At 43.9% G+C, this 144,179-nt stretch overlaps 2 protein-coding genes and 2 long non-coding RNA genes across 7 annotated transcripts; 2 read left to right on the top strand and 2 right to left on the bottom strand.

Annotated features, from left to right (window-relative positions):
- Positions 1–10,027: 10,027 nt before the first annotated feature.
- On the bottom strand, positions 10,028–11,589 carry LOC106571535 (uncharacterized). Its single transcript, XR_001320939.2, has 2 exons — positions 11,369–11,589; positions 10,028–10,168 (listed from the first exon to the last, which is right to left on the bottom strand). It is a non-coding gene; the product is annotated as an uncharacterized lncRNA (long non-coding RNA).
- LOC106571525 (NACHT, LRR and PYD domains-containing protein 3-like) lies at positions 10,326–23,076 on the top strand. Its single transcript, XM_045693624.1, is given in 10 exon segments — positions 10,326–10,536; positions 13,277–13,577; positions 13,973–14,008; positions 14,930–15,209; positions 15,211–16,662; positions 19,888–20,040; positions 20,122–20,300; positions 20,470–20,622; positions 20,715–20,752; positions 22,842–23,076. Coding segments are annotated over 8 exon segments (2,460 nt in total). The 5' UTR covers positions 10,326–10,533; the 3' UTR covers positions 20,526–20,622; positions 20,715–20,752; positions 22,842–23,076.
- A 366-nt stretch (positions 23,077–23,442) lies between these two features.
- Positions 23,443–25,550, top strand: LOC123726573 (uncharacterized). The gene is made up of 2 exons (XR_006758667.1): positions 23,443–24,050; positions 24,086–25,550. It is a non-coding gene; the product is annotated as an uncharacterized lncRNA (long non-coding RNA).
- A 9,777-nt stretch (positions 25,551–35,327) lies between these two features.
- On the bottom strand, positions 35,328–95,723 carry map3k1 (mitogen-activated protein kinase kinase kinase 1, E3 ubiquitin protein ligase). 4 transcript variants are annotated; one of them, XM_014144678.2, is made up of 20 exons: positions 95,192–95,723; positions 62,825–62,975; positions 60,924–61,142; positions 60,509–60,709; positions 57,566–57,682; positions 56,973–57,124; positions 54,798–54,922; positions 53,578–53,659; positions 50,270–50,438; positions 49,810–50,064; positions 47,558–47,679; positions 46,887–46,978; positions 46,445–46,637; positions 44,410–45,820; positions 41,961–42,113; positions 41,436–41,598; positions 40,802–40,933; positions 39,882–40,024; positions 38,753–38,884; positions 35,328–38,379 (listed from the first exon to the last, which is right to left on the bottom strand). In XM_014144678.2, exons 1-20 carry the CDS (start codon positions 95,680–95,682, stop codon positions 38,230–38,232), a joined length of 4,653 nt encoding a protein of 1,550 aa, XP_014000153.1. In that variant the 5' UTR covers positions 95,683–95,723; the 3' UTR covers positions 35,328–38,229. The 4 variants fall into 4 exon arrangements, with proteins under 4 accessions (XP_014000153.1, XP_014000160.1, XP_045549577.1 ...); XM_014144685.2 differs by having other exon boundaries at positions 54,798–54,919; XM_045693621.1 differs by lacking the exon at positions 95,192–95,723 and adding an exon at positions 84,126–84,298.
- Between the last annotated feature and the right edge of the window lie 48,456 nt (positions 95,724–144,179).

Here is a 144,179-nt window from a genome sequence, read left to right as displayed (position 1 = left end):
ACATATATACATTCAGATGGGTCATGTACATTCAAGGACATTTTTACATTGCTAGAGGGAAATGCGTCTCAACTACTGGCCTTGGGACTCCACTACATTCCTAAAGAAAATTTACTTTTTACTTCATGGAATGTCCATGATGTAAAAATACTTGAAAGTACTACTTAAGTCTTTTTTTTTGTATCTGTACTTTCTCCAATTTTTTTTTTTTTTACAACTTTTAATTTTACTTCACTACATTTCTAAAGAAAATAATGTATTTTTTTACTCCATACAGTTTCCCTGACACCCAAAAGTACTTTGAATGCTAAGCCGGACAGGAAAATGGTCCAATTCACACACTTATCAAGAGATCTTCCCTGGTCATCCCTACTGCCTCTGATCTAGTGGACTCACTAAACACATGCTTCGTTTGTATATTATGTCTGAGTGTTGGAGTGTTCCTACGGCTATTTCTTAAATAAATAAAAAAAAGAGAATCGTGCTGTCTGGTTTGCTTAATATAAGGAAGGTCAAATAATTTATACTTTTACCACTGATACTTAAGTATACTGCTCAAAAAAATAAAGGGAACACTTAAACAACACAATGTAACTCCAAGTCAATCACACTTCTGTGAAATCAAACTGTCCACTTAGGAAGCAACACTGATTGACAATACATTTCACATGTTGTTGTGCAAATGGGATAGACAACAGGTGGAAATGATAGGCAATTAGCAAGACACTCCCAATAAAGGAGTGGTTCTGCAGGTGGTAACCACAGACCACTTCTCAGTTCCTATGCTTCCTGGCTGATGTTTTGGTCACTTTTGAATGCTGGCGGTGCTTTCACTCTAGTGGTAGCATGAGACGGAGTCTACAACCCACACAAGTGGCTCAGGTAGTGCAGCTCATCCAGTATGGCACATCAATGCGAGCTGTGGCAAGAAGGTTTGCTGTGTCTGTCAGCGTAGTGTCCAGAGCATGGAGGCGCTACCAGGAGACAGGCCAGTACATCAGGAGATGTGGAGGAGGCCGTAGGAGGGCAACAACGCAGCAGCAGGACCGCTGCCTCTGCCTTTGTGCAAGGAGGAGCACTGCCAGAGCCCTGCAAAATGACCTCCAGCAGGCCACAAATGTGTCCGCATGTGTCTGTTCAAATGGTCAGAAACAGACTCCATGAGGGTAGTATGAGGGTCCGACGTCCACAGGTGGGGGTTGTGCTTACAGCCCAACACCGTGCAGGACGTTTGGCATTTGCTAGAGAACACCAAGATTGGCAAATTCGCCACTGGCGCCCTGTGCTCTTCACAGATGAAAGCAGGTTCACACTGAGCACATGTGACAGACGTGACAGTCTGGAGACGCCGTGGAGAACGTTCTGCTGCCTGCAACATCCTCCAGCATGACCGGTTTGGCGGTGGGTCAGTCATGGTGTGGGGTGGCATTTCTTTGGGGGGCCCCACAGCCCTCCATGTGCTCGCCAGAGGTAGCCTGACTGCCATTAGGTACCGAGATTAGATCCTCAGACCCCTAGTGAGACCATATGCTGGTGCGGTTGGCCCTGGGTTCCTCCTAATGCAAGACAATGCTAGACCTCATGTGGCTGGAGTGTGTCAGCAGTTCCTGCAAGAGGAAGGCATTGATGCTATGGACTGGCCCACCCGTTCCCCAGACCTGAATCCAATTGAGCACATCTGGGACATCATGTCTCGCTCCATCCACCAACGCCACGTTGCACCACAGACTGTCCAGGAGTTGGCGGATGCTTTAGTCCAGGTCTGGGAGGAGATCCCTCAGGAGACCATCCGCCACCTCATCAGGAGCATGCCCAGGCATTGTAGGGAGGTCATACAGGCACTTGGAGGCCACACACACTACTGAGCCTCATTTTGACTTGTTTTAAGGACATTACATCAAAGTTGAATCAGCCTGTAGTGTGGTTTTCCACTTTAATTTTGAGTGTGACTCCAAATCCAGACCTCCATGGGTTGATAAATTGGATTTCCATTGATTATTTTTGTGTGATTTTGTTGTCAGCACATTCAACTATGTAAAGATAAAAGTATTTAATAAGATTATTTCATTCATTCAGATCTAGGATGTGTTATTTTAGTGTTCCCTTTATTTTTTTGAGCAGTGTATATTTTAGCAATGACATTTAATTAGTATTTTACCCAAGACCCAACATTCACTTGGTGGCTTGAAGTATGAGTGCTGAACTAGGATCTGTTTAGCATTTCTGAGTAGAATGAATAACATTACTTTGACCCGGGGGACTGTTTCCAGTTCAGCATTCTTAGCCTGAGACATTTCATAAATGCGTACAGAGGAGTACTGTTCAACGATCAGCTTTGCCTAGATCATACTGAATCAGTTGTCTCTGGAATAAGATTTTATGGACAGGGGTGGGTTTGATCGTAGATCAGCACTCCTACTCAACACCAGTTGCTGTAACCTAACATTTTATAATCCATTTTCCCTTGCTGTCTAATGTCCTTCCGGAACCCCACCTCAACATTGTTCTGTCAAGGCAACAAAAGCAAGTTGGCATGCTCTTGCAAGGATTTTAACTCACAACCTCTCCTTTGGGAATTCACGACCATAACCACTACTACAACTATTTCTAAACTATCTTCAGGGGGACCAAGATCAAGAACACCTTTGAATGGTCTACAAAGCATTGTACATTTTTTACATTTTATTGTTGCATTGTTACTCCACAACATAATATGTTATCACAACTCTATTAAAAGGACATTCTATACAAGTTGTCACTTCATTCGTGCTATTTGATGGGAACTAGCCCCTACACACCTCAAGTTTGCTCTTTCAGGCCCACAAAGGCAAAAATAAAAATGTTGCTCCTCCGGGATTTGAACTCTCAAACCTTCCTGTCAGAGATCAACCACCATAACCACTAGTCTACCAGTCAGACAGAGTTAACATAGAGCATTTGGATGTATTGAGACTTTCCCCCTTTTCACACGCTATTATTACCTTACAACCTTATTCTAAAATCGATGACATTTTAATTTTCCCTCAATCTACACACAATACCCTATAATGACAAAGCAGAAATCGGGTTTATACATTTTAGCAAATTCATTCAATTTTTTTTTTTTTTAAGAAATACCTTATTTACATAAGTATTCAGACCCTTTGCTGTGAGAATCAAATTGAGCTCAGGTGCATCCTGTTTCCATTGATCATCCTTGAGATGTTTCTACAACTTGATTGGAGTCCACCTGTGGTAAATTCAATTGATTGGACATGATTTGGAAAGGCACACATCTGTCTATATAAGGTCCCACAGTTGACAGTGCATGTCAGAGCAAAAACCAAGCCAAATCAAATTTTATTTGTCACATGCGCCGAATACAACCGCTGTGGATCGACCTACCCCCGCCACACCAACCTCTCAGAATGCTCTCGATGGTGCCAGGGGCGAAAATCTGATATCAACTTTGGAGGGGACAATTACATTACATTTTCTCAAGAGCAATTCTTGAGGGGGACACCAAAAGTAGTGCTGTAACACATAGCCTACGTTGTAATATGGTAAATGTATATTGAGGAACCAAAGAAATAAGGTGTTTGCCGTACTCCTAACTACCGGTACCCAAAACTACACAACTAATCACAACAGCAATACCATTGCCTTTAACAAATCTTAGTTCAATCACCAGTTTAAGTTGAGAGTGGGGCTATCCATGGCATTTTCCAATTATGTTCCTATTTTACAAGTCAAAAAAATTGAGAACCTTTCATAATGTTGCCAAACAAAGACTCAACAAACTTACCTGAGACTCCCTGTCTCTGCCAGTCTGTCCCTGCATATCTGTCCCCAACTCTGCTGTCTGTGTGCCATCTGTTGCCTGCTCTGCCTAATGACGTCATTGTGAAACATTTCCATTAGAATTTCATTTCTTTCTTATGAACATTTTATCAACTCGTCTTTGAGATATTAGGCTACTAGGGTTCTTACTTTGCGTTTTGGTGTACTGAAAAATACTCTGATGTCCGTCTTTTTTCTGCCATTTTTCTACCTGGCTGGCTACACACACACAATATGTAGGTTATTTACAGTAGGAGATGGGCTTCTATCGTCTTATCTTCTATCATTCTATAAGGGCTTCGATCTAAAAGGTAGCTAGCAAATGTGAAACGGATTGCAGTGACAAGAGTTGACAGCTGTATGAGTTCACCATTTACACAACATATGCTGCAACCTTTTGTAATTTTAATCGTTTGTTTCATATTGGCTGGCTTCTAACAATAGCTGAATTTGCAAAGCTAGCGAGCACCAATTCAGTGGTGTTTGCTATAATCTTTGCTACCCGGGTTAACCTGTTATGGCTAGGGGGCAGTATTTTCACGGCTGGATAAAAAACGTACCCGATTTAATCTGGTTACTACTCCTGCCCAGTAACTAGAATATGCATATAATTATTGGCTTTGGATAGAAAACACTCCAAAGTTTCTAAAACTGTTTGAATGGTGTCTGTGAGTATAACAGAACTCAAATGGCAGGTCAAAACCTGAGAGATTCCTTTACAGGAAGTGGCCTGTCTGACCATTTCTTGAACTTCTTTGCCATCTCTATCTTTTACTAAGGATCTCTGCTCTAACGTGACACTTCCTACGTCTTCCATAGGCGCTCAGAGCCCGGGAAAAAACAGAATGTCGTCATCCCAGCCCCAGGCTGAAACACATTATCGCTTTTCTCAAGTGGCCGATCAAGGGACTGTGGGCTTAGGCGTGTGCCCTGGCCGCCCCCGTCTTTGTGATTTTTCCTCTGTTTGCCGAAAAGGAGATTCCCGGTCGGAATATTATCGCTTTTTTACGAGATAAATTGCATAAAAATTGATTTTAAACAGCGGTTGACATGCTTCGAAGTACGGTAATGGAATATTTAGAATTTTTTTGTCACGAATTGCGCCATGCGCACGACCCTGATTTTCCATTTCGGATAGTGTCTGGGACGCACGAACAAAACGCCGCTATTCGGATATAACGATGGATTATTTTGGACCAAACCAACATTTGTTATTGAAGTAGCAGTCCTGGGAGTGCATTCTGACGAAGACAACAAAAGGTAATCAAACTTTTATAATAGTAAATCTGATATTGGTGAGTGCTAAACTTGCCGGGTGTCTAAATAGCTAGCCCGTGATGGCTGGGCTATGTACTTAGAATATTGCAAAATGTGCTTTCACCAAAAAGCTATTTTAAAATCGGACATATCGAGTGCATAGAGGAGTTCTGTATCTATAATTCTTAAAATAATTGTTATGCTTTTTGTGAACGTTTATCGTGAGTAATTTAGTAAATTGTTAGCAAATTCCCCGGAAGTTTGCGGGGGGTATGCTAGTTCTGAACGTCACATGCTAATGTAAAAAGCTGTTTTTTGATATAAATATGAACTTGATTGAACAAAACATGCATGTATTGTATAACATAATGTCCTAGGTGTGTCATCTGATGAAGATCATCAAAGGTTAGTGCTGCATTTAGCTGTCTTCTGGGTTTTTGTAACATTATATGCTAGCTTGAAAAATGGGTGTCTGATTATTTCTGGCTTGGTACTCTGCTGACATAATCTAATGTTTTGCTTTCGCTGTAAAGCCTTTTTGAAATCGGACAGTGTGGTTAGATAAAGGAGAGTCTTGTCTTTAAAATGCTGTGAAATAGTCATATGTTTGAAAAATTTAAGTTTTTGTATTTTTGAGGAATTTGTAATTCGCGCCACGCCTATCATTGGATATTGGAGCAGATGTTCCGCTAGCGGAACGTCTAGATGTAAGAGGTTAAATAAAGGTGAAATAAAATATATAAATAAAAGTTCCCTTGCGACAATTTAGCTTTTGCAACGAGACCATTAAATATATTTAAAACAATGGTAGAAGAGAGTGTAGTTCTGTTCAGTTTATCGCTAACATTATCACAGGGACTTTGAAGCACTAACTTACATGCATGCTGATCTTGGAATAAATTGACGATAGCAAAGATTCCATCTTTGACGACGCCACATAAATGGAATAGGTACTAGCTAGCTTGATAGTTAATATTTGCGCGCTAGCTCTGCATATTCAGCTAGTGTGTGTGCGCGATTTACTGGATTAACCTCACGTCAGTTACGTGCATTGAGTGCCTTTCAGACAGTAGACACGACCCCTCTGTTACCTAGCAAGCTAAGGAACTGGCAGTGGATCAAACCATTGTGAGGCAAAGGGTGGGGGGGTCGCAATCTTTTTAAACTTAAAAACGCGCTATTAAGTGTCTATAATCAGCACAATTGCTTTCATTGCGTATTATTAATATTATTTAAATTACATAGTTATGTTTCAGTGATATATTGGGGGGGACAAATCATATTTTTCCCAGGATGGGGGGGTCGTGTCCCCCCCGTCCCCCCCGGGATTTCCGCCCCTGGATGGTGCAGCTGTAGAACTTTTTGAGGATCTGGGGACCCGTGCTAAATATTCTCCTGAGGGGGAAAGGTTTTGTCGTGCCCTCTTCACAACTGTGTTGGTGTGTTTAGACCATGATAGTTAGTTGGTGATGTGGACACCAAGGAACTTGAAACTCTCGACTTGCTCCACTTCAGCCCCATCGATGTTAATGGGGGCCTGTTTAGCCCTGCTTTTCCTACAGTCAGCCCCTATGTCTTGCTCACATTGAGGGAGAGGTTGTTGTCATCAGGCCAGGTAGCCCTGAGGCATGGTTCCAGGGCTCAGGTCCTCTGAGAGGGGAGGGAGAGAGAGAGAGAATTAGAGGGTGCATGAGATAGGAGAAATACTCCAGATATAACAGATTGTGTCAGAGGGCTAGGGTCAAACTATTGCAGCATAAATACTGGAGGCTGAGATACGAGGGGTAGGGAGACACTGTGGCCCCGTCCAATGATCCCCTCCGGACAGGGCCTATGATGTAGTAGACCCTATAAGAAAACATTGTTACTTTTTGCATTTATTATGCTTTAAGTCTTACAAATACACAAAAACAACACATTTCTCAATTTTGGTGGAAGTTGGCCCTTAGCTAACCACAACTTTCCTGTCAAAGACGTTCATGAACTACGACAGCTATAACTTCACGATCTGACAGTGTGGGGTAGAGAAATCCCAACTAACGGGTGAAAAATTAACCGGGTTTTTTCTGTGTATATGTAGAACTGTATACAAATACACTAATAATGCATCCAGTCTCAGGTTATTGGTGATACTTTCCATTCTGCCCTTTGACCCCTTGCAAAGGGCCTTAAATTTCCACATTCTGGTGACATCCTGACCAACTTTGTTCGCATTTCATTGTTTGATCTAGCATGTGACTATTTTTTCCCCAGCACCTGTCCCATGTTGGCTGACCTACTGTGCAGTTAAATGGAAAGGTGCTACATGATGTGGACATGACATGTGATTTGGGATGAGGGGAAATGTCAATCAATGACAATTGAAATTGCTCATTTATTCTGCACATCGCTATATTTATTCATGTAGACATACCTTGAATATGTGGGTGAAGCATTTCATTTGTAGTCTTTCTTAATTTGTCGTTTTGAAATATATTTAACATCATTTGCTGGGATGTCTGTAAGAAATCACTTATGATTATCATTATTTCAATTTAGTGTAATGACATCACTCACTTCTCCTGAAGGGTGCACATATTATGATTCACTATTCGCCATAAATGTAAAAGCATTAGATTAGCATATGCATGGGCCAAAAGGAGTTTCCAACATAATTGAAAGGGAGCACTTTGGGAGAACTGAGATTCGGTACAAATTACTGCGCAACTCCTTCCTCCCTCCTTGAAGTAATCACTGCTTAGACAGGAACGGGCAGGTGAAACCAAGGCCTCCACTACATGGTTTTAACCTGTCTAGTCATTTCTAAATCAGGGATTACTTCTAGGGAGGAAGAAAGGAGAGATGTATGTAAAAGATTGAGCGAGCCACTGTGGAAGCTGCACAACCCAATCCTGTTATTTGCATATAATATACTTTTGTCCTCTGACCTGTATGCTGTCTGTAACCATTCCACAGATATCTCGTACAGTGGAAACACTTGAGCCTCACTCCTACTCCAGGTAAATTCATTAGCATGAAGTTTGATTTATGAATTCAAGCTACCAATTAGTATTTGGTAGCATTGCCTTTAAATTGTTTAACTTGGGTCAAATGTTTCGGGTAGCCTTCAACAATAAGTTGGGTGAATTTTGGCCCATTCCTCCTGACAGAGCTGGTGTAACTGAGTCAGGTTTGTAGGCCTCCTTGCTCGCACACGCTTTTTCAGTTCTGCCCACAAATTTTCTATAGGATTGAGGTTAGGGCTTTGTGATGGCCACTCCAATACCTTGACTTTGTTGTCCTTAAGCCATTTTGCCACAACTTTGGAAGTATGCTTGGGGTCATTGTCCATTTGGAAGACCCATTTGCGACCAAGCTTTAACTTCCTGACTGATGTCTTGAGATGTTGCTTCAATATATCCATAATTTTCCTACCTCATGATGCCATCTATTTTGTGAAGTGCACCGGTCCCTCCTGCAGCAAAGCACCCCCACAACATGATGCTGCCACCCCCGGGCTTCACGGTTGGGATGATGTTCTTCGGCTTGCAAGCCTCCCCCCTTTTTCCTCCAAACATAATGATGGTCATTATGGCCAAACAGTTCTATTTTTGTTTCATCAGACCAGAGGACATTTCTCCCAAAAGTACAATCTTTGTCCCCATGTGCAGTTGCAAACCATAGTCTGGCTTTTTTATGGCGGTTTTGGAGCAGTGGCTTCTTCCTTGCTGAGCGGCCTTTCAGGTTATGTCGATATAGGACTCGTTTTACTGTGGATATAGATACTTTTGGACCTGTTTCCTCCAGCATCTTCACAAGGTCCTTTGCTGTTGTTCTGGGATTGATTTGCACTTTTCGCACCAAAGTACGTTCATCTCTAGGAGACAGAACGCGTCTCCTTCCTGAGCGGTATGACGGCTGCGTGGTCCCATGGTGTTTATACTTGCGTACTATTGTTTGTACAGATGAACGTGGTACCTTCAGGCCTTTGGAAATTGCTCCCAAGGATGGACCAGGTTTATGGAGGTCTACGATTTTTTTTTTCTGAGGTCTTGGCTGATTTCCCCATGATGTCAAGCAAAGGTAGGCCTTGAAATACATCCACAGGTACACCTCCAATTGACTCAAATTATGTCAATTAGCCTATCAGAAGCTTCTAAAGCCATGACATAATTTTCTGGAATTTTCCAAGCTGTTTAAAGGCACAGTCAACTTAGTGTATGTAAACTTCTGACCCACTGGAATTGTGATCAAGTGAATTATAAGTGAAATAATCTGTCTGTAAACAATTGTTGGAAAAATTACTTGTGTCATGCACAAAGTAGATATCCTAACCGACTTGCCAAAACTATAGTTTGTTAACCAGAAATTTGTGGAGTGGTTGAAAAACGAGTTTTAATGACTCCAACCTAAGTGTATGTAAACTTCCGACTTCAACTGTATATACATAAACTGTATGAAATTATTTGATATTGTAAGCCATGAAATGTAGATTAAATATTTGTGCAATGAAAACTGCAGAAAAATACAGTGTATATATATATAAAAATGGAATGTAGTGGAGTACTTTAAATACATTTTTGTTAAGTAATTTACACCACTGGACTTGAAAGGAACACCTCAATTACCTTGACTAACTGGTACCCCCTGTATATACCGTCGCTATTGTTATTTTACTGCTGCTCTTTAATTATTTGTTACTTTTATTTCTTATTTAACACATATTTTTCTTAAAATAAATTGTTAGTTAATGGCTTGTAAGTCAGCATTTCACTGTAATGTCTACACATGTAGTATTCGGCGCATGTGACAAATACAACTTGATTTGATTTGTTACACATGAAAACATGTTGTGAACCTGATTTGTTACACATGAAAACATGTTGTGAACCTGGTGTAACATTATTGAAACTGTGCTGACACCTGGTGGACATCAACAGGAACTACACCACCCACTATAAAACAGATGGGATGCTTTACCAACATTGCTCTTTTTTATTAGACACTAATATACATGTCCAATATACAGACATTTAAAAGTCGTAATGTAAAGCACAAACGACTGGAAAGTTCTTCAAAAGCAGCTGTAGTGAGTCAAGCATCTTGAGGTTACCTGAAATAGATTAAAGCATATATTTTCTAATTTATTTAACTAGGCAAGTTGAACTCAACAACATCGACACAGACAGAAGTGACCTGCTATATTTGGGAAACAGGATTAACACAGAGAGAACTTGGCAAAATACATTGTATGTTTTTGTAGGCTGGTATATACAGTATCATCGGTAACAATTGTGTAGAAGCCACCTAGCTAATAAAATACTGGGGCTGGCAGTCATTAGTTACATTTCAATCATAGCGATAGCCAAATTGAGGCGCAATAGAGTTCACCGGCGAATAGCGGAAATAATAACTAAACCAACGAACGAGAAATGGTGGAGGCTACCAGAATGACGAGAGACGTTTTTCCGAATAAACATGGTGAGTGAAAAACGTCTTTACATAGCCCACTCCCTACCCGGTATCTCGTTCTACCGCTATACGACTTTGTATGCGTTGTTCGTTGGCAACCTTGATATTTATCACGTTTTTGGAACGGATTCCTGCTTACAATCAGAAAACGAAAAAAGCTAGACAGTCAGGGAGAATCGGAAATGCTAAATAAGATGGAGGATTGTGATTGCGAAATGAAGGGTAGAGTCCTAGATAACATCAACTGTTAAACAATGGATAAAATACTTTTTAGTTGTTATGGTTAAAATGAGCAGAGCAGTATTCCACTCCTAGGGGACTTCAGTAGTGTGCTGAACCAATTTACACGTCCATTTCTAGTAACAAGACCCACCAGAACTAATAATACCACCTGATGCTTCAGATAGTGTGGGCAAGTGTTGTTACTGGTGTAGAGGTCTAGGCGGCACTGATCTCGGCACCTACAGCTATTTATACCGAACCCGCTGGCTTTCTGTCCGACTCACCTGCTACCGCAGGACCTGGACCCAAACCCAACCCGTCCCGCTACGTTTAGGCGCATGTGACGCAGCTCACTTGCCAGCAATTATGCGCCCCATAGGCAATATCAAAATGCACAGAAATAGGTTAAATTACCAGAGTCTCACATGGCCCTTTATTAGGCTTCCGGTATTACTAGACATAGTTTGAAGAGCGCAGAGTTGGACTTGAACTTTCTCTTCATTCAATCAATAACATTTATTTCTAAAGCCCTTTTAACATCAGATGTCACAACGTGCTATACAGAAACTCCAAACAGCAAGCAATGTACTCTCTTAAACTACTACGTTGTATAACCTACCTTTTAGGAGTGGGACGATTTTTCAGGCGGAGAAAAATATGGGTGTTAAATATTTATTTATAGCCAATGTAGTAAACTATAGTCTAATCCTATTTAGGAAAGACGAGTGCCTACTCTACTTCAGACCACTCTCACACGACATGTATGGCTACTGAACTGGAAGCAACAAGGACGACAGTCGACACTTTTAGGAGGACGGTTTCCAGGCAGAGACTAAATGGATAGTCAATGTTTATTGAATAATAAAATGTGCAAGGCTCGCTCACCATGGTAGCCTGTGCGCGCGTTTTCCTTTTCAATGATTATCCATTTTTTTATTGTACTTTGACTCACGTTGAGCGCCCTCCACTTCTTTCCATTATCAGTATTTATTTTTCAGACACTGTAGTAAACTATAGTCTAATCATATTTAAATGAATGTAAAGGTAACTGCCACGTTATTCCCCACATGCTTAGGTAGACTATTTCATTGAAAGCACAGGTATAGGCCACCAGGCGCACTTGCTCGGCCAGCTGGGAGAGTCAGCGACTGAAGCAGTGAATTGTGAGTGTTCATAATGCGACACTAGGTAGGCCTAGGCTAACGCACACAAAGCAGAAAGATGCCCGTTTCCCAATAATCTGCGGGACAACAAAAACCTTTTCACCCGTCTTCTCAGTCTGACCGCGCCGCAATGATCTCTGTCCGGACTCGCAGGTTTCAAATGGTTGTGAGAAGTCATAGTTGATGTACATTGTTATATCCATATTTGTAGTGCACAAATTAAACGTTTTTTTCTTATTCATGGAAACTCCGTTGACTAGGCTTGATTGAATAGGACCCTCAGTCTGAAGGCAAGTTGCTCCAGTAGTTCATAGTAAAGTCAATAATACTGATGAATGAAAATGTAACAATTTATTATGTTCAGAGTCAGCACATTGACAAAATCACAGGAGGAACAAGAAACTTCTCTCCAATTTTGGGTGATAAATGTTTATAAAACGAAATTCCATGGTTGAATTGCAGACACCTATCCAATCGTCTTAGGTTTCTACAAGTGCCTATAAGGGGCAGGAATAGGGCTGTAGGGGTTTATTTGAAAAGGGTAGATAACATAATATCACAACTGGTTTCTGCCTCCAGCAAAACTTCCTTGGCTCCATGTGATGTCATATTACAGTGGGGTTGCAGGAGCCTGTGTCTTGTAGAAAGGGAAGGAAGAGGAGGTGCTGTTATAGAATGTATGGTATGTGAGCAGGTGAACTTGAATAATATGCCCATGTTAATTAGTAACTAACGTCTAGTTATTGCAATATCACACTCTATTCTAGTAAACCAGTAACAGGACAGTCACCTCCAGACAGGAGCAGCAGACCTGAGTTAGTCATGAGACAGAAGATAACTTTCCAGACCAGTTCACCATGTCAGCAGCTGTGCAGGGGGTCAAAGACCAACAGTAAAGATCAAACCGGAATATTCAAGTTAATACACACTCGACCTTCAGAGTGGCTGTTCCCTAAGTGAAATATGCAATTACATGTTAAACGTGACAGTAGGATCTCGCTGCCTCATGCTTGCTCTGCACAACAATAATACCCATTGTAAAAAGCCCATCTGAACTATCTTGGCTTAACGATAAGAATCTTTCACCATTTTCCTACCTCCTCACTAGGCACAGATGTCAGTTCTACGTCTATTTTGGAGTAACATTTGTTTGAGATGTCAACGAACCGTGAAATCAACAAATGTCACTATGTCATTTAGGTTAGAAGTTGGATGAAAAAAAGACTAAATGCCCTTATGTTAACTTTTTGCAAATGTAATCCATTGTTCACATTGATTCAATGTCATCACATTGCTTTTTTTTTGGTTGAAATGATTTGGTAACAAACACACAGACAATATTGATTCAAACAGTTTTTGCCTAGTGGGTCATGTCTTCAACTGACCGATCAACAATGGCGACACCTGTCCCTGAGCAGCTGCTGGCCATTCTGGAGGACAACCTGTGTGAAAAAAAACTTCAGAAATTCAAATGGCACCTGGTCCAGGGTGTAAAAGGTTTCCCTCAACACATCCCAAAGGCCCGGCTGGACAAAGCCGACCACCAGGACACTGTGGATAAGATGGTGGAGACTTACGGCCTTGAGGGTGCAAAGAAGATCACACTGGAGGTCCTGAGGAAGATGAAGCTGATTTATCGCACTAATATGTGGACAGAACCAGCAGGTTAGATGATTTAAAAACATTTAAAGGGATAATAGTCATCATTATAATAGTCATATTTGTGTTAGTATTGAAATAGCTATGGTCTGGCTCTGGCCTGTTCAAGAACTACAAGTTATACCCATTAGCTTATGTCATGTTCATGACAATATTATGACGCTGTGATGACATACAGTTAATGTGTTTCAGAATGTATTGCCAAAATTCATGGTATCAATGTACGTACATTTTGTTTAATAAAGGTTTGGGGTTGGTGCTCCATTGTAGTTTTAGCACGGCTGTGATAGTCGACGGTACTACTCAGATAGCGCCTTTATATATGACCTCAGCACGTGCTTAAAGCCATGCTAAAACCACCATAAATCACACAGCCTCTCTCTCCCCTCTCTCTTTCTCAGGCCGGAGTGCTCCAGCAGTGGTTCAACAAGTCAGAGGTGAGCAATACAAATGAACACAATGGCTACATTTGACACGTGGCACGTCATATTCTGTTTGTAAAGTGGTTTTCTGGTTGAGAACCAGATAAACGTTGTCTTTTCTTTTCATGACAAAATCAAAACGTCCTAGGAAGAATAACACAAAGTTGCTACTTTCCACACAACAAGTACAAAACCTGACCAAAAGACGACATCATGATGTCAAACACATGCAGTTATCATGACCATTATATCAATAACTAGGAGCACCGTGCCCTGTGGGCAGTCTGTCATCTGATTAATGCAATTTCATCTGATGACTGTAACCATAAAAAAATATTTTAAAAATATGACTGAAATTACCACAGAATCTTTAACTCAATAACCCGTCTACTAATAAACTATGGTCAACTTCCTGTCTATTTGAAATGTAATGATTATTTTGCTTATGATCACTGTCACCCTATGTGTTGAGCTATTCAATTGTCATAGAAAATTATTTTGTTGCAAATGCAACTGTGACCATGTAAAGAATTGTTAGGCTACTCATACTCATACATGTTTTACCCATACTCCAGCAAGCTATCACAGGTGTGTAGAATCTGTAGAAAAGCTTTTCTTGTGCCGAGTTGCGGTAGCTCTGTAAAGTCCTGAAATCGGATCTTTGGGCTTCGTTTGAATGGCACATGGGAGTTACCACAGGTTATGTTGATGAGTCCTCCCTTTTACCTGGGCCTTTTCCCATATTGACCTAGAACATACAGGCTACACTACAGGCTTATCAGTTTTGATAATCTAGCCGAGGCTACTTATTAGCCTACTGTCTGGAATTTATCTTGCGTTGGTCTGCAAATGTGATAAAAAATGCATGTGTTTTATTATAGGCTAAAAGTGTAAAGAATAAACTGAATCTATCTTTGTTTCCCCTTGCAATTGAAGATGAACTGAAATCGTACCTAAAGAAGAAGTATGACCAAATATATGAGGGGACGTCAAAGAAAGGGGATTTCGTCTATCTAAACAAGATCTACACTGAGCTTTACGTGATAGATGGGGCCATGGGAGGGGTCAGTGGTGATCATGAGGTCAGATGTCTGGATTCCAGAACACCAGCCACAGGAGAGACCATTAAGCTCAGTGAAATATTCAAACCACAGCCTGATCAGAAGAAACGAATCAGAACAGTGCTTTCACTGGGCATCGCTGGCGTGGGAAAAACTGTCTGTTCAGAAGTTTATTCTCGACTGGACAGAAGGAAAAGAGAACCAGGATATTGACTTCATCATTCCACTTCCTTTTCGCCAAATCAATAAAATAAGAGAAGAAGACTGCAGTCTGATTGACCTGCTTCATCAGTTCTTCCCCTTCATGGAACCAATCGATACTCTGGAGGAAGGTTTTAAGGTTCTGTTCATCTTTGATGGTCTGGATGAGAGTCGACTCCCTCTGGCCCTTAATCATAATAAAGATGTGGCTAAAGATACAAAAACAGCACCGCTGGACGTCCTGATCACAAACCTCATCACAGGACAGCTCCTCCCTTCTGCTCTCATCTGGATCACCTCCCGACCTGCAGCAGCCAATCAGATTGATCGAAACTACATCCACCAGTGGACCGAGATACGAGGGTTCAATGACCCTCAGAAGGAGGAGTACTTCAGGAAGAGATTCTGTAATGATGACCAGGCCTACAGAATCATCAACCATATAAAGTCTTCAAGGAGCCTCCACATTATGTGTCACATACCAGTGTTTTGTTGGATTTCAGCCACTGTTCTGAATGATATCCTGGGTAAAACAAAGAGTGGAGAGATGCCAAAGACTCTGACTAAAATGTACGAACACTTCCTGCTCTGCCAGACTGATAAAATGACAGAACAGAAGTATCCCACAGGTAGTAAAAACGCTGTCCTTCAACTAGCAAATCTAGCATTCTGTCAACTGCAAAAAGGACAATTGATTTTCTATGAGAAAGACCTGCGAGAGAGTGGTATTGACATTGAGGTGGCTATAGTGTACTCCGGTGTGTGCACTGAAATATTTCTGGAGGAGGAGAAAGTGTTTAGCTTTGTGCATCTGAGTGTTCAGGAGTTCCTTGCAGCTCTGTATGCTTACCACTGTCACACAACAGACAACAACAATGTACTTCTCCCAAAGCTGACAAGGAAACATTCAATATATTGTTTTGGATGTATTCCACAGTCTTGGACATCTGTGTTTGACTTCCATAAGACGGCAATCGACAAAGCCTTAGAGAGCCAGAATGGACACTTGGACCTTTTTCTCCGCTTTCTGCTTGGTCTTTCACTGGAGTCCAATCAGAGACTCCTGAGTGGAATCCTACCAGAGACAAAGGACAGAGAGGACATTGAGAAAACAGTCAGCTACATCAAGGAGAAAATCCAAGAGGGCCATTCTCCAGAGAAGAGCATCAACCTGTTCCACTGTCTGAGTGAGCTGAAGGATGAGTCTCTGGTGCTGGAGATCCAGAGCTATCTGAGATCAGGGAGTCTGTCAGTGAATGACCTGTCACCTACACAGTGGTCAGCACTCACCTTTGTGTTAATGACATCTGAGGAAACACAAGAGGCATTTGACCTGAAGAAATACATCAGATCAGAGGAGGGTCTCCTGAAGCTGTTGGCAGTCATCACCTCCAGCAGGCGTGCTCTGTAAGTAGGCTCCTAAAGTTGAAGTTGGTCTTTGTATATCCCAGGGACACAAGTTCTATTTTGGTCTCCATAAAATCATCAAATCGTATTTGTCACATGCGCCGAATGCAACAGGTGTAGACCTTTATAGTGAATTGCTTACATACAAGCCCAACAATGCAGTTAAGGAAAAATAAGTGTTTAAGTAAATACATTTTTTTTTTAAAGTAACAAATAATTAAAGAGCAGCAGTAAAATAACAATAGCGAGGCTATATACAGGGGGTACCGGTACAGAGTCAATACAGTACATGTAGGTAGAGTTAGTGACATTTCCACATGATCTGCTCTTTCCAAAGTAGAATTGACAATATTTAAATGAATTGCACCATCCTTGCTAATTTCAAGTGCTTGCCACCAGACGAGTAATGAAATGGATGTGCCATTCAAAATGTAAAAATGTAAAGCAGACACCTCCATCAGGGAGAGTGATAGATCCGAGAGGGATACTACTACTTTATACAACGGGTGGGTCTAATCTTGCACTCTGATTGGTTAAAACCGCATTCCAGCCGGTGTCAGTTCCACAAGTTACCACCGGCTAAAGCTATGACGTTGAAATGCCTATTTACTCTGTTCCATCTCACTGTCTCATCAGCCCAGCCAGACAAGTATAAACTTCATCTCCCATTTCTTTTAGACTAGCAATTGTTTTTCAGTAGCGGAGATTTGTAAAAAACCTGCGGTCTGTCTCTCTGACATTTGCAACATTGTTTGAATATTGAAATTCGATCTCCAGCTGTCCCATAGTAATGAATGAGTCGGGGCGAGACAGACAGACAGACAGACAGACAGACAGACAGACAGCTTTTCTCAGGTAGCTGAAATCATGAATTGGCATCATTTTTATGGAAATGTCAATAGAAAACAGGTAAGACGAAACAAAATGCAGCTTGTTTGCAGTCTTTCCAGCTTCAGTTTGAAGTGATTGTGTTAGCTGTGTTGTTGGCTAGCTCCTCTTAACAGTGTCCTGATGAGAGCACACATTTTCTATGCCAGGTGAAATCGTGCATCATTAGCTCATTGTTATGGATGTATCCAAATAAATGTCTCAAGAAAACAGTTAAACAAATGCAAATGCAGCTTCTGTTGTTATTCTGGCTGCACTGTTTGACGTGACTGTATGTTAGCTGTAGTTGGCTAGCTAGCAAGCAAGGGATAAGAACATTACCAGCCAGTATGGCAATAGAACATTTAGAATGAACGGCTGGGTCGCGTCCATAGATACAGAACAAAAAGACTGAACGGCTGGGTCGCGTCCATAGATACAGAACAAAAAGACTGAACGACTGGGTCGCGTCCATAGATACAGAACATTTAGAATGAACGGCTGGGTCGCGTCCATAGATACAGAACATAAAGACTGAACGACTGGGTCGCGTCCATAGATACAGAACATAAAGACTGAACGGCTGGGTCGCATCCATAGATACAGAACATAAAGACTGAACGGCTGGGTCGCGTCCATAGATACAGAACATAAAGACTGAACGGCTGGGTCGCGTCCATAGATACAGAACATAAAGACTGAACGACTGGGTCGCGTCCATAGATACAGAACATAAAGACTGAACGACTGGGTCGCGTCCATAGATACAGAACATAAAGACTGAACGGCTGGGTCGCGTCCATAGATACAGAACATAAAGACTGAACGGCTGGGTCGCGTCCATAGATACAGAACATAAAGACTGAACGACTGGGTCGCGTCCATAGATACAGAACATAAAGACTGAACGACTGGGTCGCGTCCATAGATACAGAACATAAAGACTGAACGACTGGGTCGCGTCCATAGATACAGAACATAAAGACTGAACGACTGGGTCGCGTCTCTGGCGAACGACCAGCCGGCCTGGGTATCAACCCTGGGTTTTTGTGTCAGGACTATATCTCGTGGAAGGATGAAATAGTATAAAAAAATACATCAAAATAACGTTTTTCATGAAAATATGTTAATCATTATTTGAATATGTGGTAACACTCGTGCAAATATGTCCCCACAACACCGGCTTCTCTGGCATTATCACTTAAATACAAGACACCTCCATCAGAGAGGGATGGATCAGAGAGGGACGGATCAGAGAGGGACAGATCGGAGAGGGACGGATCGGAGAGGGACGGATCGGAGAGGGACGGATCGGAGAGGGATGGAGCGGAGAGGGATGGAGCGGAGAGGGATGGAGCGGAGAGAGATGGAGCGGAGAGGGATGGATCGGAGAGGGATGGATCGGAGAGGGATGGATCAGAGAGGGATAGAGCGGAGAGGGATGGATCGGAGAGGGATGGATCGGAGAGGGATGGATCGGAGAGGGATGGATCGGAGAGGGATAGAGCGGAGAGGGATGGATCAGAGAGGGATAGAGCGGAGAGGGATGGATCGGAGAGGGATGGATCGGAGAGGGATGGATCGGAGATGGATGGATCGGAGAGGGATGGATGGATGGATCGGAGAGGGATGGATGGATCGGAGAGGGATGGATGGATGGATCGGAGAGGGATGGATGGATCGGAGAGGGATGGATGGATCGGAGAGGGATACTACGACAATATAAGATGTTTTAAACACAATAGTTGATATTAGAGGAGCCAATACTGCCATGTGATTTGATGTATAGCATTGTTGAAATAAATGTTTCATTCTGCTTTAGCTTAAACGACAAGTGCAGTTAAAAATGTTATTTTCTTGTGTTTAATGTATATTTCCACAATATGAGGTAGTCACAATTTCACAGTATTATTCCAATGTTGATAATGCCCTTTTAATGTAAGAGCTGTTTGAAAAGACCACCTGAAATGTCAGCCTGTTTTGGTGGGATGGAGTTTTGGCCTGCATGGTGACATCACCAGGAGGTGAATTAGTTAATAGACCAATAAGAAAGAGTTCCAAACCTCTCTGCCAATAACAGCTCGTTGTCAGTTTTCCCCTCCCCACTCAGGCCACTCCCAGACAGTCCTAGCTAAATTCAAAATTCTTGCTTGAGAAATTGCTCTTGCTAAGAAGCTATTTTGGTTTATTTTTGACCGTTTTGATTGTTTTCAATCACAGTAAGGTACATAATTGTTACCCAGAAATTATTTGATAATGAGGTCAAAACTGCTGCATTGGACCTTTAATGCATACACTATGACAAAGAGTTATGCAATTTAACATGTGTGTCATTCTGTAAAAAACATTCTTCTCCAGACTAGATAGCTGTGAAATGTTGGCAAAAGCTATCGGCTCAAACTCCTCTTACATGAAAGAGCTGGACCTGAGTGACAATGACCTACAGGATTCAGGAGTGAAACTGCTCTCTGCTGGTCTGAGGAGTTCACTCTGTAAACTGGAGACACTAAGGTGAACAATTCTGGACTTGAATTGGGCTCTGTTTATTTGTTCAATTGCGCTTTCTTTGTTCATATTTGTATTTGATTTCAGACTGAATAGATGTAACCTCACAAAGAACTGCTGTGTAGCATTGGCCTCAGCTCTGACTCTGAGGCCAAACGCCTCACACCTAAGGAAGCTGGACCTGAGTGACAACAATCTACAAGACTCGGGTGTCCAGAAGCTTTCTGATAGACTGAATGATCCACAATGTAAACTGGAACACTGGGGTCAGTTGCTTTGGGTTATATGGGGCAATTTTCTAGGACCTTGTATAAAATGTCTGTAGCTATCATAATGTATGAGTGTTCTCAATGTAGGCTTGAATAAAACGTTATCTAGCCTTTGGTTTATACCTGTGAACTGAAGAAGAGTTGATGATAGCAACTGTTCCTACAGGTTGTCGTTCTGCGGAGTCACAGAGAAAGGCTGTGCTTATCTGGCTTCAGCTCTGAGGTCAAACCCCTCCCACCTGAAAGAGCTGGACCTGAGCTACAATCACCCAGGAGATTCAGGAGTGAAGCTGCTCTCTGCTGGACAACATACAGTCAGGTGGGTCACAACAATACATACTGTGAAATGGGTGATAAACACTAATACTACAAAATATTAATTATGTGCATTCTCTGCTCTTCTCTTACTAGTTTTCACCCTGGAGGAGAATACTGGTTCAGCGTTAGATGTAAGTGTGTTCGACTTTGCTCTCAGTCTGCATGTTAGCGCTGGATTAAAATTATACTAAAAAAAGAGTTCTGTACTTTGCCCTTAACAGCCTCAATTTATCAGGGCATGGACTGTACAAGGTGTCGAAACACGCTGGCCCATGTTGACTCAAATGCTTCCCAAGTTGTGTCAGTTGGCTCGATGTCCTTTGGGTGGTGGACCATTCTTGATACACACGGAAAACTATTGAGCGTGAAAAACCCAGCAGCGTTGCAGTTCTTGACACAAACCAATGCGCCTGGCACCTACTACCATACCCTGTTCAAAGACACTTAAATATTTTGTCTTGCCCATTCACCCTCTGAATGGCACACATACACAATCCATGTCTCAGGTGTCTCAAGGCTTAAAAATCCTTCTTTAACCTGTCTCCTCCCCTTCATCTACACTGATTGAAGTGGATTTAACAAGTGACATCAATAAGGGATCATAGCCGTCACCTGGATTCACCTGGTCAGTCTGTCATGGAAAGGGCAGGTGTCCTTAATGTTTTGTATACTCAGTGAACAGAAATATAAACACAACATGTAAAGTGTTGGTGCCATGTTTAATGAGCTGAAATGAAAGATCCCAGACATGTCCCATATGCACAAAAAGCTTATTTCTCCCAAATTTTGTGCACAAATTTGTTTACATCCCTGTTAGTGAGCATTTCTCCTTTGCCAAGATAATCCATCCAGTTGACAGGTGTGGCATATCAAGAAGTTGATTAAACAGCATGATCATTACACAGGTGCACCTTGTGCTGGCCACTCTAAAATGTGCAGTTTTGTTACACCACACAATGCCACAGATGTCTCAAGTTTTGAGGGAGCGTGCAATTGGCATGCTGACTGCAGGAATGTCCACCAGAGCTGTTGCCAGATAATTGAATGTTAATTTCTCTACAATAATTTGGCAATGCGTCCAAGCGGCCTCACATGATAATGCACGGCCCAATGTCTTAAGGATCTGTAAACAATTCCTGGAAGCTGTACATGTCCTAGTTCTTCCATGGCCTGCATACTCACCAGACATGTAACCTATTGGGCATGTTTGGGATGCTCTGGATTGACACGTACGACAGCATGTTACAGTTCCCGCCAATATCCAGCAACTTTGCACAGCCTTTGAAGAGGAGTGGGGCAACATTCCACAGGCCACAATCAACAGCCTGATCAACTCTATGCAAAGGAGATGTGTCGCGCTGCATGAGGCAAATGGTGGTCACACCAGATGCTGACTGGTTTTCTGATCCACGCCCCTACTTTTTTTTAAGGTATCGGTGACCAACAGATGCATATCTGTATTCCCACATGTGAAATCCATAGATTAGGGCCTAATGAATTTATTTCAATTGACTGATTTCCTTATATGAACTGTAACTCAGTAAAATTGTTGCGTTTTATATTTTTGTTCAGTATATATTAATGTTTCATCTTAAATGTCCATTTAGTTAGGCAATTTATGTTAATAATTCATAGGACAACAATCTCGTTTGATAAAATAGATATGCCTAATATTTATAATCTCAATTGGCTTGATTTAGTTACAAAATAATGAAGTGGACAGTTCTTTACTTTAAAGGTTACATTTCCCTAGCGCCATCCCTTGACTAAAACATGTGATGGGGCTACCGTTTTGTTGCTTTTCCAATCCCAGACTGTTGTTTTAACTGTGCGCTCCGTAACTCAAAAAACAACAAAATGGCTGTCTGGCATCTTTTTGAGGGGTTAACAGCTAAGGGATGCGGCTGGAGAAACCACTCTCAAATAGACCAGAGCTATGGAGTCCATGAGATCAAAATGATCATTTTAATTAACCGTGTTTTGAAGCTATCGTGTTTTTGTTTGATTTATTTTGTACAATTACTAATTATGGACTTAATAATTTTGTACAATTATTAAGTCCAAAAATGGATGTACCAATTCCAGATTGCCCCTTGAAGACTAATGATTAATATCCACTGTATCAGTATGCATTTTAATAGAGCACAGTTTAAATGACTTGCTTACACTTTACATCGTTATGTAAATATTGATAATTTTTTTCCTTCATTCCTCCATCAGATGTCTGTAACCTCACACTGGACCCGAACACAACATACAGAAATCTATCTTTGTCTGAGGAGAACAGGAAGGTGACATGGGTGACCAGGAAGCAGCCATACCCTGATCACCCTGAGAGATTTGACTACTATCAACAGGTGCTGTGTAGAGAGGGTCTAACTGGCCACTGCTACTGGGAGGTCGAGTGGAGTGGGAATAGGGTTGAAATAGGTATGACATATAAAGGAATCAGCAGAAGAGGACAGATAGATGACTGTGTTTTGGGACACAATGACAAATCCTGGTGTCTAGATTGTGATGGTAACCAATACACTGCCTGGCACAATGATGAGGACACTGCCATATCTGTCTCCTCTCACTCCAACAGAGTAGGAGTGTCTCTGATTTGGTCATACGGCAGTTTGACCTTCTATAGCATCTCTTCTTCTAACACTTTGACACACCTGCACACATTCTGTACCAAATTCACAGAGCCCCTCTACCCAGGGTTTTATATTACAAACAACTCTTCAGTGACTTTGTGTCATAGATACCGAATGAGAAGTTCCCAGGCTCAATTTCCACCGCATATAGGCAAGAGCCTGATACACTATGCAACAGAGTGAGACTTGAAAGGAGCGCACCTTAAAATCGAGGTGAGAGAGAGAACCTGCTACAGTTGTTTAGATAGGATTTAGAAAATTAAGATTCTGAGTTTATAAAATTGAAAACGATTTCTAAGATGCATACTTTCACATATCATTAAGTCCTGCATTCAGACACGAGTCCTGCATTCAGACACGAGCCCTGCATTCAGACATGAGTGCCAGAAATGTTCCAAAAAGCGGAATCAAAGCAGAATAGCAAAACTAAGGGCTTGTGGAATGGAATATCAGCTGCAGGATAGTAAAACTTGGGGCTTGTGGAATGGAATTTCAGCTGCAGGATAGTAAAACTTGGGGCTTGTGGAATGGAATATCAGCTGCAGGATAGTAAAACTTGGGGCTTGTGGAATGGAATATCAGCTGCAGGATAGTAAAACTTGGGGCTTGTGGAATGGAATAGAGCTGATCACAGGCTATGGGATCAAATGCAAGTTTAAATGAGCAGGACTTGTCCATACTACTCTCTCTATATGACGAATGATAATGTTAATCTCAGCCCACCCATAGCTGTCACTATTGATGAGGAAACACCAATCTAGGTGCTTTAAACCAAATACAGCATCTGGTCCTGATGGGGTTAAACCACAGGTGCTTTGTGAGGTCCTGATGGGGTTAAACCACAGGTGCTTTGTGAGGTCCTGATGGGGTTAAACCACAGGTGCTTTGTGAGGTCCTGATGGGGTTAAACCACAGGTGCTTTGTGAGGTCCTGATGGGGTTAAACCACAGGTGCTTTGTGAGGTCCTGATGGGGTTAAACCACAGGTGCTTTGTGAGGTCCTGATGGGGTTAAACCACAGGTGCTTTGTGAGGTCCTGATGGGGTTAAACCACAGGTGCTTTGTGAGGTCCTGATGGGGTTAAACCACAGGTGCTTTGTGAGGTCCTGATGGGGTTAAACCACAGGTGCTTTGTGAGGTCCTGATGGGGTTAAACCACAGGTGCTTTGTGAGGTACTTCATTACGCACATGTCTATGTTACTCATTATGGCAAATATCCCAGTGGGTGCAAAACACCACGCATAGTCATGAGAAGTGTCAGTCTGTAAAAAGGCAAATGCAGGGCAGCAATTCAGGCCAATAGCACTGACCTCAGTCACAGATCATGAAGTGTTTTGAGAAGGTTGTTCAGGAGCAAGTCTGTGCTTTCCAGGACCCTCTACAATATAGAGGAGAAAGATAGGGGTTGATGACCCTATGCCCTGTTTTTGTTTATCTATTTTAAACAATGTTTATTTTTTTTAACAACCATATTTAAGGTGTGACTACTTAAGGTGGACTGATGGTGTAATCGTTTATTGCTCTTTATTGTTTTATATGTATATTATTGATCCTTCTGAAGTGATGTATTGGACCTGTAAGATGGGACAGAGGTCCTCCACGATTAGCTAATGTATTGAAGGATGTATTGTACAGTCATTTGGTATTTTATTAGGATCGCCATTAGCTGTTGCAAAAGCTGCAGCTACTCTTCCTGGGGTCCAAACCAAACATGAAACATAACACAAGAACACCATTAGACAAGAACAGCTCAAGGACAGAACTACATACATTTTTAAAAAGGCACACATAGCCTACATATCAATGCATGCACACTTTTCCATTGATTCTATTGGATTTAGTCTATTCCAGTGAATCTTTTGTCTCTTATGAACATCATTATGAACTTGTTTCATCAGTCACTAGTACTCTGCTCGTTGTCTTTGCTGGTAACATCACATTTCTCCTCTGGGGATTAATTCATCTCTCGTTAACAGATGTTCCATTTCTACAATTAAGCAAGATTTTAGTTCTGGGTTAGGGATGAATGAATTTAACAGGACTGTGTCCATGTACATCTCAGATGCTATCTGGTGAGTGCAAGTTGATTACCTGTTTGTTGTGAATAAAAATGGCTGACCAAATGGAAGCGTTGAACTATCCAGGGATACTTAAATAGATTTAGCAATAGGAACACTTTTTTTGTATTACACGACACTTGATGTGACGTCACAGAGGACAAAACAAGCTATAAAAAAATGCTTTATTTCTTTTGTTTATCTGAAATAAATCATATTTAACAATGTAATCAAGTCTCAAGTAGTGATTTTCTACTGAAAGAAAATAAAGGCCTATAGATGCGGTAAAGAGGTCAATGGAACAGAGACCATGGGGGATAGAAGGATGACGGATTGGCACACACCAAACAAATCTGATCTAACAAGGTGGATATTCATCAAATCAGTCATGATTGGTGTATTTTAACAGGCCCAGAATGTGGTTACTAAAGTCAGATTTAGATATATCTGGCTGTTTTAGCTGCATAACATTTAGAAGTAGTCCGTTTTCAGGTTTAGAAGAAGTGACTGCTAAATGCTAACTCCTGTTCGTATAATTTAAGCTGGTAGCATAGCTAGCATACAGAAATCTGTGGTGGTAGATAAAGTCGTTTTTAACTAATGCAGTTGATTGGTGACTATGACATGAACATGTATTGGTTTTAACATCCATACAAGCGTTATACTCTGATTTTACCTCAACATATATATATATATATATATATATATATATATATATATATATATATGTGTATTTCACAGTATATTACACTAAATGTAGGATAATTTTGCTGGGGGGCAATCAGGAGATTCGGGATCTTTCCCCAACACGTTTCCATGGCATTTCCATTGTTTTGGTTGAGTTCCATTGACCTCTTTACTGCATCAATCAAATTGAATACTATCAAACAACTATGATGTAATAAAGAATGACATTTTGATAGAACATTACTTATGCCATAACAAATGAGGTTCCAGGAATTCCACGACATGGCATTATTTCATTCTGTGCTGCTGAGCTGATCTTTTCAAGTTTCAAGTTGTATTTATTACACTCATGTGGCCGTCACTACAAAGTGAGATCCATACAACATATTCATAGAAAAAAATAACAAATTTAAAAAATGCAAATCAATAATGTCCTGCATTCTTTAAAGTGACTCATTAATCAATGAGCAGAAATATGGGTTGATGACCTCATGTACCATTCTAGACTTTGGTATAGTCAGTGGGTTTTGGCTGCGGGAGTTCCTGCCTGACACTTTGATTCAGTCAGGGGGTTGCAAGTCTCTGAATTTAGATTTTAGGAGGCTGACAGCGAAGTCAGTACAGAGTTGTGTCCGTCTTCCATGAAGCCGGAGTAAGGTCAGGGTTTGAAGGTCCTCAGTATAACTGGAGTATCCTCCTAGGATGGTGAGGCATGCTATCTTCTGAAGACGCCCCAGGCCATCAGGCTGGCCCTGGGTTAGTGAGCTGTGCCAAGCAGGAGCGGCATGCTCCATCGTGGGGGTTAAGTAGCTGGTGTAAGTGCTCAAACGGTCTTCCTGTGCAACATGGAACCTTTTAAGGCAGCGAAGGAGAAAACGTTTTCTGTTGCACTTCGTCCTTCTGTACCATTACCCCTAAAATCTTTACACTATCACACACTTTGAGATCCCGGAAGTCCAGAAGTCAGTGGTGATTTGAGCTACAGCTTACAAGAAACGGGACACGGATATGGACACATACAAGAAATCCCGCTACGACCTCCAACGAGACATCAAACATGCAAAAGGACAATATGAAAGGAAGGTGGAATCCGACTCCAACGCTCGTCGTATGTAGCAGGGCTTGCAGATAATAAAGGATTACAAAGGGAAACCCAGTCGTGAGTTGCCCAGCAATGCAGAACTCTAGAATGAGCTAAATGAATGGCTTTTATGCTCGCTTTGATGAATATACCACCGTGCCTTGCGTAAAAGCCCTTGTTTTCCGCATGACTGTGTGATCTCGCTATCCGTGGCCGATGTGAGCGAAACATTAGAAACAGGTTAACAATCACAAGGCTGCCGGGCCATCCGTAATACCAGGCTGTGTTCTCAGAGCATGCACAGATCAGCTGGCAAGTGTCTTCACTGACATGTTCCTTGTCCCAGTCTGTTTCAAGTTGACCACTATTGTCCCTGTTAACAGGAGCTTCAAGGTAACATTCCTAAATGACTATCGCTCTGTAGCACTCACATCTGTAATTATGAAGTGCTTTGAAAGGCTGGTCATGACATTCCAACATCATCATCAAGTTCGCTGACGACATTACGGTGGTAGGCCTGATCACCGACGGCGATGAGACAGCCTATAGCGAGGAGGTCAGAGATATAGCAGTGTGGTGCCAAGACAACAACCTCTCCAACGTCAGTAAGACCAAGTAGCTGATCATGGACTATAGGAGAAAGAGGGGAGAGCACGCACCCATCCACATCAACGGGGCTGTAGTGGAGCGGGTCGAGACCTTCAAGTTATTTGGCGCCCACATCACGAAGGACTTAAGATGGTCCACACACACCCACAGTCGTGAAAATGGCACGGCAGCGCCTCTTCCCCCTTGGGAGGCTGAAAAGATTTGGCATGGGCCATCAGATCCTCAAAAGGTTCTACAGCTGCACCATCGAGAGCATCTTGACTGGCTGCATCACTGCTTGGTTTGGCAAATGCACCACTCTCGAACGCAAAGCGCTACAGAGGGTGGTGAGGACAGCCCAGCACATCAATGGGGCCGAGCTCCCTGCCATCCAGGACCTCTATATCAGGCGGTGTCAGAGGAAGGGCCGAAAAATTGCCAAAGATTCCAGCAATAGACTGTTCACTCTGCTACCGTCCGGCAAATGGTACCGGAGCGTCGGCTCTCGGACCAACAGGCTCAGAGACAGCTTCTACCCCCAAGCCATATGACTGCTAAATAGCCAGACTGCTATATAGTCAATTAATGGTACCCTATGCACACTCAGACTATATATACACACCATATACACACTCACACACTACATTGACACTCCCACACATATTCACATAAACTACATACTCACATACACACACATACCAACAACAGAAATGTACGAACACACTTTTACATTAATAAATTGCTGCTTATTATTATCTATTCTGATGCCTAGTCACTTTACCCCGCCTTCATGTACATATCTAACTCAAATACTCCGTACCTCTGCACATTGATCTGGTACTGGTACTCCCTGTATATATAGCTGCACATTGATCTGGTACTGGTACTCCCTGTATATAGCTGCACATTGATCTGGTACTCCCTGTATATAGCTGCATATTGATCTGGTACTCCCTGTATATAGCTCCACATTGATCTGGTACTCCCTGTATATAGCTGCACATTGATCTGGTACTCCCTGTATATAGCTGCACATTGATCTGGTACTCCCTGTATATAGCTGCATATTGATCTGGTACTCCCTGTATATAGCTCCACATTGATCTGGTACTCCCTGTATATAGCTGCACATTGATCTGGTACTCCCTGTATATAGCTGCATATTGATCTGGTACTCCCTGTATATAGCTGCACATTGATCTGGTACTGGTACTCCCTGTATATAGCTCCACATTGATCTGGTACTCCCTGTATATAGCTGCACATTGATCTGGTACTCCCTGTATATAGCTGCACATTGATCTGGTACTCCCTGTATATAGCTGCACATTGATCTGGTACTCCCTGTATATAGCTGCACATTGATCTGGTACTCCCTGTATATAGCTCCACATTGATCTGGTACTCCCTGTATATAGCTCCACATTGATCTGGTACTGGTACTCCCTGTATATAGCTCCACATTGATCTGGTACTCCCTGTATATAGCTCCACATTGATCTGGTACTCCCTGTATATAGCTGCACATTGATCTGGTACTGGTACTCCCTGTATATAGCTCCACATTGATCTGGTACTGGTACTCCCTGTATATAGCTGCATATTGATCTGGTACTGGTACTCCCTGTATATAGCTCCACATTGATCTGGTACTGGTACTCCCTGTATATAGCTGCATATTGATCTGGTACTGGTACTCCCTGTATATAGCTTCACATTGATCTGGTACTGGTACACCCTGTATATACAGTGCATTCGGAAAGTATTCAGACCCCTGGACTTTCTCCACATTTTGTTACGTTACAGCCTTATTCTAAAATAGATTAAATAGTTATTTTTCCCTCATCAGTCTACACACAATACACATAATGACAAAGAAAAAACACATTTTTGGCAACTGTATTAAAAATTTAAAATTTAAATATCACATTTACATTAGTGTTCAGACCCTTTACTCAGTACTTTATTGAAGCACCTTTGCCAGCGATTACAGCCTTGAGTCTTCTTGTGTTTGACGCTACAAGCTTGGCACACCTGTATTTGGGGAGTTTCTCCCATTCTTCTCTGCAGATCCTCTCAAGCTCTGTCAGGTTGGATGGGGAGCGTCGCTGCACAGCTATTTTCAGTTCTCTCCAGAGATGTTAGATCGGGTTCAAGTCCGGGCTCTGGCTGGGCCACTCAAGGACATTCAGAGACTTGTCCCGAAGCCACACCTGCGTTGTTTTGGCCGCTTAGGGTTGTTGTCCTGTTGGAAGGTGAACCTTGACCCCAATCTGAGGTCCTGAGCACTATGGAGCAGGTTTTCATCAAGGATCTCTCTGTACTTTGCTCCGTTTATCTTTCCCTCGATCAAGACTAGCCTCCCTCCAGACGTGACGCTTGGCATTCAGGCCAAATAGTTGAATCTTCGTTTCACCAGAACAGAGAATCTTGTTTCTCATGGTCTGAGAGTCCTTTAGGTGCCTTTTGGCAAACTCAAAGCGGACTGTCATGTGCCTTTTACCGAGGAGTGGCTTCCTTCTGGCCACTCTACCATAAAGGCCTGATTTGTGGAGTGCTGCAGAGATGGTTGTCCTTCTGGAAGGTTCTGCCATCTACACAGAGGAACTCTGGAGCTCTGTCAGAGTGACCATCGGGTTCTTGGTCACATCCCTGACCAAGGCCCTTCTCCCCCGATTGCTCAGTTTGGCCAGCCAGACAGCTTTAGGAAGAGTCTTGGTGGTTCCAAACTTCTTCCATTTAAAAATGATGGAGGCCACTGTGTTCTTGGGGACCTTCAATGATGCAGACATTTTTTGGTACCCTTCCCCAGATCTGTGCCTTGAAACAATCCTGTCTCGGTGCTCTACAGACAATTTCTTCGACCTCGTGGCTTTTTTTTGCTCTGATATTCACATTCACTGTCAACTGTGGGACCTTATATAGACAGGTGTGTGTCTTTCCAAATCATGTCCAATCAATTGAATTTACCACAGGTGGACTCCAATCAAGTTGTAAAAACATCTCAAGGATGATCAATGGAAACTGGATGCACCTGAGATTCATTTTGAGTCTCATAGCAAAGGGTCTGAATACTTACGTAAATACATTTGCAAAAACAAATGTTTTAACTTTTCGCTTTGTCACATTTCAGCCTCAGCAATCTACACACAATACTCCATAATGACAAAGCAAAAACAGTTTAGAAATTTTTGCAAATGTATTAAATAAAAAAACAGAAATACCTTATTTACATAAGTATTCAGATCCTTTGCTATGAGATTTGCAATTGAGCTCAGGTGCATCATGTGTGGAGATGGGAGAACCTTCCAGAAGGATAACCAGGGTCTGGGAGACTAGTCAGGATAGAGAGAAAGATGAACAGAACAAAGTACAAAGAGATCCTTAATGAAAACCTGATCCAGGTTCACCTTTCAAAATGACAACGACCCTAAGCACACAGCCAAGACAACGCAGGAGTGGCATCGGTACAACTCCTTGAGTTTCCCAGGCAGAGCCCGGACTTGAATCCGATCGAACATCTCTGGAGAGACCTGAAAATAGCTGTGCAGCAACGCTCCCCATCCAACCTGACAGAGCTTGAGAGGATCTGCAGAGAAGAATGGGAGAAACTCCCCAAATACAGGTGTGCCAAGCTTGTAGCGTCATACCCAAGATGACTTGAGGCTGTAATCGCTGCCAAAGGTGCTTCAACAAAGTACTGAGAAAAGGGTCTGAATACGAATACTTATGTAAATATGATTTCAGTTTATTTTTTATGAACTACCAAACATTTCTAAAACCTATTTTTGCTTTCTCAATATGGGGTGTTGTGTAGATTGAAACAATCCTGTCTCGGTGCTCCCCCCCCCCCCCCTCCTCCCTCTCTGCTGATGACTTCGTCAACCATTTTGAAAAGAAGGTTGACGACATCCGATCCTCGTTTGCTAAGTCAAACGACACCGCTGGTCCTGCTCACATTGCCCTACCCTGTGCTCTGACCTCTTTCTCCCCTCTCTCTCCAGATGAAATCTCGCGTCTTGTGACGGCTGGCCGCCCAACAACCTGCCCGCTTGACCCTATCCCCTCCTCTCTTCTCCAGACCATTTCCGGAGACCTTCTCCCCTACCTCACCTCGCTCATCAACTCATCCTTGACCGCTGGCTACGTCCCTTCCGTCTTCAAGAGAGCGAGAGTTGCACCCCTTCTGAAAAAACCTACACTCGATCCCTCCGAAGTCAACAACTACAGACCAGTATCCCTTCTTTCTTTTCTCTCCAAAACTCTTGAACGTGCCGTCCTTGGCCAGCTCTCTTGCTATCTCTCTCAGAATGACCTTCTCGATCCAAATCAGTCAGGTTTCAAGGCTGGTCATTCAACTGAGACTGCTCTTCTCTGTGTCACGGAGGCTCTCCGCACTGCTAAAGCTAACTCTCTCTCCTCTGCTCTCATCCTCCTAGACCTATCTGCTGCCTTTGATACGGTGAACCATCAGATCCTCCTCTCCACCCTCTCCGAGTTGGGCATCTCCGGCGCGGCCCATGCTTGGATTGCGTCCTACCTGACCGGTCGCTCCTACCAGGTGGCGTGGCGAGAATCTGTCTCCGCACCACGTGCTCTCACCACTGGTGTCCCCCAGGGCTCTGTTCTAGGCCCTCTCCTATTCTCGCTATACACCAAGTCACTTGGCTCTGTCATATCCTCACATGGTCTCTCCTATCATTGCTATGTAGACGACACACAATTCATCTTCTCCTTTCCCCCTTCTGATAACCAGGTGGCGAATCGCATCTCTGCATGTCTGGCAGACATATCAGTGTGGATGACGGATCACCACCTCAAGCTGAACCTCGGCAAGACGGAGCTGCTCTTCCTCCCGGGGAAGGACTGCCCGTTCCATGATCTCGCCATCACGGTTGACAACTCCCTTGTGTCCTCCTCCCAGAGTGCTAAGAACCTTGGCGTGACCCTGGACAACACCCTGTCGTTCTCTACTAACATCAAGGCGGTGACCCGATCTTGTAGGTTCATGCTCTACAACATTCGCAGAGTACGACCCTGCCTCACACAGGAAGTGGCGCAGGTCCTAATCCAGGCACTTGTCATCTCCCGTCTGGATTACTGCAACTCGCTGTTGGCTGGGCTCCCTGCCTGTGCCATTAAACCCCTACAACTCATCCAGAACGCCGCAGCCCGTCTGGTGTTCAACCTTCCCAAGTTCTCTCACGTCACCCCGCTCCTCCGCTCTCTCCACTGGCTTCCTGTTGAAGCTCGCATCCGCTACAAGACCATGGTGCTTGCCTATGGAGCTGTGAGGGGAACGGCACCTCCGTACCTTCAGGCTCTGATCAGGCCCTACACCCAAACAAGGGCACTGCGTTCATCCACCTCTGGCCTGCTCGCCTCCCTACCTCTGAGGAAGCACAGTTCCCGCTCAGCCCAGTCAAAACTGTTCGCTGCTCTGGCACCCCAATGGTGGAACAAGCTCCCTCACGACGCCAGGACAGCGGAGTCAATCACCACCTTCCGGAGACACCTGAAACCCCACCTCTTTAAGGAATACCTAGGATAGGATAAAGTAATCCTTCTAACCCCCCCCCTTAAAATATTTAGATGCACTATTGTAAAGTGGTTGTTCCACTGGATATCATAAGGTGAATCCACCAATTTGTAAGTCGCTCTGGATAAGAGCGTCTGCTAAATGACTTAAATGTAAATGTAAATGAAACAAAAATAGCTTCTTAGTAAAGAGCAATTTCTCAAGCAAGAATTTAGCTAGGACTGTCTGGGAGTGGCCTGAGTGGGGAAACTGAAAACGAGTTGTTATTGGCAGAGAGGTTAGGAACTGTCTTTTCGTATTTATTCTATTAACTCATTTACTGCCTGGTGATGTCATCAGGCATGCATAAACTCCATCCCAACAAAACAGGTTGAAATTTCAGGAGGTCTTTTCAAACAGCTCTTACACTTTTATATATACATTTTTTTGTGGCACTTTGGGTTTTTGAAAAGCGTGTTACAATTAAAAATATATATTATTATTGAAGTCAGACAAGGCATGTCTTGGTTGAATAGACTTTTAGGCCAGTATTCCACTGAGTGACTTGTACTGAACCAACTGACAGGTCCATCTCCAACACAACCGCTGTGTCAGTCTGGAATATCTTAACTGGCATGTTCTCCTCTCTTCCTGAATGTGTGCTGCCATAGAAATAGAATGAATACAACGAGTGTCCCCATTCCACAGACACTCTTTTGCTTGTTTCAGCAACGAGCAACAAAGTTTAATCACGTTAAGAGTCCATGTTACAGCAGAAACTGACTCAACCGCACGAACCAGTCTTCAGTTAAACGTTTGACGGTTATTTTCTTTTCATGACAGTCTTCATCCATAACCGCCGGCTCCGCGGTAATTGTGCTAGCCCTATCCTCCAGAACAAGTCCTACCACATGATGCTTCGGACACTGTACTCAAGTGATCATGGTTTTGATAGGCCTCACCTAAGAGTTATTGTAACAAAAATAAATAGGCTTTAACGAAACACAAAAAATAAAAAATTAGCAGTAAACAGTAGCCTACCAAGAAAGTCATTGGTCACTATCTTCCTCCTCCTGTGCACTGAAACCATCTCCTTCGGTGTCGGAGTTGAATAGCCTCAGAATTGCTTCATCCGATATTGGATCGTTTTCATTGTCGCTCTCGTCACTTTCATCCGTAGGCAAATCCCCCGCTGAGCCCTCTTCAACACGCAGCAGTCCAGCCTTTGAAACCCGTTGATGATAGTGGATTTTTTGACAATGCTCCACGCTGTCAGGACCCACTGGCAGACTTGACCATAAGTTGCTCTTCGCATGCGGCCCGTTTTAGTGAAGGATTTCTCCCCACTTGTCATCCAAGCCTCCCACTGAACACGGAGCGCCACCTTAAATGCACAATTTACACTGATGTCGAGTGGCTGCAAATACTTTGTTGTGCCCCCAGGAATCAGGGTGACAAAATGACTACCGTAATCAGAATGATGGGAAGTTTGAGAGCGCTCGATTTAATCTAAACAGTAAACAAAAAAGTTGTTTGACCGTAACCCATTCGGCAATTTCATTGGTCTAATGAAAGCTTCATGCCGCCAAAAAACTGAGCACGTCACAGAATGTTTTTATTTTTATTATTTTAATTTTTTTAATTGAAAGCGGGAAAAATCCATATATTAGCCGCGTCATTGTTTAAGCCGCGAGGTTCAAAGCCTGGGAAAAAAGTAGCAGCTTATAGTCCGGAAATTACGGTAGTTATTTATTTTATCTTTATTTAACTAGGCAAATCAGTTAAGAACAAATTCTTATTTTCAATGACGGCCTAGGAACAATGGGCTAACTGCCTTGTTCAGGGGCAGAACGACAGATTTTTTTACCTTGTCAGTTCGGGGATTCAATCTTGCAACCTTTCAGTTACTAGTCCAACGCAGTTAAGGATCCATCTCAGATGACCAGGTTTTATTTAAACTTTATTTTAAAAGGGAAGACATAGGTTGGACTGAATAGCACCGGCATTCTGAAGTAGAGGTTGCTCTAACTCATAGTAAAGTCAAGGATACTCGTCTGTATGACCATTGATAAACTGAACACAGTAGTTATGTGGTTCTGACGCTTTGACAAAGAATTGACAGGAGGAACAAGAAACCTTTTTCCCAATTTTTTGTTTATTTACCATAAAGACAAACACCAAAATAAGTTCCAATTTATGCAATAAAATGCTTAGAATGGGGTAAAAATTGTAATAATTAAAATATCTTGATACATTTTAACTTACAGGATACAGCTTAAGCCATTTTTTTTCTTAATCCAGAGATTTCATGAGTTTATTTGCACAGTAAAGGTGCTAATATAAGTTAGCCCTTAAGCCCTGAAAATCTTTGAAAAAAACGAAGTAAAAAAAAAAAAAAGATTATATATATATATATATTGAGAAAGTGAACTTTGGTAGAAGAGACTCTATAGGACACCTGAGGTAGTAGAGACTGGAATAAAACAGCAAGATGTTCTTTACAAATAAAAAAGTACCACCAAGTGACACAGGAAACTGGAAACAATTTCACACAAATTTCAGTCCAGCTTAGATCCAAAAAAAAGCACATAAGATTACATCACATCAGCATAAAATAAGACAAAATAGATCAAGACCAGCAAGCTGGCTGAGACAGGTTGGACAAGAGGATTCAGAAGGCATTAAGAGATTGGTAAGAATTATAGACATGACAAATTGAAGTAATACTGATTAGCTTTTATGAATGACAGAAACAGATTTTTCTTCCAGTATATAAAAAAGACCAGAGTGCATAACTTTAAAGCTTTTAAAAAGGCATAAGAAAAATAACCCGAAGCAGGAACAAAAAAATAAAATGGAAAAGAGTGTGGTATAAAAATACAGTCAAGTACAATCATTTTAGCTACCAAACTTCACATGTATTTACATTTAACTCTTCAAGCTTGATCAGCTTGTACTCCACGTAAAGAATAGGATTTGTTTTAAATAGATTACATTTTCTGCTTAAAAAATGAATTTTTGAAATTGTCTCAAGCCCTTGCCATTAAGGGATTCCAAATAAAAATAGCAATTAAATGCATATTCCCATTTTAAAAAAGGTTGAATTTGGAAACATTCTACATCTTAATTATCATCCTTTTACTTTCTTAATGGATTACAACCAGAACAACAACACTTGAAGAGTTATAGTTCATAAATTAACACCATTTAGGAACATGCTTGAGAATTCTAATCAAAAAGAGATGGTAAAACATTTTCAAGCAGAAAAGTCAGTCTTAAATCAGAAATATCCCTCCACCAAAAATAAAAAACATTGTACAGCATTTATATTCATTATATAGAGTATCCACAATGGAAAATAGAAGAGTCATAGAAAACCTCAGATGTACATGGATTTTATAACAATTTGTTTTAAAAATAGAGCCAAGATAAAAAATAAAAAAATGTGTTGAATTGTAGCGTGACATTCTACAAAGGAACAGCACCAGAAGAATGGTAGATCAATATTGAATATAGCGGTTTTGAATGTATGGACACAGCATTTAGGGCTCATAAAATGATTAAAAAAGGCTAAAATATGTGCGATGCACATGGCTCAATTGTAACAGCGAGAGTTAAGAGACCAACAGGGTGTTTTCATTTTAACAGTGTGGCACGACATCAAAATGTTGTTCGGAAAACTTACGCCCATACACAATAAACGTCTCAATCTCTTAAGGATAGCTTTGAATATACAATAACACCAAAAAAAGATAGCTATAGCTTTTTGGGGTGTTATTGTATATATATATATATATAAAATCATAACTTCATACATGGGATCTTTCTATCTCAAAAAAAAGAAAGAAATCAAAGAACAAAATAACATTTGAGACAATACGGGCATCATAAGCGTTCACATTCAGCGTTTTGCTAGCCAAACTAGCCATGTTTCTGTTAGATATATCACCGCTCCCTGAAATACTTAAGTAATCTTCATGATTATTCGACTAAGCTTTATGGCCCAACAGTAAAATGCACATCTTAAAGGCATCTTTATAGAAATGCAGTTATGCACAAATTCAACCGATTAAAACTGCTTCATTATGCCTTTCTTCTACACATAGGATACTCTAAAAACAAAAACCGAGTCGGAAACTTATGACCCGACGTTACAACATAACAGTGTTAAAAACCATTTTACTCCGTCGTCTCCAGATTGCGGTTCTAAGGACTTATTTGTTGACTCACGGGGGGTTAAAATGGGAAGAAGAACTTCTCGAAACCATTGCAAAATGGCTACCAAAGTGCTGAAGGAACCATTTCTTTACCAGAACAGAGGCTTGATAAAACAGAGCAATACAGACTACAGTATACCAACATGGCACTAACTAAAAAAGCACCGTTTTCGTAGTAGAACTTTTGCAACTCGCTTTTTGCATTTTGTGCTAAGGTACAGCAGTTTGAGGCCATAGTAGTAGAACGGGAGGGTATTACCCAGGTATCCCATCCATCCCAGGCCCTCCACTCATGACTGGGGGCAGTTTGGTGTGGATGGAGGGCGATCTGGGGTTAGGGAGGCTGGTCTGGGGTGGATAAAGGGCGATCTGGGGTTAGGGAGGCTGGTCTGGGGTGGATAAAGGGCGATCTGGGGTTAGGGAGGCTGGTCTGGGGTGGATAAAGGGCGATCTGGGGTTAGGGAGGCTGGTCTGGGGTGGATAAAGGGCGATCTGGGGTTAGGGAGGCTGGTCTTGTGTTATGGAGGCTGGTCTGATTGTCAGCGGTGGGAGGAGGAGAGAAAAGCAGGCAGGCTGGCTGGGCCTTCAGTAGTAGACACTATGGGATAGGGAGGCTAGGGGACTGGGGGAGGATGTTGGGGACCGGGGGAGGCTAGGGGACTGGGGGAGGATGTTGGACTGGGGGGGAGGCTAGGGGACTGGGGGAGGATGTTGGGGACTGGGGGAGGATGTTGGGGACTGGGGGGAGGATGTTGGGGACTGGGGAGGATGTTGGGGACTGGGGGAGGATGTTGGGGACTGGGGGAGGATGTTGGGGACTACCAGTTGAGGCGGAAGACCGGGTGCTTGAGGAGTTCCCTGGATGGGGGCCGGTCGGCAGGCTGCAGCTCAAGGCAGCGCAGGGTGACGTCCCTCAGGCCAGGGGTCAGTTGGGGAGGGATGGAGGGCGCCGTGGTGGCACTCGCAATCTGGGGGAGGGAGGGAGGGAGGGTGAGGTCATGGTACTGTTGAAACCCAATCAACCTTTGGATGAAACAGGCCAATAGGGTGCTTTTTCAGGTATATGTATTTTACAGCTATACGTGTACATCAATCCTAAAACAGTAATGTTGTGCCAATTCCATCTAGTGATGTAGAACAGTGACTGGTTTTTAGTGGGTCACATATTCAATGGTAACGTTAAAAAGAGTACTAATAACATTTCTAGGATTAGGATATTTCTGGTTGTGAAGACACATTGATCACATTTAAAAAAAATAAAATGTATTTATCGCTTATCTAACTGAATAGACATGGTTTCCTTAAAATCGAACTTAGTGGCTGTGCTTGTATTGGTGGCACCTTGAATATGAGAGCGAGGTGGTTGGAGTGTTTCTCTGCGTTCCAGGGGGGCTTGGCACACGACATCTCGATGATGGCACAGCCCACACTCCAAACATCACAGCTCCGGCCGTACTGCTGTCCACGCAGCACCTACAGAGTCGAACACAAAAAGGTATCAACATCTGGACAACTGCGTGACGTTTATTGAATAAGCCTTTACTGCACGCGCCCACTACACACACTTAACTCTACTCCATTCATAGTCTAGCATTTGCAAATAGCAGCAGAAAGGACTGAAATGGCAAGTCATTGTTTTATAGCACTTGACTGGGTGTTGTTGAGGAGTGGCATAGTTACACAAGACACTTTTTGGTGGATGGACATAATGTCAAACCAAAAGGAGTGAAATGTATTTTGGAGCCTCCCATAGATGGGCATTATGTTTTGTTGTGTCTATTTAGTTGCCCTGTTTCTACATTTGTCACATGACTATGGCTTCAATTTATTCCCAGGCCAAATCTTGCTTTCGTATGTTTGGTGAAAGCCATTTAAAATGTCCTTGGCTTCCGACAAAGCTTTTTTCCGGCGGTGAAACCCAGCCGCCATTATGCGGGCCATTCAGAGTCACGTGTTCGCTACGGAAGTGAATTAAAGTGGATTTAGATTTCTCAGTAACTCCCAAATGTAAGAGCATTTTAATCCCCTTTGAAAGAGAAGGCCCCCACAATGGAGGCCGACCCCTTAATGTCTTGTTATTGTAGTGGCTCCCAAAACCTTGTTTAATTAGGAGGGAGTTCAACTGCCCAGGCCTCCCACAGCATGACAGCCCAGTTTAATACCAGGATGATCAGGGCCCTCTTCAAAACTAACAGCCCCCACAGACGGCTAATGCTTCGGCTTCTACCTCTTTCAGACCCTCTCCACAAAGAGGATACAGAGGACTGGGGGGTTTTGATCTTAGGACATTGGTTTAAGTGGCGGAATTTACTCGTTTTATGCGAGCCATCACTTGTACGCAGTGTGTGTGTGTTCGGCTGTGTCTGAAATGCACTATGGCTCCAGTCAAAAGGATTGCACTATAAAGGCCGGGAACAGAATGCTAATTCTAAACGCAGATTTACTCTCTCTCCCTTTCATCCATGCGTACCTCTGGGGCCATGAAGGCGATGGTTCCCAGGAGTTGGCCCTGGAACTCCCCTGCTCCAGTGCCCTTGGAGGCCAGTCTGGCTGCAGCACCGAAGTCAGCTATCCTCAGTCTCTGACCTGTGCTGTCAATCAGCAGGTTGGCACCTGGAGGAGAGAAGGTGAGTTATAGTATGACATAACAGGACAGGTAGGGTGAGGTGTGTTCTGACTAGTCACCCAGTCTGTAGTTAATTATTCCTGACCTGTCCAGTACAAACCCAGTAGTCAGTCTGTAGTTAATTATTCCTGACCTGTCCAGTACAAACCCAGTAGTCAGTCTGTAGTTAATTATTCCTGACCTGTCCAGTACAAACCCAGTAGTCAGTCTGTAGTTAATTATTCCTGACCTGTCCAGTACAAACCCAGTAGTCAGTCTGTAGTTAATTATTCCTGACCTGTCCAGTACAAACCCAGTAGTCAGTCTGTAGTTAATTATTCCTGACCTGTCCAGTACAAACCCAGTAGTCAGTCTGTAGTTAATTATTCCTGACCTGTCCAGTACAAACCCAGTAGTCAGTCTGTAGTTAATTATTCCTGACCTGTCCAGTACAAACCCAGTAGTCAGTCTGTAGTTAATTATTCCTGACCTGTCCAGTACAAACCCAGTAGTCAGTCTGTAGTTAATTATTCCTGACCAATACAAATCACAAGCCCTTATTATAGTTTCTTATTTTTACACTACATTTGTCATTTAGCAGACGCTCTTCTACAGAGCGACTTGCAGTTAGTTACCACTCACAGTCTCCAAAGTTCCACCCGTAAAAGGTGAAACACATGGAATCAGTGTGTTCCCTGAGAGCCCACCTTGAACCCTGTGACAGGCAGCTCAATAGCAGCAGGGACTTCCTGTGCGCTGGATGGCGTGTATGTGTGTGCCCTCACCTTTGATGTCTCTGTGGATGATCTGGTTCTCGTGGAGGTAGGCCAGGCCTCGGAGCAGCTGCTCCGTGTAGTTGATGATCACAGCCTCCTTGAAGGCTCCATACTTGTTCAGGAGATGGGACACACTGCCACCTGGACACAACAGAGAGAGGATCAACCCATGAAATATAATGACTATTTATCCTAATAATGGTACACCCAGTACTTCTATTTCTACGGGAGCAACATATGTGATTGTTATAGGAGGAAGCACAATAGTTTATAGTAGGGATGGGGTCAAAAGTTACAATATCTACTATCAAGTTCAACTTCTGGTTAGTTCCAATTGGACATGACTTGTCTTATTTACATACAGGAAGTTAATGCTGCTGATACATATTCATCACTCATTAAAGGTACAATTAATACTATTTTATGTACCCAGTTCTGAAAAGTTGAATAAATACAAAATGAATAATCACATCAAAGATAAAAAGCAAGAAAAGAAAAATCTATCAAATTATTATTTATTTTTTTATCAACTAAATCAAAATTGAATTGAACAAATGAGGAAAGCCCCCCCCCTTAAAACATCCAAATTTTTTCAATGTGGGATATCATCATCATCATCATCCGAGGAGGAGGAGGTCGTTACCTGCCATCCACTCCACCATCAGGTTGTAGTTGCTCTTCTCGCAGGTGGCCCCCAGCATACGGATGATGTTGGGGTGGTTGAGGTGGGCCATCATCCGGATCTCCTCCCTCAGAGCAGTCACCACCTCCTCTTGCTCCGACGATGTGTTCCTGACGTAGGTCACCTATAGTCAGGGAGGACATGAACACACAGGGTTATCAGGGGAAGAGAGCTGGACATTCTCTCTTTAAGGGCAACATCTCAGTTTGAGATCACTAGCTAAAATGAAGTCACAACTCTGACATGGAATCCCCGGAGTTTCTGCACCAGGGGACACAAGAGCCCAATGGGCCCCACCTAGCAACAACACCTAGCCCGTATTCCCTAAACACTCCTGTAGATGGGAAAGCATTGAATAGGTATAGATGCGCTATGGTAAGAGCTCTGACTGGCTAGGACACATTTTTATAACCATCTATTTCTCTGACATCAACAGGTGTGCATCAGGGCAGACATCTGTGGTTGCCATGTGTCTCCTCTTCTCACCTGTTTGACAGCCATCAGGGTGCCAGTGCCCACGTCCTGGGCCTGGTAGCAGGAGGAGAAGGCCCCCAGGCCAATCTGCTGGCCCTTCAGCCACTCCTGGCCCTCCCTGTAGGGCTGCTTGGCTTTGGTATGGCCAGGCAGTGTCTCTGGAGTCTGGGGAAGCATGGGATGACAACACGTCAGTATGACACACACATACATTACATACAAACCTGAAGTCGGAAGTTCACATACACCTTCGCCAAATACATTTAAACGCGGTTTCACAATTCCTGACATTTAATCATAGTAAAAATGTCCTGTTTTAGGTCAGTTAGGATCACCACTTTATTTTAAGAATGTGAAATGTCAGAATAATAGTAGAGACAATGATTTCATATTTTATTTCTTTCATCACATTCCCAGTGGGATAGAAGTTTACATGCTACCAAATACTATTTGGTAGCATTGCCTTTAAATTGTTTCACTTGGCTCAAATGTTTCGGGTAGCCTTCCACAAGCTTCCCATAATAAGTTGGGTGAATTTTGGCCCATTCCTCCTGACAGAGCTGGTGTAACTGAGTCAGGTTTATAGGCATCCTTGCTTGCACACGCTTTTTCAGTTCTGCCCACAGATTTTCTATAGGATTGAGGTTAGGGCTTTGTGATGGCCACTCCAATACCTTGACTTTGTTGTCCTTAAGCCATTTTGCCACAACTTTGGAAGTATGCTTGGGGTCATTGTCCATCTGGAAGACCCATTTGCAACCAAGCTTTAACTTCTTGACTGATGTCTTGAGATGTTCCTTCAATATATCCACAATTTTCCTTCTGCATGATGCCATCTATTTTGTGAAGTGCACCAGTCCCTCCTGCAGCAAAGCACCTCCACAACATGATGCTGCCATCCCCGTCCTTCACGGTTGGGATGGTGTTCTTCGGCTTGCAAGCCTCCCCCTTTTTCCTCCAAACATAACGATGGTCATTATGGCCTAACAGTTCCATTTTTGTTTCATCAGACCAGAGGACATTTCTCCAAAAAGTACAATCTTTGTCACCATGTGCAGTTGCAAACCGTAGTCTGGCTTTTTTATGGCGGTTTTGGAGCAGTGGCTTCTTCCTTGCTGAGCGGCCTTTCAGGTTATGTCGATATAGGACTCGTTTTACTGTGGATATAGATACTTTTGTACCCGTTTCCTCCAGCATATTCACAAGGTCCTATGTTGTTGTTCTGGGATTGATTTGCACTTTTCGCACCAGAGTACGTTCATCTCTAGGAGACAGAACGCGTCTCCTTCCTGAGCGGTATGACGGCTGCGTGGTCCCATGGTGTTTATACTTGCGTACTATTGTTTGTACAGATGAACGTGGTACCTTCAGGCGTTTGGAAATTGCTCCCGAGGATGAACCAGACTTGTGGAGGTCTACCATTTTTTCCTGAGGTCTTGGCTGATTTCTTTTCATTTTCCCATGATATCAAGCACTGAGTTTGAAGGTACGCCTTGAAATACATACAATTGACTCAAATGATGTCAATTAGCCTATCAGAAGCTTCTAAAGCCATGACATTTTCTGGAATTTTCCAGGCTGTTTAAAGGCACAGTCAACTTAGTATATGTAAACTTCTGACCCACTGGAATTGTGATACAGTGAATTATAAGTGAAATAATCTGTCAGTAAACAATTGTTGGAAATATTACCTGTGTCGTGCACAAAGTAGATGTCCTAACCGACTTGCAAAAACTATAGTTTGTTAACAAGAAATTTGTGGAGTGGTTGAAAAACGAGTTTTAAATGACTCCAACCTAAGTGTATGTGAACTTCTGACTTCAACTGTACATACATACGTACGTATGCATGCATGTATATACACACACACGTGTATGTGGACACCCCTTGAAATGAGTGGATTCGACTATTTCAGCCATACCGTTGCTGACAGGTGTATAAAAATCAAGCACACAGCCAATCTCCATAGACAAACATTGGCAGTAAAATGGCCCTTACTGAAGAGCTCAGTGACTTTCAATGTGGCACTGTCAAAGAGAGCTTCCCCGGTCAACTGTAAGTGTTATTGTGAAGTGGAAAAGTCTAGGAGCAACAACGGCTCAGCCGTGAAGTGGTAGGCTTCCCACAGCCAGCATGTGTATAGGCAATAGGCCTAGTACCACACACACACTGTGGGTTAGATTTAGGGCTTCAGTCAATATTGGCAGTTTGATATGATTATTCCCATGTATTCTCTGACCTTGGGTGTGACAATGTTCTCTACTTATATGTTAGTTATTAAGCCAGTTACTGGGGCAGTTTCCTGGGCACAAATTAAGCCTAGTCCTGGAGAAAAAGGAAGCTCAATGGAGAAACATAAGGCTTAATCTGTGTCTGGGAAACTGCCCTTTTGTTTAGGGAACACTGAGGAAGTCTAAAGCCGTGTTGGGACATATTTTCCTGAAGGTGCACATTGACTCACATCTGCCTGGATGATGATGATGTCCTGGTCTTTATCCACCTGCAGCTGGGGGATGACGGGCAGCGCATCCTGCGACTCTGACATGGCCATAACTACGGCCAGCGCTGCCTCCTCCTCCGCCTCCATCTTCTCCTTGCACTTCTGGTGCTGCGTCACGTCCTCGCTGTACATCCCCACCTCTCCCCCTCCTCCCGGCCCGTCCCCAGCCCGCTCCGGCGACAGCACGGCCACCTCCGACTGGAACGTGACGGTGGTGTCACCAGCAACGGGCAAAGATGCTTCCAGGAGGTCTTCCATGGAGGAGTTGAGCTCAGCAGAGGCGGCCAGTCCACGGAACTTCTCTTCCACAGGGGTGAAGCAGCTGTCCTCGCTGCTGATGAGGGTGGTGGTACCCCCCATGTGGCCCCCTGTGGAGGGGCCTTCACCTCTAGAGGCGCTGGTGGAGAGGCTGGGCGATTCCCCCTGGAGGTCCAGCTTCATGCCCATCTTGGAGGCTCTTGGAGTGGGCGAGGTGCAGAGGGTCTTGGCTCCCTCGGAGGGGGTGGGTCGGGAGGGCTTTGGTCTGTGGATCTGGCTGGAGGGGAGGGGTCGGGCCTGGGTGAAACAGGGGGAGGGGAGCTGCTTCTCTGGGTCCTTGTTGCTGAAGGGCTTCTGCTGGGGAAACCTGCGCTGGGTGCCTGGAGAGCAGGAGGAAGCAGAGGAGGGGGCAGTTGACGCTAGCTTGCTGGGGACGAAGCTCTGGGGCCGGGGTTTGGTACTGCTGTCAGGGCCTGGGAAGGAGGGGGGAGGGTGGGAGGCGGAGGGCGAGGGGAGGCTGGGGGTTTGGCTGGAAGGCGTAGAGTTCAGGCACTGGCTGAGGGGGCGGTTACGCGCCTGAACGGGGGGCTTTGGGTGCTCGGCCAGGGCCCCACCGCACGTGGAAGTGGCCATATTGGGACGCCCAGCGCTAGTTGAGATGGCCGCTAACCTCTCACTTATATCCTCAGGACTCGCTCCCACGTTGCCGGAGAAACCTCTCCCTCCCTTCCCGCTGGTCATCTGGACCGTATGCGTCGGGGTGTTGCTCTCGGTTACGTTGGGCGAGTTCTGAGGCGCGGAGGGCTCAAGGAAGGCGGCGCTGGCCCGTTGGTGCGCCTCGCTGGCGCTGTGCTCCATGCTCTCCAGGCCCAGGTTGATGGCGTCCAGGATGTCCATCTCCTCGGCGATGGCGAGCAGGCGGCGGCGCATGCGGGCGTAGTGCGTGGAGCTGGTGACGCTCAGCATGTCCAGGAGCTTCACGAAGACGTGCGGCACGCGGGCCACCATGCGCGCGGCGCTCAGGAACACGCGGCGAGACAGCTTGCCCACCATAGAGTGGGAGTTGTCGATGGACTGCAGCGAGAAGCTCAGTAGGGGGAGCAGCTTCTGATACCTGGACAGAGGAACAGGAGAAGGACAACTGAAAAGGCTGTAGCTTCCTATTCCCTATAGTACACTCTCTTGCAATAAAACCACTGTGTGAGCTATAAACACACGATTCAAGGAAGTGTTATCCAGACCAGAGTTTGGTCATCACGAGTCTACATATTTTAATTTGGAAGAAAAAATATTTCAATTACCATAATGTCATCAACATTAAGAACAGACCAAACTACTGAATTACAAGCTACAAACCAGGACACCATTTTTAATAAAGTTTGTAGTGTTTATTAATAGCAATGCCCAAAGAATCCATAATAGGACATTAGGTGCCTTAACCCAAGCATTCAGAGTAATGGGCCAGGTCAAGGCTATGTATCCAAGGCTACGCACTCAAGCGTACAAGGTTTTGACTTTGTCTAGGTGATCGAGGCTATACCATGACAAGGTCACCATATCACTGCTGTGAGCTCAAGGCTACGTGACTACAAGATCCAAACTACTAAGTCAGGGAAATATCACTGGGCACAACGCTCATCCCTGTGGCACTCTACCTCTCCCAGGGAGTCAGACTCGAGTCAGCAGCTAGGTGAATCAGGCTATACAAGAACAAGTCTAAGACGATAAGATTGCGTACCTATCCCCCAGGGTCTGAGACTGGTGCCAGTCCCCTCCGGAGACGATGTGGGGGTAAAACTCAGCAGGGAACTCCAGCAGGAGCCTGTCAATCAGACACAGACGGCCCAGCAGGGCCTGCCAGTTATTGGCCTCCGTCTGGGGCCCCAGGATGCAGTTCAGGACATAGTCCACCCCGCCAATACCGATGGACCCTGAGAGAGATGGATAGGGAGAGATGCTTACAGTGGATGTTGAAGACATATACACCTGGGCATTAATGGCCAGATGGATACTGAGTATTAGACAAGTGGCATATTTACTGTTGTTGAGAAGAAAAAACACTTAAGACAACAGATATAGTCAAAGTCGCATATATAAATTGTGGTGAGTATGTGATATGGGGCGAAGACTACATTTCCACTGATACCCCAGAGGGGCTGCATGGGATTTGTAGCTCTTACCTGCTTTGAGGATCTCTCTACCCACAGCCAGCTCTCCCAGCTGACCTTTACACAGCTCCAGTAGTGTGGACACCGACAGCTGGCTGGTACGACTGGACACAGAAATGACACTCAGAATTAATGTCCATGCTAGAGTACTAACGGCCGTCATTCATACTTTTATACAGTGTGTTCTCTTGTGGACAGACTACGTTAACATTCTGACCAAATTAAACAACATTTTAGTTCTGGCTTAAACGAGATTATACAGTGTGCAACATAGACCTACTGAAATGAGACAGGAATCATGGAAATCTGTTGACTAACAGTATTATACCACAAGTAAAGGTGCCCATATTTGAGTCAGTTCTTGGAGATACACAGAATATCATGGAAATTCATATCTGGACCTGGAAGCCAGTTCCACTGCTGATGAATGAAAATCTGATCAGTGACTGATTTAGACCTGGGACACCAAGTGGGTGCAATGAATTATCAGGTAGAAGAGAAAACCAGCAGGACCCGGACCTCCAGACTCAGATGTGAATGTCCCTGATAGAACTCACCACTGATCATACTGGGAGAAACCGAACAAGTCCTGTTGTGGATTCTCCACCTGAGGGCACTAGCTACAAGCAGTTGTAGTCAGGCTCCCATATCTATCCCACTCTGTAGTTTCAGACTGACTTTACCTGTTGGCGTCGGCACATTTGACCAGGATGGTCTCCACCACAGGCCGGAGCAGCTGCTGCAGGCGTGAGCGTTCAGACACGGAGTGGCAGGGCGTGTACACCAGCATGGCCCGCAAGGTTTTCTACAACGAGGGGGGTAAGAGACCAGGGTTCACATTAACACTTCAAACATACAGTCAGTACTACAAACACTTTATCCCTAGTCTTGTGTGTGGAACATGGGTAAAGACAAGAACAGTGAATGTGACAACAATATTGTCCAGTCTAAAGTATAAAAACTTACTATCAACTATGAGTTTTAAATACTTTATATAAAGCCCACCCCCAAAAACTTTTTTTTTGCCCTACATGACTAAACCAAACAAACACGGCAAATGCTGAGATGGCAAGTTGCGTAAAAAAATGTAAAATTAAAAAATGAATGCGCAACACAAGACCTCTTGGAGCCCAAATGTAATACTAATAAGGAGGTTGGGGAAATTACGCGTTCGACCCAGTCGAGTTAAGACCCCGTCTATTCCTGTGAGAATATGTCCACCTGGGCCTGACCACAAGGGCTTTGGAGACCCTCTGTGGCCTCGGCTGGAGGTGGAGGAGACTTGGAGGTGCTCCCCCCAGGAGAGGGGTAGAGGTGCTGGGTTACAGGCGGTGCAGCCTGACCCTTACTCCCAGAGAGAGAGAAGTGGTGACTGATAGAGAGTTGCATTGGAATGCTGCCCAGAGCCCGATAGAGAGAGAGGGACTCAGAGACTTTCTCCCCCTCCCTCCCTCCCTCCCTCCCTCCACCAGGCAGACATGGCTACTCCTTCCTCCAACCACCTCATCCCACTCACAAATCACTCAAACACAGCACTACATACACTCACTCCCTCCCTCTCACTCCCTCCACCTCCATTACTACATTCTCCCCAGCCTACTCTACTCTCAGGAGAGATGGATCATATCAATAAACAAGTATTTTGGCAAAACAAACAAAACTTCCAAAGGGGAAGCCACATCACATGGTATGACAAGGCAAGAAAATAGGACCCCCATCAAAGTTATTGAAATGGTGGCTCTGGCATTTTCACTCGTTACAAGGTCCAAGGTAGTGCGCACGTTGCCCGTGATCTGAGCACACTTTCCAAGGCTGCCTCAAACAAAGTAGAGGCTTTTGAAAACGGCGATTTAAGTCGATTTTTGTCCAACTCTTCCAACTCTGGTGGTGCCCATGGTATTTTTAGTCCACACCCCGCCATCACCAACATCCCCTGCTTTGTCTTAATAGAAGAATACAACAGACGCCAAAAGTCTGTCTGCTGCTAAACACGCTGGAAAGCCCCCAGAGAAGACAGAACCCTTTTTGTTTTCCATAACCGCAGCTCTGCTGAAGCAAAGTGCCGCGGGGGGAAATGTCGAGCTCCCCAGAGGGTCTGCATATTTTTTAAAACAGCCACCAATAAATATTGTTCTCTAAAAGAGACGAAGTAGAAGAAATTAGGCTAGGAGGAGTGAAAAAAGAGATGCTCAGTCTGTCCTTGGAGAATCCCTGCTGCTTTGACTTTAGGACTAGCCAGGCTAGCTTGTTGTTGAAGTGGACTTTAGGACTAGCCAGGCTAGCTTGTTGTTGAAGTGGACTTTAGGACTAGCCAGGCTAGCTTGTTGTTGAAGTGGACTTTAGGACTAGCCAGGCTAGCTTGTTGTTGAAGTGGACTTTAGGACTAGCCAGGCTAGCTTGTTGTTGAAGTGGACTTTAGGACAATTTAAGAGCTGTGGTGGGCGGGAGACAGGCCAAGGGGTGAAAGCGGAGATCAGGTAGCACTAACTAATCAGTACCGATAACAATACATTTCATGTCTTCAGCACTGGGTTCATGGCAATGAGCTGAAGTTACTTGACCGTCTATGCATTGCAATCACTGTGTACATACAGTACAGTGTATAATTTGTCTTTGAAGTGATGGTGATTTCTGGAAGATAAAAGCTTTGGAAGCGCCGTGATAGAGGTTGTTTATGGACGGGGCTTCAGACTTTATGGGGCCAAAATGCTTTCCTTGACAGCTGGAGTATGGTACAGTCATATTTAAGAAAATAAGGTACTAAAACACTCACACTGCTCTTTTTTACTAGCCCCAACTTCACTGATAACTATTTAATTATCAGCCATGACTGTGATATGTGGTTGTCCCACCTAGCCATCTTAACATGAATGCAGGAAGTGTTAAGTGGGTCTGGATAAGACCACCTGCTAAATGACTAAATGTTGAGTCTCACCAGTGCAGCCACGTAGACCTTGTAGACAGGGTCAGCACACACCATGGAGAGGACGCTGCAGCACGACTCCACCACCACGTCACCTGACACCTCAGAGCAGCCCGCCCCGGCCCCTAGTCCCGCCCCCGGCCAGGAGCGTTCACCATTGGCCAGGAGGAGCGCGCCGCTGACGTCATGTGACAGCCGCCGCAGGGCCATCTCCCTGATGTTCCAGTTCCTGGAGAACAGACAGCCCACCACCTCCATGCCAAACACCTTGGGAGGACAGAGACAGTAAATTAGTCTGAAAGGAATATGGCACTGATCAGATAGAGACAAGTACACGTAAACCCCTCTTTGTAGGCAAAGGGAAAGGAATAGTCCCAAAAAATGCAAGCTCAAAAGGTTATTCAAGAATTTGAAAGTATAAAACAGGGTCCCCACATTATAGACACCACGTCCATCTTCCCACCCCTCACACCTTTATCCAGGGCTCGGCCAGTTCTTTGTAGGTCTGGGGGATTTGCTGGACCCCGTATTGTGGCAGGGTGAAGTCCCCCTCCTGGGACGATGATCCCCCTCTGGAACCCCCTTCGCTGTGGGATGATGACGCCGCCGCATTCTCCATGGAAACAGATGAGGGGTCATGGCTGCCGAGAAAGACGCCAAAGTCAGTTAGCTTTTAGCGACTTTTGGGGGACTCAAAATGGTGGTGGTAGGTAGGTAACTAGACTAAGTTTGAATTGTAGTTCTGACATTTGATATTATAATAAAGAATGGTCACAAATATGCTGATTCAGGCTTGGTCAGGATTCAGGAATATACTTTCAGAATATAATGAATGGGGGGAGAAGTTGTCAATAGGGGGAGAATCATATTCTAAAGACGCCAGGAATCAACCCAGTGAAACCGGAAAAATTGGTAACTCTTTCCTTCATGTTGTATTGGCACAATAGTCATGTGACATGGCGGGTCATCATAATTGCAAACAAACAACAAAAAAAAGGTAGAAAAACAACTGGGTCCGATTTCAGGGTGGAGGGGGTAACAGATACTTTCTGACAGTATTCATGTCTTAAGGGGGGAAAAAACAACAGCTATCATTTCATTCCCAGGCAGACGCACAAAACAAGGGCTGGTGCCTGGCTGTCTGGCTCACATAACCGCAATGTGGAGGAGATCGAGCTCACGACAAACCTACGTACACACACACACACACACACACACACACACACACACAGGTGCGCACACTAACATACGTGTGCATCCTCACACACGGCACTTCAAGTTCAAAGAAGTTCTTGAGGCTGGTGTATTTAGCATGTACTTATTTATGGTAGGACATGGGCTCATTCAGGGGTAATATTATACAGCACTAGAGCCTTCAGATAAACATTGTGGAGACACATTCAAATGTCTACAGTTTTTAGTGCTTTAATGTTTTACAGTGGCTGGTTGTAAGGGTTGAGAGCTAAGGGAATGGTGATGTGTGGGGGGGTGAGTCTCGAATGGTGATGTGTGGGGGGTGAGTCTCGAATGGTGATGTGTGGGGGGTGAGTCTCGAATGGTGATGTGTGGGGGGTGAGTCTCGAATGGTGATGTGTGGGGGTGAGTCTCGAATGGTGATGTGTGGGGGGTGAGTCTCGAATGGTGATGTGTGGTGGGGTGAGTCTCGAATGGTGATGTGTGGGGGGGTGAGTCTCGAATGGTGATGTGTGGGGGGTGAGTCTCGAATGGTGATGTGTGGGGGGGTGAGTCTCGAATGGTGATGTGTGGGGGGTGAGTCTCGAATGGTGATGTGTGGGGGGGTGAGTCTCGAATGGTGATGTGGGGGGGTGTGAGTCTCGAATGGTGATGTGGGGGGGGGTGTGAGTCTCGAATGGTGATGTGTGGGGGGGTGAGTCTCGAATGGTGATGTGTGGGGGGGGTGAGTCTCGAATGGTGATGTGTGGGGGGGTGTGAGTCTCGAATGGTGATGTGTGGGGGGTGAGTCTCGAATGGTGATGTGTGGGGGGTGAGTCTCGAATGGTGATGTGTGGGGGGTGAGTCTCGAATGGTGATGTGTGGGGGGTGAGTCTCGAATGGTGATGTGTGGGGGTGAGTCTCGAATGGTGATGTGTGGGGGGGTGTGAGTCTCGAATGGTGATGTGTGGGGGTGTGAGTCTCGAATGGTGATGTGTGGGGGGGTGAGTCTCTAATGGTGATGTGGGGGGGTGAGTCTCGAATGGTGATGTGTGGGGGGGTGAGTTTCGAATGGTGATGTGTGTGTAATATATATATATATGTGTGTGTGTAATATGTATGTATGTATGTATGTATGTATGTGTGTGTGTGTGTGTGTGTGTGTGTGTGTGTGTGTGTGTGTGTGTGTGTGTGTGTGTGTGTGTGTGTGTGTGTGTGTGTGTGTGTGTGTGTGTGTGTGTGTGTGTGTGTGTGTGTGTGTGTGTGTGTGTGTGTGTGTGTGTGTGTATGTGTGTGTGTGTGTGTGTGTGTGTGTGTGTGTGTGTGTGTGTGTGAGAGAGGCGGTGGGGCTGTTGACACTGATATTCCTGAACTCCCAACCTGGGTTCAGTTATTGGCTTCTATTAAGCTTTAAGCGGAATGGCTCTGGCACACTGCGTTAGCGTAGCCCTGTTTGACCTAGCATGATATAGCCTAGCGCACCAATAACATGCTAATGTGATGGCTCTGGCACACTGCATTAGCGTAGCCCTGTTTGACCTAGAATGATATAGCCTAGCGCACCACTAACATGCTAATGGGAGACTAGTCAGGATCGAGGCAAAGATGAACAGAGCAAAGTACAGAGAGATCCATGATAAAAAAACCTGCTACAGAGCGCTCAGGACCTCAGACTGGGGTGAAGGTTCACCTTCCAAAAGGACAACGACCCTAAGCACACAGCCAAGACAACGCAGAAGTGGCTTCGGGACAAGTCCTTGAGAGGCCCAGCCAGAGCCTGGAATTGAATCCGATCTCTGGAGAGACCTGAAAATAGCTGCGCAGCAACGCTCTCCATCCAACCTGACAGAGCTTGAGAGGATCTGCAGAGAAGAATGGGAGAAACTCCCCAAATACAGGTGTGCCAAGCTTGTAGCGTCATACCCAAGAAGACTCGAGGCTGTAATCGCTGCCAAAGCTGCTTCAGCAAAGTACTGAGTAAAGATCAGAATACTTATGTAAATGTAACATCAGTTGTTAATTTTTAAAATGTCTAAAAACCTGTTTTTGTTTTGTCATTATGGGGTATTGTGGGTAGATTGAGGGGAAAATACGATTTAATCAATTTTAGAATAAGGCAGTAACGTAACAAAATGTGGAAAAGGGGAAAGGGCCTGAATACTTTCCGAATACACTGTAGCGTAGCTCACCGCTAACACTCAAGGTTCTTTCCCGTCTCTGTGCTACTGTGTCATTGACGTAGCCTGCAATGAATCCATCACAGATTCATTGTGCAGTTCCACACGATATGCTCTAATCTAAATCCTTAACACTGAGCTTATAAACAGCTTATAAACCATTCAATAGTTAGCTAACTGTTAGTTAACCATAGCTTGCATTCAGCTTGCATGAGATTCGTGAAGCTCCACAGCTGTTCTGTCATCTCAGACGAGGCAGGTGTTTCCTTTCCTCCCAGACACAAATATAGTGAAGCCGCTTCCCCCGTCTTTCACACAACAATACCAGATACCAGCTGGTGCGCTGTCAAATCATTCCCCTTCCCCCCATCCCAGGAGTCTTTCCAGGAGTTGCTAGTTCCTAGCCCACACAAACACACGTTAAAATTACCTGTAAAAATCATGGGACTTCCACTTGGCTCTACAGAGGGGGCAGATGAGCGTCTCGTGGTTCCGCCGGCATTCCTCAGCCCCTGCGAGACAGGCAGAGACGGACCAACAGAATTAGCTCTCCCCCCAGTTTAGAAAAATGACAATGCACTGACTGGGTGTCAAGGAAGTCAATGCACCAATAAAATGGAGCAACAATTAGACTGGAGTTTAGAGAGAGAGAGAGAAGAGGGCTAGGGCCTCGGCACGAACGTGACAGACTATCGAGAGGGCTGTGTGTGTGTGTGTGTGTGTGTGTGTGTGTGTGTGTGTGTAATGGGATGGGGGTAAGCGGAGTGGAGTGTGGTGGTGCTTGCTGGACTATAAAACCTTCATGGATGACTGCATGGAGTCACTAAATGTCAGACGAGTCCATGTCTGAGGCCGGGCCACAGACACCCAGGTCTCAAACAGTCAGTCGGTCGATGTTAGGGGAGATCGCTAACAGCTCGGAGCCTATTATAATTTCCCTCTTCAGAGTCAGCCTCTGTTTGACGAGGTGTGGGGTGATAAAACATGTATTTTGAGAGAAGCTGATACGGTGAAATGACACTAAAATAAACAGAGTAGAAGGTCTGAAAGTCTTGTTTCCACTCAGTGCTTTTCTTCACCAGTTGGTGTACAGTGGTAGCGCCATAATGGATATACATGTGCTTAGTGTTCCTAAAAGCAACTACAACAGAATACCATATGCCCCACAAATAGAAAAATCTGGACCTTGATGCCAGTTTAACTGCTTTTTAAAAAAGTATTCTTCCCCTCTAAATCAGGAACGGATTTAGACCTGGGACACCAGGTGAGTGCAATTACTTATCTGGCGGAACAGAAAACCAGCAGTACTCAGGACCTTGTAGAGTCAGATTTCAATACCCCTGCCTTATGAACTAACCCTAAGTGCTACTTGGGTAAAACTATGTTGACAATGTCAGAGCTCACCTTGGCTTAGATGACAGGAACCATATTACACTGTACACGCGTCAAAAGTTTAAATGAGTTGAACTTTTGATAGCGTACTGTAATACTCACAGACATGCAGTCTTTTGATAGCGTACTGTAGTACTCACAGACATGCAGTCTTTTGATAGCGTACTGTAGTACTCACAGACATGCAGTCTTTTGATAGCGTACTGTTGTACTCACAGATAAACATGCAGTCTCCTGATAGCGTACTGTTGTACTCACAGATAGACATGCAGTGGTGGTGCAGCTTGTTCCTGCAGCCTTCCTCACACACAGTCAGACTCTCCTCATCCAGCATGTCCAACAGACAAATAGGACACATCTGCTCCTCTTCATCCTTCAGACTACTGACAGAGAGAGAGACAGAGGGGGTGAGAGAGAGACAGAGGGGGTGAGAGAGAGACAGACGGGGTGAGAGAGAGACAGACGGGGTGAGAGAGAGACAGACGGGGTGAGAGAGAGACAGAGGGGGAAGAGAAAAATAAAGGACATAAACACAAACACATACATACATACATACATACATACATACATACATACAGTTGAAATCGGAAGTTTACATACACTTAGATTGAAGTCATTAAAACTCGTTTCTCAGCAACAACCACAAATTTCTTGTTAACAAACTATAGTTTTGGCAACTCGGTTAGGACATCTACTTTGCGCTTGACATAAGTAATTTTTCCAACAATTGTTTAGACAGAATATTTCACTGTATCACAATTCCAGTGGGTCAGAAGTTTACATACACTAAATTGACTGTGCCTTTAAACAGCTTGGAAAATTCCAGAAAATTATGTAATGGCTTTAGAAGTTTCTGATAGGCTAATTGACATCATTTGAGTCAATTGGAGGTGTACCTGTGGATGTATTTCAAGGCCTACCTTCAAACTCAGTGCCTCTTTGCTTGACATCATGGGAAAATCAAAAGAAATCAGCCAAGACCTCAGAAAAACAATTGTAGACCTCCACAAGTCTGGTTCATCCTTGGGAGCAATTTCCAAACGCCTGAATGTACCACATTCATCTGTACAAACAATAGTACGCAAGTATAAACACCATGGGACCACGCAGCCGTCATACCGCTCAGGAAGGAGACTTGTTCTGTCTCCTAGAGATTAACGTACTCTGGTGCGAAAAGTGCAAATCAATCCCAGAACAACAGCAACAAAGGATCTTGTGAAGATGCTGGAGGAAACAGGTACAAAAGTATCTATATCCACAGTAAAACAAGTCCTATATTAACATAACCTGAAAGCCGGCTCAGCAAGGAAGAAGCCACTGCTCCAAAACCGCCATAAAAAAGCCAGACTACGGTTTGCAAATGCACATGGGGACAAAGATCGTACTTTTTGGAGAAATGTCCTCTGGTCTGATGAAAAAAAAATAATAAATAGAACTGTTAGGCCATAATGACTATCGTTATGTTTGGAGGAAAAAGGGTGATGCTTGCAAGCCGAAGAACACCATCCCAACCGTGAAGCACAGGGGTGGCAGCATCATGTTGTGGAGGTGCTTTGCTGCAGGAGGGCCTGGTGCACTTCACAAAATAGATGGCATCATGAGGTAGGAAAATTATGTGGATATATTGAAGCAACATCTCAAGACATCAGTCAGGAAGTTAAAGCTTGGTTGCAAATGGGTCTTCCAAATGGACAATGACCCCAAGCATACTTCCAAAGTTGTGGCAAAATGGCTTAAGGACAAAGTCTAGGTACTGGAGTGGCCATCACAAGGCCCTGACCTCAATCCCATAGATTTGTGAGCAGAACTGAAAAAGCGTGTGCGAGCAAGGAGGCCTACAATCCTGACTCGGTTACACCAGCTCTGTCAGGAGGAATGGGCCAAAAATTCACCCAACTTATTGTGGGAAGCTTATGGAAGGCTACCCGAAACATTTGACCCAAGTTAAACAATTTAAAGGCAACGCTACCAAATACTAATTGAGTGTATGTAAACTTCTGACCCACTGGGAATGTGATGTAAGAAATAAAAGCTGAAATCATTCTCTCTACTATTATTCTGACATTTCACATTCTTAAAATAAAGCGATGAGCTAAAACAGGGAATTTTTACTGAGATTAAATGTCAGGAATTGTGAAAAACTGAGTTTAAATGTATTTGGCGAAGGTGTATGTAAACTTCCGACTTCAACTGTACACACACACACACACACATAAATAACAGCCAGGGCATAAAGGGAAAGAGACATTTGTGTTAAACCAAGCTGGACCAGTGTGTTAAACCAATGCTTGACCCTCGTTCACATCAAAATCCAAAATTTGACACCACTTATGTTTATACAACTTGGTGGTATTCAAGGGCCTTCTGGCATAATATGTTTTACAATACAACATCTGTACTCTGTGTGTGTGTGTGCGTGTGTGTACACACTACCTGCTGTCGTTGCTCGAGGCGCCAGAGTTGCTGGACGGACAGGACGTGTGGGGGTTGGACATGCGCGACACAAACTTCTGAATGGTGTTGCGCGACGGCGCCTTGATGCGCGAGCTGCGGCGATTGTGGTACTTCTGGAACAAGCTCTCCACCTGGAGACAATGCCACAGTTAGCCGTCGTAGGGAGAAATCTGCCCTAGACGCTGATCTTGGGTCAGATTGTCATTTTCTCGACTAGTGGTTAAGTATCTACATATTCAAGTCCATATCTAATGTGCATTCAAGATGGTGCAAGTCATTGAAAGTTATCCTAAACATAAATTAGAAATATTCTAGCTTTCTTTGGAAATTGGTCATTACAAAATGGGTTTAGCTAATCATGTAGGCCCTTGTCAAACTATTGTTTTGAGCTGAAGCATATTGTGCTGGTACGGATATCCCCATTTTCACATTGTCCTGTCCAGCACGGTTTCAGCATGTTGGATCCTTAAACAGGCCAGCACAGTACAGCTCAGTTCTCTCAGCTCAGTAGGGAGAAAGGGGAATTACACAGATTGGTTACAGGGCATGTCGGTTGGTTGCTGAAAGGTTACCTCAAAGTTTTTGAGGGTTTTCCTCCAGAGCAGGGGGTCTGAGGGCTCCAGCTGGAAGACACGGAGCATGACGAAGAGGACGTGGATACAGAACGCCCCTCGGCCACAGCTACAGGTCTACAGTAAATGGAGAGGATAGCAGACCGGGGGGGTTACTCACGTGTGTGCATATACATACCAACACCGTACTCACACACACACGCGCAGGCACACACAGATGGCCATAAATGGTCACGCAGACAGATACAGACCTGCTGTAGTGATTACCCAGCCATTTGCTACTGTAGTGATTACCCAGCCATTTGCTACTGTAGTGATTACCCAGCCATTTGCTACTGTAGTGATTACCCAGCCATTTGCTACTGTAGTGATTACCCAGCCATTTGCTACTGTAGCGATTACCCAGCCATTTGCTACTGTAGCGATGGAGTGATTACCCAGCCATTTGCTACTGTAGTGATTACCCAGCCATTTACTACTGTAGTGTTTACCCAGCCATTTGCTACTGTAGCGATGGAGTGATTACCCAGCCATTTGCTACTGTAGTGATTACCCAGCCATTTACTACTGTAGTGTTTACCCAGCCATTTACTACTGTAGTGTTTACCCAGCCATTTACTACTGTAGTGATTACCCAGCCATTTACTACTGTAGTGATTACCCAGCCATTTACTACTGTAGTGATTACCCAGCCATTTGCTACTGTAGTGATTACCCAGCCATTTGCTACTGTAGTGATTACCCAGCCATTTGCTACTGTAGTGATTACCCAGCCATTTGCTACTGTAGTGATTACCCAGCCATTTGCTACTGTAGTGATTACCCAGCCATTTGCTACTGTAGTGATTACCCAGCCATTTGCTACTGTAGTGTTTACCCAGCCATTTGCTACTGTAGCGATGGAGTGATTACCCAGCCATTCGCTACTGGAGCGATTACTCAGCCATTCGCTACTGGAGCGATTACCCAGCCATTCGCTACTGGAGCGATTACCCAGCCATTCGCTACTGGAGCGATTACCCAGCCATTCGCTACTGGAGCGATGGAGCGATTACCCAGACATTTACTAACGATAAATCGCTCCAGTAGTAAATGGCTGGGTAATCACTCCATCGCTACAGTAGCAAATGGCTGGGTAATCACTACAGTAGTAAATGGCTGGGTAATCACTACAGTAGTAAATGGCTGGGTAAACACTACAGTAGTAAATGGCTGGGTAAACACTACAGTAGTAAATGGCTGGGTAATCACTACAGTAGTAAATGGCTGGGTAATCACTACAGTAGTAAATGGCTGGGTAAACACTACAGTAGTAAATGGCTGGGTAATCACTACAGTAGTAAATGGCTGGGTAAACACTACAGTAGTAAATGGCTGGGTAAACACTACAGTAGTAAATGGCTGGGTAAACACTACAGTAGTAAATGGCTGGGCAAACACTACAGTAGTAAATGGCTGGGTAATCACTACAGTAGTAAATGGCTGGGTAAACACTACAGTAGTAAATGGCTGGGAAACACTACAGTAGTAAATGGCTGGGTAAACACTACAGTAGTAAATGGCTGGGTAAACACTACAGTAGTAAATGGCTGGGTAATCACTACAGTAGTAAATGGCTGGGTAAACACTACAGTAGTAAATGGCTGGGTAAACACTACAGTAGTAAATGGCTGGGTAAACACTACAGTAGTAAATGGCTGGGTAAACACTACAGTAGTAAATGGCTGGGTAATCACTACAGTAGTAAATGGCTGGGTAATCACTACAGTAGTAAATGGCTGGGTAAACACTACAGTAGTAAATGGCTGGGTAAACACTACAGTAGTAAATGGCTGGGTAAACACTACAGTAGTAAATGGCTGGGTAATCACTACAGTAGTAAATGGCTGGGTAATCACTACAGTAGTAAATGGCTGGGTAATCACTACAGTAGTAAATGGCTGGGTAAACACTACAGTAGTAAATGGCTGGGTAAACACTACAGTAGTAAATGGCTGGGTAAACAAAAAGAGCCTGCCAACGTACAAGTGAAGCAAATGATTAAAGTAACTGTCCAGTGTTTCCAGATTTCTATGAAATATGACCTATAATTACTTACAATACGAGTGAAATGGTTTTCCTTCCAACAAAAATGGTAATTAACTACTGTATGTTAAAAAGCAACAGAATAGTGTGGGCACTCATTGGCCATCAAAAATACGAATGCGAGTAGACGGCTGACTGGTCAGCTCATCCTCTTCAGGAGTATGACATCATACTCTGAGAAAATACAACGTGTTCTTGTTGAGATACAAGTTTGACGTGTGGTTTTTGAACCGTTTTTTTTCTTAGTACAACTACATATGAGGATATTATTTTCAATGATATATATTATTATATTGTTTTGACAATATTGCAATATTTTTTTTGAGCTAGTCTCCCCAGGACTGTAGGGGGAGAAAATCGAATCGCAATAAAATCACAGTATCGAATGGCAACACATATCGGCACCTAAGTATCATGACAATATCGTATAGTGAGGTCCCTGGATATCCCTAGCCCTATTATCACTTCAATTTATGTTTTGGCCACAAATACGAGTATAGGACGAGTCAACAACATTATTTGGGTACGAGTTAACAGAATACAAACTTTTAAAAGTCAGATTTTCAAATGGACAGTTACTCGAAACGCAAATTGGTAAAAGCTGGAACCGTTGTTGCAGCCAAGCCTCAATCTAGCCTGCCAGTTGGAATCTCACAAACCTGCATCAGCTTAATCAATTCCCAATCGACCCCAAGTCTAGACACTTGTATATATCAGTATAATAGTTGATAACACCCATCTAATCCTTTTAATATCGCCACAAGTACATAGACGGTAGAGGGAGTCGATTTGAAAATTAGTCTTGATTCTGTTTAAATCTTTCTTCATTGGTCTGAGTGGACTTCCAGCAATTCCTACCTGTGGACCAATGAACACCCTGTATTTGTTGTCGGGGCTGTCTCCTCCAATCAGAAAGGAGTTGGGGCCTATCTGCTGCAGTAGGTAGAGGCGAGCCCTCATGACCTTGTTGACACGGCGACTGGTCTCCTCAGGACTGTAGGGGGAGAAGCCGTCTGGGGAGGGCGCCCGGCGAGGGGGCGTCACCCTGCCACTCTGAAACTACACAACAACATCAGATCAAGACAGCCTCAGAACAATAGTTACGTGGGTATATTATACTGTCACTAAATAGTCACTTAGGACTTCATATTGCTATGATACTTTTTACAGTTCTTTTAAACCCCAAGTGAAGAGGCTTCATATCTAATCAATGTTACATTATCATCAAAATGTTTTAATGTCTGTGCGCTACGTCTGTGTGTGTGCTAATCACCGGCACGGGTGAGGCCCTCTTCCTGCGCACCCCGGGGGACTCAGGCTTCCCACCGGCCCTGCCAGAGGAAGAGGAGGAGGAAGAGGGGGTTCCAGGGGAGGGGCTGCGGCGGCCTCTGCTCTGCTGGGGGGAGGAGCTGGCGGGGGCGTCGGCGCCTGCCTCTGCCCCTTTGCAGCCCGCCTCGCTCCCGTCCGGTCGCAGGGGGACAGGCTTCACCACCTGAGGGAGAGAAGGTCAGGGGGTTAATGACAGGTTGGGGTAGGCCACATGAGGCCTAAATGACAGTAGAGTCCCTTTACAGTGGAACGTTCAGACAGACATTTGTTATGTAAAACAAACATGCTTCTCTGACACGTAGAACATGTAGAACAAGGAATCATGTCAGCTCTATCCATGGCATTTCTATCTGCGACGTTGGTCAACTGAACACGGGTCTGTAGATCTGGTGGAAGCATTGAAATTTCCACGCAGCCAATCGGAAGGCATGATGTAGCCATATTACCATAATACATATATCCATCTAATCCTCTCAGAAGACTGCCAAGACTAGAGGTCAGGGGGGGCTAGAGGTCAGGGGGCTAGAGATCAGGGGGCTAGAGGTCAGCCTCTGTGTCTGCTGTGAAAGACTAGGTGCAACGTAATGATGCAACATCCAGGGTTTGACATGTCCAATTCTGATAGATTTCAGTCATGAAAACAAACTTTATTTCAAAGCATTAACAGTATCAAATCAGTCTTTAGAGTAGTGAATATTTAAGAGTTGCTTGGATCTATAAAATGTTAAGCGTGGCACAGTACGCTAAGTACACACACGTGTGGTGTTCGTGTGTGTGTATGGACCTACATGTTTATACAGTATTATAGCCGTGTGGTGTTCTCTCGCTCTCTCTGTGTGTGTGTGTGTGTGTTAATGTATGTATGTATCTACATGTTTATACAGTATTATAGCCGTGTGGTGTTCTCTCGCTCTCTCTCTCTGTGTGTGTGTGTGTGTGTGTGTGTGTGTGTGTGTGTGTGTGTGTATCTACATGTTTATACAGTATTATAGCCGTGTGGTGTTCTCTCGCTCTCTCTCTGTGTGTGTGTGTGTGTGTGTGTGTGTGTGTGTGTGTGTGTGTGTGTGTGTGTGTGTGTGTGTGTGTGTGTGTGATGTATGTATCTACATGTTTATACAGTATTATAGCCGTGTGGTGTTCTCTCGCTCTCTGTGTGTGTGTATGCATCTACATGTTTATACAGTATTATAGCCGTGTGGTGTTCTGTGTGTGTGTATGGACCTACATGTTTATACAGTATTATAGCCGTGTGGTGTTCTGTGTGTGTGTATGGACCTACATGTTTATACAGTATTATAGCCGTGTGGTGTTCGTGTGTGTGTATGTATCTACATGTTTATACAGTATTATAGCCGTGTGGTGTTCTCTCGCTCTCTGGTGTGTGTGTGTGTGTGTGTGTGTGTATAGACCTACATGTTTATACAGTATTATAGCCGTGTGGTGTTCTCTCTCTCTCTGTGTGTGTGTGTGTGTGTGTGTGTGTGTGTGTGTGTGTGTGTGTGTGTGTGTGTGTGTGTGTGTGTGTGTATATAGACCTACATGTTTATACAGTATTATAGCAGTGTGGTGTTCTGTGTGTGTGTGTGTGTGTAGACCTACATGTTTATACAGTATTATAGCCGTGTGGTGTTCTGTGTGTGTGTGTGTGTGTGTGTGTGTGTGTGTGTGTGTGTGTGTGTGTGTGTGTGTGTGTGTGTGTATAGACCTACATGTTTATACAGTATTATAGCAGTGTGGTGTTCTGTGTGTGTGTGTGTGTGTAGACCAACATGTTTATACAGTATTATAGCTGTGTGTGCATGCATTTGTTTCTGTGTCCATGTGTGTCAGGATGCAGCAGCTCACCACCGGGCCCCTCCTGCTACGTCTCTCCAGCCACTCGTGCTTCCAGGTGGGCATGCAGGTGGCCTTGAGCTTCTCCCGGATCATCCGCTCCTCGGGCCGGTCCTCCATCTTCTGCAGACCCCGCAGGGTATCCTTACTCTCCATGTCGCGACTACAGAGAAACCGCAGAGGGGGCGGAGTTAGACAATGGCAACTGCTTGGCATCTGACCGCAAGGCACTACAGAGGGTAGTGCTTACGGCTCAGTACATCACTGGGGCTAAGCTACCTGACATCCAGGATCTCTATACCAGGCGGTTTTAGAGGAAGCTGTGGCATATCAACAGGCTGATTAAACAGCATGATCATTACACAGGTGTACCTTGTGCTAGGGACAATAAAAGGCCACTTTAAAATGTGCAACACAAAGCCACAGATGTTTCAAGTTGAGGGAGCGTGCAATTGGCATGCTGACTGCAGGAATGTCCATCAGAGCTGTTGCCAGAGAATTTAATGTTCATTTCTCTACCATAAGCTGCCTCCAACATCGTTTTAGAGAATTTGGCAGTATGTCCAACCGGCCTCACAACCGCAGACCATGTGTAACAATGCCAGGCCAGGACCTCCACATTCGGCTTCTTCACCGGGCCTGGCTCCCCAGTGGGTGGGCCTGCCTGCACCCCTGCCTACTCATGTGAAATCCATAGATTAGGGCCTAATGAATTTATTTAAATTGATTTTTATATGAACTTTAACTCAGTCAAATCTTAGACATTTTTGCATTTAAATTTTTGTTCAGTATATGTACATATCTACCTCAAGTACCCCTGCACAGACTCGGAACTGGTAACCCGTGTACAGGGCCTGAAAAACGTTTTGGTCCACCATGATTGTTTCCATAATTTAAAAAATAAAAGGTTTTGGTGGGTTTTTTTTTTAAACAGATTAGCATTCATGCTTTGTAATGTTTCTCAAACAAATGTATTACTAGTAAAAAGTGGTATATTGCTAAATATTTACATTTGAACCAAAATATTACAGAGACAAAATATTCAGCTACCCCCGTTAAGGGCGGGAGGTTACCGTGGTAACGAGGGCGCTAGCTGCTCTAGTTAGTGACAGAATCTGACTAGTAGCCGGTGCCTTCACTAGCAGTTGAAGCAAAAATCAAACATTGAAAAACAACCTCGCTTGTGAACAAAACAATGTAAGTAGTCAAGACACAGGACAAAGTCTCACTTTAGTACACTTGAGTAAATTAGACCAACTTCAATGCCTGTGCGCAGCACTTCCAAAATGACTTCCATCTCAGTGTGTACAGCTCCCCAGCCAGGTGTTGCTGTGCGTCGCGGGATGGATAGATATATAAGTCCTAGTTCTTTGTGTGATTAGCAACAAGCTATGAACCAAAATGACAGAAACACTTTGAAAACAGCTACTGCAGCATTTATTTAGCTGTAAATGTGCCAATACTTGGCGGGTGGTGTGTGTTCATTTTAGACCCTGCCATATAGCCAAGTTACTCATTGTGTATTTATTCCTTGTGTTATTATTTTTATATTATTTCTCTGCATTGTTCGGAAGGGCCCATAAGTAAGCTTTTCACTGTTTGTCTACAACTGTAGATTTGATTGACAATACCCAGCAAACTAGAAACATTCCCAGAACATTATCCAAGATTCCCATGATGTTCTAGTTAGGGTTCTCTCTTACATTAGGTTGATAAACATTCAGAGAATGTTATTAATAAAATCTTTATGTTCTAACATTCACTAAAATGTTGTGCATCAACATTATAAAAACCACCACAGAACATTCCCCAAAAGTTCTCATTGGGTTTCCGGGTAATGTAATAATGTACCAGTAATGTTTTCCCAGCAAACCAAAATTGGTTCTGTGAAACTTTCACAGAACCAATGGTGATGATTATAGAATGTTTGCATAAAACATTTGCCTAATGTTGCAAAAATGTTCCTATAAAACATTTAAAAAGGTTCCCAGGATATTTCATTAGGTTGTGGGACCAGTCTTGTGAGAACATTGTGGGGACATGACAAAAGATACACTACCGGTCAAACGTTTTAGAACACCTACTCAGTCAAGGGTTTTTCTTAATTTTTTCTACATTGTAGAATAATAGTGAAGACATCAAAACCATGAAATAGCACATATGGAATCATGTAGTAACCAAAAAAAGTGTTAAATTCAAATGTATTTTATATTTGAGATTCTTCAAATAGCCACCCTTTGCCTTGATGACAGCTTTGCACACGCTTGGCATTCTCTCAACCAGCTTCATGAGGTAGACACCTGGAATGCATTTCAATTAACAGATGTGACTTCTTAAAAGTTCATTTGTGGAATTTCTTTCCTTCTTAATGCGTTTGAGCCAATCAGTTGTGTTGTGACAAGGTAGGGGTGGTATACAGAAGATGGCCTTACTTGGTAAAAGACCAAGTCCATATTATAGCAAGAACAGATCAAAACGACAGTCCATCATTACTTTAAGACATGAAGGTCAGTAAATACAGAACATTTCAAGACCTTTGAACGTTTCTTCAAGTGCAGTCGCAAAAACCATCCAAGTGCTATGATGAAACTGCCTCTCATGAGGACCGCCACAGGAATGGAAGACCCCGAGTTACCTCTGCTGCAGACGATAAGTTCATTAGAGTTACCAGCCTCAGAAATTGCAGCCCAAATAAATGCTTCAGAATTCAAGTAATCAAATCAAAGTTTATTTGTCACGAGTGTCGAATACAACAGGTGTAGACCTTACAGTGAGATGCTTACTTACAGGCTCTAACCAACAGTACAAAAAAGTTATTAGGTGAACAATAGGTAAGTAAAGAAATAAAAACAGTAAAAAGACAGTGAAAAATAACAGTAGCGAGGGTATATACAGGCACCGGTTAGTCGGGCTGATTGAGGTAGTATGTACATGTAGATATGGTTAAAGTGACTATACATATATGATAGAGAGTAGCAGTAGCGTAAAAGAGGGGTTGGCGGGTGGTGGGTGGCAGGACACAATGCAGATATCCCGGCTAGCCAATTTGTGGGGGCACTGGTTGGTCGGGCAAATTGAGGTAGTATTTACATGAATGTATAGTTAAAGTGACTATGCATATATGATTAACAGAGAGTAGCAGCAGCGTAAAAGAGGGGGGGGGCACACAATGCAAATAGTCCAGGTAGCCATTTGATTACCTGTTCAGGAGTCTTATGGCTTGGGGGTAAAAACTGTTAAGAAGCCTTTTTGTCCTAGACTTGGCACTCCGGTACCGCTTGCCATGAGGCAGTAGAGAGAACAGTCTATGACTGGGGTGGCTGGGGTCTTTGAACATTTTTAGGGCCTTCCTCTGACACCGCCTGGTGTAGAGGTCCTGGATGGCAGGCAGTTTAGTCCCAGTAATGTACTGGGCCATACGCACTACCCTCTGTAGTGCCTAGCGGTCGGAGGCCGAGCAATTGCCGTACCAGGCAGTGATGCAACCAGTCAGGATGCTCTCGATGTTGCAGCTGTAGAACCTTTTGAGGATCTCAGGACCCATGCCAAATCTTTTTAGTTTCCTGAGGGGGAATAGGCTTTGTCGTGGCCTCTTCACAACTGTCTTGCTGTGTTTGGACCATTTTAGTTTGTTGGTGATGTGGACACCAAGGAACTTGAAGCTCTCAACCTGCTCCACAACAGCCCGTCGATGAGAATGGGGGCGTGCTCGGTCCTCCTTTTCCTGTAGTCCACAATCAACTCCTTAGTCTTGGTTATGTTGAAGTTGTTATTCTGGCACCACCCGGCCAGGTCTCTGACCTCCTCCCTATAGGCTGTCTCGTCGTTGTCTGTGATCAGGCCTACCACTGTTGTGTCGTCTGCAAACTTGATGGTGTTGGAGTCGTGCCTGGCCATGCAGTCATGAGTATACTGGGAGTACAGGAGGGGACTGAGCACGCACCCCTGGGGGGGGCTCCAGTGTTGAGGATCAGCGTGGCAGATGTGTTGCTACCTACCCTCACCACCTAGGGGCTGCCCGTCAGGAAGTCCAGGATCCAGTTGCAGAGGGAGGTGTTTAGTCCCAGGGTCCTTAACTTAGTGATGAGCTTTGAGGGGACTACGGTGTTGAACGCTGAGCTGTAGTCAATGAATAGCATTCTCACGTAGGTGTTCCTTTTGTTCATGTGGGAAAGGGCTGTGTGGAGTGCAATAGAGATTGCATCATCTGTGGATCTATTTGGGCGGTATGCAAATTGGAGTGGGTCTAGGGTTTCTGGGATAATGGTGTTGATGTGAGCCAATACCAGCCTTTCTAAGCACTTCATGGCTACAGATGTGAGTGCTACGGGTCTGTTAGTCATTTAGGCAGGTTACCTTCGTGTTCTTGGGAACAGGGACTATGGTGGTCTGCTTGAAACATGTTGGTATTACAGACTCAGACAGGGACATGTTGAAAATATCAGTGAAGACACCTGCCAGTTGGTCAGCACATGCCCGGAGCACACGTCCTGGTAATCCGTCTGGCCCCGCAGCCTTGTGAATGTTGACCTGTTTAAAGGTCTTACTCACGTCGGCTACGGAGAGCATGATCACACAGTCGTCCGGAACAGCTGATGCTCTCATGCATGCCTCAGTGTTGCTTGCCTCGAAGCGAGCATAGAAGTGATTTAGCTCATCTGATAGGCTCGTGTCACTGGGCGGCTGTGCTTCCCTTTGTAGTCTAATAGTTTGTAAGCCCTGCCACATAAGACGAGCGTCGGAGCCGGTGTAGTACGATTCAATCTTAGCCCTGTATTGACGCTTTGCCTGTTTGATGGTTCGTCACAAGGCATAGCAGGATTTCTTATAAGTTTCCGGGTTAGATTCCCGCACCTTGAAAGCGGCAGCTCTACCCTTTATCTCAGTGCGAATGTTGCCTGTAATCCATGGCTTCTGGTATGTACGTACAGTCACTGCGGAGACGACGTCCTCGATGCACTTACTGATGAAGCCAGTGACTGATGTGGCGTACTCCTCAATGCCATCGGAAGAATCCCGGAACATATTCCAGTCTGTCCTAGCAAAACAGTCCTGTAGTTTAGCATCTGCTTCACCTGAACACTTTCTTATAGACCGAGTCACTGGTGCTTCCTGCATTCATTTTTGTTTGTAAGTAGGAATCAGGAGGATAGAATTGTGGTCGGATTTACCAAATGGAGGGCGAGGGAGAGTTTTCTACATGTCTCTGTGTGTGGAGTAAAGGTGGTCTAGAATTATTTTCCCTCTGGTTGCACATTTAACATGCTGATATAAATTAGGTAAAACTGATTTAAGTTTCCCTGCATTAAAGTCCCTGGCCACTAGGAGTGCCACCTCTGGGTGAGCAGTTTCCTGTTTGCTTATACAGCTGACCGAGTGCAGTCTTAGTGCCAGCATCTGTCTGTGGTGGTAAATAAACAGCCACGAAAAGTATAGCTGAAAACTCTAGGCAAGTAGTGTGGTCTGCATTTTATCACAAGATACTCTACTTCAGGCGGGCAAAATCTAGAGACTTCCTTAGATTTCGTGCACCAGCTGTTTACAAATATGCACAGACCGCCCCCCTCGTCTTACCGGAGTGTGCTGTTCTATCTTGCCGGTGCAGCGTATATCCCGCTAGCTGAATATCCATGTCATCATTCAGCCACGATTCCGTGAAACATAGGATATTACAGTTTGATGTCCCTTTGGTAGGACATTCATGATCGTACCTCGTCTAATTTATTGTCCAATAACTGCACGTTGGCGAGTAATATTGACGGTAACGGCAGCTTTCCCACTCGCCTTCTGTGTATCCTTATGGAGGCACCCCGCTCTGTGCCTCTGTACCTGCGTCTCTTCCTCTTGCAAATAACTGGGATGTTGGCCTTGTCGGGTGTTCGGAGAATGTCCTGTGCTTCCTACTTGAAGAAAAAAATCTTGGTCTAATCCGAGATGAGTGAACGCTGTCCTGATATCCAGAAGCTCTTTTTTTTGCCGTAAGATACGGTTGCAGAAACCCCACATAATAGCACAATTGGTTGGGCACCCGTAAAACTGCTGCCATTTCTTCTGCCGCCATTTTACCTCAACAGACATCTTAATAACAACTGTTCAGAGGAGAACAGGCCTTCATGGTCGAATTACTGCAAAGAAACCACTACTAAAAAAGGACACCAATAAGAAGAAGAGACTTGCTCGGGCAATGGACATTAGAACGATGGAAATTTGTCCATTGGACTGATGAGTCCAAAGTGGAGATTTTTGGTTCCAACTGCTGTGTCCTTGTGAGACGTGGTGTGGGTGAATGGATGATCTCTGCATGTGTATTTCCCACCGTGAAGCATGGTGTGGGGGTGCTTTGCTGGTGACACTGTCGTGATTTATTTAGAATTCAAGGCATACTTAACCAGCATGGCTACCACAGCGTTCTGCAGCGATATGCCATCCCATCTGGTTTGTGCTTAGTGGGACGCTCATTTGTTTTCAACAGGACAATGACCCAACACACCTCCAGGCTGTGTAAGGGCTATTTGACCAAGAAGGAGAGTGAAGTAGTGCTGCAACAGATTACCTGGCCTCCACAATCACCCGACCTCAACCCAATTGAGATGGTTTGGGATGAAATCGGGCCACAGAGAAGGAAAAGTAGCCAATAAGTGCTCAGCATATGTGGGAACTCCTTCAAGACTGTTGGAAAAGCATTCCAGGTGAAGCTGGTTGAGAGAATGCCAAGAGTGTGCAAAGCTGTCATCAAGTCAAAGGGTGGCTATTTGAAGTATCTCAAATATATTTGGATTTGTTTAACACTTTTGGTTACTACATGATTCCATATGTGTTATTTCATAGTTTTGATGTCTTTACTATTATTCTACAACATAGAAAATAGTAAAAATAAAGAACAACCCTTGAATGAGTAGGTGTTCTAAAACGTTTGACCGGGGGGGTATGTTCCCAAAATACAAAAACTGTCCAGTTGTGCAGATGAGGGAGACAGAGTGTGCAAAAAACATTCACCTGATGTTTCAAGAATGTTCCCAGAACACATTGTCTGTTCTTTAAAAAGCTCCCAGAACATTTCATTCGGGTTGTGGTAACATTGTGGGGAAATGACAAGAGATACTGCATGTTCCCAAAACACAGAAAATGTCCAGTTGTGTTGACATTCAGATAATGTTTGTATCAGGATGCACAAAATATTCCTTTGATGTTGCAAAAATGTTAACAGAACAGCCTTTTTTAATTCCCAGAATATGTTCAGTTGAAGTCGGACGTTTACATACACTTAGGTTGGAGTTATTAAAACTCGTTTTTCAACCACTCCACAAATTTCTTGTCAACAAACTATGGTTTTGGCAAGTCGGTAAGGACATCTACTTTGTGCGTGACAAGTAATATTTCCAACAATTGTTTACAGAGAGATTTCACTTATAATTCACTGTATCACAATTCCAGTGTGTCAGAAGTTTACATACACTAAGTTGACTGTGCCTTTAAACAGCTTGGAAAATTCCAGAAAATGTTGTCATGGCTTTAGAAGCTTCCGATAGACTAATTGACATCATTTGAGTCAATTGGAGGTGTACCTGTGGATGTATTTGAAGGCCTACCTTCAAACTCAGTGCCTCTTTGCTTGACATCATGGGGAAATCAAAAGAAATCAGCCAAGACCTCAGGAAATAAATGGTAGATCTCCACAAGTCTTGTTCATCCTTGGGAACAATTTCCAAACGTCTGAAGGTACCACGTTCATCTTTACAAACAATAGTACGCAAGTATAAACACCATGGGACCACCAGCCGTCATACCGCTCAGGAAGGAGACGCCTTCTGTCTCCTAGAGATGAACGTAATCTGGTGCGAAAAGTGCAAATCAATCCCAGAACAACAGCAAAGGACCTTGTGAAGATGCTGGAGGAAACGGGTACAAAAGTATCTATATCCACAGTAAAACGAGTCCTATATCGACATAACCTGAAAGGCCACTCAGCAAGGAAGAAGCCACTGCTCCAAAACCGCCATAAAAAAGCCAGACTACGGTTTGCAATTGCACACGGGGACAAAGATCGTACTTTTTGGATTAATGTCCTCTGGTCTGATGAAACAAAAATAGAACTGTTTGGGCATAATGACCATCGTTATGGTTGAAGGAAAAAGGGTGAGGCTTGCAAACCGAAGTGCACCATCCCAACCGTGAAGCACGGGGGTGCAGCATCATGTTGTGGGGGTGCTTTGCTGCAGGAGAGACTGGTGCACTTCACAAAATAGATGGCATCATGAGGTAGGAAAATTATGTGGATATACATCTCAAGACATCAGTCAGGAAGTTAAAGCTTGGTCGCAAATGGGTCTTCGAAATGGACAATGACCCCAAGCATACTTCCAAAGTTGTGGCAAAATGGCTTAAGGACAACAAAGTCTAGGTACTGGAGTGGCCATCACAAAGCCCTGACCTCAATCCCATAGATTTGTGAGCAGAACTGAAAAAGTGTGTGCGAGCAAGGAGGCCTACAATCCTGACTCGGTTACACCAGCTCTGTCAGGAGGAATGGGCCAAAAATTCACCCAACTTATTGTGGGAAGCTTGTGGAAGGCTACCTGAAACATTTGACCCAAGTTAAACAATTTAAAAGCAATGCTACCAAATACTAATTGAGTGCATGTAAACTGACCCACTGGGAACGTGACAAAATAAATAAAAGCTGAAAGAAATAATTTTCTCCACTATTATTCTGACATTTCACATTCTTAAAATACAAGTGGTGATCCTAACTGACCTAAGACTGGGAATTTTTAAAAGGATTAAATGTCAGGAATGTTTTTGGCTAAGGTGTATGTAAACTTCCGACTTCAACTGTAATTAGGTTGTGGGAACAGTGTGAGTACATTAAAAGAGAAGTTCCCAAAACACAAAATAGGCTCAGTTGTGATGGCATTCAGGCAATGACGTTAGGTTGCACAGGACATTCCCTTAATGTGGTAAGAATGAAATAAGGATGTTTTTATGACATTCATAGCATATCTGTTTTAGGTTTAACATAATATTCCATTGATGTTCACGCAATATACATTTCATCTTGTCTTAGAGGTCTACAGAACACTTCAAGGACATTGATAAAGTTACATTTTAAGTTTTACCTAATATTACCACAACATTCTCAGCATGCAAATTAAAGCCGATTGGAACGTTTTAAATTTATTTAACTAGGCAAGTCAGTTAAGAACAAATTCTTATTAAATTCTTATTTACAAATGACGGCCTACCCAGGCTAAACCCTAAACCGGACGACGCTGGGCCAATTGTGCGCCGTCCTATGGGACTCCCAATCACGGCCGGTTGTGATACAGAACCGGGGCCTGTAGTGTCACCTCTAGCACTGAGATGCAGCACCCTAGACCGCTGCGCCACTCGGGAGCCAATACATCACCATGATGTTTTACTCCATATTTAATGGCAATTTACATATTAGGACTGTATTGTAGGTGATAGACACAAGTGGCATTTTTATTTAATTCATAGGAAATTTGAACAGTATTTAAAAATCATACAAACAACCATATTTACACTTCATATATATTGACAATCTGCACATGATTTAATTCATAGGAAATTTGAACAGCATTTAAACATGGATCTTGTGATCTCTGGGTCTCCACTTGTATCATCTCATCTTCTGTATACTGCCCCATACAACCCGAGAGCAAACAAATCCTCCTCCCACCCCTGGCCAGTCTGTGTTTAAGGCTGTCGGGTCAGAGTGCTTCAGAACAAATATTCCGCCTCACACGAGAGGATGTTATGATAAGGAGGCAGCAGTCTGAGCCCGTTAGAGTTCCAGTACATCATACAAATGGGAACTGACAGCCTTGTTCGCTGCACTCCCAATGCTGCTTTGTGAGTGAGCCTCCCCTTTCAGCTCCCAAACACTTTGCCTTTAAAAAAATTTGTTGGCCTACAAACCCCTCTAGTCAGACCTCGGAGTGCTGTGGTCAGGTCAATTCATCGCTTCACTACAACAACCTAGGAGTCTTTTTCCATTGGCTGGACTTGGAGGTGTGGGCTGCTCACCAGTCAACTGTGCATGAAGCTTGCGCTTATCAAAGGATAGAGTTCATGAGCCATTTTCACAAATCTTACACTTCAATAAAAAAGGTATATTCTCAGTTTGATGATAGAAAAAGTGAAAAAGAACTTTAAAGTCCATAGAACTACAAAGTCCTTGAACAAACAAAAGGATTTTGGTTACCATTCAAGACCTCCAATTTGAAAAGATCTGAAGACTACAATATCCTCAGACAAAACCAATACCACAACTAGCTTAGACATCATGCGAACACAACCGGGAGCTGAACTGAACTTCAAAAGGATTGCACACGTCGCATCAAACGTGGATCTAGCATGCCTGCCGATCATTCAGCGTGCTGTGTTTTAGGGACCACCCACTGTAGATGTCTGACTGTCGACATTTTTCACTCGATTCTACATGTAAAAAGTCAGTGCGCAAAGTACGTTCAGAGGGGCTAGATACTCTCGACCAGCAAAACTATTGGTGTGTCTGTGCCCTTATGGTCGTCAGCCAGAAGATTAAAGTCAGAGGGTAAATATCTCCTTATAAAATTGTTGTATCAGCCTCTGAGATGAAAGATTCCTCCACTGGATATATAGTAGTTTACCAGACCTCACTGCATCCCAAATGGCACCCTGTTCCCTATATACGGGCCTAAAAATTACTCACCCGGCAGGCCGATAGGAGTCACATGCAGGCCAGGGCCAGCTATGGAAACCAGACATTTTTCATTGATGCTGTGATCAATGCTTCTACCCCCTTCAGGCCTTTTCCGTTGGTCGATTGAATAGGAGGCTCGACTTGCTGCAGCTAACGAACGCTGTCAGTTCGACAATAACAAGTGGTTGGGTTGGTTGGGGGAACAGGAAGAGAGGAGTCTTCCTGTTCTGAGAACTTAAGAGCCGTTTGAAGCGTAAGATGTAGCAACTAGGAAGTAGGCCGGGGTTTAAGTCAACATTACAGGGTAACGTTTATGTGGGGTTGATGCTTTGTAATTGTTAGTGGAATGACAATGTGATTGGGAACATCGATTGGGGACATTGCCCTGTGTTGTGTGCCGTCTTTCAGATGTGACGTTAAACGGATGTCCTGACTCTCTGTGGTCACTAAAGATCCCATGGCACTTATCGTAAGTGTAGAGGTGTTTAGCCGGGTGTCCTGGCTAAATTCCCAAACTACCCCTCAAATCATCCCCAGCTTCCAATTGGCTCTTTCGTCCTCTCCCCAGTAACTATTCCCCAGGTCGTTGCTGTAAATGAGAATATATTCTCAGTCAATTTACCTGGTAAAATAAATAAGACTTAATGTGTCAGCTTAACTACCATGTGTTTAGACTTTCTCTGCGGATGATGTGTTGGGTACAAACAGAGGGGGGCTCAAGTGGGCTTCCTATGGGCTAGTGGGAGGGCTAGTGGGCGGGCTAGTGGGAGGGCTAGTGGGCTTCCTATGGGCTAGTGGGAGGGCTAGTGGGTGGGCTAGTGGGCTTCCTATGGGCTAGTGGGCTTCCTATGGGCTAGTGGGAGGGCTAGTGGGCTTCCTATGGGCTAGTGGGAGGGCTAGTGGGCTTCCTATGGGCTAATGGGAGGGCTAGTGGGCTTCCTATGGGCTAGTGGGAGGGCTAGTGGGCTTCCTATGGGCTAGTGGGAGGGCTAGTGGGCTTCCTATGGGCTAGTGGGCTTCCTATGGGCTACCTATGGGCTAGTGGGCTTCCTATGGGCTAGTGGGAGGGCTAGTGGGCTTCCTATGGGCTAGTGGGAGGGCTAGTGGGCTTCCTATGGGCTAGTGGGCTTCCTATGGGCTAGTGGGAGGTCTAATGGGCTTCCTATGGGCTAGTGGGCTTCCTATGGGCTAGTGGGAGGGCTAGTGGGCTTCCTATGGGCTAGTGGGCTTCCTATGGGCTAGTGGGAGGGCTAGTGGGCTTCCTATGGGCTAGTGGGCTTCCTATGGGCTAGTGGGAGGTCTAATGGGCTTCCTATGGGCTAGTGGGCTTCCTATGGGCTAGTGGGAGGGCTAGTGGGCTTCTTATGGGCTAGTGGGCTTCCTATGGGCTAGTGGGAGGTCTAAATGGGCTTCCTATGGGCTAGTGAGAGGGCTAGTGGGCTTCCTATGGGCTAGTGAGAGGGCTAGTGGGCTTCCTATGGGCTAGTGGGAGGGCTAGTGGGCTTCCTATGGGCTAGTGGGCTTCCTATGGGCTAGTGGGAGGGCTAGTGGGCTTCCTATGGGCTAGTGGGAGGGCTAGTGGGCTTCCTATGGGCTAGTGGGAGGTCTTGTTGTTCATTAGGAGTACTCTCAAAACAAGTTATTTTCTGAGAATTAACTTAAAATGTTGTTACATATACATCCTTCTCAGTAGATTTTCCTTACAGTTTAAACTGTCTGTGATTAACTCTGATAGCAATGCTGTTCTGTGGCATGCTCTTTGAAAATGATCACAGTGCATGTCTCCAAAATGTCCTTGTACTGTATAAGTGATCGTTAGCATAGCGTAAGTGCCTTCAGCTAAGGAGAAGAAATACACACATTTGGGCACCATAGTTCCTAGCTACACTCCACGTTGTGTCAAGCCAGCAAATGAAAAGAGAAGTCAATGTAGCCCAACTCCATTTTTACAGATCTCAAACCTTGCAAAATAGTGTGAAACGAGCACAGTGTGAAAGTCAGTTAAAAACAACTGGAGCGGCCGCCTCTTCAGTCCCCACTGGCAGAGACCGAGGCCGCCTATTCAGTCCTCACTGGCAGAGACCGAGGCCGCCTATTCAGTCCCCACTGGCAGAGACCGAGGCCGCCTATTCAGTCCCCACTGGCAGAGACCGAGGCCGCCTATTCAGTCCCCACTGGCAGAGACCGAGGCCGCCTATTCAGTCCCCACTGGCAGAGACCGAGGCCGCCTATTCAGTCCCCACTGGCAGAGACCGAGGCCGCCTATTCAGTCCCCACTGGCAGAGACCGAGGCCGCCTATTCAGTCCTCACTGGCAGAGACCGAGGCCACCTATTCAGTCCCCACTGGCAGAGACCGAGGCCGCCTATTCAGTCCTCACTGACAGAGACCGAGGCCGCCTATTCAGTCCCCACTGGCAGAGACCGAGGCCGCCTATTCAGTCCTCACTGGCAGAGACCGAGGCCGCCTATTCAGTCCTCACTGGCAGAGACCGAGGCCGCCTATTCAGTCCTCACTGGCAGAGACCGAGGCCGCCTATTCAGTCCTCACTGGCAGAGACCGAGGCCGCCTATTCAGTCCTCACTGGCAGAGACCGAGGCCGCCTATTCAGTCCTCACTGACAGAGACCGAGGCCGCCTATTCAGTCCTCACTGGCAGAGACCGAGGCCGCCTATTCAGTCCTCACTGGCAGAGACCGAGGCCGCCTATTCAGTCCTCACTGGCAGAGACCGAGGCCGCCTATTCAGTCCTCACTGACAGAGACCGAGGCCGCCTATTCAGTCCTCACTGACAGAGACCGAGACCGCCTATTCAGTCCTCACTGGCAGAGACCGAGGCCGCCTATTCAGTCTTCACTGACAGAGACCGAGGCCGCCTATTCAGTCCCCACTGACAATGGAACCAGATAGGAGTTTACCATCTTTCCTCTGAATAAAGAGTCAGTGGTGTTGCCGTCCCCTCGCCTCTTAAATAACAGCTATCCCACAGGGCCGTGGGCCGGGAACAAAGGGGCATTGTGGGTCTGTGCAGGTGGGACCTGGAAGGGCCGGCAGGCTGGGAGTTCATTTCAAACCTCCACGTAAGCAGAGACTGCGTCACACACACACACACACACACACACAGCCAAGCTCGCTGGGCACACACCCTTTCTCATGGGTTTCAACGCTCCCAAAAACTCAGGTTACCGGTTCACACAGTCCCTGCCTCTGCTGGAGGGAACAGAGGAGCCAGAGCTGCTCAACAGTGTATAATGACAGACGGAACCTGGTGTTGCTGGTCAAAACAAGGCTGAGCAGACTCAACAACAACCATAAACAACTTCAAAAACAGACACAGCATAGCTAACCTTTCAGGCAATACAAAAAGGCAGCAATTGAATTTCGCCTGACAAAATAAAAATGGTTACATTTAAAAAGGGAAAGAAACATATCCACATGACTAACCGACAAAACAAAAAAGGTCAACTGCTCTGACTAACATATGAAAAAATCCGACTATCTATAACCAAATTAATCAATGACAATGAGATTCAGCACCTCTAAATAGTGAGTGGAATCTAAATGCTGACATGGAACTAATATCCATCATTAATGCTGTGAGGACCATATCTCTGTAACTCTCTGGCTCAGCCCCCCCAGTGACTTGGAGGGATAGGGGTAGCTTAACTGAAACCTTATTACAGCCGGCTTGCATCATGACCATGAGTTTGGTGATCTAACTCCACGGACCCACTGAGAGACCCCCTGAGCGAGCAACCGATGGTCAACTAATCCCGGGAGGAATCTCCTCGACAGACCAATAAAAGTTGACCAGAGATTTGAGACAATAGTTCTACTATTAGGAACCAACAGAAGTGAACTGGTTAGATGGCAGAAACAGAAGTGAGAAAGACAATCCTCACAACTTGCCAAGTCATGAGACTAAGCAACCTGACGGAGGCATTTTAAGTGTAAATAAAATGGGAATGACGTTTTAAATGAGCGCTTTCAAATTAAATGTTATTTAAGCCATTTGACTGATGAATCTGGCAGCTTTGAAAGCCCTTAGTTGTATTAATGCTGATTCAAAGTGCTGCCTGTAAACAGCCAGAGAAATCAAATGAATGCCGTTTCAAAGCAAGATCCTGCCCAATGTTTCCCCCTGGAGAGAACCAGCCATGGAAGAACTATTTTGACAAAGTGCTGCAGTACTCCCAATAGAACCATGGGGCCGGAGAGTAGACCGTACCCACTGAAAAACATTGAGGGGGGAATTCTGCTGCACTGAATTAGGGCTGTGACAATACCAGTACCGCAATAGTTTTTCCACGGCAAAAATGATAACATGAAGCAGACTACCCTCTTTGGTCCTTTAAAACCCTGCTGAATGTTAAATATTGTGTGCTACAGAAAATAAATGTGAATTTTGATGAAAACATAAATTATATTTGTTTCCAACATTAGGGATGTTTTCCTAAAGAAGTCAAATCCGCTTCATGTTTTGTTTCCTTGCCACGATACTAACGAGTATGGCGATACTGGCATTGCCCCGCCCTACACTGAATGTTCGCTTCAGCATCAGGTAGCCTGCCCAGTGCTGACACATTCCCCTCCATCTAGAGCTGCCTGAGACTGTGTGGGGGGGAAGGGGGGTATCCATCACTTTCTCTAGGGAAATAAGAGGGCCAGGGAACAACCTCGTTGACATATTGATTGAAAAGAAAAATGGGAGGGGAAAAGTAAGCCCTATCAATCGTATTCATTCCAACACAAGAAAAAACGGCTCACCTGACCTTATCGAACATGAGAATCTATCATCCACTGTAATAAACCTGAGCTGAAGGGACACTTCACAAGTTGTGTTGAAGTTTGTATCTTTGACGTGAACTTCATCTCAGGCAAGCAAACAAACCAGCAGCTTATGGTCGGAGAGTAGAAATTAGATTCCGAGCAGATATCCGCCACATGTGCCGGACGGACCGAAACTGGTCCACCAAGAGGAGAAGTTCCCCATTCCGGTTTCAGATCATGTGGGCAGGCGAGGGGGGGGGAACAACGGCACGACATGGGACATTTCGCAAGATTTAGAAAATATGTATTTCGCAAATTGACAGTTTGAAACCATCCACCTCCACCCCTGTCAATTCAGATAAAAGGGTTGGTAAGAAAGGAAGAGGAAAGACGAATCAGGGGCTCAATAGCAGCCCGATAAAAAGAGGAAATCAGCTTTCTTTCCTTTTTACCCACAGACAGTGGTGGTGTCATTGGTTAGAAATACTATTGGTAGTCACAGGAGTTGATTTTTTGTTTCTAAAGAGGTAACAAACACTTATGAAGACCCTAACCATAAAGATGTTGGACATTACATTTAACATTGGAGTAATGAAGACCCTAACCTTAACCTGTTGGGTCTAGGGGGCAGCATTTGCACGTCTGGATAAAAAAAATGTACCCGATTTAATCTGGTTACTAATCCTACCCAGTAACTAGAATATGCATATACTTATTATATATGGATAGAAAACACTCTAAAGTTTCCAAAACTGTTTGAATGGTGTCTGTGAGTATAACAGAACTCATTTGGCAGGCAAAACCCTGAGACATTTTCTGACAGGAAGTGGATACCTGATGTGTTGTATTGACTTTAAACCTATCCCATTGAAAAACACAGGGGCTTAGGAATATTTTGGCACTTCCTATTGCTTCCACTAGATGTCACCAGCCTTTACAAAGTGTTTTGAGTCTTCTGGAGGGAGATCTGACCGAACAAGAGCCATGGAACGATGATGTCCCATTAGACACCTGGCGCGAGTTCATGTTGGGTACCCTCGTTCCAATACGTTATAAAAGAGTATGCATTCGTCCACCTTGAATATTATTCATGTTCTGGTTAAAAAAGGCCCTAATGATTTATGCTATACAACGTTTGACATGTTTGAACGAACGGAAATATATTTTTTCCCCTCGTTCATGACGAAAGTCCGGCTGGCTTACATCATGTGCTAACGAGACGGAGATTTTTGGACATAAATGATGAGCTTTTTTGAACAAAACTACATTCGTTATGGACCTGTGATACCTGGAAGTGACATCTGATGAAGAGAATCAAAGGTAATGGATTATTTACATAGTATTTTCGATTTTAGATCTCCCCAACATGACGTCTAGTCTGTATCGCAACGCGTATTTTTCTGGGCGCAGTGCTCAGATTATTGCAAAGTGTGATTTCCCAGTAAGGTTATTTTTAAATCTGGCAAGTTGATTGAGTTCAAGAGATGTAAATCTATAATTCTTTAAATGACAATATAATATTTTACCAATGTTTTCTAATTTTAATTATTTAATTTGTGACGCTGACTTGACTGCCGGTTATTGGAGGGAAACGATTTCCTCAACATCAATGCCATAGTAAAACGCCATTTTTGGATATAAATATGAACTTGATAGAACTAAAAATGCATGCATTGTCTAACATAATGTCCTAGGAGTGTCATCTGATGGAGATTGTAAAAGGTTAGTGCATCATTTTAGCTGGTTTTATGGTTTTGGTGACCCTGTCTTTGACTTGACAAAACATTACACACAACTCTTGTAAATGTACTGTCCTAACATACTCTAAATTTATGCTTTCGCCGTAAAACCTTTTTGAAATCGTAAAACGTGGTTAGATTAAGGAGATGTTTATCTTTCAAATGGTGTAAAATAGTTGTATTTTTGAAAAATTTGAATTTTGACATTTATTTGGATTCAAATTTGCCGCTCTTGAAATGCACCTGCTGTTGATGGAGTGCACCACGGGTGGCACGCTAGCGTCCCACCTAGCCCCAAGAGGTTAAAGATGTTGGACATTACATTTAACATTGGAGTAATGAAGACCCTAACCATAAAGATGTTGGACATTACATTTAACATTGGAGTAATGAAGACCCTAACCATAAAGATGTTGGACATTACATTTAACATTGGAGTAATGAAGACCCTAACCTTAAAGATGTTGGACATTACATTTAACATTGGAGTAATTTAGCAGACACTCTAATCCAGAGCAACTTACAGTAATGAGTGCATACATTTTCGTACTGGTCCCCCCGTGGGAATTGAACCCGCAACCCTGGCGCCATGCTCTACCAACTGAGTTACACGGGACCTGTGTGGCAGGACATCTGCACAGACTCTCGCTTTGTCCCTCTCCAACCTGCTGTTTGGTTTGCTTGCCTGAAGAGGTTTAGGTCCAAATCCCATTCCTGATTGGAGGATAACTGGGTCACCATGTAAGAGATAAAAGTTCATGACGAATGTTATGCAACACAGGAAACTGGACTCTGGTGTACCATTCAGAGCGCCCTTTTGGGAGGTGTGCCTCTGTCCAATAAGGTTATTTCTGGGAAATAGTTTACGGCTATTGAGCATCCCTAGAAGGAAAACTTCAGTATCGCATCATTGGACAAGAAAACATGTTCAATTCACAGTTGAGAGTTTATACCCAATTACGTTTTGAACAATGGCAGGTCTACCCATTTAATAGCAATTAAGTTCGTTTGCTAACATTTTGGTAGCAAAGTTCTCTAGCTTTTATTTTAAACAAATAAAAGAGTAGAAATCCATCAAACGTTGGACTAAAGTTGGGACGCCGTGACTTTGAAATGTCTATCTAGTTCATAACGTGTGATGATCACATACGATGTAGGCCGCTGACTGACTTAACGCATCAGTGATTCACATTCTCCACTTTAGAATTTTGGCCTATGAGGAAGACTCGTTTAAACATGTTCATACCAGTCTACCATACATTACCATAACATTTTCTTGACCTCTAATGGCATCCTGCTTGAGTCTACTCATTCAGATGAATCTTACCAGATGCCTTCCAAAACAGGCCATGTCTGAATAGAGATCTTTTTTTGCAGGTCATCTGAAGCCTTCGTTTTAGTGCAGCCAGCTTCTAAATATAGGCCTAGTGCTGAATATAGGCCTAGTGCTGAATATAGGCCTAGTGCTGAATATAGGCCTAGTGCTGAATATAGGCCTAGTGCTAGTAGAGGCAATATGCCATGGTCTCGCCTGCTATATATGTCTGATAAACAATTGAAAGTCACAAAAGTAGCTACACAATCAGTTTGTTTCATACCACTATAGCGGTTGCTGATGGCAAGTGGGAGCGTTGTGTGCATGTGTGTGTGCAATGTGTGTGCGTGTCGTTTAGTTCAGTGCCCACTGCTTGGCTATGGAATGTAGATGGAATGCAGAGAAATTCCTCCCAGCCAGAGTTATTCAGAGCGCTTGGCCCCCACTGTGATGGGGGTATATGGAGGAGGTCAGGACCCCGCCATCTCCCCACCATCCCTCTCTGAGCAGGGGAAGCCCCATTAACCTCTCCCGGGAGCCCTCTTATCAAGCCACAAACCAGGCCAATAGTACTGCTGGTGCCTCTCATTCACACACCACGTCCTCATCACAAACCAGACTACTTTCAATGGTTCAACAACAAAAAAGACAAAACTTTTCCAGAGAGAAAAAAAAATGCTTAACTTCTGCAGCATGAATCATCACGGAGCTGAAAAGGCTTGGTGAGAATTGATGTGGATGAGGTGTTCCCCGCCCCCAGGGCCCTCTCCCCCCGCCCCCAGGGCTCTCTCCCCCCGCCCCCAGGGCTCTCTCCCCCCGCCCCCAGGGCTCGGCTCTCTTTCCTCTTCCTCCCCCCCAGCGTGTCAGTGCCCCAACGAGCAGACACTCCATTAATGTCCCACTGGCCAACGTGCTGGAAGTGGAGCATGGCCTCCGGGGAGGAGGAGGAGGAGAAAAGGGGGAATCATGAGGCGGGATGAACACTGGTTTTAGGAGGAGCGGTGAGGCGGGATGAACACTGGTTTTAGGAGGAGCGGTGAGGCGGGATGAACACTGGTTTTAGGAGGAGCGGTGAGCGTAATATCGCTCTCCCTTTTCAACCGTGGCTTGGCCAATCACAACGTACTTGTCAAATGCAGGTATAGAACACATCCCTACGGCAGACGCGAAGAGAGGAACTATGAAAAGTAGCCATTCCCTGGAAAATCATTCAATGAGTCTCCTGATGACATAGAATACACAGAAACCCAAGCATCTGACAACTATGAGCCATGACATCATCAGTTCTCTCAACTGATGTCACTTCTCTGATGCTAAAAGACGCCAATCTCAAGGTCTCCGGAACATTCTAGACAAAGATAAACACAACCACCATAGAAACCTGTGCTGGGGGCCAACCTTGGTCTAAAGTGTTCAAAAACAATGTATTTATGTATTGGTGTGTTAATTTCACAAACAAAACATGTCTTTAAATATACCTTGGGTTTATGAGAAGCATCATAGCTTCCTCTGCCGTGAGTCTCCGGGCGACAACGACGTGGATGTCGATTAAGGCAACCCCCCCCACCTCTCTGATTCAGAGAAATGAGGAAGACACATTTCAGTTGTACAACTGACTAGGTATCCCCTTTCCCACTGGAGTTAAAGTAGACAGATAATCTTACCAATCTGTCCTGCAAACAAGGCAGGTGTTAAATATTCACTCTGCTGTCTCAGAACAGAGTAGAGTGGAAACTTAGCAGACACAGGTGATTTCCCCAAGTTAATCAATATTTTCACCAGACACAAGTGGAACAAAGTTCGTAAAAACACATGCAGTGTTCTGCGAATATCAAAGGAGTTTTTATTGCCGTTTTCTTATTGGACTTTTGTGTTTAATGGTCCGACTTTGACCTTAACTCTCCAGCCATCTGGCCAGCTGTTATATCAGGTTTATACAGTTTGCAGAAGAGCATTTCCAGTCCAACTCAAAATGACACATTGCTCATACCGTAAAAACAGCCCACGGGTTGACCGTCTACAATCTTCACATCCAAGTGTGGTAGTGTCACAGTCTCAGCATGCTAAAACTAAGGTGTTGCCGATGAATCACATGGCCCACACGATGAATCACATGGCCCACACGATGAATCACATGGCCCATAGTGGGGCACACGATGAAATCACATGGCCCACACGATGATTCACATGGCCCATAGTGGGGCACACGATGAAATCACATGGCCCACACGATGAAATCACATGGCCCATAGTGGGCACACGATGAAATCACATGGCCCATAGTGGGCACACGATGAAATCACATGGCCCATAGTGGGCACACGATGAAATCACATGGCCCATAGTGGGCACACGATGAAATCACATGGCCCATAGTGGGCACACGATGAAATCACATGGCCCATAGTGGGCACACGATGGAAACACATGGCCCATAGTGGGCACACAATGGAAACACATGGCCCATAGTGGGCACACAATGGAAACACATGGCCCATAGCGGGCACACAATGAAACACATGGCCCATAGCGGGCACACAATGAAACACATGGCCCATAGCGGGCACACAATGAAAGCACATGGCCCATAGTGGCCACACAATGAAACACATGGCCCATAATGAAATCACATGGCCCATAGTGGGCACACAATGAAAGCACCTCTCCCTCAAATTTTTTTTAAATAATTCTAAAACACAAAAAGCCAGAAGCCCATGGGAGCCCCTCTCAGGTCAAGGGTGCAGGGGTCTGCACCCCCCCACCCTCTAAATATCCCCATTTCTTACGTTCTCTCTTGCTCCACTCATCCGTCCCCACTGTGAGCAGAGGCAACAGCAGCAGAGCATTTCACAGGGTTTCAGCGGGCCCTCCCCAGTCACATGTGAAAGCGACTCGAGTCATGGGAAAATCTGGGCCAAATCTGCCCAGAGAATCACATGCATGGCCTCTCCCCGTGCACCACTGACAGGTAGGAAGTGAAGGAGAGAGAGCACACACACGCAAGAGAGAGAGTGCACGCATGCGAGAGAGAGAGAGAGAGAGAGAGAGAGCGCACGTGAGAAATATGCAAAGTTGGCACTGTAGTAGAACTGCCTAGTTCTCTCCATCCATTACGTTTTCTTGGCTACGTCTAGGACATTAGAAAGTGCATCTGGCTATTCCTGCCTTGGATATTTTCATGCAATCACATTTAGCTCATACTTTTATAGATACATGGCGCTGAAGTATTTTTATCCAGTGATCAAATAGCCCTTCGGCCTAACTAAGAACATCATTGCAAAATATCAGTTGGACGTCGCTTTCAGCGTCGGCATTTTGACAGCTAGTTCCAGGAAAGGTGAGTTTTGGCACGGCCACAACTTTAAGTCCGAGACACCAGACATTAAAACAGAGCAAACAAATCATATTAGTGAAGTCAGATCAGCATGTTGAACGAAAGCTGTGGAGCTGACTGTCCCGGGGCTCAGCCAGGCTCCTGACTGTCCCGGGGCTCAGCCAGGCTCCTGACTGTCCCGGGGCTCAGCCAGGCTCCTGACTGTCGAGCTAGCATCAGCCAGGCTCCTGACTGTCGAGCTAGCATCAGCCAGGCTCCTGACTGTCGAGCTAGCATCAGCCAGGCTCCTGACTGTCGAGCTAGCATCAGCCAGGCTCCTGACTGTCAAGCTAGCATCAGCCAGGCTCCTGACTGTCAAGCTAGCATCTCGCTAACAAGAGCCTCCGACAACACATGTAGTCCACAGGAGGTTGGTGACACCTTAATTGGGGAGAACAGGCACATGGTAATGGCTGGAGTGAAATCTGTGGAATGGTATCAAATGCACCAAACACATGGTTTCCATGTTTGATGCCAATCCATTCGCTCAGTTCCAACCATTATTAGGAGCCGTCCTCCCCCTCAGCAGCCTCCACTGACGTAATCTCTTCCGAGACTCATTCGAACTGGCTCGTGGATAGTTGAATAAAAGTCCTAACATTGCTGTGGTCGAAGGGCAGGGATACTCGGATGAGGGCAAAAAGGTGAAAACGGCTGCATTCAGCCAGGCACAAGCCAGCGTTTTCAGCTGCTTGAGGAAACATGGCTTGAAACAAAAACAACTTGACCTGAAAAGCACAAAGAAAGACAAAAAAGGAAAACAAGTGTGGAACAGTGACCCTGGGGGAGTGTGTGGAGGCCAAGGCAGCTGCCCGGATGAACGCACGGTGGAAGAAAGGCGTGGCTAAGTAAACATTTCTAAGCCCTTCCAAAAACAGCTTTGACTGTAACAAATGGGAGGGCCGCCCGAGCTGAACATGCCAGGCAGGGGACGTTATTTTAACACAGCAAATTCAAAGCAAGGTCCTCATACGATGCATAAATGGACATATAAACTGCTTTGGGAGGAACAGAGAGTGCACAACTTGTTCGTTTCTCTGCCACTATACATTAGCACGTCAGCAGAAGAAAGGAGTGGAGCAATACATGAACAGAATGTTGTTAGGAGCTTGGCAGCTAATCGTCAGAGGCACTGGTCAATATTTAGCTGTCCTTGACCCCACCTTCTGGAAAATATTCAACCAAAACTACAAGCCATGCATTCTTTATCGGCATTCAAGATAGCCCTTCTCACCCCCATAAGCCTCTAGAACATTCCAATAATATACTGAACAAAAATATAACGCATCATGCAACAATTTCAACGACTTTACAGAGTTACAGCTCATAGAAGAAAATCAGTCTATTGTAATAAATAAATTAGGCCCTAATCTAGCCAATCAGAATGAGTTTTTCCCTACAAAAGAGCTTTATTACAGACAGAAATACTCTTATGGTAGAGGAATTAACAAATTCTCTGGCAACAGCTCTGGTGGACATTCCTGCAGTCACCATGCCAGTTGCACGCTCCCTCAAAACTTGAGACATCTGTGGCATTGTGTGGTGTGACAAAATTGCACATTTTAGAGTGGCCTTTATCCCCAGCACAAGGTGCATCTGTGTAATGATCATGCTGTTTAATCAGCTTCTTGATATGCCACACCTGTGAGGTGGATGGATTATCTTGGCAAAGGAGAAAATTCTCACTAACAGGGAGGTAAACAAATTTGTGCACAAAATTTGAGAAATAAGCTTTGTGCGTGTGGACAATTTCTGGGACCTTTATTTCAGTTCATGAAACATGGGACCAATACTTTACATGTTGCGTTTATATTTTTGTTCAGTGTATATCATTCTCCTAATTACTTGCTGCTTCAACTTTGAAGTAGTGTTAGCGACGTATGATTTTTGGAGGTCTGTTTTCAGAACACGTCATGTGAAAGTGTGTGTGTGTACACGTCGATGTCTGTGTGTATGTTGGCTATGTGTTGCATGCATATACGGAGGGCCTGCAGGAGACCCGTTGTTTTAACTGGTAATCTGGCCCTGATTAGGCAGGGACCCATGTGTTTACTTTTCACATGTAATCTCCAGCTTGCCTCGTCCTGCTGCTAACTAAACAGAATCTGGGAGGGGACCCCTAGGTCTGCTCACACGCCTAATGGGGATGGAAATATCCGGGCCTTTTGTTAGTGGCCTCCAGCTCTGAGTGTTGAGCTAACCCCGGGCTTTAAACAGCCAGTTCTGGTGAACGTGGAGAGGCCCAGGCAGGCTGGTTAGACAAAACAGTCAAACCCAGCCTCCAACCCTCTGGAGTCCAGGGCCAACCCACAACCCACTGGGGCAGGGCCATAGAAAACAGACCTACAACTAGGCCCCTCTCTCTCTCAACAACACATTACCATCGGAAACCCAACGGCTATCAGGTAAGGTCTTGGTTAAAAGATGTCTTTTGTTTTAATGGCTATTTGCCCCCAAATCCATTTAAAAGATGATATATTAACATGGGCTTCTAAGAACACCCCTTCTGTTCCAAAACCAGTCAAACACTATCCAGCAATCGTCCTTCATGCAGATGCTGTAGCATATGTCGAGCATGAGACGTGTTTTCTGTGAACACAATAGTATGGGCTCCCCTGTCTTAAATCATATACCAATTATCACAAATAGCATTAGGCTTTTTCAGAACGAGTTGGAGAGTGGAGAAGGACAAAAGCTGGCTTCTGACCCCCCCATGTGAAGAATAGAATTTGAGAGCATTCCAGCCCCTGGTCTGCCTAGCAACAGTGCATTTCAGATGCTTCGGGCTGCTCCAGTCTTGAAGTAACTGCTCGTTATAAACATTGCCATGTTACCTTTATAAAATCTTTGCATTTAGCCAGGCAAGTCTTGAACCTTCGCCAGGAGTTTTATGGAATGGATAACAGTGAGAGCTACTTTTCAGTGTCTGACTCAAAGTTGTGTTGTTTGTGTGATTAAAAACGTCACGTCCATCACTATAAATTGTAGAGGTTAGAACAGCTCTGAATCAAACCCTGAAAAACAGACATGTTTCCCTCTAGATACTAGAAGAAGTATAAACAAGGCAATATATTGAATGTGAATATCTGTCAAAGAAATACTAGTAAAACTAATCATCTCTCTGCAAAAAATTCTCAGTCTGGAAAATCCCAATCCTTGGATTAAAATGATTCAGTGAAAACTAAAAATGTTGAAAGCTACGCTGAGTCATTGAAAACCGATCTGTCTGCGGCCATCTCCTCCACAAAACATAAACATAGCGCCTTTTAACATACCTTGATGGTGGAGTTGGCAGTGGACATAGGGGCTGCGGTCAAACCAGATCTAGATGACCAGATCAAAGCACTCAGCACTAGTCATGTGATTTGGTGGGAGGAGATCGGTGGCTCCCCTTGACTCCGTACTATCCTCGGGAAGTAAAGTGTCGCATTTTACACTCAAACGCTACTTTGCCGACCCTGCATTGAACACTGGACAGTAAGCGCATACAGATAAGATCCTCTGGTCTGGTCCCTTCTCCCCTCAATGTCAAAAGGAGCTGACGTTAACATATGATCCATAAGAAACTGAGCCATAGGACCACTCTCCACAACGTTTCATGACTTTGGAAGATCCAGAACTAGTGCCGGGACGACACCAGTACCGCCATACTCCTTAGTATCGCGGCAAGGAAACAAAACATGAAACGGATGTAACTTCTTTATGAAAACAGTCCTGATGTTGGAAACAAACATCATTGTGTTGTTATCCAGAGTCATATGTATTTATTTTCCAAGCTATAAACACACAATATTTTACATACAGCAGGTTTTTAAAAACGGACCAAAGAGCTGGATCTGCTTTGTGTTTTCATTTTTGACATGGATAACACATCACAACACTGGTACCGTCCCGGCCCTATCTAGAACTTTGGTTGATGAGCATTGACCTTACCCATGGTCCTGGACTTTCTGTATAGGTTAACAGTCTGAAGTGAACATTTGCAGCTCTTTCTAGAAATCACACCCATGCTGGTGTCATTTTTCCATATGACTATACTGACATCCCCAGTTAGTCTTTGAGATGATGTGAGGTCATACTCTTTGAAGGGCCATGGGGTTTGTACTACATAGGCTTTCCCTCTACTTCACCCATGGAGTCATTGGGCATCCAGATGTTAACCAGATACTAATCTGACTCCAAAACAGCCGCTCCCCCCAGCTGTTCAGTGACCATCCCAGTGTTGGAGTCATGATGACTCATTCTATCACGATGACAGGATAACAAGATGTTAATGACATGATGCCCCCCAGGCTGAAAACGACTGAAGACAAACATGACTTAAACCCAAATATTTCTTGAACTCTTCAACATCGCCACCTCAAGACAATTAAGTCAAGCTGTGTTTGAAACCTAAACCCGGAACAGCATCAACTAAATAAAATGTGAGATGAAATTACTTCAGGAAACTCAATTATGGATCTTAAGCAATGTGCACAGAGAGGGGATATTTCAGGCTCTTTTTTTTTCTACAGAAATGTCTACTTAGTGATTTTTGGAAGGGGTGTAGTCCAAAGGAAGTGTGCTTCACAAATTACCTCTGGTCTGATGAGACTGCCGATAATAGCAAGGAGTTTTGTGCAGTTAAGAATACAAGCTACCAGCCAAGTTTATGAGGAGTTTAAACGAGGTGTACAAACACTAATCAAAACGACAACTACAGTACAAGATATAGGCTACTATATAAACGGGGTTAGTCGATCCCTGAATGCTGACTGGATGACAGCCGTGGTATATTTCAGTCATTACGCACGACACAACGCAGAGTGCCTGGACACATGATGGTAGGGCATACACTTTTCCAGGGGGGCCATATCTTATCCTGCATCAGACTGTCGGTCTACTGTAAACCACAACGTCAGAACTCCTGCCACATCCGCTGGAAATGCAAACAAATTAATTGCGACCCCGTGGGTAGGGAACACCCATTGGCCACATACCAGCTTCTTCTTTTCCAAAGGAAACCTCTGCCCTTCAGAAGCAAAAAGCACAATAGTCAGGTTCCACTACCATCAGCCTTTCAAGTGCCAACTGGTCAGTTGAGGTTAAGGCCCTGGTGAATTGTGTCCAGTTTCATTGTAAACATACCACAGAGCCAAGCAAGAGCTCCAATAACTTAAAATGGCCAAGCTGAGAAAATATGGACGAAAAGCCAACGGAGGTGCAGCTTTTCTTGTTTGAGTGACCTGCTGAGGACGTGGTTGGGGGATGTTCTGGCCCTAGGCAGTGCAAGTGATAGCTTCTCTCCTCCATTAGACCTCAACCTCACAATGTAGACAGGATATGTAGGGCACCAACTGGATAAATAATACAACATACACGGTGAAGCCATGAAACTCCTCCAAAAAAGGTAGGCCACATACTGTATCGTACCTACCATTATATCATCTCCCTCAGATACTAACTTTGATTAGGCCTCTATGAATTAAAGCTGCAATATGGAACTTTTTGGCCGACCCAACCAAAATTCACATAGAAATTTGAGTTATAGATCTTTCATTCTCATTGAAAGCAAGTCTAAGAAGTGATAGATATGTTCTATGTGCACTATTTCTATGCTTCCCGTTCTTAAGTTTTGTTTTTGCGTCTTTTACTTTCAGTTTTGTACACCAGCTTCAAACAGCTGAAAACAATATTTTGGGTTATGGAAAATATATTTCAGTCATTGTACCATCTAAACCACTCTCTACACTAAATATTACTTGGTTTTGTCACAAACTGAAATTAAGTGAACTATTAGAATTTTTGCAACCAGGAAATGGAGGAGCGATTTCTGCATAGTGCATCTTTAAATAAGGGGCCTTGCGAGACATGAGACATTCAGTGTGCCCAATCGAGTCTTCCCTGTAGTTAGTGTGAAGCATACAAATAGAGTTCAAAGAAACATCTGACCTTAATGTGTAACCGTCACTGTAGATAGCAAGGGAAGAATTATTTAAATCCTAAGAAACCGTGTCAGCCAGAGGAGAAAGAGACGTTTGACTAAATTCTCTTTTGATCTCTCGTCAGTAAGACAACTGTAGTTTACGAGTAGTCAACGAGGTTCTGACTTAACACACCTGCTTTCTGAAACGTCAGCAACACCTGTCGGATGGCTCATCTTCTACCAGCAAGGGTTGTTCAGAGAGGACAAAACAGCTACGAATAGCTCCATAAAACTCAATGACCCTCTTTAATATTCCTGAGGCAACATGTGAGCGATTCAGTTTGCTGATGCAAACCGAGGCGTTTCACTTTATCCGACTCAAAATCACGATGTGGCTTCTACAATATGTGAATGCTGGGGTGGAGTACAACACACCAGCCGTCCTTGAAAGCACGCAACGTGTCCAGCTAGAGCATTTCAATAGGATGTGGAAGCCTAAAGGCATTTGCCTGAGCATTAGCCTAATTATGGCTAATATTGAAACTACACAATATACACAAAAGTATGTGGACACTCCTTCAAATTAGTGGATTCAGCCATTTCCGCCACACCTGTTGCTGACAGGTGTATAAAAATTGAGCACACATCTATGCAATCTCTATAGACAAACATTGGCAGTAGAATGGCCTTACTGAAGAGCTCAGTGACTTTCAATGTGGCACCGTCATAGGATGGCACTTTTCCAGCAAGTCAGTTAGTCAAATTTCTGCCCTGCTAGAGCTGCCCCAGTTAACTGTAAGCGCTGTTATTGTGAAGTGGAAACGTCTAGGAGGAACAACGGCTCAGCCGCGAAGTAGTAGGCCACACAAGCTCACAGAACCGCCGAAAAATCGGCTGTCCTCAGTTGCAACACTCACTACCGAGTTCCAAACTGCCTCTGGAAGCAACGTCAGCACAATAACTGTTTATCAGGAGCTTCATGAAATTGGTTTCCATTGCCGAGTTCGACAGACTAATCTGGGTTTGGCGGATGCCAAGAGAATGCTACTTGCCGAAATGAATTGTGCCAAGTGTAAAGTTTGGTGGAGAAGGAATATTGGTCTGGGGCTGTTTTTCCATGGTTCGGGCTAGGCCCCTTAGTTCCAGTGGAGGGAAATCTAAACGCTACAGCATACAATGACATTCTAGACGATTCTGTCCTTCCAACTTTGTGGCAACAGTTTGGGGAACGCCCTTTCCTGTTTCAGCATGACAATGTCCCCGTGCACAAAGCGAGGTCCATACAGAAATGGTTTGTCGAGATCAGTGTGGAAGAACTTGACTGGCCTGCACAGAGCCCATCGAACACCTTTGGGATGAATTGGAATGCCGACTGCGAGCCAGGCCTAATCACCCAACATCAGTGCTCAACCTTACTATTGCTCTTGTGGCTGTATGGAAGCAAGTTCCCGCAGCAATGTTCCAACATCTAGTGGAAAGCCTTCCCAGAAGAGTGGAGGCTGTTATAGCAGCTAAGGGGAACCAACTTCATATTAATGCCCATGATTTTGGAATGAGATGTTCGATGAGCAGATGTCCACACACTTTTGGTCATGTAGTACATATCTATGTAAACTCTGACAAACTCATGACTAAGATATTTCACTCAACTTCTTTAGCATTCATCAGTTTTTAAGTGTAATAAAATATCTGATATGGGATTGTGTTTACTTGTATGCTTTCTGTAATGCAAGTCCCTGCAAGCCAGTGACACAATGATGATGCCTCACTAAATAAAATATGCCAATTATGGGTTTGGCTTGTGATGTCTTGCTCCACTAAATGAAAAAAAAAAGGGTATAATATATACTTAACATTCATTATTGTCTCTATATTTCATTGGCCCAAGGATCAGTAGAGAGAGGACTAAAGTTCAACCAGGAAACTATTGTGTGCAGAAAAGGGCTTGGGCCTCTGAGGTCCAACCGTAGAGTTCAGTTTGTTGGAATTTTACCTTTGTGCGGTGAGCGGATACCGATGGTTTGCCTTAGCCCATTATCCCGGACAAGAAACACCACAATAGAATCCAGCTCTCTTTCCATCCATTTCTTTAGCTTTCAACGTCCTATTCATCTTTCATTATCTGTGCCGTTCCAAAAGCCAATGTCTCATGTTGCAACAAATTCTCATCTCACAATCTTTCTTTCTAAAAAGCTGTCATTCATCCTGGGCTGATCTTTGCGCTATATGGCTGTGTTGAGAAAGGAAGTCTGATAAAAAAATGTTTTCAGTAATTGGTCAAAAGACCTATCAGTTCAGCTCTGAAAAAAGAGCTGATGTGAAAAGATGTGAAAATATCAGAATTGGGCTGCCTGTCAATACACCCATGTCAATCATTAATCCTTAAGAGTCTATTGACGCAGCCGTGCAGCAACCTATTTAACATAATACAAAAATCCCCATCAAAATCTGCTAGTTTTAACAGTGCTGTTTGTCAGACCAGGGGACATCACCAGAATTGTTCTCACAAAAATGTCTGTAACATCTGAATGGTTTGGCCTACTAACTATGACCACCACGATGGTGTCCTCCGTTCTGCTCTACAGCCCGTCTGAAGTCGGTACCGCCAATGTGCCAACTTCTGTCTGTAGCGTCCGAACCGTTTGGGCTACAAACTAATATGACTCCACTATGGAAAGGGAAGACTCTCACGAACACAATGGTGGTTAAATATGTGTCCAAAAAACAAACATTTTTGCTGAGATTTCTTATATCTCCTAGACATAGGACAGACACTTGAAAACCTTGTGAGTGTCTGTTTCGCCATTTATGACTGTGTTATTCAATGCGTTTCTATGGGCTATAGCAGTAAAGGCCAAATAAAATATTTTATCAAAAGCGTTTTAAATATTTTGTTTGATACTTACAGGGGTCCTAAAATGATAAATCAAATAGCTAAATGATCCATGGTATGACCATCTTAAAACAATTCCATGTTAGTTTAGGAGAATACCCACCCCACCTTGAACCAGGTAGCCTAGCGGTTAGAGTGTTGGACTAGTAACCAGCAGGTAGCCTAGCGGTTAGAGTGTTGGACTAGTAACCAGCAGGTAGCCTAGCGGTTAGAGTGTTGGACTAGTAACCAGCAGGTAGCCTAGCGGTTAGAGTGTTGGACTAGTAACCAGCAGGTAGCCTAGCGGTTAGAGTGTTGGACTAGTAACCAGCAGGTAGCCTAGCGGTTAGAGTGTTGGACTAGTAACCAGCAGGTAGCCTAGCGGTTAGAGTGTTGGACTAGTAACCAGCAGGTAGCCTAGCGGTTAGAGTGTTGGGCCAGTAACCAGCAGGTAGCCTAGCGGTTAGAGTGTTGGGCCAGTAACCAGCAGGTAGCCTAGCGGTTAGAGTGTTGGGCCAGTAACCAGCAGGTAGCCTAGCGGTTAGAGTGTTGGACCAGTAACCAGCAAGTAGCCTAGCGGTTAGAGTGTTGGACTAGTAACCAGCAGGTAGCCTAGCGGTTAGAGTGTTGGACTAGTAACCGAATGGTTGGTGGATTGAATCCCTGAGCTGACAAGGTAAAAATCTGTCCTTCTGCCCCTGAACAAGACAGTTAACCCACTGTTTCCCGGTAGGCCGTCGTTGTAAACAATAATTTGTTCTTAACTGACTTGCCTAGTTAAATAAAAGGTTAAATAAAAATAATTGACACTAGATGTTGATTGTTAAACACTACTCACAAAAGGAAATATATAGAAGTTGGCTGATTTTTAATAGCAACCATTACAGAACTGTGTGTGATCACAGTACACAGGAAAACAAATGAATTTGAATTGTAAAACATTGCATAAAAGGATGTTCTATAAAATGGAAAACCAGCAGAATTGGGATACCTGCTTGAAGCACTTGACCTACTGTAAATCTGATGTCACACAGAATGTCTTTCACCATTAACTTTTTAATAATAAAAACAATTCCGTTAAAATATTAGCTGCTTTTCACATGTGTTTTTCTATGTGTAACGTGATAACATTTACATTTCTTACTCAGAAAACCTATTGGTAGTGCAACCTAGTGCTGCTGACCGTGGCACATCTGTAAATAGACACTTTGCCTCTACTTCCAAATGACACATAGCCTACACAAATGGTCCTTCTACAGGAGGGCTTGTAAGAAAGCGTTCCACGTTAAGGTACACCTGTTGTATTCGGAGCATGTGACGAATAACATGATACAAGTTGGAGAATTACCGACCTTGAATTCTCTGGTCTTTGAAATTTTGACCTACGCTTTTGAAAAAAAAAAGCCTACATAAGACCCATAACCATTATTAATTAATTATTTATAAACCAATAAAAACGTTTTGTTGTCATAAAAACAATGTTTACAGTAAACACGCACTTGCATTTCATAAATCGCTATTGCAAGATTAAAAAACTGATAGAAACGTGCGCCAAGATGAGGAAATCTCACAAATTAATATGAAACTGTGCATCAAAGTAACTAGCTACATCTGCAACTGACAGAATCCAACCAACAAGATAAAAAGTATAACGATGATCAAACAATCCATGCACTGAGTCAGTCCTGTATGTACAGCTTACCTATGTTGTGTAGTATTAACTTCTGAAGTTACGGTTGCACCATTATCCGGACTGAGATGGTCGCTGCTGTTTTTCAAAGAACTTTTCAACAATTCCTGAGCGGCTGTAGACAAACTATTAGTCGTTTTATCCGAGAGAGGGTGATCAGTTAGTGAGTTGCTCTGCTGAATGTGGGGAGTTTTCTGTAATAAAGTAGCCTGGACCGCACCAGGCGAGGAAATGGACAAGAAGTGAAGCTGCGCAGATATCGGAGCCGTCCCAGTCTCAGGAGATAGGAGCAGCGACTCAGGTTTATCCAGATCCACACTTCGGACTTTGCGTAGATCTTTACGTCTCCATTGTGAGTTTTCCCCGGTACTGCTCTTCGTCTTTCCGTGACTGCTTGGAAGACTAGGGGTGCTTGTATTTCCTTGAAGACCGCTTTCAACGTTTGTGCTGTTATTCGACTCATATATTCCCGACGACGAGGTCCGGCTCCCCGCCGTCGCCATTTTCAGTCCCGGAGTTGATCACTTATTAGGTTCTATGAAGAGGGAGTGGAGGGCATTGGGGGATGGTCGGGAGGGAGGGAGGGAGGAGCGAGAGAACCGTGGTGTTTACATTCGACCGTAAAATGCGCTTCAGTTGGCGTATTTTGCGCAACTTTACGCAAGGTCTAAATCTCTCAAAATAAGATCGACAAGAAATGCTACGTGACTCCAGTTACAGGCAGCATGTGATATCACATCAAAACGCTTCAAATTATTAATCAGAATGAAGTTATTAGTTTTATTTTAGATGTATTTAAAAACTGCAGAGAAAGTTAAACCATACATAACTACAAACCATTGGTAGCTGAAAACACACCCAGGGAACACTCACGTTAAAATACATGAAACAGAACACAAAACGGGCACAAGAATGCTGCATTTTCACAGGCAACCCAATTCTGAGCGTTTTGACTAATCAGATCTGCTCTTTTGCCAATAATTTGGCAAAATATCAGAATTGTGCTGCCTGTGTTAACAGCTCTATTTGAGCTATTTAGCGCAGTAAAAACACCTGTCAATTAGCCACCAATAATCTCAACCAATAGAAAACAAGAAACACTTAACAATGAACACGTGTTTGTAAAGGTTGTAAACTGATGGGAAATTTGACCTACTAACTGGAAGTTTCATAAATCACTAAGTAAAACAAACATAGGTCTACATTGAACACATAAATACTTTGAATAAAGATTGTTGTTATTGTTGTTCTATGGTTTAGCCTTAGGCCTACATAAATGAACAAAACAAACAGAACTTATAACTAGTAATATAATTATTTCTCTTTTGAATACATCAGTATTCTGTTCTGATATTTACTTATCAGTATAAACTGCAGAGCTTGTCCCAAAGCACCAGGGAGGTCTCTGGCCATGACCAACCAGTTCAGTGTCTTCCTCTTTTTCTAGGGCAACCGTTGGTCTGGGCAGAGTGTCAGCTTTGTGAACCTGCACATTGCATGTCCCCCTGAATCTATCTTTTGTTATTCAAGTTATGTAATGGCACAATTGAGTTTAAGGTCCTAACAGCAAATAAATATTGGGCTTGAAGGCTTCAACACAGACTCACATCATGTGAAGTATATTCTTATTTGGAAATACAGTACTTTTCCCCTTCACTGTATTCATGTCATGTACATTGTTGAAAATATCAGCCCTCAAATGAAACCGTTGATATGGTTTTCCTCTTGATATAAAGGGATTGTTCTTCTTGATTCAAAGTGCATTACATGTAGGTTACACCAATGCTTTTATGTAGGAATAGTATGTGCTATTATGACCTATAGTGCATGATATTCAGGGAGTTTTATGTTAGTGTCAAATACATCACATAGAGGAGTACTCCTTATTCAGTGTTCTGTTTACTGTATAAAATTCCCCCAAAACATTACCTCCACAAACATGAAAGTCAATGCCGAGCTATCTTGATTTAACAATCAAAAACTCTTGAACATGGACCGTTTCAGACTGTGATTTTGAGCGTGCAAACTCAGCAAAAAAGTTTGTTTTCCCAGAAATCGGTAGTTGGGCAAGCAGGGTATTTTCTTTCTAAAAAAAACAGAGAGCAGAGTGGATCTTTGAGCCTTGGGGAGAAAACAATTTCCTGTCAATGTGGATTCAATCCATCACCAAGCGCTATTCATAGCCACTCAGACTTCCTGTAGCTTCTACACGTCCTGCTCACGTGGGCCTGAACACATGAAACATGCCCACACACCTCCTCACTCATGGTAATTTATACCAGGGTTGTTTTGGTCATTGAGGCTTACAAAGGTGTCATCGTTTGATCATTGACAGGGTAGAATCAAATGAAATGTTATTTGTCACATGCTTTGTAAACAACAGGTGTAGACTAACAATGAAATGCTTACTTACAGGTCCTTTTCCAGCAATGCAGAGTTAAAGATAAAACATATAAAATATAAATAGTGACATGAGGAATAAATACACAGTAAATAATGAATAACAATAACATAACATAGTAAAAATAACATGGCTATATACAGGGAGTACCAGTACTGTGTCGATGTGCAGGTGTACGAGGTCATTGAGGTAGCTATTTACATATAGGTAGGGGTAAACTCACTAGGCAACAGGATAGATAATAGACTGAGCTGTAGCAGCAGCGTATGTGGTGAGTATGAAAGTGTGTGTGTGTGTGTGTGTGTGTGTGTGTGTGTGTGTGTGTTAAAGATAAAACATGTGTGTGTGTGTTAACGATAAAACATGTGTGTGTGTGTGGGGGGGGGGGGGTCAGTATGAATGTGTGAGCATGTTATGTGTGTGGGTACCAGTCTATGTGTAAGCGGTAGCAGTCTTATGGCTTGTGGGGTATCTTTTCAGGGTCCTGTTTGTTCCAGACCTGGTGCACTCGTACCGCTTGTTGTGCAGTAGCAGAGAGAACAGTCTAGGCATTGTCATGCCCTTTTCACAACTGTGTGGGTGTGTGTGGACCATGTTAATTCCTTAAAATTAATGATGTGAGTGCTACGGGGCGATATTCATTTAGGTGGGTTACCTTGATGCATTTGTGTTCATTTACCTTTATTTTAGTTTATTCAACAGGTGTTTCAACTTCTTAAGAACTTTATACTGTGAACATACTAAATAAACATGACAATTTAACTTATATGTTTATGAGAAACATAATAATGAATTTCGTAATATCGATGTTTAGGTCACTGTAATTATATCTGCCGCTGTGGCCCTGCAGTCTCCAGTCCTGGTGTCTTCAGCTGACACCTTGCCAGGGGTCAATAGGACTCCTGCTCCTCCCCTGGGGCTCTTATAAGCCTTCACCATTGAGGTACTCCTATTGCCTGTTCCTAGGCAGAGGGGGCAGCCGTCACCGGATCCACCACCGCTGGCTTGTTGGCTCCCCTCTTCCAGCGCTGCTTCACAGCCTGCACTGGCCTCCACAGTATCATTCGCCCTGGTCTGGTGACCTCAAGCACCTTTTGTGACGGGGCGGCTAGGTAAACCAAAAGACAGGCCTTCTGGTCTACATTTCTTCCTCTCTGGATGACCACAAGTATTCACGTCATTCCTCTCAGTGACTGTCTACCCTTGCTGCCCTTTGTTGTTGATTTCAAAGCACGCTGTGTGGTCAGAAACGTGCTTTCCCCATCCTGATGAGCACTTCCACTTTCCCTCCTGCTGAACTTTTCCTCCTGTGGACTGAATCCCTGTATGTCTCATGTTTAATTGTGCGTGCATCTAAACGTAAGTGCCTTGAGATCTGTGTCATGTTATGTGGAGCTACATTTTGTGGTTTATTGTGTACAATTAGCATGTGTTGAGCTTGTTAGCTAGCTCATGCTCCCACTAGCGTTAGCAGTACCGTTAGCATTTTGCATTGGAATGCATTAGCATTTTAGCATGACTGTTAGCGATTAGCGATTTCTAAGCATTGCTCATTTATAGTGCTAAGCTGTTTTCTATTCTATATATATATATATATATATCACTCATGCTCATTGCAATTATATTATGTATACATTTTAATGTTACTGTAATGTTTATTTGAGCACATTTGCCTGAGTTTCAGTTTTAGAAGTCCAGTATTTGCCAGTCTATTGCCATGTGTCACGCCCTGATCTGTTTCGCCTGTCCTTCTGCTTGTCTCCACCCCCCTCCAGCTGTCGCCCATTTTCTCCATTATCCCCTGGGTACTTATACCTGTGTTCTCTGTTTGTCTGTTGCCAGTTGGTTTTGTTTTGTCAAGCCTACCAGCGCTTTTCCCTCTGTTCCTGTCTATTGATTCTTCCTGTTTTTCTCGGTTTTGACCTTTTCTGCCCGCCCTGACCCTGAGCCTGCCTGCCGTCCTGTACCTTTGCCCCACTACTCTGGATTATCGACCCCTGCCTCCCTTGACCTGTCATTTGCCTGCCCCTGTTGCTGTAATAAGCATTGTTACTTCAACACAGTCTGCATTTGGGTCTTACCTGAAACATGATACCATGTGACTAGGCCTTATACCTGTTGTAGTGAATAGCCCTTGCTGTTATATACTTACCTATGCTAGCTTAGACAGCCATGTCATTCATAATATAGCAGTGCTATAGCCTAAGTTTTCTTTCTCCACTTTCCTTTCAAAACAATAGTCAATGTCAGGTCTCACTGGACATGACTCTCAGTTATCTGAACCGTGAGTGGTCAGATGTGTGTGTGATGTGTGAATGTGGACATCTTCTTCCATTAAACTCCCCTTAACCTGGACAACCCCCTCATCCTTCTTCTGACCAGACATCCTGTAGTGGTTGCTACCAGCATTTAGCCAGCACCTAAGGTTTCTTATTTACATTCACGGTCCTTCGATTCTCTACAACCCTAACCCTATTTTTCACCAGCACCTAATTAAGGATGTGCGTATGACCGCTAACTTTTCTATAGATGCAATTTTGATGTTTACCATTATATTGTCAGATGCGATTTAAAAAATAACTGTAAAACTGTACCCTCAGCCAATTACTAACAACAACCCTCAAATGACAAAAGCTTTTCTAGTCTGAAGTACAAACTCAAGAGTGGGATTAATACCCAACTGTAGTGAGAAAGGTAATTGTGAGGCATTTCACAGGTTTTACAAATGTCCAGGGCCCGGTTTCTCAAAAGCAGTTTATGGGTAAATTCGTCATTAGAACCATAGGATCCGATATGGCTCTAAAATGAACGTAGCCTTAAGATACTTCTGGGAAACCAGGCCCTGGAATGTAATAACTCACTCAACACACAGCATAAAGCAGAAATCTGTGTTTTGTTTTTTATTTTTGGTCAAATTGATGAAGCCTCCCGCTTCAGAACGTTTTCATCCTACTGGATAAGGACCAATCTACAGGTACAGTACAATGTTGGTTCAGTTAGGGTAGAACCAGATTAAACACTGACTTGGCATCATTTAGCGACAAATTACTTGTATTAAAAAAAAGACTGGGCCACAGCGACCGTGGTCACCCTCACTGTCATTCTTCATCAGCCAGTGGTTCACAAAAGGTACAAATGCAAGAGGTTTTATCTATTAGTTTGCCACACCATTATCACCAACCACACATACTGTATCTTCTTCAGGCCCAAGGTTGCTGCTTCAATCTGGGACCAAATACTTTGGGGTGTAGGCAAGCCAAAGGTTTCCAAGCGCAAACAAGACAGTCGTTCATTAGGGCACGTAACAGAAAATGGATGTCGCTGGAGGGGATGGCTGCTGTTTTACAGGCTCCCAACCAATTGTGCTATTTTGTGTGTGTTTTTTTTCTCTCGCTATTTGTAACTTATTTTCTACATAATATTTCTGCCACCGTCTCTTATGACCGAAAAGACCTTCTGGAAATCAGGACACCGATTATTCACCTCGTACTGGACTAATCATTTTTTCTTTAACGAGTTAGACACAAAGGATTTACTTCAGACACCCGACAAGGCCCAAATCCCCGTCATTCGCCTGAGAAAGAGACGGAGACATAGGGGACGTAGGTCGGGGTGCGTTGTAAGGATCCAACTGCCTCGACCATCAGTCCTATTAGCCAACATACAATTATTGGATAACAAAATAGACAAGCTACGATCATGAATATCTTACCAACGGGACATTAAAAACTGTAATATCTTATGCTTCAACTAGTCGTGGCTGAACGACGACATGGATAACATACAACTGGCGGGTTTTACGCTGCATCGGCAAGATAGAACAGCCGCCTCCGGTAAGACAAGGGGTAGCGGTCTGTGTATATTTGTAAACAACAGCTGGTGCACAAAATCTAATATTAAGGAAGTCTCAAGGTTTTGCTCGCCTGAGGTAGAGTATCTCATGATAAGGTGTAAACCACACTATTCATCAAGAGAGTTTTCGTCTATATTTTTCGTAGCTGTCTATTTACCAACACAAACCGATGCTGGCACTAAGACCACAGTCAATGAGCTATATAAGCAAACAGGAAAACACTCATCCAGAGGCGGCGCTCCTAGTGGCTGGGGAAATTAATGCGGGGAAACTTAAATCCGTTTTACTTAATTTCTACCAGCATGTTAATTGTGCAACCAGAGGATAAAACCTCTAGACCACCTTTACTGCACACAGACTTGAATATGTTCCGGGATTCTTCCGATGGCATTGAGGAATACACCACACCAATCACTGGCTTCATCAATAAGTGCATCGACGACGTCGTACCCACAGTGACCGTGCGTACATACCCCAACCAGAAGCCATGGATTACAGGTAACATCCATACTGAGCTAAAGGGTACAGCTGCCGCTTTCAAGGAGTGGGACTCTAACCCGGAAGCTTATAAGAAATCCGGCTATGCCCTCCGACGAACCATCAAACAGGGAAAGCGTCAACACAGGACTAAGACTGAATCGTTCTATACCAGCTCCGACGCTCGTCGGTGAAGCAAAGGCACGTGACACGAGCCTACCTGATGAGCTAAATCACTTCTAAGCTCGCTTCGAGGCAAGCAACACTGAAGCATGCATGAGAGCATCAGCTGTTCCGGACGGCTGTGTGATCACGCTATCCGTAGCCGATGTAAGTAAGACCTTTAAACAGGTCGACATTCACAAGGCCGCAGGGCAAGACGGATTACCAGGACGGTACTCCAAGCATGCGCTGACCAACTGACAAGTGTCTTCACTGACATTTTCAACATGTCCCTGATTGAGTCTGTAATACCAACATGTTTCAAGCAGACCACCATAGTCCCTGTGCCCAAGAACACTAAGGTAACCTGCCTAAATGACTACCAACCCGTAGCACTCACATCTGTAGCCATGAAGTGCTTTTGAAAGGCTGGTCATGCCTCACATCAACACCATTATCCCAGAAACCCTAGACCCACTCCAATTTGCATACCGCCCCAATAGATCCACAGATGATGCAATCTCTATTGCACTTCACACTGCCCTTTCCCACCTACGTGAGAATGCTATTCACTGACTACAGGTCAGCATTCAACACCATAGTGGCCTCAAAGCTTATCACTAAGTTAAGGACCCTGGGACTAAACACCTTCCTCTGCAACTGGATCCTGGACTTCCTGATGGACCACCCCCAGGTAAGGGTAGGTAACAATACATCTGCCACGCTGATCCTCAACACAGGGCCCCTCAGGGGTGCGTGCTCAGTCCCCTCCTGTACTCCCTGTTCACCCATGACTGCATGGCCAGGTACGACTCCAACACCATCATTAAGTTTGCAGACCACACAGCAGTGGTAGGCCTGATCACCGACAACGATGAGACAGCCTATAGGGAGGAGGTCAGAGACCTGGCCGTGTGGTGCCAGGATAACAACCTATCCCTCAACATGATCAAGACAAAGGAGATAATTATGGACTACAGGAAAAGGAGGACTGAGCACGCCCCCATTCTCATCGACGGGGCTGTAGTGGAGCAGGTTGAGAGCTTCAAGTTCCTTGTTGTCCACATCACCAACAAACTATCATGGTCCAAACACGCTAAGACAGTCGTGAAAAGAGCATGACAAAGCCTATTCCCCCTCAGGAGACTGAAAAGATTTGGCATGGGTCATCAGACCCTCAAAAAGTACTACAGCTGCACCATCGAGAGCATCCTGACTGGTTGCATCACTGCCTAGAATGGCAACTGCTCGGCCTCCTAACGCAAGGCACTACAGATGGTAATGTGTATGGCCCAGTACTTCACTGGGGCTAAGCTTCCTGCCATCCAGGACCTCTATACCAGGCGGTGTCAGAGGAAGGCCCTAAAAATGGTCAAAGACTCCAGCAGCCCTAGTCATAGACTGTTCTCTCTGCTATCGCATGGCAAGCGGTACCGGAGCGCCAAGTCTAGGTCCAAAAGGCTTCTTAACAGCTTCTATCCCCAAGCCATAAGACTCCTGAACAGCTAATCAAAGGGCTACCCAGGCCCCTCTTTTACGCTGCTGCTACTCTGTTTATTATCTATGCATGGTCACTTTAACTCTACCTACATTTACATATTACCTCAATTTCCTTGACTAACCTGTGCCCCCGCACATTGACTCTGTATTGGTACCCCCTGTATATAGCCTCGCTACTGTTATTTTACTGCTGCTCTTTAATTATTTGTTATTTGTTATTTTTTACTTAACACTTATTTTTCTAAAAACTGCATTGTTGGTTAAGGGCTTGTAAGTAAGCATTTCACTTTAAGGTCTACTGTTGTATTTGGCGCATGTGACTAGTGAGATTTGATGACATTTGATTTGCAGTGGAAAACAAACTGCAAATCCAGGCAGTCCTTGCCTGTTTTAGTCCACTTTCTTCCATTTGGTGACTAATGAACGCGACCACATTGTCCTGAGGTGGAGCAAAACCCCACTACTACCACATAGCTGGCATATAGTTGGAAGGCTTGTGGGACTGTCTGAGATCCTGCATTCTCTACATTCCTTTGTCAGGTTTGTTTCCTGTGACAAATATACCATCAACCATTAAAGTTTAGGAACATGTTCATAAAAGGTCAATTGCGCAACTGTCAAGTGACATTTGTGTTTACACTACACACAGTATGACTGAACGAATTTAGACCAATCAAGATTCAATACAGATAATAATTTATTTAAAGGGATAGTTCACCCAAATTACAAAATACATTTTGAATGTTTCCTTAGCTTGAACACTGTGTCTATGGAAAATTAGAGATTGCGATCTCCACACTTTGATTTTGTTTATCTAAGCTGTCACCAACTCTAAATATTGGTATTTTCTAGCCAAAAACCAATGAAAATCAATGTAGGTCTACTCCCCGCCTGAAATGTAAAGAATGCTGCAGCTACTTTGCTGTACATTGGTTTTTGGTGGGAAAATGCTATTAGCGCAGTAGCTATATACATTTTGCAGACCCTGTGTCACGCATTGTACATCATCAGAAAATTCTTTATAGCTTTACGATACATTTCTCCTCCTTTCTCTGGTGACAAGCCTCACATTGAGGTTTATTTTGGGTTCAGAAAGTAATTGAAGTTCTATACCGTGCAACAGCCGACACCCCGTCGTCGCCCTTCTCTGAGAAACACCAAACCCATGCCAATGTCCCAAAAAATGTTTCACCATTTTCATTGTGTTTAGCAACGGCTTTTCCCTAAAGACATGCCACTCATTCCATGTGATTTGGCATTGATTTCACACCAGTGCGCTGGCCTGACAACCACACAAATGTCTTTAACCTCTGTGTGTCAAATGCACTCAATTTGCGTGATGGCCTCTTGATGAATGCTTTCTGGTCATGTTCAACTATGCACTGATTCCCCATAAAATCCAAATCCCAATTATTCTGTCCCAAGGAACAACTCACGCTGGGCGTATTAAGCTCTTGCATGCGGATGCGGCATCTGTCCGACCGGGTTTGGGACCCCGGCCCAGAATCTGTCAGATTCAGTTGGGGTGGGGAGTGTGGGAATAGCTTTTGTTTGTGGGACCCTAGCCCCCCAACCCCCCACCCACCACTTTTGGAGCCTGGTAGGTGCATACGTTCTTCAAACAGAGGCATTCTGAAGCTCAAGGTTTCATGTCCTCAAGAATGTGTAATTTCCACCCCAACACTATCCTACTCCACTGCTGTGCAGCTTGATATGAAACTCTTTGGAAAGCTCTAGAATGTCTGTTCACACAGTGGCGCTGTGTCAATCCTCGAGGGGGAAGCCCATCAACTAGTCTATGTGTCGGTGTCAGTGACAAATCAAACAAACATTCATCACAACTTCATGTGTGTATAATTGCTAAATGTCATCCGCAATCAAAGGTTATCTTTTGTGAAAAGGCTCCCCTGTTGTGTGGCAAGAGCTTGGGCTCTCTGTCCCTGCTTCTCTCTCTGCCGAGCCCCCCTCGGCCACTTGGGCTCTCTGTCCCTGCTTCTCTCTCTGCCGAGCCTCCCTCGGCCACTTGGGCTCTCTATCCCTGCCTCTCTGCCAAGCTCCCCTCGGCCACGCTCCTTTTCAAGGCTAACACTAAGCCCTATGGAGACAGGCCACTCTCTGCATGTTAACGGGATCAAATGATCATATTTCATTGGCTATTTTTTGTCGTCCCTGTAATATGAAATCCCATGCCAAGCCTGGAGTATTATGATCTGGTAATCAAGTTAATGGAACGCTCTGATCTTCTTCTGGTGTTGGATTGGAGGGCAGGGGCCAGTTCTATCCAGGAAGTCTGGCTGTGTCCAAAATCCCTGGGACCCCCCCCACTCCTCAAGTTGCTACAGGGGCCTGTTCTATCCAGGAAGTCGGGCTGTCCAAAATCCCCGAGACCCCCCCCTCAAGTCACTACATGGGCCCGTTCTTTCTTTCTATCCAGGAAGTCTGGCTGTGTCCAAAATCCCTGTGACCACCCCACCCCACCCACCCCTCCAGTCACTAGAGGGGCCGTTCCATCCAGGAAGTCTGGCTGTGTCCAAAATCCCTGGGACCCACCCCCCAGCCCTCCAGTCGCTAGAGGGGCCCGTTCTATCCAGGAAGTCTGGCTGTGTCCAAAATCCCTGGGACCCCCACCCCTCAAGTCACTACAGGTGCCCGCCACATCTGGGCTCAAATAGTTTTCGATGTCTTCTAAGTACTTTAGATGCTCTTGATTGAGCTTCCCTGGCGCAATGGAACCAATAGAAGAGTTCCAAAAGTACAAACACCACCCATCAGGTAGGCTCTAGCAAACACTCAAAAGTTTCTGAACGATTTTGAACCCAGATCCGGCTCAGTCCACAGTCTGTCAATGTGTAAGCCTAGTCACATGATCCCCACATTATGACAACACAAACACCCATGGCTGTACTTCACTTTGTGTGTCTTTGCATGTCTTTGCCTGTCTTTAAGATGTCTTTGCATGTCTTTGTATATGTTTGCCTGTCTTTAAGGTGCCTTTGCGTGTCTTTGTGTGTGTTTGTGTGTCTTTGCCTGTCTTTAAGGTGTCTTTGTGTGTCTTTAAGGTGTCTTTGCGTGTGTTTAAGGTGTCTTTGCCTGTCTTTAAGGTGTCTTTGTGTGTGTTTAAGGTGTCTTTGTGTGTCTTTAAGGTGTCTTTGTGTGTGTTTAAGGTGTCTTTGCCTGTCTTTAAGGTGTCTTTGTGTGTGTTTAAGGTGTCTTTGCCTGTCTTTAAGGTGTCTTTGTGTGTGTTTAAGGTGTCTTTGCCTGTCTTTAAGGTGTCTTTGTGTGTGTTTAAGGTGTCTTTGCCTGTCTTTAAGGTGTCTTTGTGTGTGTTTAAGGTGTCTTTAAGGTGTCTTTGCGTGTGTTTGCCTGTCTTTAATGTGTCTTTGTGTGTCTTTGTGTGTCTTTAAGGCGTCTTTGTGTGTCTTTAAAGTGTCTTTGCCTGTCTTTAATGTGTCTTTGTGTGTCTTTGTGTGTCTTTAAAGTTTCTTTACGTGTCTTTGCGTGTGTTTGAGGTGTCTTTAAATTGTCTTTGCCTATTTCCAAACGTGAACCCCTGTTGGGAAGACTCAGATATTAGATCACATTACTCTCCCTGGCACTTTCACTTCCAGGAAGACTCCTCTGTAGGTCATTGGACACTAGCTTTTTTACCCTCTCCAAGCCCTCGCATTTCATCTCACATGTTAAATGGCTCTGCCTGTCATTGCTTATGAAGTGACAGCGGCAGATGAGACGAAAACACTAAATCACACTCAGTACAATTAAGACAATTAAGCAAGGGGGTGTGGTCAATATACCACGGCTAAGGGCTGTTCACAGGCACGATGCAATGCGGAGGGCTAGGTCCCAGCCCTTAGCCGTGGTATATTGGCCATATACCACAAACCCCCGAGGTGCCTTATTGCTATTATAAACTGGTTACCAACGTAATTAGAGCAGTAAAACTACATGCTTTGTCATACCCGTGGTATACGGTCTGATATACCATGGCTTTCAGCCAATCAGCATTCAGGGCTCAAACCACCCAGTTTATAACAAGGAGCACAAAGCTTCTTATTATTATTTTATTGTTTTTCTTTTATTTTTTTACTTTAGTTTCTTTAGTAAATATTTTTCTTAACTCTTATTTTTCTTAAAAACTGCATTGTTGGTTAAGGGCTTGTGAGTAAGCATTTCACAGTAATGTTTTGTATTCGGTGCATGTGACAAATAAAAATATATTTGATTTGAAATGAATTGACATGCAATTGTATATAAAAATATAAAGTGCAATTGATGTCAGGGATTTCTTCATCGTAAATATATATTTATGTCTTTTTACTTGGAAATGTTTTATGTCAGAATGTGTATAAAACAGCCATTTGTATTAGGCTGGAATTTCAAATACTTTACTGTTCTGCACGTACACTGAACTAACTTGTGACACATTCTCCCCCTCAAAAAAATATGCATTTTAGAATGTTATCTTTTAATCATGACTACATATTAGTTTCTGAACACTCTCTTTTTTTATTTTCTTGCCAGTAGTAAACAAATCCACTGTGATAGTGAAACATATACACGTCTTCCCAGTATGTAGAGTTGAAAGGTCCAGTCTTTCCCACCAAAAGCATTTCAAATCCACCATTGTATCTTTGTTTGTGTTCGAGACAGAGGGAAATGGGAACAGAAGGAGAGAAAGCAAGAGACAGAAAAGGAGGCCAACTTGCTTTCTTAACCCAGGGGTTGATTTACTATCTATATGACTCAAGTAGGCTAGAAAGGCATTATACGTCTTAAGTGCAGAGCTGAGAATACGGAATTGTGAACAGTCAAAGAAATGTTGAAATGCATAATACTTTGAAGAAAAAAAATCTAGATGAAAGGGCTGTGTTTTGTTTGTTAATTTTTTTCTTCACAATCATGTGACATTCCTCCCCGCCCCCAAAAAGTAAATACTGGTTCTTCATCTATAAAGTGGCTTAAATAGCCACCATCTCCAATTGTAACACAGCTACAAAGTATGCACCACAGCACAGGAAACTCTGAAGGGTTTGAGATAATTATGTTTCTGAGTCCGCAAAGACAGTGTTAGAATCCTGGGGTTCGTCCCAAATGGCACCCTATTCCCTGTGTGTGTGTGTGTGTGTGTGTGTGTGTGTGTGTGTGTGTGTGTGTGTGTGTGTGTGTGTGTGTGTGTGTGTGTGTGTGTGTGTGTGTGTGTGTGTGTGTGTGTGTGTGTGTGTGCGTGTGTGTGTGTGTGTGCTACTACTACTGATGAGGACAATTCAGAACCCCAAACACACCTAAAAACATCAAAATACACACAGAGATATGCACACACACAAACAAACACACACGTGGGAATTATCCCCATGAGGGAGAATTTTCCTTGTTTTACTATCCTTGTGGGGACAAGAATAGAAGATCCAATCAACCCGCACACACACACACACACACACACACACACACACACACACACACACACACACACACACACACACAAACAAACAAATGATAAACCTATCAGTCTCCTGCACGATATAGTCATTACAGCATAGTACCTTCAATTCCATTTACCCCTTAGTCTCCCCACTTGCAATGGGACACTAAAAGGGATCCCATCCAGGAATACACCTCTCCTACAGCCCTGCATGAGCACAACGAAAGATTAAATCACAGTACTCCTCTTCAGACTTATCCTTTCATTGACGGGGAACAATGAAATCTCTCCACCAAGCTGTTTCCTGCCCTTACCTAAACATGGAAGCTGGCCTCCTCTCCTCCTCGCATCAGCATGAAAAAAGGGGAAAAAATGTATTTATTCATTTGGTTTCCATGTGTGGGCTCTTCCTAAGGCATGTTTATCTATCAGTGAGGGATACAGGGACTGCGACCGCGAGCAGCGAGGGGATGGAATTTCCAACATGGAAAGGAAGTAGTGGAAAGCGGCCATGTTTTTTTTGGCGAAACAACCAATTGTTTTTAATTCAAGAGACACACTACCAAATAGGTCATTCCCCCCTTCCAAAAAAATAAAAAATAATCCACCAAATTACACATTCAAAAAGACTTTCAAATTCAGACTTTCTTTGAGTGAGGCACTCTGACAGTGATTTGACTAACAGCAGCAGAAGCTGTTTATGGATAGCTATTTAGATAACAACATAACATAGCTAGCTACTCATATAGCCACAGTACATGGAAACTCATGGGATGTTCTGATAATGGTGTGTTTTATCAACTGCAGAGAGACAGACAGAGAGCCACAGAGCCATTATCATTTGAGTCCACTCCACTGTCAGTGGCTCTAGCTTCTCTTCTGATACTGTTAAGAGCTGCCCGGATAGTTACTTCCTGTTTTAGCTTTCCTAAGGTCAGAGGTCAGACTGATGGCCTACAAAGTCCCAGAGCCTCTGTCTGTCTGCAGACAATATCCTCTTTATCCAGGCCACACTGCTTTCACTCACACAGCAGTACAGCCCAAATACAACCACATCACTCACACAGCAGTACAGCCCAAATACAACCACATCCCTCACACAGCAGTACAGCCCAAATACAACCACATCCCTCACACAGCAGTACAGCCCAAATACAACCACATCCCTCACACAGCAGTACAGCCCAAATACAACCACATCCCTCACACAGCAGTACAGCCCAAATACAACCACATCCCTCACACAGCAGTACAGCCCAAATACAACCACATCCCTCACACAGCAGTACAGCCCAAATACAACCATATCCCTCACACAGCAGTACAGCCCAAATACAACCACATCCCTCACACAGCAGTACAGCCCAAATACAACCACATCGCTCACACAGCAGTACAGCCCAAATACAACCACATCCCTCACACAGCAGTACAGCCCAAATACAACCACATCCCTCACACAGCAGTACAGCCCAAATACAACCATATCCCTCACACAGCAGTACAGCCCAAATACAACCACATCCCTCACACAGCAGTACAGCCCAAATACAACCACATCCCTCACACAGCAGTACAGCCCAAATACAACCACATCCCTCACACAGCAGTACAGCCCAAATACAACCACATCACTCACACAGCAGTACAGCCCAAATACAACCACATCCCTCACACAGCAGTACAGCCCAAATACAACCACATCCCTCACACAGCAGTACAGACCAAATACAACCATATCCCTCACACAGCAGTACAGCCCAAATACAACCACATCCCTCACACAGCAGTACAGCCCAAATACAACCACATCCCTCACACAGCAGTACAGCCCAAATACAACCACATCCCTCACACAGCAGTACAGCCCAAATACAACCATATCCCTCACACAGCAGTACAGCCCAAATACAACCACATCCCTCACACAGCAGTACAGCCCAAATACAACCACATCCCTCACACAGCAGTACAGCCCAAATACAACCATATCCCTCACACAGCAGAACGTCTTCAGTTATTTAGGGAATGTTGGTGCTGTATTTGAGATTGAGACAGGAGACACATTTCCATGTCTCACCAAAATTGTCATTAATGTACTAAATCAAGATGGTTGCAGATTGTTGCTGGTTTTCTGCTGACTTGTTGAAACATTATGGGCTTGTTGTTCAGTGTTTCTATTTAAGACGATAAAAATAAAACAGGCATATGACAAAGTGTGTCAAAACCTCCTAATTCATAACATTATTTTCTGACAAATAATTGAAGATGTTGTGCTGATGTGCTGATGTGGCTGTGCGGCTCTGTGAGTGAAAGCAGTGTGGCATAGAGTCTCATTGCTGTGTTTCTTCTGATACAACATGTTGTCTTACGGAGGAAGACGTAGGCCTGTATAGATAGCAAAGACAGATGGTGAAGAAAAATCAGGTTTCTAATTGCTAGCCTTTGCCAAGGTCTCTTAAATCAACTTACAACCATTTGGATTTTCCCACTCTTCCCACAATTCATTTCACCCACTCTCCCACTCTTGTTCACCTGCTATGAGTGTTCTACAATGTCTAAAATAACTTTACGTTATAATATATATATTATGAGATAAGCCGGGTCTTGAATGAATCACACTTATTCAGCTGTGAGTCATTCCCTGCTAGTACAGGTTGTCACGACAACCTTATATCATGAAAAACTACAGAGCTGTTGATTTTGAAAAAGGATTTTGTTGAGACATGTTAATGTCTTTCTAAGGAAGAGCATACCGATGCATGTCATTGATATCCTAAACATTGTACTTGTCAGGAATTGGTTCTACTTTTCACATACTGAGAACTCATGTGCAAATTCAGTAAATGGGATATGTGTGTTTGGTTCCTCGATATAAGCCTCTCACTGTTCCTGGTTGCCAGTAAGGGCAGGTACAATGCCACTCATTTCGGCTGCCGTCTTTGTGTAACCCACACAAGCTTTGGCTTGTCTGCCGTTGTTCCAACACACCTAACCGTCAAACGGAGGTTCCGATGGAATGCATTTCAAAACAAAGGTGAGTCATGGTGCGATCAACACGGCACACAAGATGAATATTAATCTTCCCTCTCAAGATACAAGTGCTTCTCACTTAACACAAAGAATTTGTGCTGTCGCACCCTTTGTGAGGTGAGAATTGTAACACATTTGTGAGCGTGTTGACACTTCGTGTTAAAGTCTCTGTGCAGTGTAACCACAAGTTGTCCCCTTTAACATTTAACTCTTCAACTGCTGAGCTTGTGTGGTCCACTACTCCATCAAGCACCATGCTTTAGGCCCATAGCCACGAAACTGAGGGGGTAAACACCCTGGACCACCAACCAACATCATCATCCCCTAATGTAAACACTAAAAGCCTGAACGCAGAGCCGGCTATCACCACGGCAACGTTGTGTACATTTACTTCCCAAAGACAAATCCCGGTGCTTTTCATTTCACACTAAGTACTGGATATATATCGTCGAGGCTCTGTGGGCTTTTGAACCAAACCCACGATGAAAGACGAGAGAAGGAGAGTTGGGAAAGAGAGAGAGTTACTGTACACTCCAATCCCCGTCTGGACAAGAGGGTTATGGGTAGGGGGGTTGGCTGGGTACAGCTGCTCCTAGATACAGCTGCTCTCCTTCATCAGGATAAGTGAACGGGGGAGCCAAAAAAAAGTTGAAAAACGATCCGCCTCCTTGATTTCTGGCCAAGAATAATGCTTGGAGGAGAACACTATCCAATTAGTGGTGGAATCATTAGGTTTATAATCAGGTTAGTGCATTTTGTTATTTATCTTATGTTTGTTGTGTAGTAAATATTTCACCTTTTATTTTCATCGTTTTTTTATTCCTTTTTGTCCTGTGAAGCGCATTGTGTTGCATTCCGTGTCTGAAATGTGCTGAATAAATAAAGCTTGATTTGATTTTGATTTGACAAAGGTTGGATACAATCGTTACAGACTCAAATGTTACTACCTGTTTATGTAGAGTATTACTGGGTTAGTATATTAATACTGTTTGGGTTCAGTGGTAGACTACACTACCTCCTCTCTGTTCCTCAGAGGTAGACTACACTACCTCCTCTCTGTTCCTCAGTGGTAGACTACACTACCTCCTCTCTGTTCCTCAGTGGTAGACTACACTACCTCCTCTCTGTTCCTCAGTGGTAGACTACACTACCTCCTCTCTGTTCCTCAGTGGTAGACTACACGACCTCCTCTCTGTTCCTCAGTGGTAGACTACACTACCTCCTCTCTGTTCCTCAGTGGTAGACTACACTACCTCCTCTCTGTTCCTCAGTGGTAGACTACACTACCTCCTCTCTGTTCCTCAGAGGTAGACTACACTACCTCCTCTCTGTTCCTCAGTGGTAGACTACACTACCTCCTCTCTGTTCCTCAGTGGTAGACTACACTACCTCCTCTCTGTTCCTCAGAGGTTCAGTGGTAGACTACACTACCTCCTCTCTGTTCCTCAGTGGTAGACTACACTACCTCCTCTCTGTTCCTCAGAGGTTCAGTGGTAGACTACACTACCTCCTCTCTGTTCCTCAGAGGTTCAGTGGTAGACTACACTACCTCCTCTCTGTTCCTCAGAGGTTCAGTGGTAGAATACATTACCTCCTCTCTGTTCCTCAGAGGTTACACTGTACTGGGCCTAGGAAACTTGGATCCGTTCCAGAAGTTTTACTTCACAACCCTATTTCAGATGCTATTTACCTGGTATTTAACAAGACAAATAAGCTTTTTTTGTTTGTTGATTTTACAACCCATAAAGTCTATTGTACCGTTTAGATTATGTCATATTCCAGTTTTCTTTTTGTATGTAGTTAAAACACTTTGAGCTGCAATAACATTATCATTATGCATTTCTAGTAATGTTTTAAATTTACAGTCCTAATTCAGCTACTTATTGGGACATTTTTTTTTACATTTAATTCTATTTCACCTTTATTTAACCAGGTAGGCTAGTTGAGAACAAGTTCTCATTTACAACTACATTGAGGGATACTAGAGCATTATTTGAATGTACTCTGTGTGGTAAACAGATAATATTATTCTAATGTAGCTTCTGTATGTGGTAAACAGGGAGTATTGTTCCCAGAGAAGTGAAGGAGCAGCCTGGTCTCATAGACTAGACGTAACATAGTAAATGTAAATCCAGGACACTCAAATTGTTATGATATGTTATGTTTGGTATGGTTACATAAGACAGAAGGTTGATGAAGGGAAAAACGAAAGGAGGGTGGTTGGTCGGGTTGGATGTGTCACGACTTCCGCCGAAGTCGGTCCCTCTCCTTGTTCGGGCGGCGTTCGGCGGTCGACGTCGCCGGCCTTCTAGCCACCGCCGATCCACTTTTCATTTTCCATTTGTTTTGTCTTAGTCTTACACACCTGGTTTCACTCACCCAATTACCTGTTTGTTATTTAACCCTCTGTTCCCCATGTTTGGTTGTGAGTGATTGTTTGTTGTATTGTGGTCCGTATTGTGGGCTTGGTAATTCTATTGTATTTTGATGACTTTGAGTAAAGTTACTTTTATTTACTCATCTCTGCTGTCCTGCGCCTGACTCCTCTGCACCAGCTACACATAGACCCTTACAGGATGGGTGTGTGTATAACAAGAATGTTTTGTCTAGCAACCCAATCTAGCAATCACGGACAACTTAACAACTTTGCAACTACTTACTACTTTTGAGCTATTTTGCAACTACTTAGCATGTTAGCTAACCCTTCCCCTAACCTTAACCTTAACCATTTCATCCTAACACCTAACCCTAACCTTAACCCAAACCTTAACCCCAAACCCCTAGCTTAGCTAATGTTAGCCACCTAGCTAACGTTAGCGACAACAAATTTGAATTCGTACCATTTCATACATTTTGCAAATTCATAACATACTGTACGAATTGCAATCCGTAACATATCATATGTAATGGATGATGGACATCCTCAAATTAATACATAACATACGAAACGTAACATAGCATACTAAATGGAGTGACCTGGTTTAACACTTAATTTGTTATGTCTACCCCTGAGTCCAGGTTGGAAGGAGGGTAGAAAGAGGAAAGTGCTGAATTGCCAAGAGGGAGAGGCCGGCTGCATCCTGCAGGGGAGGGGAGGTGAGGGGAGGCTAATGTCAGAGGTACTGGCTTGTGTCTCCTCCCACCTGGGGTTTTTGGTGCAGTCCGGTGCCTAGTACAGAATGGTCCCTTCACTCCTCAAAACACTCCTAATCTAGCCTACCCCCCCGGGACGCTCCAACCCACCCACACAGGTAGACAAATTGGAAAAAACAACTAGGGTGGGTCTCTCTTGTATCTGCTTTAGGACTAGGTTGATATCTGAACTGAGTTGGTTGATTGAGGTGTAGAATGAACTGTTTACATGCATGACAGTTTCTGTCAGTCTTTCAGTCCAACAAAGCTGCATTTCAATATTTAAATCTTAATTTCTTGCAGCCTCACAGATAAAGACACAGTAGTGTGTTGTATGCCTTCTTAAACATGTAAGAATGTACAGGAAAATGTACAGAATTTACAGTAACATTTACAAAATGTACAGTAACACTTTAATCGACTGGCACCTACGTAAAGACTTTCTAACTCATGCATTACCCGTACCCATTTATAAACTGGGTGGTTCGAGCCCTGAATGCTGATCGGCTGACAGTCGTGGGACATCAGACCATATATATATGGGGCTCCCGAGTGGCGCAGCGGTCTAAGGCACTGGTTCAGTCCCTGGTTCAAATCCAGGCTGTGTCACATCTGGCTGTGATTGGGAGTCCCATAGGGCAGTGCACAATGGGCCCAGTTTGGCTGGGGTAGGCCGTCATTGTAAATAAGAATTTGTTCTTATGACTTGCCTAGTTAAATAAAAAAATACCACAGGTATGACAAAACATTTACTGCTCTAATTACGTTGGTAACCAGTTCATAATAACAATAAGGCACTTCGGGGGTTTGTGGTATATGGTCAATATACCACGGCTTAATCAATCAATCAAATGTATTTACAAAGTCCTTTGTATATCAGCAGATGTCACAAAGTGCTATACAGAAACCCAGCCTAAAACCCCAAACACCAAGAAATGCAGATGTAGAAGCACCGTGGCTAGGAAAAGCTAGAAAGGCATTAACATAGGAAGAAACCTAGAGAGGAACCAGGCTCTGAGGGGTGGCCAGTCCTCTTCTGGCTGTGCCGAGTGGAGATTATAAGAGTACATGGCCATAAAGGCCAGACTGTACTTCAAGATGTTCAAACGTTCATAGATGACCAGCATGTGATTGTAGTGGGTGCAGCAGGTTAGTAGCTCAGGAGGTTGAGACAGCAGGTGCGGTAGAGAGAGAGAGAGTCGAAAACTGCAGGTCCGGGACAAGGTAGCACGTCCGGTGAACAGGTTGAAACAGGAGCAGCAGCACGACCAGGTGGACTGGGGACAGCCAGGAGTCATCAGGCCAGGTAGTCCTGAGGCATGATCCTAGGGCTCAGGTCCTCCGGGTCCTCTGTGATGCATCGTGCCTAAGAACAGCCCTTAGCCGTGGTATATTGGCCAAATATACTACATGGGTAAATGCAACAGAAAGACGAAAATAACAGTAGCACTTCATATCAAATCAAATGCTATTTGTCACATGTGCCGAATACAACACCTTACTGTGTTGAAAGGTTGCTAGATCGAATCCCTGAGTTGACAAGGTAAAAATCTGTTGTTCTGCCCCTAAATAAGGAAGTTAACACACTGCTCCCCGATAGGCTGTCATTGTAAATAAGAATTTGTTCTTACCTGACTTGCCTAGTTAAATAAAGGTTAAAAAAAATTACAGTGAAAGAATACTATTTGAGGAGAGTGCACAGTTATGAACTTGAAAATGTATTAATTAGGCACATTTGGGCAGTCTTGATACAAAATGTTGAACATAAATGCAATGGGTCATTGGATCAGTCTAAAACTTTACAAATACACTGCTGCCATCTAGTGGCCAAAATCTAAATTGTGCCTGGACTGGAATAATACATTATGGCCTTTCTCTTGCATTTCGAAGATGATGGTACAACAAAAATATATATTATCTTTTACCAGATCTAATGTGTTATCAAATCAAATTATATTCTACCACATTAATTAAACATTTCCACAAACTTCAAAGTGTTTCCTTTCAAATGGTATCAAGAATATACATGTCTTTGCCTCAGGTCCTGAGGCAGTTAGATTTGTTATTTTACGCGAAAATTGAAAAAAGGGCGAATCCTTGACCAACAATGCAGTTCAAGAAATAGAGTTGAGAAAATATTTGCTAAATTAAACTAAAGTAAAATTTTTTTATAAAAAGTAACACAATAAGATTACATAACAATAACATATATTTTATTTATTTATTTAACCTTTATTTAACTAGGCAAGTCAGTTAATTAAGAACAAATTCTTATTTACAATGACGGCCTAGGAACAGTGCATTAACTGGCTTGTTCAACAACAGTACAGAGGTATCAAGTCAATGTGCGGGGGTTTCAAGTTAGTTGGGGTCATTTGTACACGTAGGTAGGGGTAAAGTGACTATGTATAGATAATAAGCAGCAAGTAGCAGCAGTGTAAAAACAAGAGGGGGGGTTGGGGGGGAGGGGTCAATGAAAAGTCCGGGTGGCCATTGGATTAATTGTTCAGCAGTCTTATGGCTTGGGGGGGTAGAAGCTGTTAAGGAAACTTTTGAACTGGCCCGTGTGGCACAGTTGGTAGAGCATGGTGTTTGCAACGCCAGGGTTGTGGGTTCGATTCCCACGGGGGACCAGTATGGGGAAAAAATGTATGAAATGTATGCATTCACTACTGTAAGTCGCTCTGGATAAGAGCGTCTGCTAAATGACTAAAATGTAAATGCTATACATAACACATTCATAACATCTGACATAAAGACTTCATAACACCTTCATAAATGTTCTGTCAGCCTTAATGTATTCACCAGGCAGACATGAATGTAGCGACTGTCTAAGGGAGGTAGCATGCAGATAGAAACAGATTTAGCCCGAGACTGTAGAAATATCTAACAGGAAGTGACCTCTATCTTAGAGCTTGCTAGTGATCATCTGTTTTTTTAGCGCTTAACGGGGGACTTTATTTTGAAAGAAAATTATGAATAATCTGACACACTGGTTCCACATTTATGTCATATATGAAATGGTTGTTACATACATATGTTATAAAGGCTGACACAACATGTGTGAAGGTGTTATGACGTCTTTATTTCAGGTGTTATGAATGTGTCATATATACCCCCTTCATAGAAAGTGTTTCCAAAATAACTTGCGATCATTGACATAAATTGTACTACTGATTATGAATACAGAACCTATGGGTTATGAATGTCCTGTGAAGTCCTACTTCAAATAAAGTTTAAATAAAGTACCTTCAAATGTTACAGAATGTATAACACAGCTCTCTATTAAAAACAAATGAAATTAATATTCCAAATCCTGTCTGAAAGGTGACTAAACCTCCAGCCGCCATGCAAAGATGGAAATAAAATGACTGGGATAGCAACAGACTAATTACAGAATTAGGTTGTGCTTATTCTGCAAAAAGCCATTTCTCAACCACATGACTATGTGAGTTTTGTCAGCCATGGGCTAAGCGCTAATGCCCTTATTCCCAGCAGAACAATTAATAGGATTTAAACCCAGCAGTCAGTCAAGTCCTGCTCCATCCTCAGGATACGTCCCAAATGGCATCCTATTTGCTATATAATGCGCTACTTTTGACCACTAAGGAGGAAATAGTGCACTGCATAGGGAATAGGGTGCCATTTGGGATGCAGATTCAGACTCCATCCCCTCAGACAGACACCATGTTGTTTTGGCTGGCTCTGAGGGCTCTGCATGGCGATTAGTCTGACAAACTAATCTTCAACTGCTATGTTTTCTCCCCAACAACAGCTTAAGGATATGTCCCAAATGGCACCCTATTCCCTATGCAGTGCACTACTTTTGACCAGGGCCCATGCCCTATGTAGGGAATAGGGTGCCATTGGAGATGCAAAATAAGGGTTTTTCCAGAGGTATAATAAGGTCTAGTTGGCATTTTATTGTATGACATCATCACTTGTTTGCACTGTGGTGGAGTTTGTACCTGTGCAACTAATGCCACTAAATATTAGCATTTTCCTTGAGCTCTGTAACCCACAGAGTTCTGTAACCCACAGAGTTATGTAACCCACAGAGTTCTGTAATCCACATAGTTCTGTAACCCACAGAGTTCTGTAACCAACAGAGTTCTGTAACCCGCAGATTTCTGTAATCCACAGAGTTCTGTAATCCACAGAGTTCTGTAACCCAAAGAGTTATGTAATCCACAGAGTTATGTAACCCACAGAGTTATGTAACCCACAGAGTTATGTAATCCACAGAGTTATGTAACCCACAGAGTTCTGTAATCCACAGAGTTATGTAATCCACAGAGTTCTGTAACCCAAAGAGTTATGTAATCCACAGAGTTATGTAACCCACAGAGTTATGTAACCCACAGAGTTATGTAATCCACAGAGTTCTGTAACCCACAGAGTTCTGTAATCCACAGAGTTATGTAATCCACAGAGTTCTGTAACCCACAGAGTTCTGTAATCCACAGAGTTATGTAATCCACAGAGTCCTGTAACCCACAGAGTTTTGTAATCCACAGAGTCCTGTAACTCACAGAGTTCTGTAACCCACAGAGTTCTGTAATCCACAGAGTTCTGTAATCCACAGAGTTTTGTAATCCACAGAGTTCTGTAATCCACAGTGCGGACCACCATAAAATGTAGCAGTAAATGCCTCGCTTGATCCCCCAACAATAGCCAAATTAGAGATACTAGTCATAAAACTACCACTCTTTCACGCTCTTCACATACGCTGCTGCTACTCTGTTTATTATCTATCCTGATTGCCTAGTCACTTCTACCCCTACCTACATGTACATATTACCTCAATTACCTCAAACTACCTCCTACCCCTGCACATTGACTTGTATTTAGCTTCATTATCGTTATTTTATTGTGTTACTATTTCCTATTTTATTTTTCTTACTTTTGTTGGGAAAGGGCTCGTTGTATTCGGCGCATGTGACAAATAAAATTTGATTTGAACCCTTTTTTCTAAGAGCATATGGGGTAGTTTACATAATGTATCCCACAACCACCCATTGACTGGGATCAATTGTAGTGCATAAGACCAATACCATGAAAAACATCTGAAATATGGTATGCATGGTCACAGTAGGCTGCATGGCTACAGTAGGTTGCATGGCTACAGTAGGTTGCATGGCTACAGTAGGTTGCATGGCTACAGTAGGCTGCATGGCTACAGTAGGTTGCATGGCTACAGTAGGTTGCATGGCTACAGTAGGTTGCATGGCTACAGTAGGCTGCATGGTCACAGTAGGCTGCATGGCTACAGTAGGTTGCATGGCTACAGTAGGCTGCATGGTCACAGTAGGTTGCATGGCTACAGTAGGTTGCATGGCTACAGTAGGCTGCATGGCCACAGTAGGTTGCATGGCTACAGTAGGTTGCATGGTCACAGTAGGCTGCATGGTCACAGTAGGTTGTATGGTCACAGTAGTCTGCATGGCTACAGTAGGCTGCATGGCTACAGTAGGTTGCATGGTCACAGTAGGTTGCATGGCTACAGTAGGCTGCATGGCTACAGTAGGCTGCATGGCTACAGTAGGTTGCATGGCTACAGTAGGTTGCATGGCTACAGTAGGCTGCATGGTCACAGTAGGTTGCATGGCTACAGTAGGTTGCATGGCTACAGTAGGTTGCATGGTCACAGTAGGCTGCATGGTCACAGTAGGTTGCATGGCTACAGTAGGTTGCATGGCTACAGTAGGCTGCATGGCTACAGTAGGTTGCATGGCTACAGTAGGCTGCATGGTCACAGTAGGTTGCATGGTCACAGTAGGCTGCATGGTCACAGTAGGTTGCATGGCTACAGTAGGTTGCATGGCTACAGTAGGCTGCATGGCTACAGTAGGCTGCGGTACATGTTAAGCAAGCAGCGTGACGTCCATTACAGTTGCAAGGTCATAATTACATTGAGGTTAAAAGAAGCAGTTCATTCTATGTCTAATCTAACGGTTTGCCAAAATGAATCCTCCCAATAAGAATGGCTTCAAAACATTGTTTCCATCATAGACTGAAACAGCTATTTCCTCACGTAGCAGAAACTACCCATCCTGCAATATTTCCTGTCATTTACCCAATGAAGGAAGGAACATTTCTGTCTTTCCCTGGACTAAGTAGGAAAGTTGGAGTTTGAGAATGTTCACAGCTCCAAAGTCCTGGGAATCCAGGAAGTCAATCTAGTCCAAAAAGAGAGATAACAGATAGGCAGATATTTGGTGTACATCCCAAATGACACCCTATTCCCTATATAGTGCACTACTTTTGACCAGAGGGCCCCAGTCAAAAGTAGTGTACTATTTAGGGAATAGGGTGCCATTTGGGATGCATGCTTGCTCTCATGTTTCCTTAGTAGTGGCTATATTAAACAAGGCTAATGTTTTTCTCAGTAGACTGTAAGACTTTAACAGAGTGTGCCACTCTACTTGGCCTATTCTGTGGAATCTCAACATTTCCAAAGAAAACTAAGAATCCAGTGTCTAGCCACAGCAACATGTTGGAGCTTACATCACAAGCATGCCTTCATGCAACTCTGGTACATATAAGGAAGGAATGTTGCTCTCTGTCTCTCTCTCTCTGTCTCTCTCACTCTGTCTCTCTGTCTCACTCTCTCTCTCACTCTAGCTCTTTTTCTCTCTTTCTATCTGTCTGTTTCTCTGTCTCTCTCTGACTCTCTCTCTCTCTTCTCTTGTCAGAGTAGGTTTTTCCCTCCTTATTTTTATTTTTTTTTACAATCTGTTGGTTCCCAGGGGATCCAAGCTTTATGAGACCATCTATCAAGCCCATCTATTCTTCAGAGGTTCAAAAGAGGCACCCTACCACTCCACTGTGCCACATGAGTGGCTGAGGTGCAAACATCCAACTCTGGGGTCCGGGTTGATGTTGTCGGGGGTCATCTCAAAGACACATACAGTGGACAAAGACATGTTGTACAGTGTCCGTAGACAACCCTTAGTGATGGGTTGCTTTGGTAGTGTGGGTATATTCCTACGAGGATCACCCTATAAATAGAATACATTTATTTTCCTTTCAAGAATTAGAAATGTGTTTAAATTTTTTTTATAATGTTATAATATTCCTTGTGCTGTTACAGGCTTTGGTTTTTTCCATTTATTTCCATTTACATTACATTTTAGTCATTTAGCAGACGCTCTTATCCAGAGCGACTTACAGTAGTGAATGCATACATTTCATACATTTTTTTTCTTCCCGTATTTATATTTTGAGGTTGGATGTTAGCACGTTAGCATATGGGGCGCACCGATTGGTGTCACCTCGTTAGTCAGTATGTGTTACCCCAGTGCTGGTTGCCATCTTGTTAGTGGGAAGGTGTTTCACCTGTGCTGGCCCAGATGCTATTTAAGAATGGCTGGCCGAGTTCTCCAGTTGTCTTGAGAGATGTGGAGAGTCAACACCTTTAGTTGGCTCTCCCTACTTGATTTCTAGAAAAACATTCCTTTGTCTAATCTTCCCTGTTTTTGTTTTGCTCCACCATGTCTGTTTGCTTCCTGTCTTTAAGTTTGGTGTGGGTTTTTATTTTGTTTGCCTCTTCTGGGGTAAATTTAGTGGGTCTCATGGTGGGTGTCTTTTAGGTCCCAGTTGCTGTTGCTAGGCAACATTCAGTGGACACCCCCACGAGTGTCATTCAGAACCCCTCCTAAAACCCCACCTGTTTCACTTTGGTTGTTGGTCAGTGACTCTTTGTTAGTTCCCCCTTCTGTTCTTACTGGGGAACATAACAGTATCCTTCTTCCCAGTGTGTATTTAACTTGTCTAAAGCATGGTATCTTTATAGCTTTGTCTTATTTATAATGTTTATATTGTGTTGTCTAATTGTGTGTGATTTGTGTGTAAAACTGAGTAAACAATCACCTTCTAGGGGAATTGTGATTCGACTTTAACGAGACCTTTCAGGGGATGAGTGGATGAATGGGTTCATACTCAGTTTTAAAGATGAAATACTGTCGAATTTCAGGTATATTCTCTCAAATATGCCTTTCTCACAGGTGTTTTCATCTGAATTTCTTCTGAAGGTACACTAAAAAAGTCTCTCATTTCGGCAAAGTGGCAAAAGAGCACAGCCCTCAGCATAAAAGTGCTGACAAATCGATGTCTCATGCAAATCTTATCCAGGGCAGCTTGGCTTGACTCCACTCTGAGAAAACTAGTTCAATTTCTATCAACTAGCCTAGCAGAACTTCACTTCAAATGTTCATCAAGTAGTAAAGATAAATCCCTCCCCCAAAAAAAACAGGAAGTGAGTAGTAGTGCATGTTGCGATTGGTGCGATTGTGTCGTAGATGTCCTTTTCCGTAGGAGAGGAGAAAGGTCTTCACAAGTGAGGATGTTTGAAACCCAGCGATGTCTGAACATACCATGAGGCCTTCCCAGATGTCCGGTAGCAGCCTCAACGCTAATGAGACCTCAAGGCTTCATCTGGGGGGGGAAATAAGTGACGCACACACTCTTTTGATTTCTTCCTGGACACAGGAAAGAGGGGGCAGACAGAAGCGATGCACATTTCCTCTCTATTAGGAAATCCTGCACCAAATAGAATGTCTATCAGTTAGTTAGTTATTGATGAAATCCCAGCAGGCAAAACTGGTTGGAAAGACGTCATTATGACATATTTTATGATCAGCTCAGGTCGTTCATCATTAGATTTTTTTTAAGACCTCTTCAACTGGTTGTAATCTGGTTGTTGCTGACCAGATTAATAACCTAAATACGTCTTTCCCTAATATCATGAGGGTTGTAAACTCGTTACCTGACGTCTTAACTTCCAAAAAACCTTTTGATAGCCTGAATATAACGTCAATATGACGGCCCGTGCCAAATTTTGGCCACTGGCCTGCAGCTTTATTTTGACAATGTAGGGAAAGTGAAACACATTTATAGGTGCAGTATCTACAGATTTAGCTCCAAACGGATCTTCACAACATTATCACAAACCAACAATGGTATGTGTTGGTGTCACGTCCTGACCCTTGTAAGAGGTCATTTTCCATAGTAGAGTGGTCAGGGCGTGACAGGTGGGTGTTTTGGGTGGTTTTGGTTTTCTGTTTCTATATGGGGTTTTCTAGATTTCTATTTCTATGTTTTTGTTTTCTATGTTTTGGCCAGGTATGGTTTCCAATCAGAGGCAGCTGTCTATCGTTGTCTCTGATTGGAAGCCATACTTAGGCAGCCTGTTTTTCATGTGTGGGTGTCGGTAGTTGTTTTCCGTTTTGTCAAGTGTACCTTACGGAACTGTTGTCGGTCGTTTTGTTGTTTTGTTGCAGTGTTTTTCCATTAAAGAAAAGAATGAGCACTATACACGCTGCACCTTGGTCTCCTTTAGACGACCCCTGTTACAGTTGGAGCATTTGAGTGTGACTATTCTATTACTGTATTAAATCAAATCAAATTGTATTTGTCACATGCACCGAATACAACAGCTGTAGGTAGACCTTACAGTGAAATGCTTACTTACAAGCCCTTAACCAACAATGTAGTTTTAAGAAAATACTGAAAAAAATAACATAAGAGATCATAACATTGAGTGTAGGAGATGGTTGGAAGACTCATGACTATGGTGAATGTTGATTTGGGACTTCATGTTCCCTTGAGACCACAGAAGCTTCCACAGTTGTCGTTTTGTGTAGTGGCCAAGTATCTGTGTGTGTTCTGCCTTGGCAGCTCATGTGGTGGAGAGTGGCTGTGAGTTGTGACTCTCTCTCTGTCACGATCGTCGTAATGATTGGACCAAGGCGCAGCGTGAGTAGCGTTCCACATCTTTATTATAACGTGAAACTTCAGCAAAATACAAAAACAATAAATGATCAAACGAACGTGAAGACAGTGAAGTGCAAATAGGCACCTACACAAAAACAAGATCCCACAAAACACAGTGGGGAAATGGCTGTCTAAATATGATCCCCAATCAGAGATAAAGCTAAACAGCTGCCTCTGATTGGGAACCATACCAAGCACACCAACATAGAAATAAATAACATAGAACACCCCCAGTCACGCCCTGACCTACTATACCATAGAGAACCAAGGGCTCTCTATGGTCAGGGCATGACAGTACCCCCCCCCAAAGGTGCGGACTCTGGCCGCAAAACCTGAAACCAAATAGGGAGGGTGGGGGGGATGATTAGTGTCGGTGGCGGCTCTGGTGCAGGACGAAGTACCCACTCATCCCGCGGATCCGCCAGCATCGGGGGCGGCTCTGGTGCGGAATGAAGAACCTGCTCAGCTCGGGGATCCACCATCTTTGGTGGTGGCTCTGGTGCGGGCCGAAGAAACCGCTCATCCCGCGGATCCAGCCTTGGACCCAGGCTGAACACTGTGCCTGGACTGGATCTCGATGCCGAGGAAGACTCCTGCCATGGAGCGGGACTGGACACCGGCCCTAGCCTGGACATCGGTGCAGAGGAAGACTCCTGCCATGGAGCGGGACTGGACACCGTGTCTGGACTGGGCATCGGCGCCGAGGAGGGCTCCTGCCATGGAGCTGGACTGGACGCCATGTTTGAACTGGACATCGGCGCAGAGGAAGGCTCCTGCCATGGAGCGGGACTGGACACCATGCCTGGACTGGGCACCGACGCAGAGGGAGGCTCCTGCCATGAAGCTGGACTGGACGACGTGTTTGGAAGCTCCAGGACCGTTGACCCTCACTGAAGGTTCCAGACCGTTGACCGTCGCTGGAGGTTCCGGGTTGTGGACTGTCTCAGGAGGTTCCGGACTGTGGGCCGTCTCAGGAGGTTCCGGACTGTGGGCCATCTCAGGAGGTTCCGGGCTGTGGACCGTCTCAGGAGGTTCCGGGCTGTGGACCGTCTCAGGAGGTTCCGGGCTGTGGACCGTCTCAGGAGGTTCCGGACTGTGGACCGTCTCATGAGGTTCTGGACTGTGGACCGTCTCAGGAGGTTCCGGACTGTGAAACGTCGCCGAAAGCTCTGGACTGGTAACTGTCGCCGGAAGCTCTGGACTGGGAACTGTCGCCGGAAGCTCTGGACTGGGAACTGTCGCCGGAAGCTCTGGACTGGGGACCGTCTCCGGAAGCTCTGGACTGGGGACCGTCTCCGGAAGCTCTGGACTGGGAACTGTCGCCGGAAGCTCTGGACTGGGGACCGTCTCCGGAAGCTCTGGACTGGGGACCGTCTCCGGAAGCTCTGGACTGGTAACCGTCGCCGGAAGCTCTGGACTGTGAAGGCGCACTGGAGGCCTGATGCGTGGGGCTGGCACATGACGTACCGGACTGGGGAGGCGCACTGGAGGCCTGGTGCGTGGAGCTGGCACAGAATGTACTGGGCTGTGAAGGCGCACTGGAGACCTGGTGCGTATAGCCGGCATCAATTGTACCGGAACTATGACACACTTCGCACGGTGAGTGCGAGGAGCTGGCACAGAACATACTGGGCTGTGAAGGCGCACTGGAGACCTGATGCGTATAGCCGGCATCAATTGTACTGGACAAATGACACGCTCCTCAAGGCGAGTGTGGAGAGCTGGCACAGGACTCACTGGGCTGTGGATGCGTACTAGAGACCTGATGCGTGGAGCCGGCACAGATTTCACCAGACTAATAGCACGCTCCTCAGGACGAGTACGGGGAGCTGACTCAGGTGGCATTAAACTGATTACACGCTCCTTAGGTTAAATGTTGTGCATCTTCCACCAACTCAACAACTCTCTCCGCTCTTTCTCCTCCAATACCTCCATCCACTCTCTGACGGTCTCTGACTCTCTCCGTTCACTCTCCTCCAGTTTGTCCCTCTTCTCCCAGACTGGCTCTGGTTCACTCCTCGGCTCCGCCGACCACCCCTTGTGCCCCCCCCCAAAATACTTTCGGGCTGTTTTTTGGGCTTTCTATGTGGCCGCGAACCCCGGGGTCGTCGCTGTCCTCCATCATAACCTTCCGTCTGCCGCTCCTGCCGTTTCCAAGGAAGGCGATCCTGTCCTGCCAGGATTTCCTCCCAAGTCCAGGATCCCTTCCCACCCAGGATCTCCTCCCAAGTCCAGGATACACTCTCCTGGGCACGCTGCTTGGTCCTGTTGTGATGGGATCTTCTGTCACGATCGTCGTAATGATTGGACCAAGGCGCAGCGTGAGTAACGTTCCACATCTTTATTATAACGTGAAACTTCAGCAAAATACAAAAACAATAAATTATCAAATGAACGTGAAGACAGTGAAGTGCAAATATGCACCTACACAAAACAAGATCCCACAAAACACACTGGGGAAATGGCTGCCTAAGTATGATCCCCAATCAGAGACAACGCTAAACAGCTGCCTCTGATTGGGAACCATACCAAGCACACCAACATAGAAATAAACAACAAAGAACACCCCCAGTCACGCCCTGACCTACTATACCATAGAGAACCAAGGGCTCTCTATGGTCAGGGCGTGACACACTCTCTCTCTCTCTCTGCCTCCCTCTCCCCCTCTCTCTCCCCCCTTTATCGCTCCCCTCTCTCTCTCCCCCTCTCCCCCGCTCTCTCTCTCTCTCTCTCTCTCAGTCTCAGTCTAGTAATTATGTAGGTCGTGGAGGAACAGCAGCACTGCCTTGAACCAGCACCCTGCCTTGAACCAGCTCCCTGCCTTGAACCACCGCCCTGCCTTGAACCAGCACCCTGCCTTGAACCACCTCCCTGCCTTGAACCACCACCCTGCCTTGAACCAGCTCCCTGCCTTGAACCAGCTCCCTGCCTTGAACCAGCTCCCTGCCTTGAACCTGCTCTCTGACTTGAACCAGCTCCCTGCCTTGAACCAGCACCCTGCCTTGAACCAGCACCCTGCCTTGAACCAGCACCCTGCCTTGAACTAGCTCCCTGCCTTGAACCAGCACCCTGCCTTGAACCACCTCCCTGCCTTGAACCAGCGCCCTGCCTTGAACCAGCGCCCTGCCTTGAACCAGCGCCTTGCGTTGAACCACCGCCCTGCCTTGAACCAGCACCCTGCCTTGAACCAGCACCCTGCCTTGAACCAGCTCCCTGCCTCGAACCACCTCCCTGCCTCGAACCAGCGCCCTGCCTCGAACCAGCGCCCTGCCTCGAACCAGCTCCCTGCCTCGAACCACCTCCCTGCCTCGAACCAGCGCCCTGCCTCGAACCAGCACCCTGCCTCGAACCAGCTCCCTGCCTCGAACTACCTCCCTGCCTCGAACCACCTCCCTGCCTCGAACCAGCACCCTGCCTCGAACCAGCACCCTGCCTCGAACCAGCACCCTGCCTCGAATCAGCCCCCTGCCTCGAACCAGCCCCCTGCCTCGAACCACCACCCTGCCTCGAACCAGCTCCCTGCCTCGAACCACCACCCTGCTTCGAACCAGCTTCCTGCCTTGAACCAGCTCCCTGTCTTGAACCAGCTCCCTGCCTTGAACCACCTCCCTGCCTCGAACCAGCGCCCTGCCTCGAACCAGCGCCCTGCCTCGAACCAGCTCCCTGCCTCGAACCAGCTCCCTGCCTCGAACCAGCGCCCTGCCTCAAACCAGCGCCCTGCCTCGAACCACCGCCCTGCCTCGAACCAGCACCCTGCCTCGAACCACCTCCCTGCCTCGAACCACCTCCCTGCCTCGAACCACCTCCCTGCCTCGAACCAGCACCCTGCCTCGAACCAGCACCCTGCCTCGAATCAGCCCCCTGCCTCGAACCAGCCCCTGCCTCGAACCACCACCCTGCCTCGAACCAGCTCCCTGCCTCGAACCAGCACCCTGCCTCGAACCAGCTCCCTGCCTCGAACCAGCACCCTGCCTCGAACCAGCACCCTGCCTCGAACCAGCTCCCTGCCTTGAACCAGCACCCTGGTCATATTTATTAGGCACAAAGTGGACCGAAATGGTTCAGAATAGAGTGAAATGGGGAGGTACTACTATCTGAACTTCCAATAAGAAACAGGTTTTTGTTTTATATTATGCTACAGGGTGTGGCTTAATGAACAGTTGTCTTGTTTCATGTTTGGCTCTAATATGTGTTCATACGTTTGTAGTATTGGATTAATTAGTACTTGTTTTTTACACCCAAGACGCATAACTAACAGTATAACTATGGCACCAAGACATGGATTAAATTGATTAAATTGATTAAATTGTTCCCACCCTCATCAATCTACACACAATACCCCATAATGACAAAGCAAAAACTATTTTTTATAAATGTTTGACAAATATATTTAAAAAAAAAACATAAATATCACATTTACAGTATTCAGACCCTTTACTTAGTACTTTGTTGAAGCACCTTTGGCAGCGATTACAGCCTCAAGTATTTTAGGGTATGAGATGCTACAAGCTTGGCACACCTGTATTTGGGGAGTTTCTCCCATTCTTCTCTGCAAATTGGATGGGGAGCTTTCCTGCACAGCTATTTTCAGGTCTCTCCAGAGATGTTCGATCGGGTCCAAGTCCAGCCTCTGGCTGGGCCACTCAAGGACATTCAGAGACTTGTCCCACAGCCACCCCTGTGTTGTCTTGGCTGTGTGCCTTGGGTCGTTGTCCTGTTGGAAGGTGAACCTTCACCCCAGACTGAGGTCCTGAGCGCTCTGGAGCCGGTTTTCATCAAGGATCTCTCTGTACTTTACTCCGTTCATCTTTCCCTCGATCCTGACTAGTCTTCCAGTCCCTGCCCGCTGAAAAATATCCCCACAGCATGATGCTGACACTACCATGCTTCACTGTAGGGATGGTGCCAGGTTTCCTCCAGACGTGACACTTGGCATTCAGGCCAAAGAGTTCAATCTTGGTTTTATCAGACCAGAGAATCTTGTTTCTCATGGTCTGAGAGTACTTTAGGTGCCTTTTGGCAAACTCCAAGCTGGCTGTCATGTGCCTTTTACTGAGGAGTGGCTTTTGTCTGGCCACTCTTCCATAAAGACTTGATTGGTGGAGGGCTGCAGAGATGGTTGTACTTCTGGAAGGTTCTCCCATCTACACAGAGGAACACCGGAGCTCTGTCAGAGTGACAATCGGGTTCTTGGTCACCTCCCTGACCAAGGCCCTTCTCCCCCGATTGCTCAGTTTGGCCGGGCGGCCAACTCTAGGAAGAGTCTTGATGGTTCCAAACCTCTTCCATTTAACAATGATGGAGGCCACTGTGTTGTTGGGGACCTTCAATGCTGCAGAAATGTTTTGGTATCTTTCCCTTCGACACAATCCTGTCTCAGAGCTCTATGGACAATTCCTTTGACTTCATGGCTTGGTTTTTGTTCTGACATCCACTGTCAACTGTGGGACCTTTATAAAGACAGGTGTGTGCCTTTCCAAATCATGTCCAATCAATTGAATTTACCACAGGTGGACTCCAATCAAGTTGTAGAAACATCTCAAAGATGATCAATGGAAACAAGATACACCTGAGTTCAATTTCGAGTGTCATAGCAAAGGGTCTGAATGCTTATGTAATAAGGTATTTATGTTTTTTATTTGTAATACATTTGCAAAAATCTCTAAAAATCCTGTTTTTGCTTTGACATCATGGTGTATTGTGTGTAGATTTATGAGTATTTTTTTTTTTTTTAATCCATTTTAGAATAAGGCTTTAACGTAACAAAATGTGGAAAAAGACAAGGGATCTGAATACTTTCCGAATACTTTCCGTAACACTGAGACAAAAAAAACAGACAATTCAAGGATTTCTCATGACTTGCTTATGTTCAAACCTCAACGGGATGTGTTTAATGTGTTTAATGTGTTTAATCAAATCCAGCTTTATTTATACAGCACGTTTCAGACATGGAATGCAATGCAATGTTCTTCACAGGAAAAAAACAAATAAAAAACTATGAAAATAAAATCTGAAATATTTACTACACAATAAACAAACATAATGTTACGGTTTTCGTCGGTTATGGAGGACCAAAACGCAGCAGGTATGTGTAAGCTCATCTTGACGTTTATTAACTTCCAAAATGAACGTACAAAAATAACAAAACAAGAGAACGAACGATTAATAGACAGTCTGGCAAGGCACACGGCTAAACACAGAACAATCTCCCACAAAACACACAGACAAACACACCCAACTAATATAGGACTTCCAATCAAAGGCAACACCACACAGCTGCCTTCAATTGGAAGTCCACCCCAATTAACTCTACATAGAAACACACTTACTAGACTACACATAGAAATACATAAACATAGACCATAAACCAAAAACCCGGAAATACTAAATCAAACACCCTTTTACCAAAACACCACCCCGAACCACATAAAACAAATACCCTCTGCCACGTCCTGACCAAACTACAATAACAATTAACCCTTATACTGGCCAGGACGTGACACATAAGATAAAAAAAATGAAAGAATGACACAAACTGAACAACTAAAGGGAAAAGCAAAGCTAATAAGGTGTGTTTTAAGATCTCTTTAAGATCTCTTTTAAATATGTCCACAGTTTCAGCTCCCCTCAGGTTCTCTGGCAGGCTGTTCCAGAGGCTGGAGGCATAGTAACTATAGGCTGCCTCTCCATGCCTCTTGGTCTTAGGCTTTTGGATAGTTAAAAGGCCAGTGCCAGAGGACCTGAGGGACCTACTGGGTACAGAACTTAAAAGCATATCCGACATGTATTGGGGTGCACAATCGTGGGTTGATTTAAAAACCAATAGAAGAATCTTACAGTAAACCCAAAAGGCTACCAACAACCAAAATGTCACATTCCGACGTTACTCCAAGTAGCTGATTATTCGTAACAATTCCACCACACACCTAGTTCAAGTGGCTGTCATGGTAATGTGAGACCCAGACATACCCTGTAGTTGCTTTGGCCCCCAAAAAAAGGGGTTTCCATGGTAACATATTATTTCTGAAAAAGGATACACAAATCCTTTGATCCTGAACTCTTTCACATAGAACACTAAAGACGGCTGTGCTTTTTGTTATCCTACTCCCTACCCTTCAGCTTAAACAACATGCCATGGTTATCCTACTCCCTACCCTTCAGCATAAACAACATGCCATGGTTGTCTCTATGGTGGACTCACCAACACCATATAACACATTCGTTCTACCCCAACACCTGTAAACAATGTTCAAATGGTACTTTGAAGAGCCACCTCCAATGTGAGGCATCACTCAACTTGCCCATCATATTTTGGACAGCGTGACTCCCCTCTCTCTGGGTATCCAGATACATCAAGACAATAGGATTACATACACACTGCTTTGAGATAATAATGCCACAGACCTGGGTTCAAATAGTATTTTGAAATCTTCCAAATACTTAAGCTGCTTAATTGAACTTGCCTGGTGCAAATGGAACCAATGGAATTGTCCCCAAAGTGTAAACCCGTCCAACAGGCCCTCCAGGGAGGCTCAAGTCAACCCCTTAAAGTATCTGAAAGATTTCACTATTTGACTGTTTCACTATTTCAATCCATGTCTGTTATGGGATGAGCAGAAGCCTTTCCAATAGAGAGGGTGAAAGCTGTTTTCCAGTAAGTGTGCTCCAGCAACGGGTTAAGAGATACATTTGCGCTTCTTTCCCCTGTTGTTGTGCCATCTGGCCCTCAGTATGTGCCCTGGGTAGTTGTCTGGAGGGATCGGCCAATCAGAGCCAGCCTGCTGCCTAGTGCCCCAGTCCCACAGGAAATGATCCGACACCGCTGTGCCAGGAGGGCTGCAACCACCCCGCTCCCAGCGATACTCAGGATGTCTCAAGATATCAAGCTGTTGTCATGCTTCAAAGTGAAGTCTGTGATATCTAGTAGCTATACGTTTGCTGCTCCATATTTGAGCTTGAATTTTTATGATATGTAAAATTTTAGATAGAAGGGTAAACACCTCTCTGTGTAGAGCAGAAATATTAGGCTTGAAAAGAAGTCTCGCCACATGTTTGTGTGTCCGCTGAAATCACGTGCACTGACAGCGTTGTGATTCCTACTGTGCTCAGGGTCAGTGTCTCGTTCCCAAGGTCTCTGATATCTCCGACCCGCCAGGCAGGAATGATACTTTGTACCAAGTACACTAGTACAGTAGTATGCTATTGTTTTTCTCCTTGAAACCAGGCTCTTCGGTACATTCCCCAGCCTGGTTCCTCTACTAGCCTACTATAGCCCATAGAGACTTGACCTCCTTTTTCATTAAAACTATGAACAGCGATTGCTACTGTATGTCCAAGTGACTGTTAAAAAGCTGTTATCACCTCCTCATTCAGTCTCTGTTTTCATACAGCCCAATACCTGACCATAATACGTTTTGGTTTGCATCCCAAATGGAACCCTATTCCCTGTATAGTGCATTACTTTTGACCAGAGCACTATGGGAGGTAGTGCACTACTTTTGACCAGAGCCCTATGGGAGCCCTGTGGCCCTGATCAAAAGTAGTGCACGATATATGGAATAGGGTGCCATTTGGGACACAGAGGTGGTATTGCTTTTGCGAGATTGACATGTTTGCTCCCACTTTGCTATTACAGGAAAATGAAAATCATGTCGTTACCCCTCGGCCTGAAACACAACACCTGCCCTGGTTTTATGGGATGTTGATGAATAACTGCGAAAAAGCCGGGTTCCCACCGAACACAAAAAGCGCTTTTATTTGTCCAGCTGTGAAGCAAGCCACCACTGCATATTAACAAGAGAAAAATAAGAAAATAAAAGTTTCATATTTTTGGGATCTGGCCAGAGTGAAAGGTCAGGAGAGGTCAGAGTGAAAGGTCAGGAGAGGTCAGAGTGAAAGGTCAGGAGAGGCCAGAGTGAAAGGTCAGGAGAGGTCAGAGTGAAAGGTCAGGAGAGGTCAGAGTGAAAGGTCAAGAGAGGCCAGAGTGAAAGGTCAGGAGAGGTCAGAGTGAAAGGTCAGGAGAGGCCAGAGTGAAAGGTCAGGAGAGGTCAGAGTGAAAGGTCAGGAGAGGCCAGAGTGAAAGGTCAGGAGAGGTCAGAGTGAAAGGTCAGGAGAGGCCAGAGTGAAAGGTCAGGAGAGGTCAGAGTGAAAGGTCAGGAGAGGCCAGAGTGAAAGGTCAGGAGAGGCCAGAGTGAAAGGTCAGGAGAGGCCAGAGTGAAAGGTCAGGAGAGGCCAGAGTGAAAGGTCAGGAGAGGTCAGAGTGAAAGGTCAAGAGAGGCCAGAGTGAAAGGTCAGGAGAGGTCAGAGTGAAAGGTCAGGAGAGGTCAGAGTGAAAGGTCAGGAGAGGCCAGAGTGAAAGGTCAGGAGAGGTCAGAGTGAAAGGTCAGGAGAGGTCAGAGTGAAAGTTCAGGAGAGGCCAGAGTGAAAGGTCAGGAGAGGTCAGAGTGAAAGGTCAGGAGAGGTCAGAGTGAAAGGTCAGGAGAGGTCAGAGTGAAAGGTCAGGAGAGGCCAGAGTGAAAGGTCAGGAGAGGTCAGAGTGAAAGGTCAAGAGAGGCCAGAGTGAAAGGTCAAGAGAGGTCAGAGTGAAAGGTCAGGAGAGGTCAGAGTGAAAGTTCAAGAGAGGCCAGAGTGAAAGATCAGGAGAGGTCAGAGTGAAAGGTCAAGAGAGGACAGAGTGAAAGGTCAGGAGAGGCCAGAGTGAAAGGTCAGGAGAGGCCAGAGTGAAAGGTCAGGAGAGGCCAGAGTGAAAGGTCAGGAGAGGTCAGAGTGAAAGGTCAAGAGAGGACAGAGTGAAAGGTCAGGAGAGGTCAGAGTGAAAGGTCAGGAGAGGTCAGAGTGAAAGGTCAGGAGAGGTCAGAGTGAAAGGTCAGGAGAGGCCAGAGTGAAAGGTCAGGAGAGGACAGAGTGAAAGGTCAGGAGAGGTCAGAGTGAGTCTTAATTAAAGCTGATCTGCAACATCAAAAGGCCTTTTCTAATGATAGAGGCTGGGAACACAAGGCAACACACAGTAACAGAACGTTTCTAATGATAGAGGCTGGGAACACAAGGCAACACACAGTAACAGAACGTTTCTAATGATAGAGGCTGGGAACACAAGGCAACACACAGTAACAGAATGTTTCTAATGATAGAGGCTGGGAACACAAGGCAACACACAGTAACAGAACGTTTCTAATGATAGAGGCTGGGAACACAAGGCAACACACAGTAACAGAATGTTTCTAATGATAGAGGCTGGGAACACAAGGCAACACACAGTAACAGAATGTTTCTAATGATAGAGGCTGGGAACACAAGGCAACACACAGTAACAGAATGTTTCTAATGATAGAGGCTGGGAACACAAGGCAACACACAGTAACAGAACGTTTCTAATGATAGAGGCTGGGAACACAAGGCAACACACAGTAACAGAAAGCAGAATATAACAATTGGCTTATAAAAGAAGTGTCAAAATGCCACCTGGATAAACCATCAAACAATGACATTTTTTTTTAGGCGGTATATCTTTCGAAAACTTTAACCTCTATCGAGGTGGAACTTGAAAGGTCAATGTCTAAAGACAATTTTCCTTTGAGGTGAAAACATGGTAGCTTATCAACTTTAAGTAGTGCATTGGTGCAAATCCTGTTTAGTGCACAACAAACTGCTGTACTGTGCATGACCACCAGGTGGGGCAAACATTGAAATGATACAAAAGTTTATCTTGAACCACGTCAGTATTTGTCAGCACGCTGTAAAGTATTTCAAGTGGAAAACCCAATACTCAAATATAATAATATTAGACATTGAATCAAACATAAAGCAAAGCAAAAGGAACAAACACTTTTATGAAATCCATGCTGTGTTCACATTCATTCAAATATATACTTTAGGCTTTACCCAAGTCTGTTTAAATTGGCATCTCAAGTCCAGACAAAAGACAATCAGAAGTGGTTATTGCCTTGGCGAGTCTTCATCAGACACCATTTGTGTATTTTTCTACTTTGTCTTTGGGCGTAGGTGTCCACAGTGCCGTGGGCGGTTTGTCCCTGTCGTTCTACCAGATCAGACTGTTTGCTTGCAGACTGGTTTGACTGTTTACACTGGCTCTTATCCATAAGACTGGAGTGTTTGGGGATGCGTGCTACAGCATAATAGACAAGCGGGGTGCGTCACAAACGTCACCCTAATTCCTACTGGTTAAAAGTAGTGCACTACATAGGGAATAGGGTGCCATTTGGGATTGAACCGGGCACTGATGAAGCCAGTCATGTTCTGTTCACTAAGGTCACACCATACACAAAAACCACACCTTAGGACTGACTGGCAAAGCAATAAGGAACTAATGGAATACCAGACGATTATATTATTGTGGAAAATAAATGGTGTAAACATCCATATAAAAGTCACAATGGACTTGTTTTGTGTCATCTTTGATTGTTTTGAATTTACTGTATTTACTGATGTTGTACTGCCATTGTACTGATGTTGTACTGCCATTGTACTGATGTTGTACTGATGTTGTACTGATGTTGTACTGCCATTGTACTGATGTTGTACTGATGTTGTACTGCTATTGTACTGATGTTGTACTGATGTTGTACTGCCATTGTACTGATGTTGTACTGATGTTGTACTGCTATTGTACTGATGTTGTACTGATGTTGTACTGCCATTGTACTGATGTTGTACTGATGTTGTACTGATGTTGTACTGCCATTGTACTGATGTTGTACTGATGTTGTACTGCTATTGTACTGATGTTGTACTGATGTTGTACTGCCATTGTACTGATGTTGTACGGATGTTGTACTGATGTTGTACTGCCATTGTACTGATGTTGTACTGATGTTGTACTGCTATTGTACTGATGTTGTACTGATGTTGTACTGCCATTGTACTGATGTTGTACTGCCATTGTACTGATGTTGTACTGCTATTGTACTGATGTTGTACTGCCATTGTACTGATGTTGTACTGATGTTGTACTGATGTTGTGTCTGTAGGCCTATAGTGTTTTACAATCAATTGATCAGGTCATCATTGTAAATAAATATTTGTTCCTAACTGAATCGCCTGGTTAAATAAAATAAACAAATAAAAACAACAATTATCAAGCATTATTTCTGGGAAAAATATTGCTCAAAGAAGGTACCCTGCCCTCCAGCTATGCCCTTCCTCCTGCCTGGCCTAGTTACTCTGCTTTTAGATACCCTTTAGTGTTGGTCTGAGCTCTCTCTCTCTCTCTCTGTCTGTCTCTCTCTCTCTCTCTGTCTGTCTCGCTCTCTCTCTCTCTGTCTGTCTCTCTCTCTCTCTCTGTCTGTCTCTCTCTCTCACTGTCTGTCTCTCTCTCTCTCTCTCTGTCTGTCTCTCTCTCTCTCTCTCTGTCTGTCTCTCTCTCTCACTCTCTGTCTGTCTCTCTCACTCTGTCTCACTCTCTCTTTCTGTCTCTCTGTCTATTTCTCTCTCTCTCTCTCTCTCTCTCTGTCTCTCTGTCTATTTCTCTCTCTCTGTCTCTCTGTCTATTTCTCTCTCTCTGTCTCTCTGTCTATTTCTCTCTCTCTGTCTCTCTGTCTGTGTCTCTCTGTCTCTCTCTCTCTGTCTCTCTCTCTCTCTCTCTCTCTCTCTCTCTCTCTCTCTCTCTCTCTCACTCTCTCACTCTCTCTCACTCTCTCACTCTCTCACTCTCTCACTCTTCTCTCTCTCTCTGTCTCTCTCTCTATCTCTCTCTCTGTCTCTCTCTCTACTCTATTCTCCACTATGCCGCCTTTGTCCAACCCTCTGATGACTGAAAATCAAAGTTTACTGCAGAGGGAAAAGGGCCCCTTTTGTATTTTCCTTTCTTTCTCCTCCATGCCTCGTCCACACTCCCTCCCCCTTTCTTTCTCGTCCATGTCCATGCCTCACTTCTCTGGCTTCACAAATCACAAAAATGGCAGCTTTGGGTCAGGTCATGTAAAACGAGCGTACATCACTTTCTTCTTCATCTTGGTGAGGAAGGACTGTTAGAATACAGAAGGGCCATTAGAATACAGAAGGGCTGTTAGAATACAGAAGGACTGTTAGAATACAGAAGGACTGTTAGAATACAGAAGGACTTGTTAGAATACAGAAGGACTGTTAGAATATAGAAGGGCCTTTAGAATACAGAAAGACTATTAGAATACAGAAGGACTGTTAGAATACAGAAGGACTATTACAATACAGAAGGACTGTTAGAATACAGAAGGACTATTAGAATACAGAAGGACTGTTAGAATACAGAAAGACTGTTAGAATACAGAAGGACTATTAGAATACAGAAGGACTATTAGAATACAGAAGGACTGTTAGAATACAGAAGGACTGTTAGAATACAGAAGGACAGTTAGAATACAGAAGGGCCATTAGAATACAGAAAAGCTTTTAGAATATAGAAGGGCCTTTAGAATACAGAAGGACTGTAACAACACAGAAGGACTGTTAGAACACAGAAGGGCTGTTAGAATACAGAAGGACTATTAGAATACAGAAGGACTGTTAGAATACAGAAGGGCTGTTAGAATACAGAAGGACTATTAGAATACAGAAGGGCTGTTAGAATATAGAAGGGCCTTTAGAATACAGAAGGACTATTAGAATACAGAAGGACTGTTAGAATACAGAAGGGCTGTTAGAATACAGAAGGACTATTAGAATACAGAAGGGCTGTTAGAATATAGAAGGGCCTTTAGAATACAGAAGGACTATAACAACACAGAAGGACTGTTAGAACACAGAAGGGCTGTTAGAATACAGAAGGACTATTCGAATTGAGAAGGACTATTAGAATACAGATAGGCTGTTAGAATATAAAAGGGCCTTTAGTATACAGAAGGACTATTACAACACAGAAGGACTATTAGAATACAGAAGGGCTGTTAGAATAGAGAAGGGCAATTAGAATACAGAAGGACTATTAGAAAACAGAAGGGCTATTAGAATACAGAAGGGCCGTTAGAATACAGAAGGACTATTAGAATACAGAAGGGCAATTAGAATACAGAAGGACTATTAGAAAACAGAAGGGCTATTAGAATACAGAAGGGCTGTTAGAATACAGAAGGACAATTAGAATACAGAAGGACTATTAGAATACAGAAGGGCCGTTAGAATACAGAAGGGCTGTTAGAATACAGAAGGACTATTAGAATACAGAAGGACTATTAGAATACAGAAGGACTATTAGAATACAGAAGGGCTGTTAGAATACAGAAGGACTGTTAGAATACAGAAGGACTGTTAGAATACAGAAAGACTGTTAGAATACAGAAGGACTGTTAGAATACAGAAGGACTGTTAGAATACAGAAGGACTGTTAGAATACAGAAGGACTATTAGAATAGAGAAGGACTATTAGAATACAGAAGGGCCTTTAGAATCCAGAAGGACTATTAGAATACAGAAGGGCTGCTAGAATACAGAAGGACTGTTAGAATACAGAAGGGTTGTTAGAATACAGAAGGACTCTAGGGCTGTTAGAATACAGAAGGGCTATTAGAATACAGAAAGACTATTAGAATACAGAAGGACTATTAGAATACAGAAGGACTGTTAGAATACAGAAGGGCAAATAGAATACAGAAGGACTGTTAGAATACAGAAGGACAATTAGGATACAAAATGGCTGTTAGAATACAGAAGGACTATTAGAATACAGAAGGACTGTAAGAATATAGAAGGGCCTTTAGAATACAGAAGGACTATTAGAATACAGAAGGGCTGTTAGAATACAGAAGGGCTATTCGAATACAGAAGGACTATTAGAATACAGAAAGACTATTAGAATACAGAAGGACTATTAGAATACAGAAGGACTATTAGAATACAGAAGGACTGTTAGAATACAGAAGGGTTGTTAGAATACAGAAGGACTATTAGAATACAGGACTGTTAGAATACAGAAGGACTATTAGAATACAGAAGGGCTGTTAGAATACAGAAGGGCTATTAGAATACAGAAAGACTATTAGAATACAGAAGGACTATTAGAATACAGAAGGACTGTTAGAATACAGAAGGGCCATTAGAATACAGAAGGACTGTTAGAATACAGAAGGACACTTAGAATACAGAAGGGCTGTTAGAATATAGAAGGGCCTTTAGAATACAGAAGGACTATTAGAATACAGAAGGGCCGTTAGAATACAGAAGGACTGTTAGAATACAGAAGGGCTGTTAGAATACAGAAGGACTATTAGAATACAGAAGGGCTATTAGAATACAGAAGGGCTGTTAGAATACAGAAGGACTATTAGAATACAGAAGGACTATTAGAATACAGAAGGACTGTAAGAATACAGAAAGAAAATTAGAATACAGAAGGGCTGTTAGAATACAGAAGGACTATTAGAATACAGAAGGACTGTTAGAATCCAGAAGGACTGTTAGAATACAGAAGGACTGTTAGAATACAGAAGGGTCATTAGAATACAGAAGGGCTATTTGAATACAGAAGGACTGTTAGAATACAGAAGGACTATTAGAATACAGAAGGGCCTTTAGAATACAGAAGGACTATTAGAATACAGAAGGACTATTAGAATACAGAAGGACTATTAGAATACAGAAGGACTGTTAGAATACAGAAAGACTATTAGAATACAGAAAGACTATTATAATACAGATGGACTAATAGAATACAGAAGGGCCAATAGAATACAGAAGGACTATTAGAATACAGAAGGGCTGTTAGAATACAGAAGGGCTGTTAGAATATAGAAGGGCCTTTAGAATACAGAAGGACTATTAGAATACAGAAGGGCTGTTAGAATACAGAAGGGCTATTAGAATACAGAAAGACTATTAGAATACAGAAAGACTATTAGAATACAGAAGGACTAATAGAATACAGAAGGGCCAATAGAATACAGAAGGACTATTAGAATACAGAAGGGCTGTTAGAATACAGAAGGGCTGTTAGAATAGAGAAGGGCTATTAGAATACAGAAGTGCTGGTAGAATATAGAAGGGCCTTTAGAATACAGAAGGACTATTACAACACAGAAGGACTATTAGAATACAGAAGGGCTGTTAGAATACAGAAGGACTATTAGAATACAGAAGGACTATTAGAATACAGAAGGGCTGTGAGAATACAGAAGGGCTGTTAGAATACAGAAGGGCTATTAGAATACAGAAAGACTATTAGAATACAGAAGGGCTGTGAGAATACAGAAGGGCTGTTAGAATACAGAAGGGCTATTAGAATACAGAAAGACTATTAGAATACAGAAGGACTATTAGAATACAGAAAGACTATTAGAATACAGAAGGGCCATTAGAATACAGAAGGACTGTTAGAATACAGAAAGACAATTAGAATACAGAAGGGATGTTAGAATACAGAAGGACTATTAGAATACAGAAGGACTGTTAGAATACAGAAGGGCCATCAGAATACAGAAGTGCCATTAGAATACAGAAGGGTTGTTAGAATACAGAAGGACTGTTAGAATACAGAAGGACTATTAGAATACAGAAGGACTGTTAGAATACAGAAGGGCTGTTAGAATACAGAAGGACTATTAGAATAGAGAAGGACTAATAGAATACAGAAGGGCTGTTAGAATATAGAAGGGCCTTTAGAATACAGAAGGACTATTAGAATACAGAAGGGCCTTTAGAATACAGAAGGACTGTTAGAATACAGAAGGGCTGTTAGAATACAGAAAGACTATTAGAATACAGAAGGACTAATAGAATACAGAAGGACTATTAGAATACAGAAGCGCTATTAGAATACAGAAGGACTATTAGAATACAGAAGGGCTGTTAGAATACAGAAGGACTATTAGAATACAGAAGGACTATTAGAATACAGAAGGACTATTAGAATACAGTAGGGCTGTTAGAATACAGAAGGACTATTAGAATACAGAAGGACTATTAGAATACAGAAGGGCTGTGAGAATACAGAAGGGCTATTAGAATAGAGAAGGACTTTTAGAATACAGAAGGGCTGTTAGAATATAGAAGGGCCTTTAGAATACAGTAGGACTATTAGAATACAGAAGGACTGTTAGAATACAGAAGGACAGTTAGAATACAGAAGGACTATTAGAATACAGAAGGACTGTTGGAATCCAGAAGGGCTGTTAGAATACAGAAGGGCCATTAGAATACAGAAGGACTGTTAGAATACAGAAAGACAATTAGAATACAGAAGGGCTGTTAGAATACAGAAGGACTATTAGAATACAGAAGGACTGTTGGAATCCAGAAGGGCAAATAGAATACAGAAGGACTGTTAGAATACAGAAGGGCTGTTAGAATACAGAAGGGCTGTTAGAATACAGAAGGACTGTTAGAATACAGAAGGACTGTTAGAATACAGAAGGGCCTTTAGAATAGAGAAGGACTATTAGATTTTACATTTTACAGTCATTTAGCAGACGCTCTTATCCAGAGCGACTTACAGTAGGGAAGGCATACATTTCATACAATTTCATACATTTTTTTTTTTTTTTTCCTGTGCTGGCCCCCCGTGGGAATCGAACCCACAACCCTGGTGTTGCAAACACCATGCTCTACCAACTGAGCTACAGGGAAGGCTAGAATACAGAAGGGCTGTTAGAATACAGAAGGACTGTTAGAATACAGAAGGGTTGTTAGAATACACAAGGACTATTAGAATACAGAAGGACTATTAGAATACAGAAGGGCTGTTAGAATACAGAAGGACTATTAGAATACAGAAGGACTATTAGAATACAGAAGGACTATTAGAATGCAGAAGGGCTATTAGAATACAGAAGCGCTATTAGAATACAGAAGGACTATTAGAATACAGAAGGGCTGTTAGAATACAGAAGGACTATTAGAATACAGAAGGGCCTTTAGAATACAGAAGGACTATTAGAATACAGAAGGACTATTAGAATGCAGAAGGGCTGTTAGAATACAGAAGGGCTATTAGAATACAGAAAGACTATTAGAATACAGAAGGAATACAGAAGGACTATTAGAATACAGAAGGGCCATTAGAATACAGAAGGACTGTTAGAATACAGAAGGACTATTAGAATACAGAAGGGCTGTTAGAATACAGAAGGACTATTAGAATACAGAAGGGCCTTTAGAATACAGAAGGACTGTTAGAATACAGAAGGACAATTAGAATACAGAAGGGCTGTTAGAATACAGAAGGACTATTACAACACAGAAGGACTATTAGAATACAGAAGGACTATTAGAATACAGAAGGACTATTAGAATACAGAAGGGCCATTAGAATACAGAAGGACTGTTAGAATACAGAAAGACAATTAGAATACAGAAGGGCTGTTAGAATACAGAAGGACTATTAGAATACAGAAGGACTGTTAGAATCCAGAAGGACTGTTAGAATACAGAAGGGCTGTTAGAATACAGAAGGGCTGTTAGAATACAGAAGGACTATTAGAATAGAGAAGGACTAATAGAATACAGAAGCGCTGTTAGAATATAGAAGGGCCTTTAGAATACAGAAGGACTATTAGAATACAGAAGGACTATTAGAATACAGAACGGCTGTTAGAATACAGAAGGACTATTAGAATACAGAAGGGCCGTTAGAATACAGAAGGACTGTTAGAATACAGAAGGACTGTTAGAATACAGAAGGGCCATTAGAATACAGAAGGACTGTTAGAATACAGAAGGACTGTTAGAATACAGAAGGGCTGTTAGAATATAGAAGGGCTATTAGAATACAGAAGCACTACTAGAATACAGAAGGGCTGTTAGAATACAGAAGGGCTATTAGAATACAGAAGCACTACTAGAATACAGAAGGGCTGTTAGAATACAGAAGGGCTATTAGAATACAGAAAGACTATTAGAATACAGAAGGACTATTAGAATACAGAAGGACTGTAAGAATACAGAAAGAAAATTAGAATACAGAAGGGCTGTTAGAATACAGAAGGACTGTTAGAATACAGAAGGACTGTTAGAATACAGAAGGACTTTTAGAATACAGAAGGGTCATTAGAATACAGAAGGGCTATTTGAATACAGAAGGACTATTAGAATACAGAAGGACTATTAGAATACAGAAGCGCTATTAGAATACAGAAGGACTGTTAGAATACAGAATCACTATTCGAATACAGAAGGACTATTAGAATACAGAAGGACTGTTAGAATACAGAAGGACTATTAGAATACAGAAGGACTGTTAGAATACAGAAGGACTGTTAGAATACAGAAGGGCTGTTAGAATACAGAAGGACTATTAGAATACAGAAGGAATGGCCAATAGAATACA

This window comes from Salmo salar, chromosome ssa01 (assembly GCF_905237065.1).
Source record: "Salmo salar chromosome ssa01, Ssal_v3.1, whole genome shotgun sequence".
NCBI classification, from domain to species: Eukaryota; Metazoa; Chordata; class Actinopteri; order Salmoniformes; family Salmonidae; genus Salmo; species Salmo salar.
The sequence above is the reverse complement of the archived record's forward strand: the minus strand, read 5'-3'. Positions and strand labels throughout refer to the sequence as shown.

Excerpts from the sequence above, each read along its gene's own strand:
- map3k1 (XM_014144678.2), bottom strand. The coding sequence starts at position 95,682 with ATGGCGACGGCGGGGAGCCGGACCTCGTCGTCGGGAATATATGAGTCG. Across the intron at positions 57,125-57,565 it reads AAACCCTCAAAAACTTTGAG|GTGGAGAGCTTGTTCCAGAA; the intron begins GTAACCTTTCAG and ends CATTGTCTCCAG. Across the intron at positions 38,380-38,752 it reads ACCTCGCTCTCATATTCAAG|ATTGCGAGTGCCACCACGGC; the intron begins GTGCCACCAATA and ends TCCCTCCCCCAG.